This window comes from Mustela erminea, chromosome 7 (genome assembly GCF_009829155.1).
Source record: "Mustela erminea isolate mMusErm1 chromosome 7, mMusErm1.Pri, whole genome shotgun sequence".
In the NCBI taxonomy this organism is placed as follows: domain Eukaryota; kingdom Metazoa; phylum Chordata; class Mammalia; order Carnivora; family Mustelidae; genus Mustela; species Mustela erminea.
In genome coordinates, this window is record NC_045620.1 from 132,138,226 (window position 1) to 132,282,404 (window position 144,179).

Here is a 144,179-nt window from a genome sequence, read left to right on the forward strand (position 1 = left end):
GGGGACCAGAACTTAAGAGTAGATGAGCCCCAAAGAAGCTTTAACTACTAATACAGGCTGTTTTGCTATGCCAAGGTCAATGAGCTGGTTAAGATGGAAAGGGGTCCTGACATACAGGACGGAAACAGCAGGGGAGATTCCCCAGAAAATAATGTAATCCCAGGTTACTTGGGACCCTCTGAGTTTGCATAAGTGGTGCATGGAGTTTGCAAAAAATATATTATTTACCAAAGCAACATCTCGTGCTCTGATGGGAGGTCAATATCATTCCTTAGAAGCTCAGTGGTGGTTTTGCTCTGTATGCCAGGGCTGATGGTTGGAGATCCTGCCATAGAATGACTATTGGCAATGGATGTGATGGGAACAGCACAGCAATAGAGGACTGGGTGTATCACTCACCATCAGAAGGTTGCTGGTCACAATGATCACAATGAAGGGCAGAATTACAGGTGCAGCTGAGTGACCTGACCTTCAAAGTGTCAGAGATAGGTAATACGACATCCCTAGGAACAAAATAAATGCGAACCATGAGAGACTATGGACTCTGAAAAACAATCTGAGGGTTTTGAAGGGACGGGGGGTGGGAGGTTGGGGTACCAGGTGGTGGGTATTATAGAGGGCACGGATTGCATGGAGCACGGGGTGTGGTGCAAAAATAATGAATACTGTTATGCTGGAAATAAAAAAAAATAAATTAATTAAATATTTAAAAAAAAAAAAAAAAAAAAAAATAAATGCGCAATCAGGAAGATACAAGTCAATCTATGCAATCAAAAGAAATCAAGAGCGGAGAGTCCAGAGGCTGAAGGCCATTTTCCCACTGAAAAGTTAATATTCCTTTCTTAGTGTGAAAATTTGAGGGAGCCTTCAGACTCTGAATGGACAGATTAAAGACACTAAATCAGCAGTAGGAGAAAGCCTAAACATTGCAAGGATACCTCACATTGCTTCACAGTCCTTGCCTACAGGGAGTACAGCATTTTGCTTGCTTAATTGGACACTAGGTGAAGAGGAGTGCTCCAAACTCATCAGCACTGTTGGACACAGGAAGAAAGCTCAAAATATCATCAGGGTTATACAATTAGAAAGGGAGTATTTTGGGATCAGGTCATAAATTACGTCTTGCCCATGTTTGGCTTATACTGGGTCCATTTGAATTTTAGGCCCAACCTTTAGTCATTTATACGGTCTCCAGGTAGTCATACCTACCTGTTCATTAACATAAACACCAAAGGCATTCCTTAATCTGGGTTTAGAGCTGCGATTTTAGTTAAGGCCAAGGGGAAGCCTCTAATTTCCAGCAAGATAGAAAAATGAAAAACAACCTCACATCTCAGGTTAAATGACAGGGATTAAAGATCAGATGCAAGAGTTGTTTTCTTTCATATCTCCATGAATGTCAGTAATCCCTAGGGATGTGAGGGGAGACAGAACCTGGAGAATAACAGAAGATTCCTGCAGACCCCACCAGGTAGTTAGTAGCTCCAATTACTGCTGCCAAGTCAGAGGCAGCATACTGGCTGGAGAAGATTAATGTGACCTTTGATCCATGAACTACATCCATTGATGTAGCAAATGAGTTCCATCTCTATCAGAAGATTAAAACCTGCATTCACATGGAACTGGCAGCCGCATACACTTTACGTTTTACTCCAGAGGTCTGCTTAAGCCTCCAGAGTCCTATCTCAACATAGTCCCAAGAGATCTGGACTATCTGGTAGTTCCTTAAAACAAGAAAGGGGGGCACCTTATCAGTGAGTTCACATATTTGGACCAAATGATCAAGCAATGGCTAGCATGTTGGAGGTCTCAGGAAGACATTTGTCCTCTAAAGGGTGAGAGATAAAAGACTTAAGGGCCTCCCACGTAAATAGAATTTAAGGGAGTTTAGGGGTCCGGGGCACACCAGAATATCCTCCAAAGGTAAAAGACAACTTGTGCATTAGAGACCCTGTTTCTGGTAAGTTGTTCTGTTTCTGAGGTAGAATATTACATTTTACCTCTGGGAATACTGTTCTGACCTGCCTACTGGGTGACACACACATTTGCCAACTTTGCAAGGAGCTCAAAGGAGCAGCAGGTTTGGAGCAGATGCACGCTGTGCTGGAAGTAGCCCTGATGCTTGGCCTCCATGACCCAGCAGATGCCATGATGTTACAAGTACCATTCATGGGAAGGATGCTTTGAATAGTTTAATTCAAGCAGGGATGCCTGCTCCTGATATTTTGGAGCAAGACCGTGACAAGTGCATCAGGGATGATACACGTTTGAAGAATAGCTTTCGGCACGCAGTCAGGTCCATGCTTTCAGTAAGACAGTCTGAACACAAGTCATCAAATAACCATGCAGATGTAGATGGCCATCATAAGCAGGGGCTTTGTGAGACCAGCCGAGTCATAATATCAGGGGATCCCAACCAACAACTAGATAAAATGACACAGCTACTAGATGTCACTTGGCCTTCCTTGACCACCACAATGTTAGTACAATGCACTTATGTAGTAAGTGGCCATGGAGGCAGGGATAGAGGCTATGTATGAGTACAAGACTATGCGCTCCCACAGGACCGATTAGCTCCTGTGTCAGCAAATACCCACACTGCTTGGAGCAGAAAACAAGTCTGGGTCCCCACTGTGGTATTACCTTTCTAAAAGACCAACAGGTTTCCAGCAGGTTACCCATAAAGGGCATTTTCTATCCTAGAAGATCTAGCTTTTTCTATATATTGGGCATGGTTTTGTTTTTCCTATCCTCAGGGACTCAGCACCACTACCTGAGGACTTAAGAGAACTTTTCTTCCAGTTGTATATGGTATCACATTGATCCAAGGATGCATTTTCTAGCCACAGAGGTGTGGCAGGGGGCCCCTCACTTGGATTCTACTGGTTATATCATAGAGCCTCCTACCTGGAAGCTGCCAGCCTGATAGAAAGTTTGATAAGGCCATTGAAACCTTGGCTGAAGCACTGGTTTATAATCAAAACTTCATGAGAAAGGGTGATATTTCCCTGGGTGCAGTCCATTTTTGGGGTATTTTCCCCCATCTTTTTTGAGTACATAAATATAAAAATATTTTTATATATTTTATATAAATACATATTATTTATATAAAATATATTTTATGTATTTTTATATATTATAAAATATGATGAAATCATTTTATAAAATATGATAAAAATTATATATATTTAAACAATGTGATGTTTTGATATAAGTATATGTTGATTCCCACAATCATTAGATAGTATTCAACAATGGTTTTGTGTGTGGTGAGATCTTGAGAGTATCCTATTTCTGATATTAAGCAAAACATACCTCCATGTAATTGATTTCCTTGGTAATGACATAAGGTGAAGTGAGAGTATCACAGCAGTCTTATTAAGAGTTTCACTTTGGAAAGGGCTTAATTGTTGTAATATAGTTATAATTTTGGAGCTGTAAGGCATCTTTGGGATTGTGTGGTATAATCGCAGTATTTTACATAATAGGAGACAGACCCAGAGCAATCAGGGGGATGGTTTCTTCACTCCCAGGGCAGTGTTATTTCCTCTCCTCTTACTCCATAAGAAGAAACACAGTGAGCAGCTGCTCACCCTGCTAAGATTATTTTTCTTAAAATTGAGTCTGGCCCCAATCAATCTGGATTTTTGAGTTGTTCTGTGATTGAGCTTTTTTATTGACTTGAAGGAGAAACCCATTGTACTTAGCTGCTACCTTTTATCAGCAACAGCTTATCTTTTTCACCTGCCTGGCTTTCTAAATACCTCATCAATAGTTAATGTCCTTTCCAGATTGCTCCATAAAATAAGTGAGGTTTTATAAAAGAAGTTGTTCAATACACATCCAAACCAAATGATAGTTTATATCCTTTATTTTTATATGAGTAAGTTTGGGTTTTTTGCAAACACGTCGAGATGACTGCCTCAAATAGTTTCCACCCTCCTTACACTTTCAAGATTACCCCCTCCCTTCCCTGCCTAGTTGTTTCTTCTCCTGTGGACCAGTAGGTCTGTGAAGGTGGGTGTCTTGGGACTATGCTACTCTTAGTCATGAGTAAAGAAATTGCCCACACTGAACAGGATCAGTTATGTTTCTCATCTTTGTAAGACACTTTGCATGACATGAATAATTTTACTGAAACTTCCTGGAAAATGCATAAGGATTTAAACAGTCCAGATAACTTTATAGGTGGACAAACCTACAGAGAGTTTAAGAACCTTACAGAGAAATAGGAAGTAAGTTTGGTTCGTTGTATCTGGAGGGAACACTCATTTATCGAACACTTGCAACACTTGCTGGTTACTGTCTAAGACAGAAATAAGTAAAATGCGTGTCACTGTCCTTAAAGGAATTGCATTCTCTTATTTGAGGCAGAATCTTTCTCTCTCTCTCTCTCTCTCTTTTTAAGATGTATTTATTTATTTGAGGGTGGGGGAAAAGAAAAGAGAGAAACACAAGCAGACTCCGTGCTGAGTGTGGAGTCCAATGTGGGGCTTGATCTCACCACCCTGGGATCAGACCTGAGCTGAAACCAGGAGTTGGTCACGTAATAGATTTTGTGACTCAGGTGCTCTGAGGCAGACTCTTCCTCAGATTAAAGTCATGTGAAAGAGGAGAACATGGGTTGTATTTTCAGAAACTGATTAAGACAATAGGTAGGATACACATAAGGATTTTAAATGGAAAGTTTTGGAGGTGATGGCCTTATGGGAGCCAAAGTGAGATTTGTAGGAAAGGTTGGTAATCAGCCCATGAGATGCCACTGAGGGAAAATATAATAAGGATTTTTCTTTAAGATTCTATTTATTTATTTGACAAAGAGAAAGAGGGAGCACAAGTAGGGGAGCTGCAGGCAGAGGGAGAGGCAGAAGCAGGCTCTCTGCTGAGCAAGGTGCCTGATGTCAAGCTCTGCACTCAGTTTGGAGTCACTAAAGACTCTCTCTTCCTCTCCCTGCCTGTCCCACTTATGTGCTATCTCTCCCTAAAATGAATTATTAAATCTCAAAAAAAAAAAAAAGAGAAAGTAGAAGTGAGCAGAATGTCCATTCCTTGACCTGAAAGACCAGGACATTAAATGGGCTGTCCAGTTTTATTTTGTTGGTAGAAAGGACTCAACTCCTTAAAGCTACACAAAATCTCATCGATAAAATGTGGGTTTGGATGATCCTTATGATTAATTTCAGCTTTAAACATAGTGTGAGATTATGAGCATTACTCAAGTCTCTTTATGATCTATGTGTGTACAAAATGATTTCAGTTTTACTCAATCCCTGAAGTTCCTTAGACCAAAAAAGTTGATACATGTATATAATTCTGTTACTTAATTGTATTTATTGGCTTATAGAGGAAAATTAGGAGATTTGTTGGGGGGGTGTGGGGGAAAGAACTTTAACATATTTATATTTGTGAGAAGCAGCAGAAAATGCTATCTAGTTATTTCCCTGTAACATATATATTCATATTTACTATTTCTTAAATTTACTGTATAAATCTTTAAGATAAAGTTTAGGGAGCTATTTGAAGAGCCCTCAAAAAACAATAACAACAAAGTGATTCATGAGCACTAAAAAATTAGAACAACTGAGGTGTTTTTGTTGTTGTTTTTTTTTTTGTTGTTGTTTTTCTTTTAAAGAAACAATTACATCAAACTTGGGAGCCAAAAACTTCAGTTTTTATGGTTTTATTAAATTGTAATTATCAAAAATGGAGCTCACAAACAAGAAGACATTGAAAATTCTCTCTACAAAAGCCAAGTAGCAAGTTGAATAAATTTAATTTTCTGAGCCCAAATGATATGGAGAATTTAATTTGGAATTCTATAATTGCAGTTTGAAATGTATTGACTTTTAGAAAGAATCTTCTGACAGAGCTCTAATTCCTAATACTTAAGCTTATAGTCTGTATAGATGTAAAGTGAAATTGAAAAAGCCAACGATTTTTCAACATATAATTTGGTAAGACGTTTAAAATTTCATAGATCACAACTAATTTGACAGGCATTGTTTTATGAAAGTATATTTCAAAGAAAGATATACAGAACAGAAGTAAAAATATAGTTCTCATGAACATATTAGGAACTAAATATACATTTCTTATAAAGTAATAGATCTCATAATAGCTTCTTTTAATAAATGCTTTGAACTTACCAATGTCTCCCAGCCTTACATAAATAATATTTTCTCAATTAGGAGTATGATCTGGAAAAAGAATAAGCTGAAGTAGGAAAATACAATACTAAAACCATCTAGAATAAAATGTGCCTTGCTCAGTAAGATACCAATAACATGTGATTAATAATGACCAATATGACTGAGAAACTGATTGCAATATGTTGAACATGTTCCAAGATGATTTCTCTTCTATTACTACTATGTTCTAAATAATGGAAAGTTGTTTAATTTACTTTATCATGGGTACATTTTTATTTAAAATTAGTTTGAGGGGCACCTGGATGGCTCAGTCATTAAGTGTCTGCCTTTGGCTCAGGTCATGATCCCAGGGTCCTGGGAGGGAGCCCGCGTCAGGCTCCCTGCTCCGTGGGAAGCCTGCTTCTCCCTCTCCCACTCCCCTTGCTTGTGTTCCTTCTCTTGCTGTGTCTCTCTCTGTCAAAAAAATAAAAACTTTAAATAAATAAATAAAATTATAATGAAAATGTAATTTGAATAGAGCTATTTTTATGTTCACCAATAAAATAACACCAATTTATCAATAATTACATATTTTAATTGAGATATAACTGACATAATATGTATATTGGTATATAGCATAATGATTTAATAACTATATCATTTTAATTGTTATGACACTTTTTATTCTCGCAAGGTCCTAGTTTTGAGAATAAATTGTCACCCTGTTCTGTTTTGGCATTGAGGAGCTTAACATAGGCAATAGAGAATCACTGGAGAAATGCCTGTGATATTGCTTCACTTCGTACCTAGAGAGATAACTGCAGTTTGTACATGGGGGAGAATGGAGTCAGACTATTGAGGAATTAGCACAGACAGAGATGTATTGCCTTACACTTCTTAAAATAATTTTTTTAATGATTTTATTTACATATTTGACAGAGAGAGACACAGTGAGAGAGGGAACACAAGCAGGGGGAGTGAGATAAGTAGAAGCAGTTTCCCTGCAGAGCAGAGAGACCTGATGCGGAGCTCAATTTGGGGGTTGATGCAGGGCTCAATGCAGGGCTCGATCCCAGGACCTCGGGACCATGACCCCAGCTGAAGGTAGACACTTAACGACTGACCCACCCAGGCACCAGTCTTCTTAAAAATTTTGAGAGAAGGGCACATCAAGGAATTCAAACAAAACAAACAAAAAATTAAAAATATACTTCAGTTAGAGAAGCATCCTAATATATTTTGGGTTTTTTTGCTCTGAAAATTATTAGAGCTATTTTTGTGTCTTTGGACTGAAAAGCATCCAGATGTTTTTTAGTGGATGTTGCAAATAAATCATCATTGGGCAAAGCGAAGTGTTCTAGCTCTATTTCACTTTATTCTGAACTTGTAAAGTCAGAGCCTATTGAATTTTAATTGAACAATTTTAAATCAACCAGGGAATAGCATTTTAAAGGAACATTTTCATAATGGAAAGAATCCTTTGGTAGTGCAAATTACAACTCATAACATGTGTTTTGTTAATTCAGATTTACAAAGTTTTTAACTTGCAGACTCAGTGTGTCCGTATTCAAGAATGAATGTCTTTCCACAATCTGTTTTATTTATTTTTTTTTCCACAATCTGTTTTAAAAAATACTTCAATTTTGCAAGAAAAAGGGAATGAATGTCAATTCATTACTTTAGTGTCACTTACATGGTCTGACAGGTAATATAAAGGGAAGTTCCTCGTGCTAAGGAGGGATGATAATGAATATGGCATCAGATTTGTCCTTGAGTCCTTCACAAAGTATACAAGGAGGTAGATAAACCTATGCGCCTATGAAAAGCGCCATAATATGTTTTGGGTAAGTGCAAAAGAATAGCTAGGAGGAAAGAAAGAAGGAATTAATATTGCCAATTTCATTAATTTCAGATCCAAAAGAGTCTCCTGGAGAACATAAAATATAAATAAGTTTGCCAGATAAAATATAGGAGGCACACTTCAGTCTGAAATCCAAATCCAATGAATGATGCTTTAGTTTAGATATGTCCCATACGACAATGACTGACTTATACTACAAGTTTGTTATTTGGTGTTTGAATTGAACTAGATACATTCTACTTTTATTTGCTAAATCTGTCCATCTTAAATGTAAACGGGTTTTGGAAAATAAAAACTTCCAAAATTAATAGCTTCATTTTTTAAGCATCTACTATGTCATGTGGTAGGCAGTCATATGTATTAAGTCCCATAGCTCTTAGCATCAAGTAGGAATTCTGTTTTAAACTCCATTTTCTGGGGCCCCTATGTGGCTCAGCGGGTTAAAGCCTCTGCCTCCGGCTCAGGACATGATCCCAGGTTCCTGGGATGCAGTCCCACATCAGGCTCTCTGCTTGGCAAGGAGCCTGCTTCCTCCTCTCTCTCTGCCTGTCTCTCTGCCTACTTGTGATCTCTCTCTGTCAAATAAATAAACAAAATCTTTAAAAAAGAAAAATAAACTCCATTTTCTAAATGATGATAAATAGGCTTGGTGAGGTTGGTAAGCCAAACATCGCACAACTAGCAAAAGGCTGAACCTGACTCTGAACTGAAGTCTGAGGCAAGATTTGTTATAGATTAAATGAATTTTTAATAAAAAAAATTCCAGCTCTATTGAGGTATAATTGACAAATAAAAATTGTATGTGCTTAAGGTGTGCTACCTGATGTTTTGATATGCATATGCATTGTGAAATGATTATCCCATCAAGCTAATTAACATGTCCATCACCTCACTTACCTGTCCTGTGTGTGTGTGTGTGTGTGTGTGTGTGTATGTATGTGTGCAGTTAAAACACTTCAAGATACAGTTTCTTAGCAAATTTCAAGTATACAACGTAGTGCTATTAACTATAGTCAGCAAATTGTATGTTAGCTCCTCAACATTTGTTATCTTATCACCCAGTTTACATACTTTGACCAATATCTACCCATTTTACCTACTCCCCAGACCATGGTAACTATCAGTTTATTTTCTGATTCTATGAATTTGACTTTTATAGATTCCACGTATCAGTGAGATGATGTCATATTTGTCTATGTCTGGCTTATTTCACTTAGCACCATTTCTTCTAGGTTTATCCATGTTTCCCAAATGGTAGTATATTCTTTTTAATGCCTGAATAATATTCCTGTGTATGTGTTTACACACACACCACATTTTCTGTATCCATCAGTCCACTGACAGACACATAGTACTTACGTTGCCTCTATAGGTTACTATTGTGAATAATGCTGCAGTGAACACAGGGGTGAACACAGGGGTGCTGATGTCTTCTCAAGGCATTGATTGCATTTCCTTTGGGTCTATATCCAGTAGTGGGATTTCTGGGTTGTATGGTAGTTTTATTTTTAATTTTTTGAGGGATCTCCATACTTTTCTCCATAATGGCTCAACCAATTTACATTCTCACCAGTAGTTTACAGGGGTTCCTTAATTCCCCCATCCTCACCAACACTTTTTCTCTCTTTTCTTTTTGACAATAGCCATCCTAACCAGTATCATTGGGACTTCATTTGCATTTCTGTGATGATTAATGATGCTGAACACCTTTTCATGTACCTGTGAGAAATTTGTATGTTTTTTGGAAAAATGTCTATTCAGGTTTTTTGATCATTTAATTATTGTTTTTACTATTGAGTTGTATGAGTTTTTTATATATTTTGGGCATTAAAATGTCAGTGTTATCAGATACATGTTTTACTAATATGTTCTCCCAATACGTAGGTTGCCTTTTCATTTTTGTACCTCTGGCTAGGGCTGCCAGTACCATTGTATATGATGTTAACTGTGAGCTTATCATATGTGGCCTTTTTTATGTTGAGTTGCATCCCTTCTATACCTAATTCACTGAGGACTTTTATGATGGAAGGATGTCAAATTTCATCAATGCTTTTTCTGCATCTATTGAGATGATCGTATGATTTTTATCCTTCATTTTTTAAATATAGTGCATTATTTTTATTGATTTGAAGATGTGAAATCATCCTTGCATCCCAAAGATAAAATCCCACTTTATCATGGTGTATGATCCTTTCCGTGTGCCATTGTATTTGTTTGATAACATGTTGTTGAGAATTTTTGCATCTATTCCATCAGGGATGTTGGCATGTAATTTTTTCTTTTAAAGTGTCTTTATCTGGCTTTGGAACAGGGGGAATACTGATCTTGTGAAAAAAAAAAAAAAAAACCAGGGGGTGGGTTGCTCCCTCTTCAGTTTTTTGAAAGCCTTTGAGAAGGATTGACGTTAATTCTTCTTTAAATATTTGGTAGAATACACCAGTGAAACGATATGGTTTTGGCATTTTCTTTGTTGGGAGGGTTTTTCTTACTGTTTCTATTGTCTTACTCACTACTGGTTTGTTCAGATTTTCTATTTCTTCATTATTCAACGCTGTTGACAGGTTGCATGTCCCATATTTGTGAATTTTTCACTTTTTCTTATGTTTTGATTTCTAGTTTTATACTATTGTGGTCAGAAGGGATGATCGATATGATTTAAATCTTCTCAAATTTGTTAAGACTTGTTTTGTGGCTCACCATATGATCTATCTTAGAGAATATTCCATGTGCACTTGAGAAGAATGTGTATTCTGTTTTTGGTAGCAGTATTCTGTATATGCCCATTAGGTTCATTTGGTCTAAAATTTTAAAATGTAATTCAGGTCCAGTGTTCTTTTTTTTTTTTTTTTTTTTTTTTTTTAAGGCAGGACAATGTTGGAGGGACATCTGGATAGCCTACCCATTAATGGACTTGTGGTATTAAGGTCCCTACTCTTATTGTACTGTTGTCGATTTCCACTTCCAGTTTTATTTGCTTTGTATAGTTAGGTGCTCCAATGTTGGATGCCTATATGTTTATATATTTTTTTATTTTTCCATGATTGTATCTCTTTACCTTTATATAGTAGCCTTCTTTGTCTCTTATGCCCATTTTGACTGAGTCTATTTGCCTGATATAAGTAATTTTTTGGCTGCCATTTTCATGGAAGCTATTCTCCATCCCTTTATTTTCACCCTCTATGTGTCTTTAAAGCTAATGTGGAGAGTCTCTTAAGGTAGCATATTGTTGATTTTGTTTTGTTTTTTAATTGAATAGCTTAATTGATTTATGCTTGAAGTCATTAATAGCTAAAGGCTTACAATTGCCATTCTATTAATTTTTTTTTCCACTGCATTTCTTCTTCTCCTATTGTCTTCCTTTGTGATTCATTTTTGAAGTGGTATACTTAAGTATCCCATTATCTTTTGTGTATCTATAGAGTTCTTTATTTTTTCTTCTTTGTAGTTACAACAAAGCTTACATAAAACATCTTATAATAAATAGTCTGTTTTAAGCTGATAAGAACCTGCCTTCAATTACACAAAACTCTGCATTTCTGCTTCTCCTCCACTCGTATTTTATGCTATTGACATCGCACTTGACATCTTTTTATATTTTTGCATCCCTTAACAAGTTATTGTAGCTACTTTTAATGGTATTGTATTTTAACTTTTGTATGAGACACAAGTGATAGACTCCTTACCATTAGGGTATTAGAGTTCTCTGACTTTGACTTCTGTATTTATCTCTACCAGTGAGTTTATACTTTTGCATGTTTTTACGTTTTGGTGTCTGTTCATTTCAAGTTGGAGAAATTCCTTTGGCATTTCTGGTAAGGTGATGAACTCTCCAGTGGTAAACTCCCTTAGATTTTGTATGGGAATGCATTCATCCTTCCGTTTCTGAAGGACGCTTTTGCCAGGCATGACATTCTTGGTGGAAGCTCCCCCCACCCCCAAAGCTTTGAATATATTTTCCCACTCCCTCTTGGCTTATAAAGATTTTGCTAAGAAATAATACTGAAAGCATCACAAATGGGAGTCTCTTGTTCATGACAGGTCATTTTTGTTGCTGTTGTTGTTGCTTCTTTCAAAATTCTCTTTTGTCTTTAATTTTTAACATTTTTATTGTAAGGTATATTGTGGTAATCTTTTGGGGTGTTTGATGTTGCTTAAAGTCCTTTGAGCTTCAGGTACCTGGATGTCTACATCTTTCCCAAGATTTGGTAATTTTTCAGCTATTAGTTCTTTAAATGATGTTTCTTCCCCCTTTTCTTTCTCTTCTGGGAATCACTTTTCTTTCTCTTCTCCTTCTGGGGATTCCTGATGTGAATGTTTGTTCCCTTAAAAAAATATTCCATAATTCACAAGTAATTCACAAAAACTTTCTTCACTCCTTTTTATTCTTTTTTGTTCCTCTGACTAATTTTAAATGATCTTTCTTCAGGTTTTCTAGTTATTCTGCCTAATTGAATCTGCTGTTCAAGCACTTTATTGAATTTTTTCAGTTCTGTTATTGCATTCTTCAGTTCTATGATATCTGTTTGGTTCTTTTTATGGTTTGTATTTACTTATAAAAATTCTCCTTTTACAATTATCATATGATCTTACTGATATGAGGAATTTGAGAAACAAAACAGAGGGTCACAGGGGAAGGGAGGGAAAAATGAAACAAGATGAAGCCAGAGAGGGAGACAAACCATAAGAGATTTTTTTTGGTAAGGTTTTATTTATTTATTTGACATACAGAGATCATAAGCAGGCAGAGAGGCAGGCAGAGAAGGGGGGGAAGCAGAGAGCAGGAGCCTGATGTGGGGCTTGATGTGGGACTTGATGTGGGGCTCAATCCCAGGACCCTTAGACCATGGAGCTGGACCTGGAGGCAGAGGCTTAACCCACCGAGCCACCCAGGGGCCCCAACCATAAGAGATTCTTAATCTCAGGAAACAAACTGAGGGTTGCTGGAGTGGAGAGGGTTGGGAGGGATGGGGTGGCTGGGTGATGGACGCTTGTGAGGCCATGTGCTATGGTGAGTGCTATAAAATGTGTAAGACTGATGAATCGCAGACCTGTACCCTTTGAAACAAATAATACACTATATGTTAATTTGAAAAAAATTCCCCTTTTGTTCATGCATTTTTTCCTAACTTTGTCTAGGTGTTTATATGTGTTCTCCTGCATTTCATGGAGCTCCTTTAAGTTTGTTATTTTGCAATCCTTCTCTATAATTCGTAGATCCCCACATCAGTTCCTGGAACTTTGTTTGATTCTTTTCTTGGTGTCATATTTGCCTTATTCTTTGCGATCTGTTTATACTTCTGTTTGTGTCTGTGCATATGAAGGAGCAAACCTATTTCAGTTTTTTACAAACCAGTTTTGGCAAGTAGAAACTTTCTTTGGTCAGTTCCTGGACAAATGAGATGATCTCTGGGATCACAGTTGCGCTGGGTTGGAGCTGGGTCATGAGGCTGTTGCTGGGTTACATTTAGGCCTGCTGTTGGGGAGCCTGTTACCAGGGATGTAGGCAAGCATGATTCCTGTCTGGATGTTGGGCAGAAAGTACTGGCCTTGTTTAGTAGGGTGGTATACTGGTTCCACAGTTGAGTCTTCGGCCTGGCCCCAGGTTCATGGATAGGTGTGACTCCCACTAAGCTCTTGAAAGACTACTGCCAGGTCACTGGATATATCCCTGGGTGGGCAGAAGTAGCCCTAGTATATGGCTGGCAGAGGCTGGAACTGAATCCCAGGTCTGCTCTAGGTCGACAATCTGAACCGAAGAATACTTCCTGTCAGGTCCCGGGTCTGCTGGGAATAATCCCTCACTATGGCTGGGAAGAGCTGGAGCTGAATTATAGGGTTGTTTCAGGATCTGCTGTCAGTCCCATTTTGGTAAACTTACCATTAGGAGCATGGATGACTGTGTCTTCTGGTGGCTCTGTGTGTGGGCAGAACTGCTCATGGACTCCAGGTGAAAGGCATTGGAGCTGAGTCACAGAGCCATTTCAGGTTCTGCTAACAGACTAAGTTTGGTTGGCGTGACCCCGGGGGCACTGAATGCACATCTCCTGAAGAGGTCCTGGGCTTCCAGAACTGCTTAATGAACTGCAGTTGAGAGAGGCTAAGGTCAAGTATAGGGCTATTTAAGGATCTTTGAGGATACTTTTTGGGTGTATCTCCTACTGGGACACTGAGCCACCAGTACTACTTGTGGACTGTGACTCATAGGGGCTAGAGTCCAGTTATGGGGCCATTGTAGAATCTACAATCAAGTTGAGTTTGCAGACCTGCCTCCAGGGGCTCCTGGATCACAGCCAGGAGGGTCCAGGGGGAGCTAAGGACCAGATCATAGTCCACTTTAGAGTCCACAGCTGGGATTGAAGTCTGTGTGCCTAGTACCAACTCACTCGCAGGTGTGACTCCTCCCAGGTCCCTTGATGCCTGCTGCTGCTGGTGGACAAAGGACAGTTGGGACTGTAGCCGGGTTCGTGGGTATAGAGCTGTTCCCGGGTCTGTGCTGGGACCACTTGCAGTGAGTCAGACATGTGGACATGAGACTGCCTTCTCAAAACAGTCCTGGTAAGTTTTGGACTCCGTCAGGGTTTCATAATCTCCTACTTGGATCCTAAAGCTCCTTCAAAGATATTTTTGCCTGTGGATGGCTGCCAAATTATTGCTGATGGGGGATACAAGTAGGGAACTTCCTATTTGGACATCCTGCTGAAGCAAGGTTGAAGGAAAATGATTTATAGTAAATAAAACAACTAGATATTTTAAACTCATAAAGAAAAAAAAAACTCTTAGAATGAGTTCTATGATTCATATATATATATATATAGTAAAATTTTAATTTACAAGCATGTTTTTATATATTTATAAACTTATAACATCAGAACCCAAATATTTTCATCTATTTAAGAGATCGTTTTAAAGATGTTTTTCTGCAGAATCATTTGGAGTGAATGCTACCAGATATTTAGGACAGAGTGAATCTGCGTTCTTCTCAAATATATCTGGAAATATAAAGTAATCTTTTCAAATATATCTGGAAGTATAAAGTAATCCTTACACTTGGTGACATCAAAAGAGGAGGAATATCTTCATAAATGAAAACCGAACAATGTCCTAATTGCATGCCTGTCACACATAGAGAGCTATTTGTTTATTCTAGCTAATGGAATCTATTTACCAAATTCTAATAGTCTATGTTGAAACATATAAATAATGCAAATCAAATGAAAATATGAATAACATGAAGTTATTAACTAATAAATATGAATCCATTCCCATCATAAAAAATGTCTATCAGTAGGATACAAGGGCAGGACACCTGGATCGTTATGCAAATGGAACCAGGGAACTTTGAAATAATTTAACTTTTAAAAAACTTGCTCCATCTAGAATTTCATCTTTGGTCCTCACTGAGGGACACTGCTAGCTTGTATGGTGTCTTTAGAAGAAAGATGAAAAAATATGCAATCTTGCAATCTTCTTTTTTCCCATTCATTAGCAAGTGGTAACAATTTTAGTCGGGTATTTTCAGACACAGACACACTCCTGCCAAAAAAATCCCAGGGAAACACTTGACAAGAGACCCATGGATTGGATGAAGGGTCCCCTTCCAGAAGGCATCTTCCAGAAGCCACCACTTACACAATTGCATGGGCTGCCCAGGACTTGCTGGGTCTAAAGCTTCCATTGATAAGCCCTTCTCTATTATCATGGAAGCAGATAAAGAGGATGGGTAGCATTGTATAAGTACAGAAGGATAGCATTAGCTTACAAAAAACTCCACACTCAGAAAGGCATACTTAGATGCACAAAGGCACACACCACGCAAATTGTGATTTGGCATCAATAAAAGTCGATTTTCACATAGCAATTTTCAAGTGACAGGAGAGACAGAATTGACAGGAAGACAGGCTAGCAAAGCAAAGGTTACAGTATTGGAAATGAGAGATGATTAGCACACGGAGGAGCATTTTAGCAGGAGAGAGATAGAAAGGTTGAACAGCACTGCATCTCTTTTACTATGATTGCTTTCTTGAAATCCTCTTAACCCAGAGCTAAGTGGATTGTGAAATGATCCCCTGCTAGTCACCAGAATCATATTCCACTGGCACTACCTATACCACTGAAAACAGGGGTACTTAGGATTCAGACTTGCAGATGAATGGGAAAAAAGAGAAGATTGCATATAGAAAGAACTTATGAATATTTCAGCAAATAGTCACCAAAAATTTACCCTGTGACTTAAAAGCTTTTATTTATCAACTAAAAATATTTTCAGTCTAATTTACAAAATGGAATTAGCATACACAAGTAAGTAAGGTTCTATAAATTTCAAATGATTTTTTGACATGGTTATTATATGAAATTAAGAGTAGTAAAGCAAGACCTTCATGGAAAGCAAAAGAGAACTATTTAGCATTACCAGAAATGACAAGCTTCTTAATATAAAACAAACAAACAAAAAAACTAAAAAACATAATTCATTTTCCTCATTCCTGTGTTAAGTCTCTTTTTCTCTAATCACTGTCTTCTATCGAAATAAAATGTTCCTAGGAACAATTGACAGTGCAGTCAATAAAATTCGTGGGAGGAGGAAGTCAGAGTGGGGATCAAGGTTCTCAGACAGGACTGAGAGGGTAAGTAGCCCTGAAAAAGGTGTTCTGACAGTCAGGCGTGTTCATCATTTGTCCTGCTGGGATGAAACCAATCAGCAGAAGTTAATTCCTTCTTGATCCCTAGGCAAAGGTTTCATTGTGCCTCTTACAACCACACTACCATGGAAAAGAGAAGGGTGCTCACCTTCTCTGGTGACCTTTGGAAGAGAAACTTGATGAATGTGCACCTGAAGCGGACAGGGATAAATCAACCAGTCCCTGACTTCATTAATAGTACATTCTTTTGTCTCTTCATGGCTCATAATTGCCCGTTGAGAAGAATGAATAGAATAATTTTGGCAATATACAAATTTAGAATGCAACTTCCTGAAGTTAACTGCTTTATAAAAAATGATGACAAATTGATTTTAGAAAAAGAAAGGCCTAATGAGAGTGTAGGCAAGTCTCTTGCATTCAGTTCAATACAGCTCCACAAATATTGAATGGCAACTGTTTTCAGGGCACAGCAGCTTCAACTTCCTTGCCCCCGTGGACAATTCTCCATGGACGTGGGGTTACAAATCACTGATGTGAGAAACCGTTATATCTGAAACCCAACTTCAATGCTGAGGTTTACTCCCTAGGATAAAGGTCAGGCAGGTACCTCTGGTCAGTGTCCCGAAATGGAAGAACCCCAGTATGTACTCTCCAATATCCAAGAGTACATTCTCCAAACTTGAGGGCAAATAAATCATTAATGTTTTGCTCTGGTAACTGTTTAAATACCAAATACTGGGAATCAAGAGGTTAGTAGTATAGATTGCGTTAGAAATGTAATTGGAAGACAGCAATATGGTGTAGCATCTCTCTCAAATGTAACAAACACCAGGGTGTCTTACAGGTCAGTGAGATAATTTGTATTGAGAAATATGGTCTTCTCCTCCTTAAACATAATTTGAAAGGTCTTCAGCATTCATTATTGTTTTGTGGAAGACCTGTGTCCCTAAGAATCTGAAGATGACTGTTCTAAATTGGGTGTTGTCCATGACGGCCCCAGTATCTGGCAAAATGTGTCCAGTCTGATGGGCAGTACTTTCCCCAGGAAGGGAAATGAATTCATTTATCCATGTATTAATATAAACAACACACACGACATGAGCCAGGCATCAAAAGGACATTGGGGAGAATCAGGATATGACCTGAGTCTTGCCTTCAAAGGACATTAATTCATTTCATTGAGGGGAAAGGGAACAAGTTGATTATTACAGTCGTAACCCAGAAACATAACAGGCTACTTCAGGAATACAGAGGAGACCTCTCTACATTAGACTTGCTGGGCCTATTTTGAGCCACAAAAGATGAACAAGAGTTACCTACTTGAATGTAAAGTGAAGAACAATTCAGGGACTGGAGGGCATGGTGTGTGGATTTATCAATCCCATCGGTCCTGCTGGCATGCTTGAAAGGGCTCCTCTTAGCCATATCCAACCTCATGGCTCCAACACAGAATTTACCAACTAGTGTTTTTGCCCCATCAGTTTCTCCCTCAGCAGTGCTTCCAAACTGTGGTTGGGGTGTCAGTCTATAAACTATAAATGGATAGTGATGAAAAGACAAATCAATAATGTTTAAGGTTTCAATAAACATTTGCATTGCTTAGATATTCAAGAAGCTGCTGAATGGCCTTGAATTAGGTCACTTGAATATCCTAATTCTCCTTGAATTAGCATATTGACAAAAATTATCCATATGCTGTTGTCATGGGTCAAACTGTGTTCCCATCCCCACACCCCCCCCCAAAAAAGATACGTCAGTTCCTTACCTCAGTATCCGTACCTACATCTTTGCGGGTGTAATTCAATTAAGATACAGTTATTAGGCTGGGCCCTACTCCAATGTGACTATGCCCTTAAAATAAGAGGTAACATTGAGCACAACTGGACACAGAATGCCATCTGAGGGCAGACCCACAGAGGGAGAATGGGGCTACAAAAGACAAGGGAGAATTCCCCTCCACAGCTCTAAGAGATAATGGCCCTGCTAACACCTTAATTTTGGACTTCTAAGCCTCTGTAATTGTAAGACAGTAAAGGAGACTAATAGAGCTTTGAATTGAAAAGTAAAAATATAATCACCTATCCTTTCTCACAAATATTTGAGAAGTTTGGTCATAGAGCAGAGGAAAAATTAAATCAGTGGTGGTAGAGACAGAGGCCATAAATAACTCAAAGATAAGCGGAGTCTAAAGAAAATTAACAAAAGCAGCAGAATCAGACAGTCATTAGAACTGAACTTCTCCAGCAAGTGGGGGCAAAGCAGAGAAGGTGACAATCTATCTGGGACTGTATTTTTTGTTGTTTTATTTTTTAATTGTTTTTTACTTATTTAAAATTTCTTTTCAGTGTTCCAGAATTCATTGTGTATGCACCACACCCAGTGCTCCATGTAATGCGCGCCCTCCTTAATACCCACCCCCTGGCTCCCCCAACCTCCCACCCCCTGCTCCTCCAAAACCCTCAGATTGTTTATCATAGTCTATAGTCTCTCGTGGTTCATCTCCCCCTCTGATTTCCCCCAACTCCCTTCTCTTCTTCATCTCCCAATGTCCTCCGTGTTATTCCTTATGCTCCACAAATAAGGGAAACCTTGACTTATTTCATTCAGCATAATCTTTTCCAGTCCTGTCCATGGAACTTGATTATCAATGAGAAAGTTGTTACCATACTTCTACTGGCTCCTGGCCCCATACATTTCTAAATGTAACTTAATTTTATCCAGGAAATCTTGGTATTTTCAGAAACGTTTGGGATGCCTGGGTGGTTCAGTCACTTAAGCATCTGCCTTCAGCTAAGGTCATGGTCCCAGGGTCCTGGGATCAAGTCCCATATTGGACTCCTTGCTTAGCGGAGGATCCTGGTTCTCCCTGTGCTTGCCATTCCCCGATCTTGAGTTCTGTCTCTCTTAAAAATAAAATCTTTAAAAAAATGTTTGGGAGAGGAATACATGAAACATACAAATTGTTATAAAAGTAGTTATATTGTAGGGGATAAAAAAGGTCACAGATCTTACTACTAGGCATCATACACTATTACAACCCCTTATAGATATTCTCACTGATGTCCACAGTGATAAATTATGTTAATTGTCTCATTTCGGAAGGGGAGGGGTGCTTGGATAGCTCTGTTAGTTAAGCTCTGACTCTTGATTTTGGCTCAGGTCATGACCTCAGGGTCCTGGGATCAAGCCCTACATGGGCCTCCACAGGGAGTCTGCTTGAAGAGTCCCCCTTTCCCTGTTCCCCTCCCCCTGGTCACTCACAAGCAGCTTCTGCTAAAAAATTTTAAATAATAATAATAAAACAAAATAATAAAATAAAATAAATTAAAGTAAATTAAAAATAATTAAAAACAAAAACAAAAGGAGAGTGGATGAGTAACTTCCTCGAGATAAACAATCAGGTCATGGAAGAGCAAAGTTCCAAACCCAGATTTCTCTGGTCACTTCCTCAGAAAAGTTGAGTGAAGCACTTTTTATCTACTGGAGAGACTTCAGAATATGTGTTTGTATCTTTGCATACATATAGATCATTATTAGGGACTCAATAAATGCATGGCACACTAAGAGAGAACTTTGTTCTATCAATTCTGACTAGCACTCCATTTCTTTTACTTTTTCTTTTTTTTTTTCAATTAATATATAATGCATTATTTGCCCCAGGGGTACAGGTCTGTGAATCATCAGCCTTACACAATTCACAGGACTCACCATAGCACATACCCTCCCCAATGTCCATCACCCAGCCGCCCTATCCCTCCCCCGCTACCCCCAGCAGCCCTCAGTTTGTTTCCTGAGGTTAAGAGTCTCTTAGGGGTCTAACACTCCATTTTTAACCTCACTTTATATATGGAGAAGTAAACTCTGGTTATTTCAACGTTTTTAGAACTTAAAGAGAAAGAATTTAAACGTGAGAATCCGCCAGGCAATCCCTTTCCACAGCCCCAGTTTTCTTCTCAGTACCAGGGTCGGTCCAATAGTGAAGGTGCAAATGTCGACTCTTCTCAGGGGGCCTGCCTTGTGGAATGCCGGAGTTTCCCCATCGGTTATTCTTCTGTGGGTACCTCCAGGCATATGCTTTCAAGTAGTTTGATGATGACTAGGTGAAAGGACATGGGTGCAGTATGAACATTTTCTCTCAAATTGATAAATTCTAATTTAATTACATTCCACATTATTTCCTCTGTGAGAAGGCACTGTTTTCTCGCAGCAACTGGGGCACACCCAGAGGCTCTCAGCTGTTTGGAAGGAGAGACCACAGTGTAGAGACTCATCATCCTCAGATAATATAAGTCCAAAATCTAGCGACTGAGACTTAGTTTGGAGATTCTGTATAGTAAAGGACCTTCTTAGAAAATCCAAATAGTAGAGTACTTGTAGGCCCCGATGATAGAATTCCTAGGTTCAAATCCTGAGTATATTTGCCACCCGATATAATCTTGGGATAGTCAGTTAACCAATCTGTATCTTAATTTTATTATCTGTAAAATGGGGATGATGTCTTCCTCACTGGATAAGGCAGTGTTGGCATATAGTTCATGTTTTATAAATATTTGCTAATATTAGGAGCAGCTCTCGAGTATCAGTAGGAACTGGTGTTTGTAAAACAATTTTATAATTCATAGTAAAAATGAAAGAAAACCCTCTACCTGTCTGGCAGTGTGTTTTTCTTAGTCATGTCTTCTCTAAATATTTGTATTTTTTACCTACTCAACACTGCCGACCTCGGACAACTGAAGCAGCTCAGTGTGTGGGAGTTTGCTTAAAAGTAGAGCTGCATCTTCCATGTGTTCAGTGTATCTCTTATCTTTACAAACACATTTTCTACTGTACCTTTGCGATGTTTTCCTTGACTTGTGCCTGCTGTGCCAACAGAGTGGTACATATTTTAAGAACTGGGAGTCAGAAGATCCAAGTTCTGCTTGTATCGTCCACATTTCCGTTGCCAGTGTAATTCCATCCTCATGTTTCCTTGTGTGGAAACCGGACTGACAAATCCCTCCCCACTTATTTCAGAGAGTTTTTATTAAGACAGAAGTGAAATTACTTTGAAAAATGTGCAATAATAAATAGAGTAGATAAACCTAGAGAATCTATTTATTTCGTCATAAAGGCCAAAAGAATGCAGCTTTGCTGTGAATAAAATGGTGTGTATAAAAATTGTGTGGTTTGTGCTCACTTCGGCAGCACATGTACTAAAAATTGTGTGGTTTGAGTAAAACAGAATGAATTTTAAAATGTATCTTAAAGGACTCCTAATGCAGTGTGTACCATTTAGAGCATCTCTCTACGCTAGCTAGCATATTACCATTGTGTTTTGATTAAGATAGGATACAGAAAGAATTTTTTATGGAGTCATTTTTTTTTATGAACAAATGTACCATGAGTGGTCAGATCTCTAGTAGCATGTTTATCAAACAGTTAACAAATGCAAAGAGCCTGCTTTCTGCAAGGCAACATAAGGAAACAAAGTAGAGGAAAGGAGATGTACCATGAGAAAAAGATGAGATCACAAGCACAGAGCAAGTTTCTTAGCATTCATCTTATAGATCCTAAAAATAATACTAAGGCATAGATATTATTCCAGTTCTACAGACAAAGAAGAGAAATAAGAGAAGTCTGACAACTTGCTGAGAGCCACAGAGCTAATTCTAAGAAGAGGCTGGATTCAAATCCAGGTTTCTAGAGGCAAATCCAACAGCTAGTTCATCCCTTGGCATGGGGTCGTGTGTCATGGACGCTTCCTTCTAGTTGAAGAGTGATCATAAAAAAATTAACCTCAATAGCGCTATTGATGTCAAAGCAATGAAGTACTTGAAAGACTGTAAGGGCTTTGGAAATAGTAAAACTATGTAAGAAATATGAGATATTTTTAAGGATAAGGGCAATGATAGGCAAGAGAGCTTGGAGGAATGGACAAACATTCCAGCAGTGATGGGGTTTAAAAATACAGCATGAAATTCGGGTAAGATAACCAAAAACTGGTGGAGATTTCAAACATTCCCCACAGGATTTAGAGGCATAGAAATGGGAAAGATCAGAGTGCTTAACTTGATGGCTTACTTGAAGACATATTATGTGAGGTTTAATTGAAAATTGCAGGCAGAACTATGACAGTGAGTTTGCTTTTATGCCTTTTCTCAGTATAGAGATTTTGAATCAGCAAAAGCAAGACATCATACACTTGTATCAACATATCAGAGTTTTCCCATCTAAAACCCTGTTTTTCTGCCTCAGTGAGTAAGCAGCTGGAGCCTGAAATGGAAAAGATACACTTATTTCTCATGCAACATACTATAATGACGGACGCTCTTAATAGTCCAATCAGAAAGGTCACTGGAGTTATTCAAGTCACCCTTTCAGAGACCACTTTATATAAATTTGAAAATTGAATGCAGGCTTCAATCCTAATAAATATACTATGTGTTTGACCCTGAATAAGGCACTTACTAGCCCATAGTCTAAATCTGGCCCTTTTATTTTATTTATTTATGTATTTATTTATTTATTTTGCAAATGAATTTTTTTTCCCTCACTTGCAGAAACACGTTCAGTTTCATATTATTTATTGCTATTTTTATGCTGCGGCAACAGAATTGAGTAGTTCTTATAGATATGGCATCAGGTGATGCCTGCAAAACCTATAGTGTTTGCTTTCTGGATTTTTTATAGAAAAGGTTTGCCAACCTCTGATCTATAGCACATAACCCATTTATTCCTTACAATAACACCGTAGCATAGGTACTGTTAGTATTCACGTTTTACGCATGAGGAACCTGAAGCACAGAGATGTTTTGTAACATGGGCACAGTTGCAAAGCTATTAGGTGCAGGAGTTCATATTCAAGTGACTACAGCACTGAAATTAAGACATTCTGTTGTCATATGCACAAAAACACATTGCAAAGCAGGAAAGATTCATGAATCAGCTCTTGAAAGTTAATTGTTGAAGCCATATACAAGAGTTCTCAAACTCTAGCTTTTCCACTTTGGTCCTTGTGACTCTGTGCCAAATGCTTAAACTGAATCTCTGTTACCTTATCTGTACATCTGGGTAATTATACTCAGCTTGCAAAATTTTGCTGTGAAAATTAGAGTCAATGCACATAAAGAAAATTAGAGTCAATCCACATAAAGAAACCATGGTACCTTGTGAGTGGTAAGGTAAGGCTTCTACTGACTTATTAATCTTTGTTTTCACAATATTGGCCTCCATTACAATATTTAGTGATATTTAAACCAATATGTAATTTTATATCCTTGCCTACCTTCCTTCTTCCTTCGCTAAACCATGAGCCTCTCAGAGAGAAGAGATATGGCTTATTTGTTTCTGTGCCCCCAGATTTTTGCAGTTTGGTGCAAGAGTGTTGGTAAATATTCATTGACTAGATGACCAATTTCTAGAGCTCTAAGGTGGTAGATCTTGTCATGCTCATTCCTTGCGGGGCCACATTAGAGAGGAAAAAATATTCTTTTTCCAGTTTAATATTTTTAGGATATAGAGAATGATGCTTCATTTGTTGGCTCTGCATTCTGACTAGGCCTGGGGTTCATTGTTGCATTGGGTAGTCTGCTGATTATGGCCATTTTTATCCTTCTTGGTAGAATCAATTAGGTAATCAAGATGAAACATGTGTCAATTATTGGATTCAGACATTCCATACTATTTCTTCAAGATACTTCTAAATCACCCAGGGATGTACAACCAATCAGAATGCCTAATTTGCCAAACCCTGATTCTTCTCACTGGGGAAGAAAATGAACATATGCTAAAGGTCATTGGGCAGGGCTGTAGTCCTTCCCCTGTGAAAATTTCCCAAGATGGTGTCTCCTCTATCACCACAGGCTGCTTAATTCACTTCAGAGTGATTACTTTTTCTTATGTCCTGAGGCCTTGGACCAATATGTATTTTCTGGTCCACAGAGCATCTGTCAGTGCTAGCAAGGGCTCCTTATGCAGGTCTCAGCCATGCTTCCATCTGTGAAATGGGAGTCGCGATTCACCCCTCACAGATTTATTAGGAAGGTGAATTCAAAGTACAAATGCAAGGCAATTGGGAAGGTGCCTGAAAATTATAGTTCATAGTAGATGATGATTCCTTTTCTTAGCTTTTTTTTTTTTTTAATCAAGGATGAGCTTTGAGAATGAATTCATTACTTATATAGCATATCCTTTCCAAGGAAGCCAGAGTAATGACAAAACAGACTGAAAAAAAGCCACTTAGATTTCACATAATACATCTGATGTGTGTATGTGTATGTAGGTAAGTGTGTGTCTGTGTGTGTGTGTGTGTGTGCTCAATTATATGCATATTAATTTCTGTCATTCATATCTTTCTCAGATTAGGCTGCTTTTATGCAAATCCTCACTCTAATTAGCTCTATGATCTCAGTTGCTATTCAGGAAAATTTTGTAATCGCTCTGTAATTGTTATCCCTTAGACTATCGATATATTTAAAGTTTTGCTGACTTGGGGCACCTGGGGGGCTCAGTTGATTAGGTGTCCAAATCCTGATTTTGGCTCACGCCATGATCTTAGGGATGTGAGGCTGAGGCCCCTGCTGGGCTCTGCACTCAGCAGAGAGTCTGCTTGAGATTCTCTCCCTCTCCCTCTGCCCCCAACCCTGCTCGTGCTTTCTTTCTAAAAATAAATAAATATCTTTAAAAAATTAAAAAAATAAAGTATTACTGACTCTTAAGCTGAGATACTTTTTTCTTTCCGTTCCTTTTCTTTTCGTTTCTGATTGTTTCCATCCTTTTAAATCTCCTTTCCAAACATTTCAAAATGTTTATTTGTACCTTATATCAGTCAAGAACTATGGAGATAGAAAAACTTTTGTATATTCTTAACCTCAAGAGAAATAAAAGTCACCTCAAGTACACCAAAGAATTGTCAAACCAAAGAATTTAAAGCTTGATCCTGCTAAGGGAGAGTTGTTTAATAACTTTAGTCAGTGTTATGACATGATTATATTTGAATGATCAAAAGATGATTTCAACAACAGGAAATCCGGTAACAGGTATTTGGAAGATTTGTGAATATAAATATAGGGTGATTGTTATTGAGTTTTTTTGCAAAAGAGTCAATGGCATCCAGAGGGAGCTAATGGTAAAGGGACAAGGAGTGTATATATACCTCTAATGCCAGAGTTTTGTCTGTGAGTGTTTTTAATGAGCCAATATTAATAGAACCTGTTGTCCAGTTAGATGCTGGGAATAATGAAATATGAAAATAAAAAATAAGGCAAATAAAATTACTTCCTGACTTCCTTATAACATCTCAAATCTCTTATTACATTATGCTGCACTTGTGAGGGCATTCATCCTATTTTCTATCTCTAAGCGAAGCAGAGTGCCTAGAATGTATTAGTTAATCAATGAATAGTTGTTGAATGAATTAGTGGTGAAATTTACAGATCTGAATAGTAGAGGACAGAAAGTAGATTCACGGAAGCTAGATAGAGGTCAGTTTTGGAAATATATGACATGTGTGTGGCTCCATGTTTTATACTTCCAGCATGGAATTTTATGCCCAAATGAAGAGCTCCTGAGAGAGCAGGACATGGAACCATGAGGTCATTAACATTAAGTGGTGATTTAAGACACCGGTATAAAGGAGATCATTTCAGGAGAGAAATGCTGCTCTCCCTCTTCTTGTTGTGGCCAGATGCTGTTCCACTAACCTGTCCTTTACCCTTCCAATTCTACTTTCCTTCTGCACCTCTTTCTACTTTGCTTTTTACCCAAGGACTTCATCGATCTAGAGAAGACCACTGTTTCAATGGAGTAGAGCACTCCAAATACCCTTTCGGTGATAATTGGTCTTTTTAAGCCCACCCTCTACTGAAATGCTTTATCAAGTGAAAAGTCAACATTCTGCATCCTGTTTATTATGAGTACAAAGATCCTATCCACTTCAGGAATAAATAAAATGACTTCCATTGATTTTTTAAATTTCTTTTTTTTTTTAAGATTTTATTTTAAAAAAGGAGCACAAGCAGTGGGAAAGGGAGAAGCAGATTCCCCACTGAGCAAGGAGCCCAAATTGGGGCTCAATCCCAGGACTGCGGGATTATGACCTGAGCTGAAAGCAGATGATGAACTGACTGAATTACCCAGGCGCCCCTATTTTCTTCTTATTATTTTCATTTGAGTATAGCTTACACACAATGTTACATTAGTTTCAGGTCTACAACATAGTGATTTGACAAGTTTGTACATTACACGTTGTTCACCACTGGTGGTGTAGCTACCGTCTGTCCCCATATAATGCTATTACGGTATCATTGACCACATTCCTTCTACTGTGTCTTTCATTCCCATAACTGATGACCTGTATTTCCCACTCCCCTTAACTTCCTTAATCTTAACTCTTCTGTTGTGTAGGACCATGCATGCATGGTAATTTTTTTAGAAATTAGGTTGTGATGATTTACAGTGAAATTTCTGCAGCATCAACACATCTAATTAAAGCCAAAATTAAAGCTTCATGCAATTATTTCTGATATACTTCTTTCCGGTCAAAGGTAGTGAAAAATTAAACTAATCACTTCCATTTTTTTTTTAAACCAATCACTTCTTGTAGTACTTTAAGAACACATTCATTGTTCATCGTTTCATTCAATGCGTGTTTAATATTGTTAGTTTTATGAGCCATGATAATCCTATTCTAACTGAGTCAGTTAGACTGCTCCACCCAATTTAAAACCCCATTTATTCATAGGACTCATAATTGTGAAATCAATGAAAATTATACTGAAATAATTAAAATGGAAATAGAATATTTAGCATCTTCATAGTACTGCACAAACATTTATTCCTTTTGATCCTGAGCTTTAAAATAATACCCTGAATATTATGAAGAGCATTGCTTCCTACTGTAGGTAACTTTGGTAATATAGTAAAGCATTTGTCCAATTCATACAGTTAGTAAATACTGGACCTTAAATCTGAATAAACTCAAGTTCCGTTTTCTGTTCTTTTTATTCATCATGCAACCTCTTAGCAAAGACAACTTGTCTATTGGAAATTCTCACAGATGATTATTAACTGGAAATGCCATTTGACTCCTCTGATAATATTTAATCACAAATTTAAATTCATGACTTATTTTACTGTGTTAATATTCCCAAAACTTTTGATGAATGTGTCTAACTTCATTGCATTGATGTAATTTGACATGAAGTACATACTGGAGTTCTAAAATCAGCAAAGTGCAGCAGAATTTCAGTGAGAAATTGCAGAAAGAGTGAGAGGAATTGCCATGAACGTGCGACACTAAGCATGTCCGGTGCAAACGAGAAAAGACCCTCTGGATTGGCCTAAGGAGAGAATAATTCATCTGAAAATCTGTCCTGCTTTCAAAGAAAAATACAGAAGAGCTCAGGAGAGAGAGAGTTTGGGAGCCCACTGCCTAGTTCTTTCACCTTTCATTCAAATTCTATGAATGTCAAGTCTAACTTCTGAAAGTTGATTTAATGATAATATTTTCCTGCAGGACAAGTGGCTGGTAAACTTGGTTTTCAATAACTCATGTACTTCCAAAGAGTAGATACGGAACTTTTATGTCCTGCACTTGGAGTAAGACAATCGTGCCCCATTTTTATAGCAGGTATAGGAGGACCACAGCATCTGGCAATTGGTAGATATTAAAAATGCTCAATGAATGATGTCATACTGTTACGTTTTTGGAGCAACCACTTTCCCATTCTACTCCTTACACGCACATTTGTTTTCAAACACAGTATGAGACCCAATCTAATGAATGAAAGCCAGAACGCAGAACACAGCTCAGCCTTATCCAAAAGCTCATATCCAAATTAGCTGAATAAACAATCCTTATATGGCATTGAAAATGCCCAATGTAGGTGTACAGAGAAATCAGGGAACGTCCGTAAACAAGTACACCTCATGTCAACCTGGCAAAATGGATGTAATGAGGACTAAGGAGAATTTATGAACATTCTTGGGCTCTTTTAATGTTATGAATGATCACATGAGTTTTTCAAAAAGAATAATACTTTCGAGAAAGATAAGCACTATTGATAACAGAAAAACCCTACTCTTAATGGCTTACTCGAGCAAGAAACAAGAATGGCTAAAAATTGACAGCGCAGAAGAGGGAAATGAAACCCAGAGAGAGGGAATGAATGAGATACCGTAGAAATCAAACTGTTGGTGAGGATGGGCTTCATTCCTTCGGAGTGTACTTTCCTTATCTGCAGTATGTTGTTCAGAGCTATTTCTGATCTGTTTTTCTGTAAGCAATAATTTTGTTGAGATTAGCCATTCTTTGTTTTTAGAATGGGGATACTTCAGGACATAGAAATATCCACTCTGGTAGAATAACATTCATGGTAAGTACTGGAAGTAAGACCCTGTGAAGTAAAGACTTTAACCTGGCCCCCAAAGCTATTTGGCTTTTGCCCTTGCCTCCCGAGAAGTAATCTTTGTTTGCCTGGGAGCTTTGTTGTCCACAGTAAAAGTGTGATTTAGAGTTGGGGCTGGATATGCCAGAAAGACCAACAATAAAATTTAGGTTGAAGGCTTTGAGTAATGAAGTATTAGTTGATCTAGAAACTGAGATTAACCACACCGACGTCCAATCAAGCATGCCTACATAATGAAGCCTCAGTAAAAATTTTGAAATCGAGGCTCAGCTGATCTTCCCTGGTTGTCATAGCTCTGCCTTGAACACATCAGTGCCAGGAGACTAGCAGGAGATGATGATGGAAGTTCTGTTCTTGCTACTTCTGGACTCTGCTTCATGCCTCTCTCTTTTTTTGGCTGAACTTAGTCTGTATTGTTCTCTTATAATAAACCGTAACTGTGAGTATTATAGCTTTCAATCAGTTCTATGAGTCCTTGGAGTGAATTATCAGACCCAAGAGTAGTTTGAGGAAACTTTTGAACTTGCAGTTGGTTTCAGAAGGGAGGGTGTTCTTCCGTGAACTTCTGTGGTCTCTCTGAACTTTGTAGCTGGCCAGTGCTCACTGTCAGCCTAAACTTTTGCAGGACCATGATAGAAAGAGCCATCTTTGAATTTATTCCTATGCAAATCAGTGATTTCTTAACACCTATTATCTGGAAAGTCCAGTAAGTACTATAGGTTATGGGTGATATGCAGGAGAATAAAAATTAATACTGGTGTCTTAGGATCTCAAAATTCACTGCAAGTGTAACGAAAGACTTGCTGCAGTGTGATGTGTTGCGGAGAGACAAATAGAGAAGAGAAAAGCAGCCCCTGACGGCAGAGAGCTAGTTTGGACAGACCTTGGTGTTTCTAGAATCCGGCCTTAATATTTCCTTCTGTTGTATACGGATAGTTTCATAGAACAGTAATGTCAGACAAGACCACGCTGTGCTCTGATGAGAAGACCAAAGTGAGATGATTCTATAATCATTTCTGAATAAGGAAAAAATCAGGAACACTGTTCAAAACCTCCAAACGGTCAAACATCCTTTTTCATGGCTAATGTGAGCAATTACTGCTCTTTGCTGGTTAATAATTATAGCTTTATGTTTGTTTTATTCCTCCTGCCTCTAAGATTAATAAAGGCGCATAAGCAAAAAATAACCTGATTCCAGAATATACCCAGTAAAGAGCAAAAGTCTTCTTTTCTGAAACCCTCCCTCAAATCTAACACTTCCCTAAACCTTTAGTAAGTCCCCTTAACTTTTTTTTTTATATTTTATTTATTTATTTGACAGACAGAGATCACAAGTAGGCAGAGAGGCAGGCAGAGAGGCAGGCAGAGAGGCACGCAGAGAGGCACGCAGAGAGGCAGGAGGAAGCAGGCTCCCTGCTGAGTAGAGAGCCCAATGTGGGGCTCGATCCCAGGACCCTGAGACCATGACCTGAGCCAAAGGCAGAGGCTTAACCCACTGAGCCACCTCGGTGCCCCTCTTTAACTTTATTTTACTGAGAAGCCCACTCTTCCAGTGGAGCACTCTCCCCTCCATTATCAGAAGTCAATAAACCCAACTTTATTGGACTATAGCTGTGTTCCTGGCAGTCTTCAATGGGCCACAACAAAGCTGTGGTATGAGTATGGTTTTTATAGGAAAGAGGTAACAGTCGGAACAGTGACTCTCCATTTTAACAATACTGCTGTTGCTATAGTACTTGCTGTTCCTGAATAAGGGGACTTGGCAAAGCCTGCACAGCTGCTCAGTGACTGAACCAAGATTACAGTTATGAGAACTTCTGTCTTCCAGAGCAGTGCTCTGTGGATTACACCATTCTGTTTGTTTATTTATTTGCCTAACTCTTTAGACAACACAGTTGAGAACTAGAATAAAATTTAAGACAAGTTAAGATGCTATAATGTTCAGTAAATGAACTGACTAAATGACTAAAATGAAATTAAAAAAAAAACCCTAAGACTTGCTGATTATGAAGTAGAAATTTAAGACTATTGATATTCTTAAATCAGAATGTTGAACCTGGAAAGACAGTTTCTATGTCTCTATGTTAGCCCTGTTTCAAACTACATAGTTACTTTTTCATACCGACCCAGACCACACGATTTTATGCTTCCCATAATTGAATGTTTATATTTGTGCTTGTCACATGTAGTTCTATTAATATATTAAATGGAAAAGGGGGGGGTCAGTAATCAAATAAATCAAAGAAATCCTAGGTCCTTTAAGAGAATATTTCTCAAGGACGCCTGGGTGGCTCAGTTGGTTAGGCAGCTGCCTTTGGCTCAGGTCATGATCCCAGCATCCTGGGATGAAGTCCCACATGAGGCTCCTTGCTCGGCGGGGAGCCTGCTTCTCCCTCTGCCTCTGCCTGCCATTCTGTCTGCCTGTGCTCACTCTCTCTCCCTCTTTCTCTCTGACAAATAAATAAATAAAATCTTAAAAAAAAAAGAGAGAGACTATTTCTCAGAGCCTTTAGTGTATTAATGTCTATCATGAATATCGAGGACAAGAATAGAACGGATTCTTTCAGAAAGTATCTGACAATTGTTCCTGTACCTCCTTTCCCTGACAGGAGGCTTGCTGTGAGATTGGTAGTGTTCAGAACAAAATTTGAAACATAGTGACCAATTTATTTCCTTAATTATTTTCCCTCTCACAAATATTTACTGAACTGTTTGTGATACTTGGCTTTTGGCAGGAACTGGGGGAAGGCAATAGGGAGATGTGCAGGAATTCCCAATCTAACTGGGATAAAGACATGAAAAAATGTGATATATTTTCTTAGTATACACACTTACTATATGGGTGAAGGGGGAAACACTGACATTTTCCCTATCGTATTTGTTATCATTTTTCTGCATAGCAGAACATCTTTTGATATTTTTCTTCAAGGAAGTTTCAGTTTTATTTACATCAGAACACTCATAATAGTAATAATTATTATAATAGTAACAGTTTGAGGGATCACTGTGTGCATGACACTGCAATGCAATTTGCATATAGTGTCTGGTTACTTCACAAAACCCTTTAGGATATAGATTCTACAGAAAAGAAATCTGAGCATTCAAAATTAAATTTTGCTATAAACTATGGTTTATAAACAAAAGAACTAAAAACTCTCAGCCTTAAAACCTGTGTTCTTAATCTACAATCATGATTCTGGAAATATATGATTGATTCAACTCTACATTCCCATAAAAACTCACCCTTAATCATTCAGATCTCATCATTCAATTCAAGATTTATAAGACAATGGACATCAGAGATCAGGTAGCACCAAGATAGAAGATATCGTAAGTTGTAATTTTTCTTTGCTGTCAAAGTTATGAGGGAAAAAATCATTTCCCCATATTTGCATTCTTTTAGATCCTAACTAAATCTAATTATTTAATAGCAAAAATATCTCTTTTGAAGTCTAGAAACATTTTATAAAATTTGAATGCTGCTCCATTAATTTGCATGCCACATTAATTTGGAATATTTTAATCAATAATTTTAAAGCAAAATGGATTGCTTGCAATTGGGCAATATTGTAAATCACTGAAAGCTGTAATAAATGGCAAAGACCTAATAGGTCACTGAAATGAACTGAACAGTGCAGTCAGATGAGAAAGAAAAGTTAGAAAGGGAGATAATAGCTCTTCACTATCTTGAATTTCATTAAATTGAAAAATAAGCATTAGGCAATAGCCTCATTTAGTATCACTCTATCTGGGTTTCACTACTAATGTGGCCAGGGTACTTAAAAAATGGGAATATGATGAAGTTCAAGGTCCACAAAAGTAGAGACAAAAAATAAAACTTTCTTTTCAATCTTGTCCCTGTTAGTAACTTTAATATGAGCAAACTGGTAAACCTCTGATCATTAGCAGTAGGTCTTGGAAGGGCAAAGGGAAGAGTTTTTGTAGTTTTTTTTTTTTTTTTTTTTTTTTTTTTTGTCACTATTTGACCCCAGATTTCCTCCAGGATTCTCTAGGATTCACAGGAAAACTTTAAAGAAGAATATTGTGATAAATCAGTGAGGTAAGAGACATAGGTAGTAGTAGTAATAGTGAGAAGTAGTAGGATTCTGAATATGTTTTGAAGTTAGAGCTGACAAGACCTTTTGATGCTTTTAATAAGAGGGAAAAATACATTATGATGACCACAATAGATTTAACTTGAGCAACAGGTAGGATGGACTTGGTCTTTTCCTGAGATGGGGAAAAATTTGATAAACGCAGGTTTGAAGTGTGAGGGAAGGAATTAAGAATTTGGTTTGGAATAGAGTCCCTTTGAAAGGTCTTTTAGATATCCAAATAGAAATGTTCAGTAAGCAGTGCACATGCATGTTTTGAAGGATACACTTCGAGATTATGTATAAATGAAAATAGTCCTTGTGTGTAGTTAGTCCCATGATAAGACACTTAGAACTTAATTGAATGAAACACATAGAACTTAATTGAACCAAACACATTAAACAAGTATACTAATTATAATAAGATTATGAGAATGCAAAAATTATAAAAAGGGGGGTTGATACAAAAAGTGTAGGATGAAATAAATAAAATAGTAAGAGCTTTTAGAGTCAAGGTGTGTTTTTCTGTTTGTCTGTTTTCTGTAATGTAACAATTTATAGACTTAACACCAACAAGGATACCTTCCTTGGATCCCTACAGTTTTTCCCTAACTAACCCCCACTCCCATTTGTTTTTGCCCAATTCTAATCTAACCCATACGGAATGAAAACAATACTTTAAAATGGGCGGGGGTGGTGGGAAGCTGATCATGTCTCTTCCAGCCCAACACTTCAACACACTACTCTGGGTCATGTTTTCGATGGCTCTTCTATCAGCCAAAATCTTTTCCTCAGTGAAAATTTCCTTCATCTGTTCCCTGCCTTCTGACCCCTTTCACTCAGTACATCTCCCTACCTCCCTGCTCCTTTTAACTCTGCTTTCATTGGCCTTCTGGCATTCCTTCAGTGCTTCAAGGACCAACATCCCTTCTCAAGGACCTTGAACCCAAGGTCTTCTATGTGCTTCTCCTTCATGCTTCATCCTACTGTTAACTTTCACATCCTTCAAATCTTCTCTCAGAGTATCTCCCTCCCTCTATACTCTAAATTAATGTCCACCCTTCAGGTACAAAACCCATTGTCACTCTGTACTTTTATAGATCTTATGGAGATTGACTAAACAATGACTTATGACATAATCTGCATAAATACCACTTACCCTGGGGGATGGTCAGGTCCTGTAAGGGTGGGGTATTTATCTAATGCACTCTTGTAGGTCTAACAATTAGTGAATGGTAGCATTCAATATACATGCAAGAAAAGGAGGACCTCTTGTTTCAATACAACACCAAGAATTGATGAAAGAGAGATTTTAGAAGTAAGATACAGGTGGAGAGCTCCCAAATGTCTTAGTCTGAGAGAGGCAATGGAAATATGTATGGATGGGTCATTTCATTACGTTGATTCAACTCACACGGAGAACAATAGTGGTTCTTACAGAGAATGAACAGTGATAAAAATCACCTTGTGTTTCGATGCTTCTGTTGGTTCTAATTTAATCATGGTTTGAAGGTTTTGGGAAACATGTATATTTAATTACTTTTATTAAAACTGCTTGATTAGGTACGCTTTACGGGGTGGGGAGAGAAAATTCATGGAAATGGTCTGGTGCAAAGATCACAGATTTCAGAATCAGGTTTTGTTCCCATCAGGATCAATAGTTTGTTGATATTGGAATACCCGTATTTAGATTATCATAATTTTGGCTTTTCTTACCTGCAAAATGAGGAAGATAGACTTTAACCAGATCTCTCAAATTCTTTTAAAATTAAAATCCCATTATTTTGTTTTTAGCTCTAATTCAGTCAACCCTTAACATCCAGCATTTCACGTGTTACTGCCATTCTTTCCAGTAGTTAATCCATACTTGTAGTTAGCTTTAGTCTTTTTTTTGTCATGATCTGAATAGAAGTGTCTAAATTAAGGAATATAAAACAATCTGTTAATAATCTTGTGTAAGTATAAAAAAAAAGTTCACAGGTACAGCTTGATGGATAGGATGATTAGTGAATTAAATTAAAAAGGAATTGAAGGAATTTTCATTAAAATTACATTAATATCTATGAATGTGAATCTATTGCATAAATACTTATTAATATTGCTACCCATTTAAAAAGGAAATGAATATGACTAAATTAGATTAAATTAATAATCCAAAGATAGTTTAATAATTTTGAGTTTTGTTAAGAGTGAAACAAATAGAGATATAAGAAATGTAGATAAGACATAAGAAATTATGAGAAGACTTAGGAAATTTTATAGATTGTCAAAGCAAAACTTGTGCTAGACAAAGTTAAAGAGACAAATTGACTTTATTCAGGGCTATGGCAACAGAGGAGAAAGCCCAGAATGCAGTCTTATCTCAACTTAGCTGGAGCAAAGGGTCAGGGGGAAATTTTAAGATGTGGGGTGAGGGGGATCAAAGGTCACCTTTCTTTGCTTATTGGTGTCACTCAAAGGAAAAGTAAACTTTTTCATATTTTCATGATAGGAGGTTGTAAGGTTGTTAGGCTCCAACTCTACCACAGAACCTGGGAGATAGAGACAGAGGTGCTATTTCCTTTGAGGACTTTTTTCTTTCTTTTTTTTTTTTTTTTTTAAGAGAGAGAGGGTGGGGAAGAAGGAAAGAAAGAGAGAGAATCTTAAGTGAGCCCCATGCCCAGTGCAGAGCCCAACATGGGACTTGATCTCACAACCCTGAGATCATGACCTGAGCCGAAATCAAGAATCAGATGCTTAACCAGTTGAACCCCCCAAGTACCCCTGGATGACTACATTTCAAAGAGATGGCTCTCAGGCCTTTGAGAAGGACAGACCTAAGGTCACAAAACTGGCAAGAACATTTTTAAAGACTTATATCTCCAAGGGACAGAGGATTTTCAATCCCAAGTTTTCTGAAATAAATGACCTAAGAAAAAGGAGAGGGCGGAATCTCTGTGCTTAGAGCAAGTAGATTCTGTAGGAGCAGGGGTGAGAAAAGGGAGGTCAGTGGCTAAGAGGTATAGAGGAGCTAGAGGTTTAAAATTAATTGAACTGAGGAAAACTCAAGGGCATCCTGGTTAGGATTTGTGACTGAGAAGACTGTGGACAAGGGATTGTTTTATTTCACATAAGACGATGTGATAAAATGTGTCAGTGCCAATAGTGTGGTGGATTCAGGAAATAGAGAAACCACTGCATTCTGCTGGGTATTGAAAATGTTAATCATTTTAAGGTGCCACTCAGTGCATAGAGAAGGCAACAATTTTGAAGACTTCTATCAAAATGGGATTTTAAAGGGATAGGTAGACACCACTGAAAGCTAAGTGTTGACAGAAGGAATAATTTTGCAGATCGTATCCTGATGATAGAAAACTCACGGAATCCTGCAATCTGGAAAACATTCTCTCAAGTTAATGCTATTAACTGGATGAAATATAGGAATAACTAGATATTGACCCATCATCCATCTATCTTCCTTCAGAAATTTATCTTTCTCCTAATTTCAGAATTGATAATCTCTCAAAAATCTTCAGAAAGGAAACATTCCTTCTTTCTTAGTCACTGACTACCGACTACCTCTTACCAGGTTTGCATAGCTATCAGCTTCCCCTTCCTTTACTAAAAGGTTTATCAAAGTGGGCTATGTTGTTTTATAATGTAGATGCTGGGATGAACCAATCAAAGTTCCATTTCAAGACTGAGACACACATTCTCTCAGTTTCTGGGGAGGTTAACTGGCTGACCCCTGTCAGCTGTCAGCTGGAACCTGATTTGGGGAGCTGTTGCTCCCTAATATACCACCTCACCCAAGACTGAGTTGCTTCCTGGGGACATACTAACCCTACCAACTGGTCCCTTATGGAGAAGGGTGGGGTTATAAGGAATATCCTCTTGCTCAGCTGTGGCCTTTTTTGCAAATGCATTTCATTTCAGCTTCTCTCGCTGATCCCGCTTTTTTTTTTTTTTTTTTCAATGAACAGACGCCCAAAACACAAATCTCAACCTGAGTCTGCTACCCAGGGAACCCAACCCATGGTAGTTAGTTCCAGAATGCATGAGGAAGCAAACTCTAGAAGGGCATTTTAGAGTTGGATCACTCCCTGGCAGGTTTGCAGTGGGGACTCCTTAACCACTGGTAGGAAGAGTGTGGATAGTGCTGCCATTCTGCAGCTCTGCATTTGTTAACATCTTTACCAGAAGTGATCTGGCCCGTGGACTATCTGGGGCTTTTGAGAGATTAAGAGAAAAGGTTAATTATGACGGAAGTGGAATCTGATGGCTGTGACTGAGTTCCATTAATGCACTGCAGGAAGAAAAGGCTAAACTAAGAATGCTTATTCAGGGGCGCCTGGGTGGCTCAGTGGTTTGGGCTGCTGCCTTCGGCTTGGGTCATGATCTCAGGGTCCTGGGATCGAGCCCCGCATCGGGCTCCCTGCTCCGCAGGAAGCCTGCTTCCCTCTCTCTCTCTCTCTCTCTCTCTCTGCCTGCCTCTCTGCCTAATTGTGATCTCTGTCTGTCAAATAAATAAATAAAATCTTAAAAAAAAAAAAAAGAATGCTTATTCAACAGTTGATGGCAAAGTGGGGAAGTCAAAGGATCTCCCTAGCAGAACATAAACAGACTAGATCTCAAACCAGAGAGCAGGAAAAGCTGAAGATGAGGCCCAAACCTTAATTAAACCAAATAGCAGAGTTCCACAGAAGGTGCATTCTTGGTCATAGCTAAGTCCATAAAGTCAGGTTTAGGGTCCTCAATGGGAAGGAGTGCATCTGAGACTTGAAACTGGGATACCTAAAGTGATCAACCTAAAGAGCTCAAAATCTGAAATGTCTCTAGATTCTTTAGCCCTGCAAGAGTGGCCCATTTCTTTCTGGTAGGAGCTAACACATCGCCATCTCATGAAGATGATGTAGAGACCGACGCAATACAAGGCAATGTATGACCCCACTGTTATCTTTTCTGGCGACCAGATCACAGACCATGATCAAGTCACAGCATCATCTGACAAGGTTCTTCTAAGTCTACTGCAGAAATAAAGGAACTCTATTACAAGGATCTGTAGGACCTAGACAAATTGTAATTATAAACTTGGAACAGAGTTCATTCCTGAGGATGTTGGGTCTAGAATTTTCTTCACTTGGTAATAAAATGTAAAAAAAATTTTCTGACTATAGAATTATCTGTAATACCCCAAAGAGAGAGTTGTCCAGCTTATGTATTTAGACATTTAGTTCTATAAGAAATAAAAGAAACATCTATGAACCTCTCCTAATCTTTTTCAATGGTAAGCTCTCTATAGGATTGGGCAGTGAAAATCACATAAAGTTTTTTTTTTCATATATAAATTTATCTCAAATCTATTTACATAGGTGTTATTACCAAGTATTTATAAGAAAAAAATCCTTATGGTAACTAAGACTTTGCACAGATAATGTCAGTGTTAACGCCCCTCACAAATCATTTTAATAAAGTTATTTTTTATATCTCTCAGTCATTGTTATGCAGAAAATTTTGACATGACAATGGTTTTGAAATATATGTTGTTACAGCTATAGAAATGACAAAGACAGGTAAGGCCTTAGGGAGGGTAATCAAAAATATGACTTTTCCCCCTGCTATTCCAGACATGAGCTAGGCTCTGAGGGACTATCCATGCCACACATTGTCAGTGTTTACTCACTTAGAAACTAGAAAGCCAGTTGATTTACAGTTGGAGATGCACCTAGCGAAGGAAACAAAACCTCATCATGTCATTTCTGGCCAAAACCACCCATTGCTTTCCACTAGCCTTAGGGAAGAATCCACACTTCTTGGCTTGTCACGTGGGCTCCTGTATAGTCAGCTTCCTGTCACCACTGTAAAGCATTTTTCACAGTCTCTCCTCACCTCCCCCACACAGCCTCGACAAATGCCGTGGTAAGAACAAGCCACACTCTCTCATCTTCCTGATTTTTCAAATGTTGCTTTGCACCTCCTCAGGTCCGTGCCCTCAATTCATTCCTCTGTCCACTGGGGTACCCCCTCCAACGTGCACATTTGGTTCAGTCATCTTGTGATTATTTTCCACTCGGATGGTCTCTCTTTGTGGAAACCTGCCCCATGGGAGTTCCCGTTCTGATGGGCAACAAACTGAAAGCGTTAAAATGGGTATGTTCGAGGTGGGCAGTTAAACATATCTCTTTTTCTGACTCTAATGATGTTCCATCAAGGTGTTTTGACCATGCTTAATAAATGGTAATAAACCCTTATTTGTCAGGTCCCCTTTCTGTTAGTCATCATCAAAGAACCTCATGCAAAGAGAGCCTAATCCAGCTGACTCACAAGAAGAAGGGAGGTTTCTCGGGACTCTGTGGAATGGAGCATGGGTATCTTCAAGAGGGCCTGACAATTCATCCTTTGGGATGGACTGTGTTTCCCTATAGGACCTTGTTTTTTTCTTTTTTCTTTTTTTTTCCATTTTGTGGTGATTTGATCAGTTTTATTTTCAGAGGGTAACTTTGTTTCAATATTCTAAAAGTGTCTTTATCATTTCTACATTCCCTGACTAATTAGATGTGTATATATGATTTTTTTTCATCCTTACACAGGCATCATGATCTGGCAAGAGAGCAGAGGCAGTGAGTGTCGTCTGTTCCATGTGCACATGATGAGGGCGCTGTCTATAGAGAATTTGAAAGAAATAATAAAAGCAACTTGTTTACAATAGTGTTACATGCAAACCATGGCATACTGACTTTGCTAAGTGCAAATTTTAACGGCAAAATATTTTACTGAGCTGGAATAATGCCTTTTAAATAGAAAATGAGGGTTTTTTATTTTTAAAAAGTAACTGCATATTTTAAAACTTCCATAAAAAGTAAGTAGAAATTGTATTGTTATTATCATGACAGACCATTAAATATATACCTTTTTTTGAAAAATTAATATATGTTAAGTCTCAATTTATTAGTTTTCCCCTTTGTTTCCTATAATATGTATTTTACAGATTAACTTTATATTTTCTGGAATGGTTACTGAAATTTATTTTCTTAATATATAATAAAGGATCAAAAAATGACCCACCCCAGCATGAAATTTGCTAGGTATATCACAGCACAGATGGGGTATTGAAAAACTACAGCATATGTATATTCATTCATTCACTCATTTACTCACTGTGCACCAAATATATTCCAAGCATTCTGCTAGGCCCTGCAGATATAAGGTAAGTAAGTAATCTTAGAAATGTTTAGTGTGAGAGTAGAAGAGAGACAAAAAATTCAGTAATTAAAACACTGAGCAGAAATGTTTGTTCTTTTTATCAATTTATCCCAAATGTCTATTCCAACAGGCATTAGATAAATATTTTGAATTAATCCCTGCTCTGAAGTAAACATGCACAACAAGGGAGCTCGGGGAGCATCTGAAGAGCATTGGCAGTTAGCATGTTGGGGGGTTCAGGAAGAACAGATTGCATGGAGGAGGTGACATGAATTACCCAAAGTTGACTGCTGAGTAATAAAAAATTGTAGCTTCAGCCACGACATTTTTGGGTGATTCTTTACACCATCTTTTTGTGACAATAGCTGAACAGTGCAGATGTAGGACAAGGTCGGGAGATGGGGATGTGGGGAACTAGCAAGAACTGGAATAGCCCGCACAAGAAATAATCAGGGCAGCAGCCCTAGTAAATGAAAAGCGGAGACCAAACTCAGGAACGAAGCCCACTCTATGATCAAAATGAAATTAGGTGGCTCCCATTTGAGAATTCTATAAAAGTTAAAATCAAACAAACAAACAAACAAACAAAAAACCCTCTCCAGATAAAAAGTACTAACTCCTTAGAAGTAGTACTTTTTGGAGAAAAGCCAATATCTACACGAAACTTTAGAATGTCACTGTTGGATCTTCATAATTGATCTGGGGCCACTGTGTGGGTCCCCGCGTTCCTGGGTGTGAACGTTAACAGGATGTGATATCACAGCTGTTACTAAACCAGCACAAAAATACCAGACCTCCCAACACTATAAATACTTTACATGTCAAGAACGAAATGAAGCTATTAAAAAAGAAATGCAGATATAATCCAAGACAAACAGAGTTTTCTTCCCTAGGGGGAAAGTAAATTATAACCTTTCATAATGAAATTAATGTTTATAAGCACTAGCACTAAAATCAAATTCATACGCTAACTCCTTTAAAGATGGAATACTCCTTATAATTTATCAAAGATTATTCTGTTCCAGTTTTTAAATGATTTCCTGATGACTTGTAATAGATTCTTATTTCTTTCCAGCATATATAATTTGCATTAGTCTCCCTAAGAATTTAAAAGGCAGTTTTGAGTTTGGTCAAAATAACAAGAATTAAGATCTATGAATTTCTTTTATATTTGGCATTTTCTCTGACCTTTTACGGCTGTGTAGAATCATTCCTTTCAATGGTTATTTTATTTTGCACTTTTCTTTGTTCTGCAGAATCTTGTTTCGGAAAGTGTAGGGTTATGTCATCTAGTAAGTAGCAACAGAGGGTTCAAAGATCCTAAGTGTCTGTAAAGGCAGGAACCGGATTTAAGTGATGTTCCACAAACCAAAAACCTAAATAAAATTACATATTAATACTCCTAATGTAAGACAGGTGTAACTGAACCTGCTTTTTTTTTTTTTTTTTTTTTTTTTTTTTTTTTTTTAGTTAAACTGTATTTACATTAACTCTGAGTAGTCACACGAATGATCTTGTTGTTCTGGGCATTTTATATTTGCAGTTTGATATGTTTTTAAAATGTGGTTAAAAACTACAGAAGCAAATTAGGTAAGATCTAAATGTAGACCTTATGAGCTGCTATACAAAGCTGATCTCCTTAATTTACTTGAAACTGTGGTCAAGTGAGGAACCAAATTATCTAAGTGTTTGATACTTGTTACTGAACGATCTTACTGATTGTTGGTACAGATGAAAACTTGCAACTTTGGTACTATGTATTAAGAATGTTCATACATGTCAACCTACATGGGTTTTCAATTCTTCAAACTTATCCTGAGAAAGTAATCGGAAGTACCTAACAGTTTTTATATGGTTACAAATACATATTGTAGTAGGTAATAATAAACCAGAAAACCATTAAACAGAAAAAGAAAGAAAGAGTAATTTTAACGTAGTATACAGGGGTGCCTGGATGGCTCAGTCCCTTAAGTACCTGCCTCTTGGTTTCAGCTCAGGTCATGATCTCATGGGTGGTATTATTGCCCACATAGGACTATGTGCTCAGAGGGGAGTCTGCTGGAGATTTTCTCCCTCTGTCTGCTCCCTACTCTCTCTCTCTCTCTCAAATTCTCTCTAAAATAAATGTCTTAAAAAATATAGTATGCAAATATAAGCTGTATCTATCGGAACATGTAGCCATTAAATAATGTTTACTTAAAGCATATTATAATATACAAAAAGCCCACTCTAATTTTAAGGGAAAATTACAAAATTCAAAATATTCTTTGATTACATAATAAAAAATAGTATCTGCAAGTTAGAACAGGAAGTAAAATATGTAAATACATTGTGCATAGTTGGCCTATTTCCTTTTTATGATTTTCTATATTTAATAGATGAACTTTTCTCCAGTAGTATATATGGCAAATATACGTGATATTTCAAGACAGTTTTCCCAGTATACTTTCATATCCAAACACCTGGTTAATGAGAGGATGACATTTCACTCGGCCTACTTCACAGAGGTTTATCAAATGACTCCTGTAGCACGAGTTTCAGTCAGAACATTTTTTTTTAATAATTTTTTATTTTTTATAAACATATATTTTTATCCCCAGGGGTACAGGTCTGTGAATCACCAGGTTTACACACTTCACAGCACTCACCAAAGCACATACCCTCCCCAATGTCCGTAACCCCACCCCCCTTCTCCCAAACCCCCTCCCCGCAGCAACCCTCAGTTTGTTTTGTGAGATTAAGAGTCACTTATGGTTTGTCTCCCTCCCAATCCCATCTTGTTTCATTTATTCTTCTCCTACATTGTAGAGCTCATGTGTTTTTCAGAGCATGCCTCAGTGTCCGTGTTGCAGTTTGGTATCTACCGCTAAATATATTTAAAGCATAGAATTTTGCCTTATTTGAATTTTATGCCAACTTCATTGATCATATTCATCATGGAATTTTCTGGGCATATGAATCGCTGTTCATACCCCATTGTTCATATGATGAATGCTGGGAATATTTCCGAAAGAGTTCTGCTTTAGATTTTACCTCTGTGCCCTATCCTCTCGGTAACCATAGGCAACCAGGTTACTAGTCATGCACTCACCTGAGCTAGGTATTATTTATTCACATTTTGTAATTGAGGAGATATAAGCCTACAAAGGTAAAGTGCTTGTACAAATTCACATTAATATGTGCTCTGGACAAGTCTAATCTAAGCTTTAGGGTTCACAGATGACAGGCTTTATGATGACTATTTACTGACTTCTGAGGCTAAGTTCCTGCATATGCAGAGTAAACATAGGTACTTATACGGGGTCTTCATGAAACAGCCCCAGTAAATAGCAACTACTTAGTTACATGTCCACAAGTAGTAATAACAGTAATAATAGAAATGGTATAAACCTTCTCATTTTAATACACAATCAGTTTGAGTTTCTACCAGACCAGACCCATTGTTAGAAATACTTAGTAGTTTGGGGGAGCCACGTGGTGGGTATTAAGGAGGGCACATATTGCATGGAGCACTGGGTGTAAAAAAGCACAAAAAAGTGCAAAAAAGTGCAAAAACAATGAATTCTGTTACACTGAAAAGAAATAAAAAATAAAAGCTATTATAAAAAAAGAAAAGATTTTCTCTAAAAAAATTTAAAAAAGAAAGAAAAAGAAAAAAATAGTAGTTTTAGTAGTTTTGCCTTTTTTTTTTTTTTTTTTAAACCAAGAGTCCAGGCCAAAACCAAAAAACGTTTCTTTCTGTACCATTGAATAGAGTGAATTGCTTTCCCTCATAGTTAATATTTTCACTCAGTTTAAAATGTTTGACTCTCTCAGATTAATGTAGGGTCTTATTTCCAATTCTGTGCCACAGATAGGCTCAGATTTTTGTCTTTTTTCTCCCTGTGATCCTAAAGCCAAAAGTCCCTTTGTTGGAATAATAATCTCTCCAGAATAACCACTGACAGTATGGTCTGGTTTATACTTTATGGTCTGATTTTTTTCCGGCCTCTTTTCATTTACAAAAGGAAGATTGTTCTTCATCTGCACATTAATGCTTACAGGTATTTTATTTTCTCACACTAATGCTTACATATATTTTATTTTCACACATATACGTAACAGAAGAGGGTTAGCTGGAGCACAAAACTTCTCTCACACTTTGACAACAAAATTCAGTGTCAAATTTTAGATTTTACAAGATGATTTTTGTTGCTAGACTGACATAAACTACTGTTTGAAACCTAGTGAATAGGAATATTTTATCCCTGATAAAACTTTTTGAAACTGATTTTAGGAATTTCTGCAAGTAGCTATCTCATTTTTTTTTTTCCTTTTTAAGATTTTATTTATTTTTTGACAGAGCGAGGGAGCACAAGCAGGGGGAGTACTAGAAGGAGACGGAGAAGCTTGGCTAGGAGCCTAATGCAGAGCTGAATCCCAGAACCATGAACTGAGCAGAAGGCAGATGCTTAACCAACTGAGTCACCCAGGTGCCCCCTTCTTCTGCTTTTTCACTGAACTCTGGTCTCTTTACTAAGACAAAGTTATTTATTTCTCATAGAAAACATACTTTTTATGGAATAGATTTTAAATTCCTTTGTGATAAACTCAGCAACAGAATGACACCAAGAGATAATCAGGATAGAGATTGGACCTCACTCTGAAAATAGGAAAATATACAGAGATACAATGAGGAAAACTGTGAATTAGTGGTTTAACTAGAGTGTGCATCCAGTCATTGGGAACTTTTTTATTGAGTAATTTTCCCTTTAAATATCAAATAGGATTTTCTCTGATAGGACATTCAACAATGGAGCTAGACAGTAGGACCCTAAGCCAGCCCCTGACATATGCTTTTCACCCATGATGGTCTAAAGAGATAATAATTTCTCAATTCGCTTTGCTCTCCGGGTTGGTCTAATGCTATGGTGCAGAAGGAAGAGTCCTTTAATCAGTTCCATTTCTCTGTTGTAGAGAAAGTTATTGACACACAAAATGGTAGTCAATAAATGATAGTCATCGTCATTTGGTGCTACAGATGAATAACACGGAAGTGTGTCTACATGTTTCATTTCTGTCCGATTTTAAGGTTCTATTGAAGAGCCAACTCTCAAGGCTTTCTTTGCCATTAGCATTATTCTTCTAACCAGTTTCAGCTAACAGAGAAGGTATTTGAAGTTGGAATAATCTAAGAGATGAACTGACTATACTTAGTGTTTATTCCATTTTCTATTATTAAATATACTTCTTTCCCTTGCATAAATTCACTTGTTAATATTACTGCTTCATTTATTTAACATAAGGACAGATACCAGATTTGAATGCCACTATACACAGGACACATTTTGTAAATCTGGTTTCCTATAAACATATTTGCTTCTTTTTGTTTGTTTGTTTACCCCAAGGAAGTGTGATTAGGCCAATAGAATAGCTTTTAATTTCTTTTGCCATAAACACTTTTAACCTGATCCATAATATGTAATACTTCAATACAGAATGTTAATAATTGGTTTGGTGAATAATCTGCCCAAATATTCACCATGTAGGTTACTATCAGTGGTTTATGAAAGTGTGACATATGTTAGTTTTTTAATTGCATATTTGGGTGGGAGGGAAAGGTTAAATAACCGCAGAGGGAAGATTTATAAAAAGATGCTCCAGTAGTGTGTGGAGTATTTCAATCAACCAAACTTTTATTTGAGAGATGAAGAGATTCTTGTACATATCCTATAGAATCTAAAAAATTCTAGGCTGGTGCCTTGAAGGCAAGATACACATTGTTTTAAAGCCCATTTCTACCTCTGGCGACTCTGCGACTTCTCTGTGTTCCCACTCCTCCACTGTGGAATGATGGCATGAAACTGTCACCTGACCAGTTGGTTTGGTCAATAAACATAACCTATAATAGCCTATCAAAGTATGTGGGCAAACACAGGTGCTCATCAGATACCTGTACTAATTTAATTAATTCCTACTCCCTTTAAGTACTCTTCAAAGCCACCCATGTAAAATAGAGGTAATAATAAATTCCTCTCCTGTCTGTGTACTCTGGTTATCTGTGCTGCCTTTTCAAAGCTCTGATAGGACAGACAGTATTTATGGGCTTCAGAACATCTCCTACTGAAGGGAAATATCCACCTGTGGGTGATCCTTTACAATATAAAGACCAATTAAAAACAGAAAATATTAACTGGCTAGATGCAAAGTGAAACAATTTTGAAGTTATGAACTTAATCCATTAGAGCATTAAGTAAAATCTGAGGATTGCTACTGTTGAATGTATTGAGATCATTAAACGAAACTGGTAAGACAGTAAAGGCAGGAATTAATACCCCCAGCTTCCTTTCCAAACAGTATTGAAGGTCACGTTTTCCCAACTAGATGCAAGAAAAGGCCACTTACTAAATAGGAACAGTAATTTTCATGTTCCTTATCGAACAGATTATAATAATTTTTTCTATTGCTGGGAATTTACTCTAACGTATTGCATGGGAAGTCAGATACGAATTATTCTTATCTGCTGTTTCCTGACATTTTTCTCGTGGTGCTGTGTAATGAGAACCTCTGAGGAGAAAACTATCAGTTCTTTATATTCGACTATAATCAAAACCTATTTCTGTGAGCTAAAAGTTTCCCCCTCCCCAAATCACTGGCATAAACCAGTTTTCAGCCTGAAATTCAGTGCATTGAGCTGTGGTAACTGGCAGGTGTGGTGCCGCCTAATAAAATGTGGATTCTCAGACTGAGCTTTTCCATCATGAGGATGATGCATTCGCTGAAGCCTCTGCAGGTCTGCTTGGTGATTCTCTCCCGCTGACTGGAAAAGGTGGATGAGATGCACATTATGTCCGTGCAGCTTTCCCAGCATTCACTGATATTCAGTGGACACGGATACAGATTTCCTCAATGTGAAGAAAAAGGGAAAAAGATTAATAACCATACTAAACTAGCAACTCTAAAAACTACCAAAAATAGTTTTCCAGAGAACATTCCAGAGAACGTTCTGAACATTGAAAATGTCCAATCAGGAACTTTCAAAGTTTTAAGTTTATTTTATAATATATGTTGTTGTATGGAAATTTGATTCACTTACTCTTTCTAAGCAACTTACTTTATAAAATATATAATTCTTATCAATCTGTTGGGGAATTAAGTATATCATTATTTCACAACATTGTGAAGTGAGCCCCATAATTTTCAGGTGCATAGCATTCCCACTAACTTTGAGAATAATTCTTAGTTAAAAAGAATTAACTTACAATCCCACACCCTTCTTCTTTTTAGAGAAGTAACTTTTGTGTGCTTTTATATCCATCAAAACTAGTAATTTAGCTTATATCTAATGAATTTCTGTGTGTCTTTCAGACACATGTTAAATAAGGAAACCTTTATAAAAAGTATATTTCAAGTATATCCACAACATGGACCCTCATAAAAAGTCAGTAGTTTCTTGAGCCTGTACCTGGGAGGGGTTTTTCTACCTAAAGATGTTTTGGTTCTGTATTCAATGCTTTTAATTGCTATGGAAATGAGATGTCTGTCCCAGATAGGTTTCTCTCAGTCCTGCTGAGATTTTGCTGCAAAGGCAGGGAGCTGTCAAGGGTCACTGAATTTCTTTCAAGTACTCAGCTTTTCTTGACATTTGACAAGCACAAATGAAAGGCTTGCTGATTCATAGGTTTCAGGATCTCTGTCAATCCTCTGCCATCCAGAACAGGAAGAAATAAAGAGTTCTAGAAAAAGCCAGTTCAGGATCTTTTTGGGAGGGAGTAAAATTTATATTTTTTGAAATTGTGCAAATAATACATCATATATTAGTTGGAAAATGAGGGAAATATTACAAAGCAAACAAAAAATAACCAAGCAAAGCCTGGTGTTCTGAAGCTTTCACTTCCAAAATATCTTTAGTATAAAATATATTATCATAAAATATATTATTTAACATAAAATCTATATATTACACAATAATGTATTATCTAAATATATTATTTAGCATAAAAATATATATTATATAATAATATATTACCTAAATATATTAAAATATATTTAGCATAAAATATATTATATTATATTATATTATAATATAACATATATAAATATATATTATTAGCATATAAAATTATATTATTAGCATAAATATATATTTATATATGATATATTATATTAATATATAAAATATATATTAGCATAAAATATAAAATAAAGTTGTTATCTATATAATATAAAATATATAAAGTATCTAAATAGACACTTTTACCTTTGTTATAACTTTACATAAAACCATGACTATTTCATATGTGTTCAGATATTCATTTTAATTCTTAACGTTTGGGTGCTCGTGTCATAATATATTAAACCAATTTTTCAACATCTGAGTATTTGTGATCATCACTGTGTGGTGGGCAGTCTCTAAGGTGGGCCCCATTAATGCCATCTCCTGGTGGTCACAGCTTGGAGTCTCCTTCTCTACAGTACAGGCACAGGACCAGACACTTGCTCCTAACCAACAGAAGACAGCATTAAGATTATCCTGTCTTGCTAGAAGATTCTCTGTTGCTGCTTTTGACACAGCACGCTGCCATGCTATGAGCGCCCTAGAAGAAGACCTCATGGCAAGGAATTGTGGGTGGTCTCTGGCTGATGATCAGCAAGAAATCAAAGTCCACAGTCTGGCAGCTGAGAGTGAACTAGATGCTTCTAACCATGTTGTTTACGGACAGATCTTTCCCCAGGAGACCCTTAGCCCTGAACCAAAAACCTTGCTGTCAGCACTAGAGGAGCTCCAGCTAAACCACACCCAGACTCTTGACTGACAGAGCTGTGACTTAATAAATGCATGTTCTTTTTTATAATATTGCTATGGTATAATAGGTAACAAAAACTTATAAATAATACTCAGAGGAACCGTATTATGTAAAAATCACCATTAAGTTTACTTCCAAAGACATACTTCAAAATGGATTATTATTGGCATAAAGGTATTAACTATTGTAATAATTCTGATTTTGAAGAAGTATCTGTATAATGCCTCCAAAGAAAAAGAATTGTAAGAATAATTTTACCCTGAAAAATTCAGGAAATTTGATATCAGCAACTTAGTGAGAAAACCGTAAATAATCTTAGATAACAATTGTTACTGTATGCCAGGCTATGCTCGAAAGCACTGTACATGTTTCAACTTACATTACATTTGCTGATAAGCATGTGAGAACTATACTATTATACCCAATTTACAGATGAGAAATTTGAGGTGGAAGGGAGATTTGCTAACTTGTTCAAAATCCCAAAGTTCCTGAGGTGTGGACCTGGGGTTCTGAACCAAGTAGATAGGCTCTAAAAGCTGTCCTCTTCAGCAGTTTGCTGAAGTGCTTGCTAGATAAATGGGCAACACAGTATTACAAATATTGTAAAACACAGAAAATATCACCAAATTAGCCTTTAGTTGTTACTTACTACTCTTTGTCCAAGTTCTATTGACTTTGGGCATTTATTCACTGTGCATCACCTTTCGTTCACTTATTCATCTAGCAAATACAAATTGATAACTTGCTAAGGAAGGTATGACATGCCAAGGAAGCTTTAGACATGATAGTAAAAAAAAAAAAAAAAAAGAACAGGTTCAGGGCATGCCTCTAACATGGGAGACGTGTAGTGTAAACACAGTTCCACAGTTGGGAAAAGTGCTCTGATACAAAGCATGGGTTTATTTAAGAGGACGTAATAAAGGATATATGGGGATATCCTGCAACTTTGAGGAAGCAGTCTAATCTGACATCTGAAGGATAAATACTAATTAATGACATGGAGAAAGAGAGATGCACATCTCCGGCTTAGGGGCCAGCGTGTGTATAGGCCTGGCCCTAGGAAGCACAGTTATTCCAAGAACTTGAAGGATGATCTAGGCTGCTCAACCACACAGCGAGACAATGGCACAAAATGTAGCTGGTTAGATTTGTAAGTATAGAACAGGAAAAGCTCTATAGATCTAAACGTATTTGTAAAATGTTTTTTGTAAAAGCAATGGATACTAATTGAATAGATTTAAGTAGAGAAGGCTCCTGCTTCTCTATTTAACATTTAACATTAACATACTTGCATTTAACATAAGCTATCTCTGGATAATGCATCTTAAGGAATGGGCCAGGTGCATAGTATGCCCCAGTCCTAATAAGCTGGCCAAATTAGAAAAGCAGGACAAAATTTAAAAACCACCTTCTTGTGGGCTGAAGAGGATTGGGAATTACAGAGATTGGGTGGTGCAAGTCCAAAGTCTCAGGGTGTGTGTCTTAACCCATTCAGGCTCCAGAGGTTGAGTGACTTATAACAATAGAAATTTCTTTCTCACAGTTCTGGAGGCCAGAACTATGAGATCAGGGTGCTGGCACAGTCCAGTTCTGGGAGGACCAGCTTCCTGGTTTAGAGACCATCAACTTCTGGTGGGGTCCTCACATTGGGGGATGGTGGTAGGGAGCTCCCCAGGGTCTGTTTTATAAGGCACTAATCTCTTTCAGGAGGGCTCCACTTTTATGACCTCATGACCTCCCACTGTTTCCGCCTGTCATACCATAGTAGAAGGGGTATGATTGTAATAAATTAATTTCAGGGAAGCACAAACATTCAGTCCATAGCATTGTGGAACCAAGTTTGAGGATCTGCTTTGGTCCCTAAGGCCAATTCTAGCGTGGGAACCTGAGTCCAGAGTCAGAGACATGTTAACGTCTCTCCAGGTTAAGGGCTAAGGGATTGGTATTCAGGTCTCCCTAAGGTTTGAGGAATAGCCCTAAAGAGCCCTATTCACATGAGATTGAAACAGCTAAATTCTTCCTGAAGGAAGGATGAACCAGAAATGGAAACCTGCACAGACTGCTGTAAAACTTAAAATTGCCTATCTCTGAAATTGGATTAAGAAGATCCTTAAATATGAATTCTAGTTGCCTGGCAAAGCATTTGAAGTTCATCATTAGAATAACACCCTAGCACTCAAGTTACCTCCACCATCCTCTGTGGTAATGCACTGTTTAATGTTACTGCATTTTAAATGAGGCATATGAAGAAAATTCTTGTGCCTTAAGCAGATGGCAAGGTGCAATGAAGAAAGGAATGACCACCATGAAGCCGGTGTGGGCATGTTTATTGAAGCCTATTGCATTGATAGATTCATTAAGTAAATTCCATGAGGAAGCCTACAATTTTTTCCAAATCCCTAAATGTCGCCTTAGGTCAATCTGACTGAAAAACAAAATGAGGTCAGAAGGTTGCAGGATGTTTCACTTAGAGAGAATATTTAAGCTCTATGGATTTTTAAGTCCACGGCACCATCTCAAAGGGGAATGCTACATATCCTGAAATTAACAGTTACCCACATGACTAACTCTTACTGGCTTCCCATTACCTATAGATAAAATTTCTTATGATTTCTTTTTGAGATCTGACTCCAGGCTCCCATTCAGTCCTCTTGCTGACGCTCTGGACCTCACATCTGATTACTGTTGCGACATAACAAGTTCTTACAAATGGCAGGCTTTGTATGACTCATTGACTCTGCTTGAAATGCCCTTTCTCTCCTTGATTCTTGATCCTTGCTTTCCTGCCAGAAAAGAAACAGCAAAACAGAAAACTATCCTTCAGTGTCCAGTTTGTGATACTTTCTCCAAAGTTCTTAGCTAAAATCTCCATCATATTCTATGAAATTCCTACTCCCATAATCATCCTCATAACATTATTTTAATTTCCCCATCCTTGATATGAGTGAGAGTTTCAAGGACCTTTGCAACTTGCTAATATATACTTCCCTTAAAAATTGCATTTTGATCCATCTTAGAATACATTTGATATCTGATGTTTATTATATCTTGGCACCTCAGTCAAAACTTTCCATTTAACACTCTGTCACAGTAATAATGAGGATTATCATCAATTATATGATGATTATCATCATATAATTTATCATCACTTATGCCTGTCTTATGCACTGGACCAGAAGCTGGGACTATGTCCCATTCTCTTCTTCACTATATATGGGTTATCATTCATATGTCACTGTCCCAGAAAGGGCTTTCCTGACTACTATCCAGAGTAGCATTCCCACTTATTTGCAATTTGACACCTTTTCAATACCAGAGAGAGACAAAACTTGAAACTTCTTATGGTGGAATATGAAACTTAAAAAGCAGGGATATTCGCTTTTTGTTCTTTATGGCAGTTCTAGCCTTTCCCAGTTACTAGCATAAATTCCTAAATAAATCAATGAGTACATGTTGAAAGAGGTAATGCATAGATAGATGAATGGATACTGGATATTTTAACAGATCTTTCTGGGTAATAAGTATTTAACAAGTATTTTTCAAAAGGATATTTTCAGAATGCCCCCCAATGTCAGCCCTTACCAGGTACAGTATAAAACCAAACAAGGAAAAGCAAAATTTTAGGCAAGAAGAGGTCAAATTTTCAGCCTGTGATACTTTCTAACACTTCTTCTGACCCTTAATAGTGGCATAAAAATTGATTTATTTTACTGAAGTGTTAACTATGTACCCAATAATAGATGTTTTTCTCTTTTTCACAAAACAGGATTAAAAGGAAGACATTTATAACTTTGGATGGATAAAAGTGATAATATAGATAACTATTGATTATCTTCTGATTGCTTTCATTACTCATTTCATCTTCATCACCATACAAAGAAGTAGATATTCTCTCATACTTTATATCTACATACACTAGAGCTCAAAGAAATTATGCAACTTGATTAAGTTCTAATGATAGCAAATCCCCATTTCTTATCCTTATTTTCTCTAGCTTCAATGTATCTGTTCTTTCTACTATAATAGGTCTTATTTCAATATATATGTTGGCAATAGTTGAAGCTACATATTTGTGAAAAAAAAATTCCTCTAAATTCCTGGGGATACTTCATATTCTTTCCATCTATTTGATAAACGATTTTGTTTGAAAAGGATGAGAGTCAGTGTGACTTGTTTAACTTGTTTATTTTACTTGAAGTTGCCTCTTAATAAGCATGCCCACTAGAAATGTCAATAAACTTATCAAAATCATAAAAGGGTCAAGCAGGGAAGCTTCACACTTCACTCAGAACCTTGCCACACTCCTTGTGATTTGAGGAAAGAAGGGTTGAGTTCAGCCAATTAAACATGTTAAATTCTGAATAAGAAACACTGCCATACAAATAAAACAAATGACAAGCTCAGTCTTCAAGATGTGGGAAGAGAGAGAAAGTACACAAGTTAATCATAGTTGTATAGGTTAAAAAATAAGTTATAAAAACACTTTTCATTTGAACTGTTATAATTTGAGATTACTGTGTAAGAGATGTGAATAAAATACTCTTTTAAAAACATTCCTGAAAGGTTTTTATTCTTTAGTCTCTATAATTATGCTGTAGGGCAGGAAATAATGAAAGAATATAAATGCAGTGTATTTAAATAACTTTCTTTACATTTTAAATATGACAATATCATGAAAAATATTCTTTCTACGAGCCTGACTGGAACAAGGCCTTTTCATTTCCTGGCTTAGTTCTAATCAAAAGTCAGAATAACATTTTCAGAAAAATTATTTTGTATATTAACAGAAAATTCCCATCAAAACTCTTACCCCACAATAGGCAGATTTTTTTTATATCAAAGTGCTTTATGCATCTATATATTGTATTTCTACAATAAAATATAATTATGTATTCATGTATTCAATAAGTATGAATTTAGTTCCCACTATGCACCAGGCACTCTTGTAAGCACTGATAATTTATTGATTTGTAAAATAAATCATCTCAACACTTGAAGAATTTTCACTCTAGTTGAAGAAAATAGAAAATTTGCAAATGAACGCAAAAGGAAGCATTGATAAATGCGGTGAAAATATAGAGGATAAAAGCAGGGTTGTTATGGAAAGTGGCAAGTATGGGTTCTTTCAGTCTCTGCACAGAGAAGATACATATATAAATTGTCCCCTAAGTGTTGTCATACTAGGATCTAGAAGAGGCTTTGGAAGAGATGAAGAGAGTAAGTATGAAGTCTCTGAGGTAGAAGAACTTTGTGTTCCAGAGACAGGAAGTAGGCCAATGTAGCTTGATCGTAGTAAATGGAAGACTAAGGAACAGAATTCGGAGATCACAGAAGACTTTAGAAGTCATAAAAAACATTTGATGTCATTGTATCTTGAAATTGTGTTAAGGGGGGGATGACATTATTTGATTAATTTTGTAAGTTTGATCTGAATCTATAGCAATGAAAATATCAATGTAAAAAAGAATATATTTTTGAAGCAAAGTCTTCAAAATTTGTTGATGGGTTGGACATGGGAATTAAAGAGAGAAGTCAGGAGTGACTCTTGGGTTTTTGGCCCTAATATCTGTGTGAATGGTGAGTCAGTGTATTGTAGGCCAAAGAATCAATAGTTCTGTTGTGGTCAGAATAATCCTGAGAGGGTTAATAGATGAGATGTTAAATAAATGGCTGAATATAATGTAGCAGAGAGAAGAGTCTGGCTCTTGAAATATACACTTGAGTCTATATAAATAAGACTCAAAGTGAGTGGGCTGTATAAGATCATTTAGGAGAAACTGTATAAAAAGAAAGTAGAGAAAACTCAATGCCTAGCTCTGGAGCACCCCAACATTTGTAGATCAAGTAGGGGGACTTCTACTTCTGCCTAGGAAAGATAAACTATTCCAGAAATTGCCACCCTGCCAATAAATAACTAGAAAACTGAATAAAATATACAAAACCATTTTCAGACAGTGTACAATACGCAATACATCATTGTAAGGATGTGATCCCCACCAAAAGGGAAATCAATGAACTGAGCCCTACAGTTTTCCCAACTTACCCCCTGAAAACAGCTGTAAGGCTGCGCAATAAGTAGGGGAACTCAAACTCGGCCCAAAAATCCTGCTAAATTGAGGGGTGGGATTGCATATCAGGGAAACAGAGTCTGCTAGCATTTGCAGAGCGGAGTATGAGAGAAGAGTGTTTCAGAAAGAGAGCTCTGGATGTCTGCAGAAGGGTCCTGGATACCTCGGTTGAAGGGCATGATCTGCACATGCATGAGGTGAAACTGCATGAGCGTGGGGAAAGAATTGCCAGAATGTGGTAAATCATAAATTTCTAGAGCTCACAAAGGACCTAAGTATTTCTGTCCCCACCAGCCCCCATGGAGAGACCTTATAATCCATAGATAGCAGGTGGGCATCTCATTATCAGTCTTCCTACCAAATCTTAAAGAAAATATGAAAATGACCCAACTAATCATGAATCACTTTATTATATGGCTGATAAAAGTCTATCTTTAAAGAAGCACAACAAAATCCAGCACCTAATGACATGAAATTCACATTTGGCATCCCATCAAAACTTACCAGCCATGCAGAGGCAAGAGAGTATGATCCACATTTAGAATAAACTTGGTCAGTGGATCTGGAAATGACAGAAATGATGACATTAAACCATAAAGCACCTGTTGTAAAAATTGTTTGTCAAGAATATAGAGAAAACATGACCATAATGAGAAAATAGACAATATAAAGAGATTGACATTGAAATACAGTATCTGAAATGAAAACTCTCCCAAATGGCAGTGATGGTAGATCAGACTATGCCAAAGACAAATTAGTAAATTTGAAAACACCACTAGACAAACCATTTGAAAGTACAAAAATAAAGGGAAAAAGACTCAAAAACCAAGAGAATATTCAGTACTGATGGGAAAATACAGAGTAATACAGTATGTATGAAACTGGAGTATTGAACAGTAGGAACAGAAAATTATTTAAAGAAATTATGGGCAATTTTTCCCAAATGTCATAAAAAAAATAAAACCTCAATATCTAAGAAACTCTAAGAGAAAATATGAAAAAGTTACATAAAGGTCTTAATAAATTTTCTGAAAAGTGGTGAGATATATCTATATCTATATCTATATCTTTATCTATATCTATATTCCAGAGAATAAAGGATGTATTAGGTACAAGGACATAAATATTCAACTTTGTCAGAATCATTTCAGGAGACTTATTTTCAGAATCAAGACAGAAGAAAACAGAGAGATATCTTTAAACTCTTAAAAATAAAAATAGAAAGTGTCAAACTATACTCTTAGAGAAAATGTCTTCCAAAATGAAGGAAAAACAAACTTTTTTAAACCAGTAAAAGTTAAGATAATTGCCAACAGATCTAAACTGTAAAAATAAAAAAAACACTTCAAAAAGAAGAAAAATTATGCCAAAGGGAAATGTGGGTATACATCAACAAAAAATGAAAATTACCAAAAATGGTAAGTGAATAAATGTTGAAAGACATTTTTTAATTTTGAATCTTTTAAAAAGATAATTGATCTTCTTAAAAAAAAAATAAGAACAGTGAATTTTATGTTCATAACATTTAACATGATGAGGTCAAAATTGAAGTATATTTCTGTAAGGCTGTAACATAGGGCGTGAGCTATATAATATTGGAAAACAGATTTTCCAGTAGGACATAAGTTAAATATGTACATTGGAAATATCTTTCAGGAAGCCTATAAAAGACAAAATAAAGGAAGAGCCAATGAATGTATAGTAGGAAACATACCAGAAATTATAGGATCAGAGAAACCTTAGAAGTTAAAATGAGAATGGTCATTCATGTCAAATGTTGCTGAAAACCTCTTTCACATCTTGATTCAAAAAAAAAAAAGAAAAGAAAAGAAAGGAAGGATTATTATTATGTACCTCAATACAAATTAGGGATACATTCTGTATCCTCAGAATGCTTTATTTATTGTAATGATGAGTAAATAGGTTGAGTAACATGGTCATAGAGAATTGACCGTTGTGTTTACATGACATATACAGTTGATAACCCAATCGAAGTTGCCATTGTGTTTACATGACATATACAGTTGATAACCCAATCGAAGCTGCTATGGGGCAGTAATGAGAATTAAGGGCTTAGAATATGTGGTAAATTGAGTACATTGAGGGAATTCCACATGTATAAACACAGTTCCTGTCCTGTTTCTGATCAGAAACAGTGTCTCTGATCAGAATAACATCAAATATGAGGGTAAGAGCCAACATTTGCAGGAAAAATGAGAATAACGATTTGAACTAAATGAAAGTTACATAATATAGCTGGTGAGAAATTTAGCTCTCCCCACTCTTTAGGATGAGGACACAGTAAAAATAAGTATCATCCATGATGACATGAGGACAGGGTGATATTTTTTAAAATAATAAACTAGGTAAGGGAATATCTCAGTTGGGTCAGTAAATTGATTAGTATTACAAAAGTAAGTGGGCTAGAAGTTCTGATGTTCATAGAAGGAGATGTTTGAAATCATAATTTTACAGTGTGTATCCTACAGTTCCAAGACATGACAATGGAACTATGGCTGAGATGAGCTTATGAAAAGATAATTAGAGTCAACAGCCCAAGCAAACGAAATAGCAGGATATTGAACAGGTAACTTATATAAGAGATTTTTAATCCTATCAGATCCAGTGATCTCTTTTCATAACAGATTTTTTTAAGATTTTTTTTTAACTTGAGAGAGAGAGAGCAAGCACGAGTGGAAGAGAGCAATAGAGGGACAAGCAGACTTCCTGCTGAGCAGGGAGCCCAACACAGAGCTCTATCCCAGGACCCTGAGATCACAACCTGAGTTGAAGTCAGATGCTCAATCGATTGAGCCACCCATATTACCCTTCATAACAGGTTTTTATTTAAGTCATGAAACTGGAAGAAAGTATTTTACATCCTATATCACACATGTAGGACTAATACTCCTATTATAAAAACACTTTAAAGGAAGAGAGAATATTCTTTATACTTTTTTTTTTTTTAAGATTTTATTTATTTATTTATTTGACAGAGAGAGATCACAAGTAGGCAGATAGGCAGGCAGAGAGAGAGAGAGAGGAAAGCAGGCTCTCCGCTCAGCAGAGAGCCCGATGCGGGACTCGATCCCAGGACCCTGGGATCATGACCTGAGCCGAAGGCAGCGGCTTAACCCACTGAGCCACCCAGGTGCCCCGAGAATATTCTTTATACTTGATAAGCACATTCAACTCTGTCTTGTTGATCATAACTATAAAGCATGGATACAATGAAATGGTCAGTTATTTGAGAACTCTAAAAAGTAAATAGGAACAATGAGGATAAAACCAGAATTCTGAATACTACTTTTAAAGACTGATTTGTATTTCCCAAAAATTCATATGTTGAAGCCCTAAACCCCAACGTGACTGTATTATATAAAGTCTTTCAGGAGGGAATTGGTATTAAAGAGGTTTAAGGGTGAGATCCTCAACCAGTAGGTCTGGTGACCTTATAAAAAGAAGATACACAGAAGTATGTGTGTGGAGAAATGACCATGTGAAAACACAGCAAGAAGGAGGCTGGCTGCAAGCTAGGGACAGTGGCCTTATCAGAAATCAGCCCTGCCAACACCTTCATCTTGGACTTCCAGCCTCCAGAACTGTGAGAAATACATTCCTGATGTTTAAGCGCCCTCCCTCCAATCTGTGGTATGATGTTATATATCCTGAGAAGCGTTATATATCCTGAGAAGCCTGAAATAACTATGAAACCAACCTAAACAATCCAAAATATCTCTGGATATGAAGAAACCAGAAAATTCCAACTTGCTTACAGAAAGTAAATTAGCAAATAATAATACTGAGATGACACAGATGTTGGGATTTTGTGATAAAAATTTTGAAACAGTGATTCTACAAATTCTCCAACAAACCATGAAAAATAGTATTGAAATAAAGTCATTTTAGAACTAAAAAATGAATGATTTAAAAAACAGCTCACTGAATGAGCTCAATAGCAAAACGGAGATAACTAAAAGAAGTCTGGGCACTGCAAGAAAAATATCGGAAGATTATTTAGTATGAACTAATAAGAGAAAACATAGGATTAGAAACATAAGGAGATCCTCAGTCTTACAAGACAAAATAAAATATGTAACATTTGCCACAATGGAATCCCAGAAGGAGAAGAAAAATAATATAGTTTTGAAAAGATATAAACTACAAAGTCAATAAACTCAACAAATCCAAACAGGATAAACCCAAAGGAATACATGCCTAGATATATAAAAATTAAATGGAAATCTAATGAAAAGGAAAAATGATTAAAAGCAGAGAAAAACAGCATGATTTTTGCATATATAGGGAAATCATGCTTTAAATTACTGCAGATTTCTCCTCAGAAACCATTGAAGCCAAAAGGAAATGGTACAACATATTTTAAGCACAAAAGGAAAGAACCTGTCAAAATTCTATATTCAGTGGAACTATCATTTTTGAATTCATGAAATGTAGAAAATTTTAGGTGAAGGAAAACTAGTATTCATTGCTAGGGCACTTTATTTTTTAATTCATTCACATATTTATCAAAAAAATAATTGTGAGCATCTGTTGTATTTAGGGCTCTTCTCAAGGCACAAGAAAGCATAATGTTGGCTATGGATATACATTCTGTAGTCATTCAAGCTAAGAAACTATTTGCAATATGTTGATTTAAGAAGGAAAAAAAAATAGTGTTCAATTTCTCAAAGGAGAGATAAAGGTGGCCTACATATTTGCTTTCCTGTATGGTTTTCATGAGCCTCAGATGGCTGTTGATCACTTGAAATGTGAATTGGTCTGAAATGAGATGTTCTGTAAGTATAAAATCCACATCAGCTTTTATAGACTCACCGTGAAAAGAGAATATAAAATATCTCATTAATATTTTATAAAACTTACTGTTTTGACCACATTTGATTAGATAGTATATTATTACTAATAATTTCACCTGTTTTTACTTTTTAATGTGTATAATTCTGACACCAAAATTTCAGTGTGTGTGATTTTTCTACACCACCAAGTCATCCTCTGACACCAGTTGGGTTTCCCCCATATTTAACTTAACTTTCGCAATATCTCTTTGGAGATAGTATCAGATCCCACAGGTCAAGGACTCACTCCCATAAAACTGCCCCTTCTTATATAGAAATGCTAAAGGAGGAAAATTATACTAATAGGAAATGGGAAAAATTGGGAATATCAGAAATGTAATTTTTTTTTTGTAGTACTTGGAGTTTATGTAGTTTTACTTTTCCCTTCTTGCTGTGTTCTATTGTTTTTTTCTGAGGAAGTACTGGAAAAATAACTGGGATATAAACTGCCACTGTCTTAAGCCTGGAAGTCTCAAAAACAAATTTAATTAACAATTTTAATTTTAATCATAATATTGAGGCTATGAGGCAATACAAAGGCAGTTATCCAACTGCATACTATACAAACAAAAGTGAGATTGAATAACTTTAACCTCTTAAACCACCTTGAAAACAACTATAATTACATTGAGTAAACTGTAAATGGAATTTTATGGATCTATTCTCTGTTAATATATCATATTAGTGTTTGGGTATAAATATATTTTTCATGGCCTATTATAAAAATCTTTGGTAAATAATATATCAGATGTGAAACTTAGTTTTGGTCATACAAAAGTTAATTTTGAAGGTAAAATTTCCTCATGGTCATTTCAATGAGAGACCTCTAAATCCAATAACGTATACAATTCCAGAGTCTTCCTCCAAGGGTAGCACTCAGGATATGCATTATTCAGAATCCACTGTGGCACACAGTAGAGTCAGTTTATTGAAATAATTATCTCATAAAGATATAATTATCTGGTTAAAAATATAGCAAATGCTGTACATGATGATTTAGGTCAACTTTTTGAGAATTTATCATAGAGAACCCACTGAAGAGATCAATATAGAGCAAAAGTAACCCTTGATGGGTTAACAATTACTATCCAATGAAACAATGTTTTAAATTTGAAAGAGCTCATTTTAAAAATAACTGAGTAACTTCAGCCACCAAAATATAAAATGTCAAGTCAATTTTCAAGGAAATTATCCAAAAATCTAGATATTATTCACATTGTCAAAGAAATTAAAAATCACAGTGAAACTCCTGAAATGGAGAAAAAACTCTATGAGTCATATTAAAACACAAATTCCTTTCAACACTTTATAACAGCCATATAAAGTCATGATTACTGTAATTTTGTTTGAAAAGAGAAACCAGACCAGATTTTTTTAAAGGAGAGGAAAATAAAATAGAAATTTACAGAAAGGAGAAGGCCCAGAGATATGGAGAGGGAGATACCAGTCTTTGATTTTGTAATTCAGTTGAAACTGAGGGGTTGGTTCTGTTTTGTTTTGTTTTCCGAAACTGTTTTAATAAAATTTCTTCTCCTTGGGATTCTGGAAGCATACCTGCCAGATCTCCTATTTGTTGACCAACATCAAATTAAGTATCCATTAAAATAAGTATAGGCTCTACAATCACAAAATTTTAAAGAGGAACAATCTTCGGGGTATTAGCATATATAAAGTAGCAAATTAGAGTTGTATTCCTTTAAAATTAATACATGATGTGCTAGAAATAAAATAATACAGATGAATTCTCAATGAACAGGAATGTTCACCACAAAATCCTCCTGATCCCCTTTCTTACTCTTTATATGAAAACTCTCAAAACTTTTCTGATGGTTATTTCCATAAATATAAATAATAAAGTTTTATCTCTATTATACATTGAAAATGTTTGCTCATCTGTAGTTACTGTTGATTTTAAACTCAACACTTTGCCAACAAGATAAGTTTATTGTTTATTTTCTTTTAGTTTTGTTTTTATTCACATTGTCCTTAGGATTTTAGCACCATTCTTTTCCAGTTTAATATCTGCTGGTTAAATTAGTTGTTTCCATATAATTTGTAAGTGATGATTATTTTTAACTGGTGATTTGCAAATAATCTGAAATTTGTAGTTTGCAAGATTGAGATTACAAAGAACATCTATACGCCCTTAGTCCATTCAGTATGCAGTAATAAAATGCCACAAACTGGGTAGCTTATAAATGACAGAAATGTATTTCTCACAGTTCCAAAGCCTGGGAAGCCCAAGATCAAGGTACTAGCATGGCCCCATGGTAACGTGAAGGACCTCCTCCTGGCTGATAGATAGTGTCTTTTGCTGTGTCCTTATATGGTGGAAGGGACTAGGGATTTTGGCGGGATTTCTTTCATAAAAACACGAATCCCACTAATCCATATGATTTCACTTCCACATGGAATTTTAAAAACCAACAGAAAAACAGATTCTTAACTACAGAGAGCAGAGCAGTTGCTAGAGAGAGAGGGTGGGTGGGGGTGAAGGGTGAACTAGGTGAAGGAGATTAACAGGTACAAACTTCCAGTTATAAAATAAATGAGTCATGGAGATGAAAAGTACCGTTTAGGGCATATAGTTAATAATATTGTAGTAACGGGTGCACCTGGCTAACTTGGTCTGTTAAGCGGCTGCCTTCAGCTCAGGTCATGATCCTGGGGTCCTGGGATTGAGCCCTGTGTCCAGCTCCAGATCAGTGGGGAGTCTGCATCTCCCCCTGCTGCTCCCTCTGCCCGTACTTTCTCTCTGCCAAATAAATAAATAAATAAAATCTTAAAAAATAAAATAATAATATTGTAGTAACGGATGGTGATAGATGGTGATCATACTAACTGTGGTAAGCATTGTGAAATGGTTAGAATTAACAAATCAGCATGGTGTACACTTGAAACTAATATAACCTGGTATGTCAGTTATACTTCAATAACAAAAAATTTAAAAAAAAACTCTAATTTTCACAAAGGCTCCATCCTCATGACTTAAGCACCTCTCAAAGTGCCCATTTCCAAATACTATCATTTTTGGAAATTAAGAGTTCAACATATGAATTTGGGTTGGTGAGGGGAACACAAACATTCAGTCTATGGATAACCTTGTATCCAGAATCACACTTTGGTAACATTTTTCCCCATTTGCTTTACCATTTGCTATCAATTTCTAACTCCCTCTCCTTTTTCTCCTCTCCCCCAAACTTCTATTTATCACTTAATTCACTATTTGGGAGTAAGTTGTATACATCAAACCCTTTACCCCTAAAATACTCCAGTGTTTAGTAACTAAGAACATTTCATGAAGCAGTACTGTATTTTTCAATAAGAGCAAATGTAACATTGAACTAGTACTTTTACCAAATCTGCCATCTATATTCCAATTGTAATGATTTTCTTACTTTTCTACATACAAATCAAATATTTAATTCAATCTCTTTAAAATATTAATATAAGTGCTGGCAATGTGTTAAGAGAAGTGGGTAGACTTGCAGTGGAAGTTTGATTTGTTACGAACTTTTGGATAGATTTTAAAACATGCCCCCAAATCTTTAAATTAGCATGTCCATAAATTCTTTTATTAATTTCTAAGGAAATAATAATGAAAGTCTCTATGCTTTTCAGTTAGAGGATGCCTATCATAGTAATATCTATCAATATGTAAGTCATAGAAAATAATTAAATATGCATCAGAGAAACGACCTGAAAAGACAAAGTGTTAGAAGCTGTTAACATTAGAGCAATTTTTCTTCTTTTTTAATCTATAGTAGCTAGACTTTATATCGTGAATTAAAAAAAAATATTGAGTGTCTTAAAATATGCATGCAAATTCTAAGCCCTTTACATATTTTATACAATGTATTTCTCAAACAACTCTATAAATTAGATGCCATTATTTATTCATTTATTTATATGAGGGACATGAGGCACAGTTATTGGGGAAAATAGGAAGAAGAGGTAGAGCAAGGATTTTTATAAGGAAATATGGCTCTGGACCTTGTGCTTTTGAATCCTACATCATAATGAATAAGTATTACCTTTGCAAAGGAGGAAAACAAAATAATTTGCAATACATATAATTCCATATAAGATTAATTTAGAATAATTCTAATATTATGAAACACAAACACAAGTAGTTTGTTATTTTGAATATGATTGTTACACATAAATCTGATTTGTGAGTAACAATCTTGTCCAATGAGATTTTCAATGAAATTCACTTATTATACTTTTCCATCTGATGGAATCAGTTTCACTTCCAAAGAGTAAAGGGTTTGGATGCTAATAGGTTGCTGTTGTTTAAAAGAAAAAGAAATTAAAGTCTGTAGATCATCCACTGTAAAATGTACTAGACACATTTGAAAAACAAAATGTACTATTGAAATAGAATTAACTTTCAATTTCTGATTTTCCTCTAAGGTAATATTTCAGAAGATTAGGTATTGTTAAGAAATTTAAATGCAGTGAAAAATTATGGTCCAGAGAGAGGAAGGACTTTTGCTGAGAAAGCACAGTGTACCACCTCCATCCAGGCATAAACATTTCAGAATGACCTTAACGCCTACCTTATTTTTATGTCTGCTTAAAGCTGTGAAGCACGCCTGCAATTAGGACAATAGAGTAAGGAGAAAATAGTGAAAATGTGAGAGGGTAGAATCTTTGCAGGCAATGGATAGGGGACTATTTTGGGATTTGTAATATACATCTTCATTTCAAATAATATACCTCTAAACATACAGTGTAAGACCTTACAGGGATATGCTGCTATTTTCCTGTGTGCCCTAGAGTTGTTTGGTTGACTTTTTTTGGTGTTATTTCCTGTATGCGAATAGGATTCTAACCAAAAATTACGGGGAATCCTCTGCATATCTCTGGAACTCTCTGTGTAGCACCCCCCCCCCCGTTATTTTTTTCCAGTAGTGTGCCCTGCAAATGGAATTCCTCCTTTCTGGTTTCACATCTGTCCCTCCTCAACACAGAGACCTTGCTGGCATCTCTTTGGGGTTTTCCTTCAGACTACAGCCTGGAAATTGTCTCCAAACAGAAAGCTGGTGCATTTGTCTCTTTCCTCTCTGGGATCAAAGTCCTTTGCTGCTTACGCATCTGTGCTGGAAAATAATCCTTTCATAGTATTTGTCAGGAAAGGCAATTTCCGTGGCAGTTAATTCTCCGTGGGTGGAAACCTTTGATCTTCTTTTCCACAGTCTACTTTCCTCGTTCTGCCATTTCTACATTTGGCCATGCTTCCTTTGGCTTCCAAAAGCCATTTTAGCAGTGCCTTGTAGCAAAGCTTCCTAGGGGCTAGCCAGGGTGCTAAGTATTGTGGCTTCACAGTATTTAAAAGGGGAGAGCATCCCCATGTTAACAATCTCTCTCTTTTTCCCACTTTATGTGCTCTTTCACTTAGCAACGCCAGAATCCTCTCCCACACATACTCACTTGTCTCCCATTGCTATACATGGACTAGGTCCTACAATTCCTGGATGTAGTCATTTTCTTCTCTTTGAAGGACCTGCAGGTCCATCACTAGGTCACACTGTGACTTGACCCTAAAGGGACTTAGGGTCCCTTGGAAGTGAAAATGATTCCATCAGATGGAAAAGTATAATAAGTGAATTTCATTGAAAATCTCATTGGACAAGATTGTTACTCACAAATCAGTTTATTAATTTTAACAAGTTAGTAGTGCATTGGGAGTTCTTAGAGAAGGGGAACCATTCATTCCGAGAACAGGTGAGACATTTAAAAAGGTCTCGTCAGAGAGTGAATCCTGAATTGGATCAATAGTTAGATTTTACCCAAAAAAGAAAAATTACTGGTTTGGATCTTGGATGTTAGTGCACGTTGTATAAAAGGCCTAAGCTAGTCTAGCCTGACAGCAATCAATTTTCTCACACTCAACATAATATTACATAAAGCATCATCTAACAGGAGGACAGACATAATAAATGATGGAAAATAAGGAATTTCTAATGGATGTCTCAGTTCATCCTTAACCATTGTGACACTAGATTTTTTTATATTTAAGGCAATATTTAATTGTGCAAATCCAAGGCGCCAAAAGGACCTAAATAAATTGAGCTAATCTAGCATAAACACACCTGTGATTGGTGTGTAATTGAATTCCAATGAGGTATTTTTATCACAACAGAATATATGTGTATCTTGTAATAAGATTATATTTTATCCTGCTTGGCTGTTACAGTAAGTCTTATAACACAGCATCACTTGATGTGATTGCATGGCACTGGCCTGAATGAGATTTTCAAGTTTATGGGTGGCCCTCATATACCTATGCAGGGGAAAAAAAAAATGTACTTTCATGCTTCAGTGGGCATCTTCATGAATCGTAGTTATATGCATGGATTCTTTGTCATTTGCCATTATAAAGATGTTTCTCCTTTGAAAAATCCATCTGATGTTTTTAAGGTGACTGTTAATCTTACATGGTTTTAAGATTCATAAGGAATTGTTCAGTGACCCATCCTATGCCTCCATTCTACTTGACTCCTGACAAGCATTTGCTTACTCAGACTCCACTGAACACTTCACTGCTTTTTGAAGTAGTCTAGTCCAAGTGAGATGATTGAAATTTTTCAGCTAAGTCTTTGTTCTCAGTTCCCCACACTGTTTCTGGATATTACTTGATGTTTCTAGAATGAATCAAAATTCCTCTTCCACATAACAGGCTGTCAGATATCTGAAGACAATTTGAATGATGAAATTAATATAATTTCTATGTACTGTGTGGGGATGGGGCGTAGGGGAAGACTAATTTCCTTCCTTAGTAATCTAGGCCCTGGTTGGCACAGCTAAGATAAAGTGCTTGAGATGTCATCCAGAATCTGCTTATGCTAATGCTTTTCTCCAAGATATTTCTAACTAATATAAATTGTATGTGTCTCCCCAATGGGATTTTAAGTTTCATAAGAAGAGATATCACAGGTCCTCCTATTCTTTTTTTCCTCAACTTACAAGATGTAGAAGAAAAAGATTTTTGCATTTTATTAGTTTTACCCATTTAGGAAGCACTTACTGAGTATTAATTATGTGTCAGACCCTACATGCCATATTTAGGAAACAAACATAGTAGGACCTAAAACCTATCCTGAAAGACATTATGGTGTGCTGAGAAAGAGTTGCATATGTAATTTCTGTATAGCAAGTACCTGACTGCAAAGTGTTATCAGAATACAAATGAGATCATCCTTCCTGGTTGCAGCAAAAGATTATTTTAGTAGTGGAGACACGTAAGATGACATGTGAGGAATGAGAATTTATAAAGTAGATGAGGGAGAATGTTCTAGAAAGAAGCAGGAGTGTTGGCAAGATAAAAATGTAGGAAAAGCACAACACCAGGAGAGGGAATCTACTTCAGTGTTTCAAAGTATAGAGTCCGTATGTAGGAAGTGAAGATGGGGCTAAATAGATACATTGGGGCAAACCATGTTCTCCGTGTCCAGGGCAAATGGGATTTCACCATAGTTTATAGGCCCTGGGAAACCACCAAAGGGTTTTTAATAAAACCAGTAATGTTCCGAGTATGTGTTTTTACAAACATCGCTAATAGCTCTGTGCAAAATCAATGATACTGAAGGAAATAAAGTTTAAAAAATCAGAAAAATTGCAGGTGGTCCAACTGACAGATGAACCTGAGCTGGAAATCAGTCAGTATGGAGAGGAAGTTGGGATCTGAGTGATACTGGTGCCTTAGCCATCTCAATGATTTCTGACTTTAGTGGACAGATGGAAGATGGCTTCCTTCACTGAGGTAAGGAATGCAGGGAGGTAAGTCCATTTGGAAAAGAAACGCTGAGCTTTGCCCTTACCGATTTTAAGATGTCAGTGAAAATTAAAGGTAGCAACACTTAGCAGTTGGAGATAATGTGTCTCAAATACAACAGAGGTACCCATATTGATGAGTGACAAAAGAACAGATAGATGTGAAAACAGAAGATGACGGAAGAAACAAAGTATTTAAAAGATGTGCAGAGGAAGTGGTAATGATGAACATGCTAAGAATTATAGTGGGTTACCACCACACCCTACTAGAACGGCCATGTGTGTTGTCATCTGTATGCATACATCCCCCAAGAAAGTTTAACTCAGTGTCTGAAATCATCAGATGGCCACTACTGCGTTTCCTTTTTTATTGAGATATAATTGATTTATTATATAACATAGTACATATCATATAACTAAGATGGAAAGGTAACAGAATCAAAACTTTTCAAAAAAGCATACATAGAGTTGTATTACCGTCCTTCAATCCTATTACTTCCATGTATAATAAATACCATTCACAGTGTTAATAATGTATTTAAAGAATATTATTTTTTAATGATAGTGCAGAAAACAGATTTGGTTAGTGGAGGCATGAGGAGGTCCACAAGAAACAAGTATTAAAAACTGATAAAATTATTAAAAATAATTATTTCAGTCACTGGGAAATGATCAAAGGCAGATAACCAGTTGATCCAATTTACTCTTGAAAAATTGCTTTTGCATCAAACAACAATGGCAGTGAGGGGCTGGACTCCTTGGGCAGGGTTATTCCCATTGCCCCAGCTCTGATGATAAAATCACAACTTTACTGGGGGCAAGAGGTGACAGAAGAGGTCTACAGTGAAAACTCAACAGATTGTGTAGGTAAAATATCAAACTTGGTTCAGAAAAATTGGTAAACCTGTAGTTTCACTGGCCTGAGGCTACAACCTCAGTTAACTAGATTGGCCAAGAACAAAGGGAGATAAGATAAAAATGATGAATATCAGGAAAGAAAGAGGGGCATCACTGAAAAAGAAGCTACAAAGATTATATGGGACTATGATATACAAAAGTATGCCCCAAAAATAGACAACTGGGGGAATTGGATAAATACAATGTTACAAATGAACAACATGTATTGAAAAAGAAGTAGACCATCTAAATAGACCTTTACCAAGTAAAGAGAATGGTTTGATCATTAAATACATTCCCAATAAGAAGATTTCAGGTTCAATTGATGGATATGATCAATCCTGCATAAACAATTTCCTATACTAGAGGAGCAGTGAACATGTCTTAACTTATTTTAATAATAAAGTTTCATTATAAAAGCTACACATACCTCTCAGTTAGCAGTTAGAGATATGTGTCTTGCAGGATAGCAATATATAAGAAGAATAGTATACTGCTTCTATAGAGGACTTAGTATGATTTCAGAGCTGAAAATAAATATAAATCAATAAACAAAGGATAAAGCCAAATAATCATGATTATTTGGCATTGGATGGATTTGGCATGGATAGTAGGCATTTACATAAATCCCATACATAGAAATGAAAACTCTCAGCAGAGCAGGAACAGAAAGCAAATTCCTCAAACTGACAAAGGACAGCTATGAAAAACCTGGAAATACTATAATCGTACATGGCAATATATGAATGTTTTTTACTTAAGATTATTAAGAAGGCAAAAATGCCCACTTTCATGACTTATATTCAGTGTTACACTGGAAGTACTAGCCAGTGCAATATGTAAGGAAAATAAATTAAGGCCTATGGATCAATAAAAAGGAAGCAAAGTTGTCCTACAATTCACATAATTCATAATTATAAATTTACATAAAAATTAAGTCACGTAAAATATAATTCACATAAAAATCAATCCTACAAAATCTACAAAAATAATCATTAGAGTCAATCAGTATATTTTGCAAGGTGGCAAAATGAAAACATTAACATATAAAAAGGAGTTGTGTATTCCAGTAACATTCCAAAAGTGCAGTTTAAAACCTTTGTAGTTTCATCAAAATACAGAATACTTGGGAGAAATGTTCACAAGATTTCTAAGACAATTAATTGAGAGGTCACCATATGCATGGATTGAAAGACACAATGTTGCTAAAATGGCATTTCTGCCCAATTAATCTATAGATTTCATGCAATCTGTATCAAAATCCCACCAGGCCTTTTGAGGAAACAGACAATTCTAAAATTTGTAGAGAACTGCAAATGGTCTAGAATAGCCAAAACAATTGAAAAAAAATTGCACAACTTCCAGGACTAAGTTCAAGACAAACTATAAAATTACAATAAAAAAGAACCTAGTATTGGCATTTGCATTAATACATATGTATATATTAATGTGCCAGAACAGAATCTAGAAATAAGCCCACACATATATGATCAACTGACGTTCACCAAAAATGCCATGAAAATTTAATGAGAAAATGACAGTTTTCTCAACAAATAGTGTTGAAATAATTAGATATAGTATATCCTTATAAATAAATAATAATGTATCATAGGCCTAAAAGTGAACCAAAAAGTAAACCTAAAACCGTATATAAAAGAAACCTAGGATTGGGAGGGAGACAAACCATAAGTGACTCTTAATCTCACAAAACAAACTGAGGGTTGCTGGGGGGAGGGGATTTGGGAAAAGGGGGTGGGATTATGGACATTGGGGAGGGTATGTGCTTTGGTGAGTGCTGGGAAGTGTGTAAACCTGGTGATTCACAGACCTGTACCCCTGGGGATAAAAATATATGTTTATAAAAAATAAAAAATTTAAAAAAATTACATGGAGCATGGGGTGTGGTGCAAAAATAATGAATACTGTCATGCTGGAAATTAAAAAAAAAAAACCAATTAAAAAAAAATCTTTCTAAATTTGGGCTAAGCAAAGTATTCTTATTTAGAGCACCAAAGCATAAATCATTAAAAAGTGATAATTGAGAAATTGATTTCCTCAAATTTTAAAAACTTTTCAAAAGACACTTAGAAAATTAAAATGCAAGCCATGGGTTTGAAAAATATATTTGTAAAATATATGTAGAAAACAACTTGTATCTAGAATATATAAAATACTGTAACAATTCAAAAATGAAAAGAGAAAACACACACTATAAAGTGAGCAGGTGGGACGTCTAGATGGCTTAGTTGGCTAAGTGTCTGCCTTAGGCTCAGGTCATAATCCTGGGGTCCTAGGACCAAGCCCTGCATCGGGCTCCCTGCTCAGCAGAGAGTCTGCTTCTCCCTCTCCCTCTGCTGTTCCCCCTGCCTTTTTTTTTTTTTTTTTAAGATTATTTATTTATTTATTTATTTGCCAGAGAGAGAGAGAGAGAGAGCACGCACAGGCAGGCAGAGACAGAGGGAGAAGCAGGCTCCCTGCCGAGCAAGGAGCACGATGTAGGACTCGATCCCAGGCCGCTGGGATCATGACCTGAGCCAAATGCAGCTGCTTAACCAACTGAGCCACCCAGGTGCCCCTGTCCCTGCATTTTTTACACACTCTGTCTCTCTCTGTCAAACAAAACCGAATACACACACACACACACACACACACACACACGCGCGCGCGCGCGCAAATGTCAAGTAAGTACACGAGAAGCTGCTTAACATCATTAGTTATTAAGTAATTGAATATCAAAAACTGTAACACCATATCATAACATGCCCACTGGAATGCTAAGGATTTGAGAAACCTCATCTCTAGCTGGTGACATACATAAATTTAAAATTGTACAGTCACTTTGGAAAAGAGTTGGCTGTCCCTTAACACTTATTGATCTAAGGATTATTTACCTAAACAAAATGCAAACCTATGTCCATACAAAAATTCCTATGCCATTAACAGTGTTATCCATAATACCATACCTGGAATTGGTTTAACAAAATGTGGAATAAAGCAGGGGTGAATTAATAAAAGTTAATAAATGATAAAAGAAGTCACACATGAAAGACTTCTTAGTATAAGATTTTATTTGCATTTGGGCGGGGAGTCTAAATTCAAGACTGTAGCATCAGAAAGCATACCCAGTGGTATCTGGGGCCACCAATGGGAAGGGGGATTGAAAAAGAGGCCTGGGGAAACATTTGTGGATGGATAATGTGGATGGATGGATAAGGAAGGTGATTCTTTTTTTTTTTTTTTTTTAAAGATTTTATTTATTTATCAGAGAGAGAGGGGGAGAGAGCAAGCACAGGCAGACAGAATGGCAGGCAGAGGCAGAGGGAGAAGCAGGCTCCCTGCCGAGCAAGGAGCCTGATGTGGGACTCGATCCCAGGACGCTGGGATCATGACCTGAGCCGAAGGCAGCTGCTTAACCAACTGAGCCACCCAGGCGTCCCAAGGGAGGTGATTCTAAAGCAGGATTGTGGGAAGGCTTTGACTACTCTATAAATTCATTAAAACATTAATTGAACTGTAAGTTGGGTCAATTTTATGGTACGTAGATTAACCTCAAACTAAGATTTAAGAAGATAGTATATGTAATGAAAGTCAGAAAAAAGGTTTTTTTTTTTTTTTAATTTTTTATTCTTATTTTTGCTGATAGAGGTGGGAATTCTGGCCAGAAGAGTGGAGGAAGGATATGCCCAAGGAAAAATGGAAGCATAGTATGGGAATAGAATGGATTCTCCATAGAGTATGGAGGACAGACCTTTAGAGAAGGATATTGGAAGAAAGCACCTGCCTTTAGCCTGAATAAAAAAAAAAAAAAAAAAATCACTGTGCCCAGCATCTACAGAAGTAAAAACGAGCAGCATAAAAAGTAATTCATAATTTCATATATTTATGTGATATCACTGGTTAACAGAGTATAAAACTACTAACATGAAGATGCTTAACCCTGTGGGGAGTGTAAGTGGCACTTTTCCCTTAGATTAAATTTGTTTTATTTGTTGGTAAGGATCTGTGCCAAGAAGGAACAAGGGAATATCAAGAAGTCGGTTCACGAAATACTGGAGTTGACTTTTCCTCTTTTGAGCACAAGTACGCTTTTAGATGGAAATGGGGGTGTCTGCACTTTCGTGGGAAATCACGTAAGAATAACTTGCTTTTGCGACAAAATGGCTGTGACCTAGAGAAAAAGATGATTGAGTTCCTGATGAAACTGATGTGACCTAGAGAACAAGATGAGTGAGTTCCTTGTTACACATGTTCCAGGACTGCCACACAGTCAGGGTTGGCTTCTGCCAAAGGGCAGCACCAGGCATCTATTTGCTTTGTGTGCAGTGAGGCAACTCTTCATTCCTAGGGCTGCAACAGTGGCACTGGTCATTTAAGCCATACCCAGGTCCAAGCTCCAGTGGACACTGCAGCTGGCCTGGGTCTTTCTGAGTGTGTGGAAAACCCTCTGCAATATCCTCTTCTGGACATGACTCACTGCTTTCCCGTGGACCAACCCAGCACAGGGATAGGAAAGAGAAGAGCCTCTAGGATTCATCCCCACATAGCTTCCATGGCTTACTCATCAGAAAGCCCCTCTTTCTCTAGTGACAGGTTTAATGAATGAGAGCAGGAGAAGGGAGGGAAGAGAGGGACCTCTAGTACCAGTAGAAAATACCCAAAAGGTTTACAGATGCCACTGGCCCTTCCCCACCAGAAGAGCCATCTTGAGTCTAGATCATGTCCAGAAACATAAATGTGAGCAGGATAGTTCAGAGGGGAAGTTCGAGAGTCAAAGGGTCAGTATCCAGGCTACAATACTCACTTCCTGTAGGGCCTTATAAATTGTGACTCCATTTCCTTATCTGTACTATAGGATTATGATACTCACTTCTTAGAGTTATAAGATTAAGAGAGGTAATATTGGTAAGTGCCTCGTTAGCATAGTAGGTAGCACATCAGTCTCATAAGAGAGGTAATATTGGTTAAAAAATGAAATTTAAAAAAAAAAAAAAACTCCGAGTGTTATCTCTTACATAATAAATGCTGTACTTAATGCATTTTGACCTGACTCCACAAAAATAGCATTAAAGCAAATGTTGATTCTCCAGAATCTTGGCTAGCCTTGGCAAATAATGACCTGCAAGATCACCGTGGTGGGTTCCAATAACATCTCAGAGGCAGGTGATAAGGGGTTGAACTGATGTGAGGTTATGATCACACATACCCTTGGGGGAGTTGATTGACAAGGGTAAGACTAGAGAGAACACTGAGAAGGGCCTGAAGAACCAGACTTCTCTCCTGTCTGCCTCAAGGGCATGGGTTGAGTGTAATTGGGAACAACCACATTCTGCCCCCACTCTGAGTACAACCTGCTCCTTGGGGACATCCAACGTAGATTTTCTGTTACACCAGTCGTCCAGACTGGGATACCTCTTCTTGTCTGTCACACAACTAAATCCTCACTTAAGTAAACACGAGTCCTTGTGTGGGCTGTTGCATGTCATTTTTCTCTCTTTATCCACTATCCTGGCATTCCTGATGAGGCCTGGATTACGGAAAAGTGACTATACCAAAAGACATGTTATTTGTAATGACCCTAAAACAGCACCCATTCAAGATTTTGTATCGCAGTGGCCAATTTTGTTCTGTAAAGGGCTAATTGTAAATGTTTTCATCTGTGTGGGCCATACAGTCTCTTGCACTTCCAACTCTGCCGCTCAAGCACAAGAACAGCTAGAGGGAGATAAGTGACGGAGTGAGGCTGTTTCAAGAAAACTTTATTGAGAGCCGGCGAAACTTGCATTTCATGTAGCTATTTTTTTTTTCATTGTTCCTAGGTATATAGAAATGGAGGAAGAGCTCTCAGCTCACAGGCCATACAGAAGCAGGCAGAAGGAGGATATGAGCTGAGGGGTCATTGTTTGCTGTTCCTTGGTTTAGTGCATGGAACCCTCTGCTCACACTGCCTCCTCAGCACCATATATGTCTTAGCCCTACACCTCCCTGAATATACAAGGAACAAACTGCAGGCCTTATGAGGGCTGGCACCTACCTACTCTATCCTGCACGGTTGTTCTGAACCTTACCTTTCTTTGACCACAAGACAAATCGGTGGCCTCTGTTGCCTGTGTATGTAGTTCTCACCCAAACGAGAAGACTGAACAATTGGGGGAAAGGAGAGTTGTTTCTCTTTCACTTCAAGACACTACACTTTCTCTCCTTGAACTTATTTCCCTCTTCAGGCTTTTGTAGCTGGAAAGAAAACCATACCCAACTGCTTCACTCCGCCCACCCCCAGCAGGACACAACCAATGCCATGATGGCCATAATTGTGCCATTGAACGGCATCCCCAGTTTCGCACTATGAAGCTTCTTGGTAACTGTTGAAGTTACGTGGAGTATCCCACTCTGTCATCTTCTAGCTGTTAATTGAAAACAAAAATGCTGCTGCATTGCTGTTTTTTGCCACTGCCTAATTCCTAATTTATGAGGACAGACATCAATCTGCTTCTAAAACACTTACATTACACTGAAGTACTCCAGTTCTATAATATCTTGCCTACTGACCTGTTAAGTGTTCAAGGAAAACTGTGAAAAATTATATATATATTGTGAATATGTGCGCGGAAGTGTCATGCTTTAGTGAAACTTACAGCTTTCCCCTTCAACTTAAGTACAAAGAATGATTGGGTAGCAGTTTTGCAAAATTTCAAATAAAATCTATGTAATATATACGGTGGGATGAGGGCTAGATGTGCTTTCAAAATTATTGGAAACTGTATATCACGATGTGAGCAGGTCATCTGTCACACAATCAAGCTTTTATTGGAAATTCTGACACCAATTTACTTCCCTAGAAAACCTTGAAACCCTATTTTAAAGTAGAATCATAGCAATCCTACTGGGAAAAAAAGATAAAAATACCTTCCATTAGTGTCTCCTCTAGTGAAAATTTATAATTACATTTCAACAATTATTCTTTAAGTAATATAGAGTATCCAGTTTTACATTTATCTACTGTATTATTCTCTACTAACAACTCCTTTTAAATACCAAAGGAAAACTCAATGAGACCTCAAGTCTATCAAGAGTGACCAATAGTAAGGATCTGAAAGAAGACAGATGAAATCCTGACTTCCCCATGTTTCAGCTTTATAGCTCCAGCCAAACCAGTTAATACCTGGTTTATATGTTTGAAACTGTAGGAATTTTCATCCAAATATTTATACATTTTCAATGTATAAACCAAGTTTACACATTTGAAAACCCAGTTTACACATTGGAAAATGAACTTGTTTTCAGAAATAGAGAGAAAATATAAGAAGTAATGAATGCTGTGTGTGAGACATCACACACATATTGTGTTCAATATCAATATAAATATCAGAGTTGTATATTAATGGAGGTTGACCCCACATTCCAAGCATCATAGTTATATCCACAGACCATGGGAGCTGTAGAGGGACTGAGAGGTCATCCTTTAACCATCTCTTAATCTACACCAGATGTAGAAACTCATGTGCAGAGATGGGAAATGATTGCTCTGAGCCCATCCAAAGAAGTAGTAGTAACTCCTGCTTTAATGAAATGGTCTTTAAATGCCTCAAACTCACTATCTGTGCTGTAGCTGATTAGGGTCACCATGTTGAACAAATAAAAATCTAAGATGTCTGGTTATATGTGATTTTTAGAAATATTTATTATTTTTAATATTAGCCCCATGTCATATTGGGACGTACTTGTACTAAAAATTATTGGTGCTTATTGGAAATTCAAATTTAACTGGACATTCTGTGTTTTATCGGACAACCCAATCTAGGGCAAGAAAAGGCAGTGGTTACAGAAACCTGAAACATGCTATTTTAAACCTCTGAAAATCTTGGCTTTGGCCAAAGACCATAACTCTCTGGAAACATTCTGTTTGCTCTTAAATGCCCAGCTGACTATCACCCAGTTCCAGAGACTTTATTCCGTAGAATTCAGCTTTGCTTCTTCCAGTGCTTGTAAGGTACTTCTGTCCTATGCCCCCGAGTGTGTATAATCACATTCTGCCATGCACTACATGATAGAGCCATAAATGTTTTTATTCCCTATCAAGATTGTTATTGCTCTTTTTAAATTATAAATCAGTGTATCTGCTCTGTGTATATCTCAGTGTCTTATAAGCAGCATCACGATACCCAATATCCTTTCAAGAGGGTTTCCATAAGAATAATCGCTATTTCCTAGGCTAAAGCAACTTCATGTCATCTGTCACTATCACTCCTTCAAAATCATCATCATTCATTGAATCTTACTGTATTTCTGGCACTAATTACTTAGAACTCAAATCATATATTGATTTACACCTCAATAATCTTAATAGCTAAATTCCCATGATTCTTTCCACTTCTTTAATGAGAAAACTAAACCTGGAGATTAAGAAAAATAACATAAATTGCCCTCAATCTCATAAAAGGAATCAACGCATCTGGGATTCAAACACAAAACCATGTCTGTAATTGCTTCTGGACTCTAACAAGAGACACAAGACCGTATTTCTGTTCCAATGGGAAACACTCGCACAGGATCTACAGCCCATTTAAATTTGACAAAAGAAAAAAAATAAATAAATTTGACAAAAGAGGGTGGCTCAGTTGGTTAAATGTCCAAGTCTTGAATTTGTTTCAGATCATGATCTCAGGGTCGTGGGTGGAGCCCCAATCAGGCTCTGGGCTCGGTGGGAGTCTGCTTGAGATTTTCTATGCCCTAGTGCCCTCCTGCCCTCTCTCTCTTTCTACTAATGAACAAATAAACTCTTTTTAAAAATGAACAAAATGTGGGCTTCTCCCAACACGAGTTCCCAAATTATTTTTGGAAAACGACTATGGACTGTTTAGAGTGTGGATGAAGACAGCCATCCCGATGATCAAATAAATGCATCATTTTCTACCAGTTCCTTACAACTTTGGCTTCATGTGTTATTTCAAGTTTCTCAGTCTTTTGAGTACTATGACTGCACTGTGACCTCCATACCTTCACTCTAGACCCCCTGTGCAGAGGAAATGTTATTTCTTTTGTGATCAAAAAGCCTAAGGGTTCAGCATACATAATAATAAATAATTGTTTACTGGGTGCTAAACATTGTTCATAATGTCATACATGTGCAAAATAACATTCATAACAACCCTCTGAATTTGGCCCATTATCCGTTCATATTACAAATGAGGTTACTGAGGCTCAGAGGCTATGCCAGCTTCCCAAAATAACACAGCTTTTAAATGCCAAGGATGAAGCCACTGATCCCACTGGAGTCCTAGAGTGCCCAGGCTTACAGAGTGTCATATAACCAGTCAAGGCACCTGAGCTGGGACACGTTCTTTCCTGAAATAGAGAGTGTTCCTCTTACCTACTTTATATCATGCTTTGTTGCCCTGGTCCCAGAAGAGACTATTACTGCATTACGATTACTGCATTACGATTACTGCATTACGATTACTGCATTACCGAGGCTTCGCAGGCATCCCTCAGACTTTACTCCCTGTTCTTCCCCAAGACCCGGATCTTGAACAACACGAGATAACTCAAAGCAATCCCTGCATTCTGAATCCTAGAACTCAGGACCAGGCCTTCTGACCCAAACCTCTCTTTTCGTACTACATTTATTTCCCAGCAACTTTTTGAACCTCGCCATCCCCAGCACAGCCCTTATGCCATCATACAGAGCTCGTTGAGTCTAAATCCTGGGGTAAATACATTCATATTCCAGTCGAGGCTGTGGCTTTGTGTACAAAACCTCAGGACTCCTCAATGCATATTGGAAAGGGGAGAAACAGAGATGTTAGCATAAAGAAGTTACCACAAAGAGGAAATGGGATAGGCTGGTAGTAAAGTTGTTTTTTCAGTTGTGTGTAAAATGGAAAGAACGTGAATAAATCCTTGTTGTTTATCACATCGATGCTTGTGAACGTTTGGTTGTTTGAAATCATCTCTCCCATCAGAAGGTTTGCAAGAAATATTTTCATGATCTTATGCTTAATTATCTCTTTAATGAAAACTATAAAATTGCAACACCTTAAGTAGGTTTATCGAACTTAAAGAACGGTACTTGGGGCACAGTAATACACCTCTTCATCTCAAAACCTTTAAGAGTGATGTTTGGCTCATTTAATGGTCTTTGAAATAACTTCCTTTCAAATGTATAAATCTGAGGATAATGAAATTACCTACTTTATTTCTTTTGTAAATAATCATAAAGTATAATTCTATATAACTCCTGAATCTAATAATTCTAAATGAGTAAACTCAAGTCTGTTAGTCAATTAATTTCTTTTAAAGATTGGCATTTCCTATCACAAGTACAGGCCATGTATCCAACCACTTCCCATTATATATTCTGCAAGGCTGGATCATATGACATTACTCTCATATCTACAAAATGGAAATTACACAGTTTGGTCTCATGTTGTTATGAGATATGTTCATACCCACCATAGAACAAAGAGTATGTATATTTGAACTCGACAGAATTTCAGATTCAGGAAGTTCTGGGTTTTTTTTGTTTTTGTTTTTGTTTTTGTTTTTTTAGATTATTTATTTATTTATTTGACAGAGAGAGAGAGAGAGAGAGAGATCACAAGTAGGCAGAGAGGCAGACGGAGTGGGTGGGAGATGGAGGCCCCCCTGCTGAGCAGAGAGCCCGATGCGGGGCTCCATCCCAGAACCTGAGATCATGACCTGAGTGGAAAGCAGAGGCCTAACCCACTGAGCTACTCAGGCACCCCAGGAAGTCTTAATACTTGTGTAGGTGCCCCTGGTCTTAATACTTGTGTAGCTCCTCAATGGCTTTTCACTGACAAAACTTTACCTTGTTTCCTCTAAAGATCATTATGCTCTGTTTTCTTCTCTGTTCCTTCTATTTCTCTAGTCACAGTTTCCAGCCCTTCAATGAAGGGAAGGGCAGGAACAAAGCAATCTTGCCAAGCAGATTTCTACTTATGTCAAATCTGGATTTTACAACTATTTCACATTTGAAAGGATGTTACATTCGAAAGCATGCGCCTGTATTATAAACATCTGTATTATTCAGCATATCAGCTTGGGAGCTGTAGACTTGGGAGAAATGTTAGGCTTTGCAGATAGTCCACAAGCATGGAGAGGCTATAAACCAGAAGGTATGATTGAGGTAGATATTCTAGGTGTGAGAAGAGGACATCTCTAACGTCGAAGAAACACACTGGGGCGAGGCGAGCTGCCCAAGCACGTACTACTTATGGCCCTATCGATCAACTTCACAAAATATACCTCGATTATTGTTGACATTCAATTTTTTAATTGAGCAATATTCATAAATGTATGTGAAACTTGATTTTCCATATTAAGGAATAATTAATAATTAATAATAAGTACTCATTTAAGTTTTGCTGGAATTAGTTTCACCCCGCAAAATGGCAAATATCTACACTTTGCCATTTTTCCGTCTAGGTTAGTTTCTAACATTGTTGTGTGAATCTTTACCTGAGTTGAGGAAGTTTTCTGAAATTTTTTTCCTGAATCACTGAAATTGTAGGGGAAAAGGCTAGGAAACTAAACATTTTTCTAGGTATAACCAGAGTGGAGTTGAAGGGTGAGATTTTGAAGGATTAGCAAAATAATGTATGCTATGCTAGTGGGTTTGTGTATAATAATGAGCTATCTCAGAAACAAAAAGACAGGAATATATCCAAATCACCAAAAAAAGAAAAGAAAAATGGGGTAGAAGTATCTCAAAAAAGCCTAAGAAAAATTATTTTAAAATATTTAAATGACATCGAAAACTTGATCCAGTTTTAATACCTAATACTCTACTGGTCAGTTAAAAGGAGAATAACATTCAAATTCTATTAAAAAATCAGAAGCAAATCTTTATTTTTATTTAAATTATTAAAAAAAAAAAAAAACAACTTTTGGGGGCTCCTGGATGGCTCAGCAGGTTAAGCCGCTGCCTTCGGCTCAGGTCATGGTCTCAGGGTTCTGGGATCGAGTCCCGCATCAGGCTCTCTGCTCAGCGGGGAGCCTGCTTCCTCCTCTCTCTCTCTCTGCTTGCCTCTCTGCCTACTTGTGATCTCTCCCTGTCAAATAAATAAAATCTTAAAAAAAAAATTGTGGACAAAGGAAGCTACTGTGGGAATGGGAATTCTTTGAGGAATGAGCAAGGTAGTATGTATGGCACATAGGAGGTGCTCACGATAGCAGGTACATCATGAGTGATCAGTACATGTCTACGGACACCTGGATGGCTCAGTCAGTTAAGCATCCAACTCCTGGTTTTGGCTTGGGTCATGATCTTGAGGTCCTGGGATTGAGTCCTAGGACAGGCTCTGTGCTCAGCATGGAGTCGGCTTCAGATTCTCTATCCCTTACTGTCTGCTTCTCTTCCTGTTCATGCTCTCTCTCTCTCAACTAAATAAATAAAATCTTTAAAAAGTAACAAACATCTATTTTTAAACATAAATTTGAAACATGAGAATAGGATCTGAGTAGAGAGAGAGAGAGGAGAGCAAATTAACATTGCTCATATTAAACTTACTCCTTTCAGCATAAAAGCCTCAACAAGACCGTTTCCATGGAGGACAGCAAGACAGTCAAACATCCCTCAACACACACACACACACACACACACACACACACACACACATTCACAAAACCACTGTGTATTTATAGTTTTCTATGTGTACCTTGCAAGTGATATTTACATGTTGCATTATAGTTAATTATAATATGTTTAATTTCTGCCATTAAAGGACTTTTTATTAAAGGGAGGAGGTGGTGTCTATTTTGTTTTAAGCCACCTCAGTGCTATGCCCATTAGCTAGACCATCTGTATGTGTCGGTGGATGTAAATACAAGATTGTGAAACATCTTCAAAGTATGCTGCACTTGAACAGGTAATATAATGAGGTGGTTCAAAGCTCAGATCATATAGAACCATAACTCAATTGCACCATTAGGTGGCTTGTGACCTTGAACAGCTGACCTCTGGGCAATTGTGAATGTCTTCCTTATGTCTGAGAAACATGGTTGAGTCACTGTTTGAGGACAGTTCCTAGCACATAAAAAGCACTCCCTATATAGTAGATATTATATATTAATCCAATATAGTAGATATTATAATTAATCCATAAGCTTATATTTTCCAGAAGAGATGTAAGGAAAATTAGCTAAAGCCATACATTATTTTAAGTTAGGAAAATGGAACTAAAAATAAATAAATAAATAAAATCAGAAAAACAGAAATGCATTCTGTAGGTATGGTTTGCATTCTCTTAGGAGCCCAAGTTTGACTTGAGGAATTCTGTGAGTCCAAGTACAGAAAATCATGTTCATCATCATTTGAGTACTGCAAATGTGAGATGTTTTGTTTGTTTGTTGTTGTTGTTTTTTTGTTTGTTTTTCTTTAGAGAAGCACACCTGTTCCTACCTGCTCCAGGTGCTGAGAGCCAGATGTCTGCTGTGAATTCACAAAAAGAATTCATTGTATAGTGTGCTGCCAAATAACACTTGAGAATTTTTCAGTAAATACACCTTTAAGTTTCTAAAAGCTCTTTTCAGTAATGCCCACTGATGTAAGCTGGTGGCATAAACTTGAAGGAAGTTAGTAAAAATGCCTCAACAGAGTGTCTACCAATGTGTTTAAAAATATGTTTTCTTGGGGCACCTGGGTGGCTGAATTAGTTAAGCCCCCAACCTTTGGTTTTGCCTTGGTCATGATCTTGGGGTTCAGGCCCTGCATCAGACTCTGCATTCAGCCGAGAGTCTGCTTGATAGTCTCTTTCTCTCCCTCTACGTGCCCCCGTGCATTTGCACTCTCTCTCTTTCTCACTCAAATAAAAAAAAAAAATCTTTAAAAATAGATAATATGTTTTCTGAAAACCTGGATAAACCCAAAGATAAAATTTAAAGTATCTAAATGGAAGGACAATAAAGTATAGACCAACCCCTTTTTGAATGCCCTCCATACCCTAGCTTCGGGGAACATCTCCTCTCCCACTCCCAATATAATTGATTTAAGTGAATTTGAGAGAATATTTCTCTTGATAATCATTTGTAATATATTTAAGTTAATATCCATTTAATTTTTAGTAAAGAAATACACTTAATCACCCATAATTTGAGTCTTTTGTTCTATAATGTACCAGGGATGAAAGAAGGCGGTAGGCTATACCAGTGACAGATTTACATAAACCTCATTCACAACAGAAATGCCCTAAAAGGGAAACAAGTAAACTAATAAGTAAAAGGATTGAAAAAAAAAAAAAAAAAAACAGAGTTTATAGTTCCCACCTACTTTGAGGGAGGGGCTTGTCTCTTACCTTTTCTCATCCTCAGGAGTGAGCATCTGCCAAGTGTTTTCATACCAACCCAGCAGTAGAAGCACCAGCAGTTGGCATCAACACTCAGCAAAATCAGCTTGAAAACCCTCAGCGACCTGGAGACGTCTCTGGCGCGTATATCCGCAATGACTCAGAGTGATCTGGGTGACAGATGGCATCACTCAAAACAAGCAGTTCAGTCACCAAACTGATCTTTGGATCATCTTAATTATCTGTCTTTGGCCAAAACCCGCCTACCAGACCAACAAATGAAAAATGCCATTGGGTGATTCGAGCCTTGGGGAACTCCTTCACCATGGTGACATGTCTAATGTGACAAAAACAACAGAATGGGAGCCCTAGTGATAGCAGTGTGGGGATATGAAGTCCAGATCCTAATGGCTCTATAATCATGACAATGTTATTTATGAAAACCAAAGATTTATTTAAAAATTTTTTAAGTTAAAAAAGCACCTCACCTTCCAAGGAATTCATATCAATCTTCTAAAGCTGTAATCCCTTTATTTAGAGCATCATTATTGTCTTAGGTACTTAGTCACTAGGAATCATGTTTAATTCTTTCCTTTCTTTTCCTCTCTGGTCAATAACAAAAATCATATTTATTATCCATCCAAATTACCTCTTTGATCTCTCCCCATTTTTTCCATGCCTGTGTGCACTGGCTTAGGTGAGGCTCTTACAAATCTTCACCCAGAGGATTTTTAAATTCGTCTCCCCTACCTTCAGTGTCTTGCTCTCCAATCTGTCCTCCTTAATGCAACCGGAACCCATTTCTTGAAACACTGAACGATATGGCAGTTATCTATCGATCTATCTACCTACCTACCCATGTATGCTTGGTGTGTTCTAACACGTGGGTTGACATGAAAGCCCATGTATGGAAATGCTCTCCAAGACGCTAATTTTGTTGCTAAAATAAATGAAAGGTGATTCCATCCTCAAATTTGCCTGAGTTTTGAAGGGGAGGCTACATCTTTTCAGGCCTCTCCTTCCCTTTCCTTGATGCCTCTTCACACAGTTCACGAGCCTCACTGTGCTCGCTCCACACAGAATTGTTCCTGCTCTCTGACATTATGCTCGCTTTTCCATACTTTTGCGCATTTCAGAGCACTTGGACCATTTTAGTTCTAGTAAATTCCCATTCATCATTTAAAACTGCTTGTGTGTTTGCTGCTCCGAAGGTTTTTTAAAAGCCTTTTGTACATAAGTTTAACCTGCGCATATGGCATAACCGTGTTCCAAGTATCATTTAAAGAATTTAGGTATATTATTTAATTCTGTTCTCCCATAACTCCATCTAGCAGGTATTCCTAAAGTCTCCGTTTTATAAATAAGATGTACATCAAGTAGGCCCAGATTTGAATGTTGCAGTCAGTTCTGGGGTCCAGTTTCTTAAAAACTATACCGAATCCTTATTCTCTAAAACCTTGTGATACTTGGGGCTTCTTCAAAATCGGTATTTGACATAATTATTTCCTGTTCCGTCTGTTCACACAGAGAGAATCTGAACTGATAGAAAAGACAAAGTATTGCTCATGTTTTATATTCAGCAGCCGAAAGAATCAATGTTATTTTGAAGTGCCAAGTGAATGGAGAATGGATTCCAGAAAGTCTTCAGCTCCTTTTGGAGAACAAAGTTCCTTAAACAATAAGATGATCTTTGAAATTGGCTTACATTCTTATGCCATCAGTAGTTTTTGATAGTTTGTTAATCTAGAAGGTAGGGGCCTGGAGAGGATTTTTGGATCGTTTGAGACACGAGTTTATTTAAACTACATTGAATCTTGTACAACAGAGCCATAGAGCCTTAGGACTAGGAAGAATATTGTCTTCCCTAATGTTCTTATCTGGGAGACCTTCTTCAATCAGAACTTAAACCTCAATAAGATGTCATTATGATAATGTTATCTTCATTTCTTTTTGCTCTCATGAAATTTAATCATGACTTTAAAACCTAATTTTACAATTCTTAATACACTGCATTAATTCCGTTATTGAATGTACAATTACAAGGAAAATTTCTGGCTGCTATTAGCCTGATTTTCATTTTCATAAAACCAAGTGACGTCCGCATTCCACAACTTACACTTCTGACTCTGCATCAAAAGCACGGAATTTGGAGTTCGAAGACTGAGGTTCACACCTGAGTTTTTCCAGTTATGGTCCATGTGATCTCAGTCACATCACTTAAACACCTAACACTTTAGCTACTTTGAAGGAAAGGCCACCTGCCCGTCACTTCACTGCTGGGGGCTGGCAGAAGGAGTATCAATTGATTGGGGTATCTTGGCAGTAAATTTGGTCCAATCGTTTCTATGTGAGAAATCCGAAAACAACGCAACACCAGTGTTGGCCTTCTCAAAGCTACAGGACAAATGAAGAGCTGAAGAAATTTCTTTCGAGAAAGAAGAGCCAAACATACTTGTTTTGGTGTCTGAGCTGATGTCACAGTTATATTCATCAATATACCTAAACTTTACAGAGTGAGTGTTTTCAAAATTCCAGTTTCCATTCTCAGAAGACCGTTGTTTTAAGAGATATTTGTTAGGAATCCACAGGTAGCTGTAGGAAAAAGTCTTTCCTTCTGGTTCACATGGTATTGTCTTCACTCTTTCTTGGAGCAAATAAAATCTGCATTAACGCATGGTATAAAAATGGGGCAAAATGGCATTCACCTCTTATTTCAGCATCAACAATGAAAAACATTATTCAGCAACTTCCTGCTCATTCTTCTGTGCCCCCAGTGAGAAGAACATTAGCACAGATTCTTAGACATCTCTTTATCTTTGATTGCACTTGACAGACTCCTTCCCGGAATGGTGACTTAATAAGTGTTGATTTATTAAATCTACAGATTCTTTCACACTTTGGATGAATGTCACTGCATGCTTTAGTGCCACCTTATGTTTGGCTGGGAATTATTTTGACACATTTGAGTGTTTTTCAGAATGTGGTTTATTGGCCATCTGTATTGAGATCATCTGGAAACTTGTTAAACGTACACATTCTTGGTCCATGAAAAAATCAGAATAAAAGTCTAGCCATCGATGGAGGGGTATGGGCTAAAACCTCTAACTAGTCTTTGAGCCTTTAATAATTAGAAGTTCTTCTGTACTAGATCCAAAAGCCCAGGATAACCTGACTATGAGTATATAACAATAAACTATTTGGCTTTAATACAAATAGTCTCTTGCTATAAGACATTTTTTATTGTTAAATTGTTGAATGAATTTCTGTATGTCACTTCTACATTGGCTGAAATTGATTACCAAGAATAATTATTTCCAGTTAAACTCTAGTAGGGAATATATAGATATCTACCTCTCTATCTGTACATTTATTTAACACACCAAGGTGGGTGTGCCTGAGTGGCTCAGTTGGTTAAGCATCTGCCTTGGCTCAGGTCATGTTCCCGGGGTCCTGGGATCAAGCCCCACATCAGGCTCTCGGCGTGGTGGGGAGTCTGCTTCTGTGCCTCCCTACTGACATACTCTCTCTCAAATAAGTAAATAAAATCTTAAAAAGAAGAATAGTTAAAAACAAAACAAAACAAAAAACCTACGAAGAAATTGGATGTTAGGAAGAAAAATAACATAATGAACAAATTCCCCTTGCCAAGTCTTAAGATCAACTGTTGTATTGGATTCTCATTAAAATTTAAAAAGTAAGCATTTTGGGGAGGGGTCTCTTTTACAGATGAGGAAGAAAACCACAGAGAGGTGATATGATTTTTTTTTATATGTTCACAGCTCTAAAGAGCAGACCTGACGTCCAAAGCCAGGGCTTGTTAATACTGAAATTCTTATGTTTCCACTGGAGTATGTCTCTAGTTTTTGACTGCCATTGTCTTAGAGACAAGTGTAAATTGCAGGCTTTTTTACCTTAATATTAATCTAGATTAATTTTAAGTTCAGCTTATACATAAATGACAGTAGCACATATTATTCAAAAAATGTTTTAGAACCAAAAGATAAAACAGCCGGCTATCACCACCACTGCAGAAAGATGATATATGACTACTCTGAACAGTAAAAATTCAACTGCTTGTAAATTATATTATAGCACTTGTTAACCACAAATGTGACATTAGCTTAGGAAGCTTCCAGCTTGAGCAGAAGGAGAAGGAAATCTATTAGCAGTTAAGTAGAGGATGTTTTTGTTGTTGTTGTTTTGTTTTTCCTAAAAAATGCCCGAAAATGTTGCTGATCTCCAGTGGCTGCTGTGATTGTATCTGTGACAGGATGCTTTCAAAGAATAAACAATTTTGAATCTTTCAAATGCCTTTTAAAAAAAAAATAACTTCACAATTGGTAAAATGACTAAACATATTCTAGGAAGAATTGCACCAATTTTCTTTAAAGAATAGGAAAAAATTGTGTCTGTTAACCTCCGTAGTCAGCAATAAGAAACAAAAACCAAACTCAAACTTTTGATGTGTACTTTGTTTACTGTAAGTAAATACAACGAACATTAAAAATAGGATATTCTTGAAAATGGCCTTGAAGCTCGTTCAGCTACTTTAAAGGCAAATTTTTCAAATTGTTTTCTGTACCTCCAGGCTCAGGACACCAGTGCAAGGTGCATTTCCTTCCCAGTCTGAGCCTGCTTAAACAGGTGCTATGCAAATATAAAACCTCATTATCCCCCTTGATAGGAGCTTATTGTTAGAGAACACAAAAGCAGCAATCCTGTTCCGTAGTTGATTTTCTCCTCTCACATGTTATTTATGTTTTAGAAAGACAATTTAGGTAGCTTTTGAAAAGTGTTCCTGAATATTTATGCACCAAGTTCCTATGGTAAGCATTTCTATAGATGGGATTGTGTAAGAAAATGGAATTTTCTTACAAGTACTGGTCACAAAAATCGTTAAGTACCATTAATTGCAAGCTGTTTATTTTGGAAGCCAGTGATAGTTTCTCTATGCCTTAAAATTGCACTCATTTTAAAACGTGTGTTTCTGTCAGATGCAGGTAATGTGTTATGAGAGGATGATATATTGATGGTGATATTGTGAACCTGTAAAATTTATCACCATTCACAGAGGACATTAAAACTAAGGGATTATGGAGGGGCACATGGGTGGCTCAGTCAGTTAAGTGTCGGACTCTTGGTTTCAGCTCGGGTCATGATCTCAGGGTCCTGTAGCTGAGCCCTGCACTGGGCTCCATGCTCAACCCAGAGTGTGCTTGTCTCTCTCCCTTTTCTCCTCCCTCTACTTGCACTCTTGCTCTCTTGCTCTCTCTCCCAAATAAATAAATAAAATCTTTCTTAAAAAATGGAAGAAATTTTAAAATTTAAAAAAGAGCTTCCCTATGACCTTGCAATTGCACTACTGGGTATTTACCCCAAAGACACAGATGTAGTGAAAAGAGGGCCATCTGTACCCCAATGTTTATAGCAGCAATGGCCACGGTCGCCAAACTGTGGAAAGAACCAAGATGCCCTTCAATGGACGAATGGATAAAGAAGATGTGGTCCATATACACGATGGAGTATTATGCCTCCATCAGAAAGGACGAATACCCAACTTTTGTAGCAACATGGCCGGGACTGGAAGAGATTATGCTGAGTGAAATCAGTCAAGCAGAGAGAGTCAATTATCATATGGTTTCACTTATTTGTGGAGCATAACAAATAACATGGAGGACATGGGGAGATGGAGAGGAGAAGGGAGTTGGGGTAAATTGGAAGGGGAGGTGAGCCATGAGAGACTATGGGCTCTGAAAAACAACCTGAGGGTTTTGAAGGGGGGGGGGAGGTTAGGGGAGCCTGGTGGTGGGTATTATGGAGGGCACGGATTGCATGGAGCACTGGGTGTGGTGCATAAACAATGAATTCTGTTACACTGAAAAGAAATTAAAAAAAAAAAATAAAAGAAAGAAAACAAACTAGGTGATTATTGACCTTACAGTAACTTTGTGATGGAAGAAGTAGCTTGTGCACCGTAGAAACCGAACCTGAATCTCACTGAGATTAAAAGAAAAATTTCTGGCTCTAACTACTACGGTCCAAGTAACCTCTCTAATTATTCTGCTAAAAGGGTGGGCAAATACGTGTGTGTGTGTGTGTGTGTGTGTGTGTGTTTGTCTGTGTCTGTGTGTCTGTGTGTCTGTGTGTGTCTCTTTTCTGGCCCAGTGTAACTAAAGCCACAGAAAGGATGTCTCCCTCTGTCATCCTGTCTCTCTCTCTCTCTCTCTGCCTCTTGAGAGAGAGAGACAGAGATAGAATGTGCTGTGCACTGGGGATGCTAAGGAGAATTCAACATGCTTCTTCCCTGTTTTCTAATTTTCTGCTTTACAAGAAAACTTCTGACTCAGAAATTTAATTCCCAAGCATGTGCTCTGGGAAGAAACTGCTTTCAAAAGACTATGTGAACACTGTACATGCTCAAAACTTATAATTGCGTCTTTGAGTAAATAAATCTGTTGGGCAACTTTTCTCTCCCTCCTCAATGTGTTGTTAAATACCAGCTCAACACCAGACTATGGTCTGTTTAAACTCAAACACTGAACTTCAGGATTGTAAAAACTAAAAGCTGGTTCATGTCAATGATTCATGTTGACTCAAACCTCAATATGCTCCTGGGATAAAGTTTTCCCCAGGGTTACATTGGTCCTGGGATAATAAAATTAGTTCTGTGACTTCCGACATTTTGAGGGTTTCCAGAAAACCAGGATCCTGAACCTGTGTGGAAAAAAAAAAAAATCACCTGGACAAGCATGATTCTGTGGTCTTCACAGAACAGCATGTGCTCCATGGAATTCAGCTTTCTGTCATGCTTGTAGATGGATATGTGTCCCCTCCATGGTCCCCTGCAGTATCTTTAGATGGCAAGGACTCGGTCCCTGGCTCAGCCATCACTGTTAACAGGTAGAGGGGATGATACAGGGCTGAACAAAATGATGCTTATGGAACCCAGGACATTAACTAGCTTTCAACAAGTAGACCAAGGGGGTAAGCATATATACTTTAAAAATGGAGAGAAAGGCTGCTGCTTCAGTCTACCAAATGCTGCAAATGTCCATCTCTCTTGACAACCAAGAGGCTAACACACCCAGCCACTTACATTTCACCTACTTAAATTGCACTGTCAGAATCTTTTAAGAAATGCTCAACTGAGCCACATTTCTCTTCTTTCTACCTTATATTGATCTGCCATTCAATCAATGTGTTTAGGTTCAGTTGTAGCTCTGAGGTCAATTCTGATTAAATACGTTCATATTTACCCACGGTGACTACAAAGATATTCTGCTTTTGCCTCAGATATCAACTCTATTGGTCATGACTGCAATTTGAGGCTCTCTCTGCCCCCTGATTCCTCTCTTTGGAAACCAAGTGGAATGGGAATATTGCACCATTGAATTCTCCAGCAGCTGCACAAGATATGGCGACCTGCAAACCAAATATTTACTTCCATCAAACTGAGCATTATCTCTTTAAGTTCCCAACATTGAAAACTCCTGTTATTTATATGCACAATGGCTGTGTTAATAAAAAAAAATAATAATAATAATGATAATAATTATTATTTTCAGTGTATCCTGGATGATACCTACAGACTTTGCTTTCCAGTAAGCAATACTTTTTTTTTTTTTTTAAATAAATAATGGGAAGTTTGGGGCAAGAGGAAATAACTAATTTTTCTTAGGATCTACCATGTGTCAGGTATTGAATAATGGATTGGGGCTTAAACTCTGTTATCTCACTTATTCTTTCTGTGAACACTTTTGCAGATTGAGAAGCTGAGTCTTCTGGTGTTTTAAGCTTGTTCAAGCTTTTTGGTGCAGGGCCCCTTTGAGAAGCCAGGTTTTGTCACTCCAAACCCTATTGTGGTACTGCTGTTGTTACTTGTTTTTGTTTTGTGCTTTTTTTTTTCTTTTATAGCATATTATGTGCATTATTTTGAGGGAAAAATACTCAACCTATTCAATGGCATCCATCTGCCATCAGAACAGGTGTTGCAAATTTCATTACTGAGTATCAGCCCTGCCGTCATATTAGAAACTATGGGTTTCTCTTCAGTCAACACTGCGGAATAGCTATATGAGAAGGAGCCTTGCCAGACAGCTGAATCTTGCATTAATCGCCATTCGGGTTTCGCCCAGTTTATAGTTGAGAAGAATGACATTGAAATGGGATGATTTAAAACTTTTTTCTGTGTTATCCAAGTTTTAAACCTAGTTGGATCAGCAACAAACAAACAAACAAACACATACACTTAAAAGCCCATAGAAAAACAGTCACGAAGTAATAACCCCATAGTATTCCCTGGCCTTTTAGTAGAATCTACTATGCAAGCATGCGATGGATCGTTCACAGTACTCTGTAAAACCAGAGTCAAATAACTTCTGTTCTCACCACTGTTTTTTCGCTTCCATTTAAGTTTTCCTTCAGAATGTAAGAGGAGGGAAGAAACAAGTTTGTCTTTCCATCAAGAATAAATAAGTATTCCCATTTGTTACATGGTGCATAACCAGAAGATACTCTACTTTTATATTGGATGTGTAGGAGTGTGATGTCAGATTTGGCTCTTACGTGCTAGATTAATAAAATCCTTTCATGATTTTCGTCTGGTCGATCTCTCTCTTCCCCATATTTGCCTTCCAGTTATGTTTTTAAAGCATCTTTATAAAAACTGTCACACACACATGCATCAGCTAAACTGAACAAACTATTTAGTTTGGCATGTGTTTGCCATTAAATCATACATTGTTACAGTCCATCCTTGGGTCTCAGGTTAGGACCTACTGTGCTTGATTTGATGTCAAGCGCTGTGAAAGACCCAGAATCCAAGAATACATCCCTCGTTGGTTCGTTTCCAACAAGTATCAGTAACTAAATACAAACTGTATTTAGTAACTAAATACAAACTGTAAACCTGTAAAAAATACAAAATGGTATGTTCAGATAATCTTAAAAGTCCAGAGAGAAAATTTAGGTGATACCAATAACAGTGTAGGCTATGTTGTCTAACTATGTGCCAAAACACTGTTTAAGGTATTTTACCTTTATGAATTCAATCGTCATAACCAGCTCATCACTATATAATAGTGTTATCATTCACATTTTTGAGATAGGAGAATTAAAGCACAGAGAGGTTACATGACATGTCTAAGTCACACAGCATAAAAATTAGAACTAGGGCTTAGCTCAGGCAGTGTGGCCTTTGAGTCTCTATCCTTAAACCACATTTTAGGTTGCCACTCGGAGATCAGAAGGTCTGGGGCTAGTCCCATAAACCAGGGTAGTTTCTTAGGACTGTTCAAGATTTAACATGAAAATTGATGTTTAAAACAAAAACAGATGGTTAATCTTGGGTTTGTTCTTTGAAAAAAAAATTTTCCCAGTTTCACTTGGTTTCAACTTCTCTTTCCTGCTGAAAACACTTTCCAGTTTATGGAGCAGCTACGTGTGTGTCAAGGATTGGGGATGTGAGGGAGAGAAGGAAGAAAATTTTACAGGCAAATGAGTTCTTAATTGATAATGAAATGGATTTATTCAATTGCAATTTAAAAAGTCTCATTACATTCAAATTGTATAATTCAGAATTGAATTTTTTTTTCACTTTGTCACTGTGGTACAGAGATTTTGAGAAAATATAGACTTTCATGTTCAGTTTTGGGGGGAAGTGTGGAGGGCAGAATCGTGGATGGCATTTCGAGTTCATCTGTAGTTATTCAGACCCGTTGCATGTGCCCCGTCATCAGGGCAATGGCTCTGCAGAAGGGCGGCTCCAGGCCACCGTATAGGCTGCTGAAAACCATTCGCTGGCAGCTCACTGTTCCTGAACAAGCTGACATTTTATGGGGACTATTAGAAATGCATGAATTCTGCACACAAAATGTCAACTGATATATTAAGAAAGAGCAACTCTCCGTAGTCACTCGCAGTAAAATTTCTTTAGCTTTTACCCCATTCTGCTTCATAGATACATTGTATCTACGCTTGTACCATTTCAGATGAGATCACTTGACATCCAAAATACACATTCAAGTTAAACTTCTGCAGTAAGAGAGTGAAATCTTCAAGAGAAATGAAAATAGTATCGTCTCTCCATCTTCAGTTCAGAAACCAAGGTCATGGATTATGAATTTTAAGCAGTCAGTATATCACTCAAAAATCATTCCAGATATAAGATGGCATCTTTATTCAACTTGCTGATTACTTTTAAAGTATGTTCTCGCTCAATAGCCTTTTGCTTTTGACTTGGAGAACGTCTATAAATTGGATACTAATACAAAAAAATTAACCCCCATCATAAAGCAATTGAGTTGAATAGCATGTTTTATGTTGAATATTATAGTCCGTGATGCTATCTCCTCCAGTGCCTAGAAATTCAGAGAAAATTGAATGCTTGAAAATTGTAAGCTTAATATTTTTCGAACCCTCACAGTATGACATAGTGGAGGGAGGTATTTCCCCATGGAAAATGAGATTAGCCGTAAAATAGGTCCCTAGAGTACAGAGAGCCCCGAGCACTCAACAGCAGGCAAAGCAGAATACAGCGGCCTGTTGATAGCCATCCCCTTGTTCATGACTCAGCTCGCGTGAGAGGAACAGACCCATGGCTTTGGTTTTCTGTCCGGGGCATCTTATGCTAGCTTCCTTGTCACACACAATGCTATTCTGCAGACACGTCTGTCATGGCTTTCCCCCCACACTGCATTCCATTTTTCTCACCACAACTTCTAAAGCTCCTTTTTGTTAAAAATACACGTAAATAATATCATCTACAATAAGGTCACTGCAGAGGAGGTACTGCAGCTCTACCTACAATGCAACTAAGAAGTGATGGTTCAATTATTAAATTAATTCTAATTCCAATAAAATCAGTTTTATTTACTGATATACAAATTTAAATTTTCTTGTGTAGATAAAAGAAAAAAAACTACGATTTTCCCTTGAAAACAAGAAGTAAAGAAAGCTCAATGAGAAAGCCCATAGAAAAGTTCAGAGTTCAATGTGTACATGTTTACTCAGAAAAGCATCACCTATTGGGTTTAAATGATAATATTACTCATCTCATTACCCATGACTAGGAAAGCTGCCACTTGTGAATAATTTAGAATCTGAATGCTGTGATTGTTTATAGTATCTACAGTAGTACTGGGTTTCTGCTTTGTTGGTGTCTTACCTTGTTGATATGTCATTTTGTTGTTGTTGTTCTAGAAAATAGAAAATGGGTTTAATTGTGTTCTAGAGATATTATGTCATTTGTGCAAAAAATGGAAATAGAGTTAAAATGGAAAATTTTTAAAACATATTTACTCATGCCCGGACTCATACAACTAAAAGCACAGTCTGTCCAGGATAGTATGCAAAGAAGGGCTAGTACATTCAGGAGGTACATCATTTTCTCTATTGACTGAAGTCATTTCTGGAGTATTTTATACTCCATGAAGCTATGTGAAACATAGAGTTAGGAACAGAAGTCAAAACTTCGTCATTGCTTTGGTTTTACATTTTTTAACTTTTGGAATATACACCATCAGTCACCTCATTTTTATTATTGACATATATACTACGTGCAGGAGTCTGTGCTAGCCACAGTGAGGAGATATAAAACATACAAAGGGGGTTATATGGTAGAATGTTCCAGAATTTGACTTCTGGAGCCATACAAACTTGTGTTTGAATCCTGCTCTGTCACTTCCTAATGAGTGGTCATGGAGGAGGTGCTTAACCCTTTTAATCTGTTTCCTCATCTCCAAAATAGTGATAAAAATAGTCTCTGTTGAGGTGCCTGGGTGGCCAGTCAGCTAAGCCCTGTCTCTTGGCTGTGGCTCCGGTAGTGATCTCAGGGTTGTGAGATCGAGCCCCGAGCTGGGCTCCCCCCTCATCATGGAGTCTGCTTTGGGTTCTTGCTGTATTTCCCCCCACCCAGTGCTCTCTCTTGCTCTCTCTCTCTAAAATAAATAAATAAATCTTAAAAAATAGTCTTTAAAATATGTCACAAAAATTTCCTTGAATAATAACCTGAATATACACACAAAATATTTAATGCTCGCTGTGACCAGCACATAATGAGTACCCAGTATTATTAAACTACCATCATTGCTATGCTTATTCAACTCCATTCTCCAAGGAATTAGAAGCTAATTCAGTAAAGAAGGATTGAACTAACAAAAATACAATTAAAAACTGTCATACTTTAGAATATTATCTTTAGGGGGTGCCTGGGTAGCTCAGTGGGTTAAGCCTCTGCCTTTGGCTCATGGTCTCAGGGTCCTGGGATCGAGTTCTGCATCAGGCTGTCTGGCAGGGAGTCTGTTTCCCCCTCTCTCTCTGCTTGCCTCTCTGCCTCGTTGTGATTTCTCTCTCTGTCAAATAATTAAATAAAATCTTAAAAAAAAAACAAAAAGAATATTGTCTTTAGGAGAAAACTCTCAGGATAGAAATAAAACCTAAATTGAAATTACACATATAAAAATGATAAATATGCCCTTAATTAGACTATTTTTAGCCCAAAATGAACTCCCTAATTAAAAAGAAGGAAGGAGGTTCTTTTAGGGAAAGAACCTTTATTTTTTGGGAAAAATAAAAATATTTTCATAAAATGTTTTTTGCATAAATGGTCATGGCAAAATGGACAGGACAAGAAAATTGTAAAGAAGGACCTATAATCCCAGCATTCACAGGTGAATATGCTCAGTTTTTTTTTTTTTTAATGTACCTTTCTCTGGTCTTTATGATGTCATTTTTTGCACAATGGAAATTCTATTGTACATTAAATTTTAGGTCTGCTTTTGATGTTAAACCTTATAGCATAATAATTTTCTACATCTTTGGGAACTCCTTACTAGTATCATTATTAATATTTTAAAACTTTGCATTTTATTTAAGGACACACTATCCATGCATGTGGCATGGCGAACACTTGTCCCGAGTATGACAATTAGAGAATATGACTGGATACAACTTAACGCAATTATGATGTTCAAACATGATTTTTAAAAGGCACTATTGTTAGTTAAAATTTTTAAGAAAAAATTTATTAAAATGAGAAACACATTTTTTTTTGAGATGTTAAAACTGCAAGATGAACAGAACAGTAAGAAACAAGGAAGGTGTTAGTTGATCTAAGCCAGTGTAATCTCATGAGCTAAAAATACTGAAGTAGAAACACACAGAGAGTGATAGTCTACTTGAATATGTATATTTCATGCTTTATATGGTGTAAATTAAAACTGGATGATGTGGAGAACAATAGCAGAGAGACAAATGTTATTGTCTTAGGTGATTTTCGATCTCAATCACAGATAACTTCATTGTGGTTGGTCACGAATAGAGACCCTCCGTAAAGGATACATCCTAAGGAGATGAAAGAAGGTCAGTGTGTCGTGTTTGTAGGTACTAAGTGCTGAAGTACAGAACAGTTGCTTAGATTTTTAAATAATTTACAAATTAATTTCACGTGCAATATATTGTAAATTTTCTGAATGAAGTACTGAAAAAGTAATTATTTTTCTTTATAGTGAGTGAGTTGGTGAAGTTCTAGAGATCCATTTTGTGCCTAAAATTTTGTTTCATTTTGTTTTTACATCCAAACAATACATTAGTTGAAAAGAAAATATGTAGGAATTTTAATTTTTGGCCTCAAAATTTTGCACACGTTGTTCTATTGCCTTATTAAATTTGTTTCTTTATCTTACACAGAGACAAAAGATTGTTTGAAATAAAAAATATATTAGGCAGTATACTAGTTACTACAGATATATGGACAAGTTACCCCAAAAGTCAATCATGTAAAATAACCACTTATCATGTTTATGACTTCTCTGTTTCAGAAGTTCTGACAGAGCTCTTAGGGATGCTTTGTCTCAGTTTTACAATATCTGGAAACTCATCTGGAAAACTCAAAAGCTGGAGCTAGTGTTATCTGAAATCTGTGTATTCCCCCATCTGGCATCTGGTCTGGGAAGACTCAAGATGTAGAGGGGGTTTTAGGTCATGTGTACCTCTTTCTGTGTTGTCTCTACATGGCCTTTCAAGCATAGTGGCTGATCATTCATGGTAGCCATATATTTGGTGGTCCAGAGCTTCAGAGGTGTGCTTGGCGTGATAGAGAGACAGGGAGAGAGAGAGAGAGATCTTATCACCTATTATGACCTAGTGTCAGAAGTCACTTTGTAGCACTCTGGTGATCTGCTGGGGAAGGGGATTCAAATTTCCACCCAGGTCCAGGGGAACATAGACCCTACCTCTTAGTTGAAGGATGCCAACATCACATTTTAGTCAGAGCATGTGGAATAAACTATATGTTGGTGTGTTCATCTTTGGAAAATATACTTCACCTTAGACATGAAGGCTACTGATAACATTACCTTTGAATTCTGACTACCCACTGCAAAAATTTCATCATTACCTCTGAAACCCCATGTGCCTTCCTTTGAATCTATCATCTCCATTTATCTTCCTTTCCCACACCTTCACGTCCCTGCATTTTGCCCTTTTCTATAATTTTACCAATGTGCTTTTATGCCATCTCACAATGGATGCTTGTGCACACACATACAGGTGTACCCAAATTGGGATTTCATAGGATACAAATATTACTGAACGCATTCTTCCGTGTCTTACCCCCCAGCCTGTGTTTTTAAGGTTTATCCATACTGTTGCATGTAGCTTAAGCACATGGGTTCACATGCAGTTTACTATTCCACTGAATATATACTCCACAAATTATCCGTTTTATTGGTTATGGAGTTTGGTTTGTTTCCATCTTTGTTTTCTTTATGTGACTATTATCAGGTGGATCTGAATATTTCGACATTCTTCTACATGTTTCTTGATATACATGTAAGAGTTTCTCTAGCCAATATCACTTAGAATGTAATATTTATAGCAATTAGAATGTATATTCTCCAATGTTTATATTTTTACATAAATTTCTTTGAGTTTTCCTTTTATGTATAAGGCTTTAATATACATACAATTTGTGTGCATTATATGCCATAAGGATAAAGTTCTTTTTTTTCAAATGGATTTGGACTTGAATCTAGCACTATTTATCAATTAAAAAAATGTATTGGGAAATAATTTCAATTTTACAGAATTTGGTCAAAAATTAAAATAGTACAAGGAAAAATCATGCATTTTTTTGCCCATCTTTGCCTATTTTTCATATGTCCATGTAATAAGTATGTACAGATTACATTTAATATGCCTCTTTACCTCTGAATACTTTTTTGAGTATTTCCTAAGAATAGAAGTATCATGTAATCACAGTTGACATCAACTGTATACATTTACAAGAAAACTGAAATATGGGTGATAAAGTATTGATTCAAAGTAAATGAAATGTAAAAGGAATTTTTTTTTCAAGAAAACAATCTTTATTTTGTTTGATGTCTTCTCATGTCTGCAATGAGGTTCTGCATATGTGGTGTATCTTAAGATTTCACATTTGGAAGAACATGATGTCCATTGGTTATTATAACTGATCAGCAGATGAAGGCTTTGCCCTCGTTATCCACTATTAATTTACTTTGAAAAATATTTTTGCTTTTAATCTCTTTCTCAGCTAATAATCAATGGGAGGACACTTGGATATTGTGCAAATATCTCAACTTCAGAAAAATTTCTTCCTAAGCATGGTATCCACTGATGATTCTTACCCGGTCTAATTATGGTGGTTGTAGTATGAAGATTGTCAACCCCAGAACCGATGCCACATTTAATAGTTCGGTCTCAGTCTTCTGTCAGCAAGAGCCTCACTTGCCCTGTGTTTATGTATATATGTATTTATCTTTTTTTAATTTATACATTCATTATTAAATAATAATAAATTCCTATGTTTAGTGGTTTATAATTCATCAGTGAACGTAACTATTTCAGGGCTCAAATCCCAGATTTGGCCTGCGGGAGCCTTCTCCTGAGGTCTTCTCTGTATTTGGGATATGCTCCCATTTGTCTTTCTGACACAACAAAACATCCCAGGCTCATCTTGGACCTACTCTACCCTAAGAAACATTAACTTTTTCCTGAATGCTGTAGTTCCTGTTGATCAGCACCATTTACATAAGGGCCCGGCCCAGTGCTTTCCTATTCATCAACAATAAGTCTGTTATAATTCAAACTTTCATATATGAGTGGTTCCAGTCTTGAGTTCTCTATTAGTGCACATGACTCTTACTAAAATCTCTGATTATAGTTTCCTGATAGTTAACTGTCTTGTCTGCTTTTAGGAGTATCTCAGTTCTTTTTCGTCCTTACCCATTCCTGTAAAATATGAAATTGGTTTGCTAATTTGAATTTTTAAATAACCATTAGGATTTTGATTGAAATTGCATTAACTCTTAAGTCAATTTCTAGAGCTGTGTCATCTTTCTGTAGGATACGGAGTACTTTTAAATATTTAACAATTTAGGATTTTTTTTTATTGTTAATCATTTTGGATCGGTTTTTCCCCGCACACAGTGTCCCCTTAACTAAACTGGTGTAATATATTTTGTCATTTCAGAAATATGTTTTTAGATTATATTTTTAAATCAAACATTCCTTGGGTTTATTTTCTTGTATAAGCCCTAAGTAGGCATAGCTTATGTTTCATTCCTCTATTCTCAATAGCTATTATGTATGTAGGGGATATTTTTATTTTTCTCCTTTGGTGTTCATTCTGATACACATACTGTAGCTCTTGTGCCAGATATGTAGACCCTCTTAGACCTTGGAGCTGCCAGGTGGACAGTTTTAAGGTGACTAACATTCGTGGTTTGCATGGGAGGGAGGAGTTTCTGTGCTGAAAAGATTTTCAAGGTTCAAAACTGGGAAAGACTCTGGCAAACTGGAAAGACTTGCTTGTCATACACAGGACCTAAGGCAGAGGTTTCTGTTTGTTTGTTTGTTTGTTTGTTTGTTTGTTTTCTTTGTTTTTGCCCAGCATAAGGGCCATATTTCCATTGTGAATAATAGGAATAATATTATTCTTCTATTTCATAGGCCATTTAAATGGATTTAAATGGTATAATCTTGAAATAAGTAGCAAAGTTGTATTCCAAATTAAAATAATTCCAAAATGAACTCCAGGCACAGGTAACTTTGCCAGAAAATTTGCCAAAGAGTTAAAGAAGAAATGATGCCAAACATATACATTCTCCCACATAAATGGAAGAAAAAGGGGGGAAATGCTCTGTCTTTCAGGATGAGTTCACTCTATTTGTATTTGTTTTTAATGTCACCATCACATTGATTTAAAAACACATGACCCAGGACTTATGAAAAAGGAAAATTTATGATTTTAAAACCCTAAATAAATATTAGCAGAAAATTTAGTAAAATACATATTATGTGCAAGTTGTATTTAGTCTTTAAAGTAAGTTAGGGAATATTTCTAAACCAATGTAATTTGACACCTTAATAGAATAATAGAGAAAATTTGAGAATAATCTCAGTACATGCAGATCAGTTAGTTTATAACATTAAATTCTGTTCATATTCTGATACAAGGTAGCTTGTATTTATAACATATAAACAGAATGTATCATACTTGATGGTAGAATATTGAAAGCTTTTTCTTTGAGATCAGGAACAAGGATGGCAGTGGTATCCACTTTTATTCAAACACCCTCCCCCTCGGAAAAGAAGCCCTACGTAGAGGAATATACCATGTGAATATATTGAAAGACTCAATATCATAATAATGTGATCTATGTCCAGATTCTACCAGATTTGCCCAATCAAAACTCTAAAAGGATGGATTTTTGATCTTGCTAAACTGATTCTAAAATCAGAAGAAAAATTAAAGAGCCAAGAATATCCAAGGCAATCTTGACGATCAAAATGAGAAGACTTGCCCCTAGTGGATATTAAGACAGCATAGTTACTATAATTAAGATAATGTGGGATTTGTACATAAATAGACAACTAGACCAACAAAGTAAAATAATAAGCTCAGAAGGACATCAGTACATATATAGACAGTTAACTTATGAAAACTGTGGTCACAGAGAGTAGAGGCCAAAAAAAAAGTGTTTTTAATAAATGGTGCTGCGGCTATTTGGTATTCATGTACATATCTGTATCCACAGCTTGTACAGAAATCAATTTCAGTGAATTGTAGATCTGAATGTTAAAGGGGGAAAAAAAACCTTCAGAAAGGTAACACAGGAGAATTCTTTACAACTTCTGTATAGAAAAATATTTCTTAAACAGGACATAAAAATTATTAAGAATGTAAATATTGATAAATTTGATGACATTAAAATATTTTCAGCTTAAAAAAGGAATGAGGGGTGTCTGGGTGGCTCAGTGGATTAAGCCTCTGCCTTTGGCTCAGGTCATTATTCCAGGGTCCTGGGATCGAGCCCTGCGTCGGGATTTCCACTCAATGGGGAGCCTGCTTCCTCCTCTCTCTCTGCCTGCCTCTCTGCCTACTGTGATCTCTGTCAAATAACTAAATAAAATCTTTTTTAAAAAGTAATGACATAAAATACAGTCACCTCCTGAATGAATGTCTTTGTAATCATATAATTGACAAAAATCGTATCCACAATGTATAAATAAATCTCTCATATCATTAAGAAAAAATAAATAAGAATATGCACATGACAATTGAACTGCACTTCACAAACGAGAATATACACATAAGCATATGAAAAGGTGCTTGAAAGTCAAAGGAAAATTAATATTAAAACCATGAGATAACACTGCTTTCCCCAACAAAAGGCTAGAAATAAAATTCACAATACGTTTTATAGTAACTGATGGTTGGAAAAAAAATAGGATGAAAATAACTTTTACGAACTTCTTTATAGAGTGTAAATTGTTAAAAACGACCTAGAGAAAATTTAGTATTATTTACTCTATTAGAAGAATATATATATATATATGTATGTATGTATTTTTTTTTTAAAGATTGTTTGAGAGAAGCATGCAAATGCAGGGAGGGGAGAGAGAGAGAGCTTGCCCGCAAGCTCATAAGAAGCAGGGGGGAGGGGCACAGTGAGAGAAGCAGACTCCCCACTGAGCAGGGATCCAGATGGGGAACTGGATCCCAGGACCTGGGGAACATAACCTGGGACAAAGACAGATACTTAACTGAGCCAATCAGGTGCTGGAAGATATATATTCTTTATGCTGTTGAAATTTTACTCCTAGGTATATAAGAGAAATTCACATATGTGCACAAAAAGGGCATTTAACAGAATGTTTTCACTGATATTATTATAACACATCAACTCTGGAAATAACCCATCAGCAGTAGAATGAGTGTAAACAAGGTGTTACATGTAGTGAGTGTGGTGACATGCAGCATGAGACGGAGCTGCCTCTACAGGCAGCATGAAAGGAGGAAGGGGGGCATGTTGGGAAAGAAAATGAACATTACTGTGAAGGATTGGCACACTTAGACTTGTGATTCTGTCAGGTTTTGTTTCAAAATTATGAACTGGAAAGACACAGCCGAATTGATGAGAAAAAATTTTCCTAAGGAGGGGTACCATGGAATAGATCTAGGAGCAAAATTAGGATTTCAATGGTATTTGTAATTAATTATTTTATTTAAAATATCTGAGATCATGGCCTTTTTAAGGAAAATTAGATAATTGCGTGCACATTGGTTAGTTATTTTCAACTTTCAGTATTTAAAAAAAATTTCCAAATTAGAATATTTTAAATCAATATGAATTGATGAATTCTCAATAGATTGATTAGGGAATTGATTATATTTGCCAGTGCTTCCTGGGGTTGCAAATAGAGCCTGGAATATATTCAGGACATTTCATCCAGCAGATAGAAAATATTGATTGTATTGAGTGAAAATGGCCCTTATTCCTGCCTTAGAGACCTAGGGAACATCCATATTAGCTTTCATCTGCTCTACTGCAGAGCTCCCCAAACTGCTTCTCCTAATCCATGTTGATTTCATCTCATTCTGACACTTCTAAGCTTGAGACATTTTAATGCCTGCCTATGTTTCTACCATAATTCTTCAAATCAGTAGCACAATATTCTAGGCCCCCCCATCCTCCGTTCCATACATCTCATTTTTGCACCGCCCCCTCATAAAAACCATTGTAACCAGACTTGACTGGGTGCTTTCAATCCCAGAGTTCTGTTTTATTCATTTCCATATATGAAGATGATCACATTTTTTATGATAGCATGGTAAATGACCTAAATTGTTAATGTTCTAAACAAAGTGTACAGAATACACACTCAGGCCACAGAGCTTCCCTGTGTAATACCATGCCTTTAGATGCAGGGGTGCCTGGGGGCATAGTGGGTTCAGCGACTGACTCTTGGTTTCAGCTCAGATTGTGATCTCATGTTTGTGGATTTGAGCCCCACGTCTGGCTCTATGCTCAGCACAGAGTCTGCTTAAATTTCTCTCTTCCTTTCCCTCTGCCCCTTCCCCCATGCTATCTCTCTTAAAAAAAAAAAAAAAAATCTTCAGATAAATAAATAAATAAATAAACGATAAAACAAACCTGATCAAACTTGCTCTGTACTCAGCGTATAGTTCTTTACAACGGTTTCACATAAACTTGAAAAACATATGTGCTCTTCTGTTGTTGGCTATAAGGTTCAGTTGTCATATCTATGAATGTGTCAAATAGATCAATATTTAATTATACAGATTAAATTTTTTGAACCTTTACAGATTTTTTTTGTCTTCTTGTTCTATAGGTTACTGAGAAAGATGTGCTAAATCTCCCACTATGGCTATGGATTTTTTTTTCCTTCTTAAGTTATGCCAAATTTCACTTTACATATTTTTAAGGATACAGTTTTAGGTTCATATATATTTAAAAATTTTTACATCTCTCTGGTTGCTTGACTTTTATCATTAAAAATGTTCCTTTTTTATCTCTGGTCATGCTGCTTGCCCTGAAGCCTTCTTTGTCCAGTATTAGAATAGCTCAATCAATTTCTACATCATGTCTTTCATCATTCTTTCCCTTTCAACTGTTCTGTCTCATTGTCTTAGACTTGGTTCCTAGGAATAGATTCCGGGACAGATAGTAGCATCCAGACTTACTGGGAGGTGCTTAGGTATACCTATAAATAAGTGATTAAGACAAGATTGGTCACAAAGAGAAGCTAATTACAATGTGGTTGTGACAGAGGGTTCAGAAGGTCCCATAAAGAGTTTTGGAACTGGGATGTCTCTTTCCAGCTGTCCATAATTAGGGTGAGGAAACCAGGACTTTGATCCCCAGCAGTTATCCGCCAAGGGCCACCTCTGGGAGGTGATGTCACCTTAGGCATGCAGTTCACTGCATTCGAGGGTAAATTCCAAAGCAGGATGCAACTGTGGGTGTATAATCCCAGCAGTTGGAAATGTGTGCAAAAGCCCAAAAATGGGATCCAGGTGGAGCAAAATAGTATCATGAAAGTATAGTTAGTATAATGAAATAATTATATTTAAGGTATATCCTTTTCCAGGAATCTATTATTTGATGTACTCTTTTTATTAAATTTTAAATATTAATCTTTAATTTGATTACATTCTATTCACAATTAACATAATAACTGATATATTAGGTTGAAGTCAACCATTAACTTTGGTTAGAAAGCAAAAGAAATGTGATTCACCTATGCTGTGCTCCTTTTTCCTTCCTTTTTGGATTTCATTTTGATAAAGAATTATATCCTATGTGAGTGATGTTTGTGCTAACTAACCTTATTGTGTTAATAATTTCCTGATGTATACATATATCAGATCATTACACTGTACAGATTAAACTGACACAATGTTATAGGTCAATTACATCTCAAAGCTGGAAGAAAAAAAAAAAAGGATGAGTGCGTTTCCCCCTCTATTTGTTGTTAGCCATACATTTCTTTACTATTCTATTAGGTGGTTACCATAGAGGTATAAATTAATACTTTTATTTATGAACAGTACAGAAACCTTGGGAGAATTTTGGAACATCTACTCTTCTCCAACCTACAGAACCATCCCTCGAAAATCACTGTACAATAGTTTTTGCAAGGCCTCTCTCAATATAGACAATTAGATTTAAAAATCTATGAATAAAAATTTATGGGACCATGTGAGGTCCCATAATTACTATTTATTAGTTAATATTCAGTCTAGAGAAGATACTAGGTAACTGTGTGTTTGCTTATTGACCTAAGTGTGTATAAAAAATTTTTGCAGTGTCTAGACATCACCTTCTGCTTAGGTCTAGAATTCATCTCTTCAAGGCTATTATCAAATCTCATGTCTCCCACTTAGAGAATAAGAGAGTGAGGCTATCACTTGCTACCCCATGGCTTTTCAAAATGTTTATATTGAAATAATACAGATTCTCTTATCTCTAACTTCATTTATTTAATGCAGGTTACATAATTACTCATGACTCTGCATCACTCACTTATTGCTTTTGTGAATTCCGGCTTCCAATGCAAACATTGTTACTGAATTTTGTCAATGATGACCACAAATGTGATTCTCTCCCAGAGTATGCAAGAAAATATAAAAGATACTTCATTTTCTGGTCTTGTTAAATTAACTATTCAGAATTTTATAGTCTAAATGTAGAGTAACACATCTCCTAGCCACATCTTTTCTTGAACTTTTTAAGCTATATCCCTCAGTTCCTAAAACAAGCTTTTTTCAGTGTTGACCTTGTCTTGTCCTGCTTTCTCCACACTGCTACCAGTAAGGAGGATAAGCAAAAGGGTTGTGGGCAGGTCTTTTTCATGTTTCTCAACCAGCATGGCTCACAACTGCTTGTTTATACAGTCTCTAGGTCTATCACCCTTAGAATGTGAAGAACATATAGTTCTGGAAAAAGGAGATTGTCTCTATCATTATAGCACGTCAATTTTCTTAACTTAGGAAGTCCTGAGCATGGAGAATCATGGAAATACTTCCATTATTTTTTTTTTAAGATATTATTTATTTATTTGACAGAGACCACAAGTAGTCAGAGAGAGAGAGGAGGAAGCAGGCTCCCTGCCAAGCAGAGAGCCTGATGCGGGGCTCAATCCCTGGGATCAAGACCTGAGCCGAAGGCAGAGGCTTTAACCCACTGAGCCACCCAGGCGCCCCTATTTCCATTATTTTGACACTCTCTTCTCTAATTCTATATGACAAGGTACTTATATGTCAGACCTTTTTACCATGTCATGTATGTTTCTTATGCTCTTCTCTGTTTCTATTATATATAATTTTCTTTCTCTTGTTTGGGCCCTGATATATATATATATATATATATTTTTTTTTTTTTTTACTTATTTTTCAGCTAACAAATATTCTTTTCACCTGTCTAATAATTTGTTAAACCTGCTTAAGTTTTTAGTTTCAGCCATCATATTATTTAAATCTATAAAATTCATTTTATTCTTTAAAATTAGGCCCTATTCTCTATTTAAATTTTGAATCTTATAATTTAATTATTTTAAAACATAAATTTTGGCCACTATAAAGCCTGTGTCCAATAATTTCAATATCTGGATATCATGGAGATCTGTTTCTTTCTTTTTTCTTGTTTTCTTACTATTCTGTCACTTTTTTCTTCTCCAAGGATGCTTTTTATAATCAAATATTATGTATGAAGATTATAAAAATCACCAGATACTCTGAGTAGTACTGTGTTCCTGCAGAAAGAGTTTACTGGGTTTTTTTAGGCAGCTTTCTTCAAGCAGTTTTTCAGGGTCATTTCTTTTATCAGAGGTTGAGATTATTTGAACTTAGATCTAGGTCCTTGAGAGACTAGTCAATTTTTGGATCACCTTTTCTCCTAAAGTATATCCCTCTGGAGTTAAAAAAAAAAAAAAACAAAAAAACAAAAAACAAAAAAAACAGAGTCTGTTTGCTTGTTTCCTTTCCTTTTTTTTTTTGCAACAAAAATAATTAATTTTTTATTTTTTATAAACATATATTTTTATCCCCAGGGGTACAGGTCTGTGAATCACCAGGTTTACACACTTCACAGCACATACCCTCCCCAATGTCCATAATCCCACCCCCTTCTCCCAAACCCCCTCCCCCCAGCAACCCTCCTTTCCTTTTTATTTTTTTATTTTTTATTTTTTTAAAGATTTTATTTATTTATTTGACAGAGAGAAATCACAAGTAGATGGAGAGGCAGGCAGAGAGAGAGAGAGGGAAGCAGGCTCCCTGCTGAGCAGAGAGCCCGATGCGGGCCTCGATCCCAGGACCCTGAGATCATGACCTGAGCCGAAGGCAGTGGCTTAACCCACTAAGCCACCCAGGCGCCCTCCTTTTTAACCATATTATCTGCTCCCTGTAAGTCCCTGAACTCCAAATTCTCACTCTGACCTCAACTTCTGTGGGACTGGGGAGAATACTGACTACCTTCTCAGCCTCTTAGCTCCATTTTTGCCATTGTAGTTAACAAACAATTTCCTCCTGGGAAAGGACACCCAAACACTGGGATCACCTATTCTTACTTTTTTCCTGGATCCTGGCCTGGCAATTTATCAATGTCTTGATAGCATTCTAATACCTTCAAACATATTTCACATCTTTGTTTTCTAAATTTTCCATTTGTTTTAGTGAGATGAATGGTCTGAAACAACTAATTCAGCCATTATTAGTAGGTTGCTCTGTCAGATCGCAAAAAAAAATTCATATTGTTCTAATTCAACCTAAAATACAATTACACACTCTATGCATGGTATATAGCTACTCATACAATAAACACATGGGGAACACATTATTAAACACAAAACTGTGCAACATGCATAAAAAGTTGGAAAAGACATAACCTAATAGTCAAGAATCTTCAGCCACATATTGGGAAGGTTTAAAATTAGCATTTAGATATAAGTAAATATTAGTGTAAGGATAGAAGCAAATATTAGAATTTAAATTACTTTCAGATTCACCTGAGATTGATGGAGTGACTCTTTAAATCCATTCTAGGAACTTTTAATAATATTCATAAAAATTGGTGATGCAGTTTTTTTTTTTTTTCTATTTTACAATGAAGACATTGAGATTTGGGAAGTAAGTTTCTTGCTTAGTATCACGCAGCTAGATGTTGGAACACAGATTTGGACACATATTGAAAATATGTACTGTGTGTTCCTTAAATTTTAGTGTTCCTTCCCTTCTACAAGGCTGCTTCACTGAACCACACTCAGAAATTTTGCATTATCTCTATTTGGGTTTTGAATGAAATAACATAACTTTCACTCTGCACTATTTAGGACAGAATCTAACTAGGCATGCAAACAAATCATACTTTTTCCTTAATTATATAAAACTTTCAAGTGTATATTAATTAACTTGAGTTTTACCCTTGCTCCTAAGTCAGAATGAGTTTCTTACACTTCTCTACTTTGATTTAGGTCATGGATTAAATGGTTATTCTCCTCTGTGACTCCTGACTCCATAAGAATCATGTGGTTTGTGAGTCAACTTATATCTAATGTAAATTTATGTTTACATATCAATTATTTACCATTATTAGGTCAGGACAATTTTTTCTTTGACTTTAGGAAGAGAGACACTAGATTTTCAAAACAGAATCTAAATTTATCCTTAAGAATTTTGACAAATTGAAATTGCTTGAAAGTGACAGTAATTTTGCAAATCAGGCAGGAAGACTTCCTAGTTCTATTACAAATGCTTTTGTATGTCTATTAAGAGAAGCAGGTTCCAAGGATCAGACTATGGATCTTGGATTTAAATTTTAGAATCTGTGGTGCCTGGGTGGCTCAGTTGGTTAAGCAACTGCCTTTGGCTCAGGTCATGATCCTGGAGTCTCGGGATCAAGTCCCACATCAGGCTCTCTGTTCTCAGTGAGTTTGCTTCTCCCTCTGACCCTCTCCCCTCTTATGCTTTCCCTCTCTCAAGTAAATAAGTAAAATCTTTTAAAAAATAAATAAATTTAGAATCTGGTTTCTTAAATTGTACCATGATAAGACAGAGAAATTAACAAAGGGTATTATAATAATAGCTTTCTGTTCTATTAAGTTTTGTGGTAGAGTTTCTCTCAACACTTAGTTTTAAGTCTATGGAATTGAAGTATTTTAGAATTCAGACACACATATTAATTTCCTATATATTTAACAATGTGAATCCTTACCTTTACTGATACTTCAGAATATCTATGATCTTTCCATATCTATGCTTTATCACTATGATAATATTTTATCAGATGTCTCTAAAAAAATTTATCTTTACCATATGTTTCTGTTTGTTACACTATTTTCTGCCTGATTTCTATGTAGGACAATCTCCACATTTACTCTTATTATATATTTTCTATAATTTTAATATTACTTAAAATCTATATTCAGAGATCATTTCTTTTTTAAAGTTTTTTTGTTTGTTTTTGTTTGACAGAGATCACAAGCAGGCAGAGAAAGAAGAAGGGTGCAGGCTCCCTGCTGAGCAGAGAGCCTGATGCAGGGTTCCAAGACTTGAGATCAAGACTTGATCAAGGCAGAGGCTTAACCTACTGAGCCACCCAGGGGCCCCCAGAGAGCATTTTTTTTGTGAAAAAATGTAAAATAAATGGAACTAGCCAGAATTATACCCATTCTTTGGTATTCACAAAAAATTTATGAATAATACTTATTTTTCACTGTTTGCCATCTTTTTCTTCTATCTGAATTATTATGCTAATAAACCAACCATTTGGGGATGATGAATTTTAATTTTCTTCTGATTCTGAAAACTAATAGTTATTTAGGATATCAAAGGTTTTGTTTTACAAATGTCTCAAACTATCTACTTCCTACCTTCAGCAATCACTGACTACTCAGACACCTTATTTTAATTTCATTTTAAATTATTCTCTCCCTAAAATATAAAGAATATATAAAAAGAATTTGGCTAAAAGTATATACTTATATGATTCATAGTATATAGATGTATATCATACTTACATATTTTTTCTTGAGATACCTGGAATGGAGGGTTTTTGTGTTTTTTTAATTTAAGTTTTATCTAATGTAAAGAAATGTAAAATGAATTACTTCCTTTCTCTTTTTTTATTCTTAAGTACTTTCCTAATTTGTAAATTAACCTCCCAACTACTCTGATTGTGTTAATACACCGTTGCTCATTTTACTTTCTCTCCATGCCATTTCTCATAAAAGGTCTTCTTATAGTGATCTTTCCTCCCTCTTTCAACAAGAGTTTCTTCCAGAGACATTTGTCCAAGACATTCCAATGTCTTCAAGACATTTTTTTTAAAAGATTTATTTATTTATTATAAAGAGAGCAGGAGAGAGCCTGCACACGCCCACTGGAGATGGGGGTTGGTGTAGGAGAGATTGAATCTCAAGCAGACTTCCTGCTGAGCACAGACCTGCCCTTGGCTCCATCCCACAACCAAAGCCTTCAAACCTTTCTAACAAACATCCTCCCTGAGGTCCTCCTAGTGGCTGATCACAGGGTTGACTTAACTGGTTCTCTTCCCCTCCCAAAGCACCATTCATCACACAAAGTAGGCAACCCAAATTGCTCTTTGAATGTTAACTAATGACTTTGTTTTACATGAATAAATCCTATTTATTATGTATGATTTGAACATCTATTGTGATCCTGAAGGGCTGGTGGAGAATTGACAGTCTGTTCTTATCTGAATGTTCTGGAGCTAAATCTGTCTTACCTGGCTTTGGAGTCAAATTGGCTTTGGTGGGATTTGGGGGGAAATTACTTAAACTGTTGTGACTCAAGATCTGTAAGACAAGAATTGTTGTTAGCGAATTTTTTTTTTTTTTTGTAGAGATGACTTTTCCATTCTGTCCTGCAGGCTCTAAGTGCCCCTCAGCTCAAGATCAGGACTTTACATCTCTGTCTCCATCCCAGCATGTGGCTGACATCTAGCAGCCATTTACAATATGGGTGAGATGAACAGACGGGTAATGAAATTATTAATGCTCATGAGGACGAAAACAATTCTCAGGGCTGATAGTCTCAAGGAAGAATTCCCAGAGAGGCTGAGAACTGATCCTTGGCACTGAAGGACACGTGAGACCGAAAAAAAAAGGAAAGAATTTTTCAGCTGTGCTTCTAGACAAAAAGTGTATCTCCGTGATAATCACGTGAAAATGTTTTCCGGATGTCAAAGCACATGAAGTATTGATTAATGCATGTGTTTATGGTGAATTTTCCTAAACATTTCATATCTGTGCAAGATTTATATTTGCTTCACCTAATAAACAGAAATTACTTTAAATTTCTAATCAGTTTGCCTGCATTGCTGGAATTTGAAATAGTTAGAATTTAATTCCTTAAAAATTGTTGGTTCTCTTTCCCCTTCATTCATTTCCCCCTCCCTTTTCTGGTCAGCGTGAAGCTAAGGGGTAGGGGGAGGTCCCAAAGAACAAAAAAAAAATCCCAAAACCAAAAAGCAAAAACAGAGCAAATCATTTGATAGGTCCGTATGCCCTCTAGTGGCAAATCCAGTCACCAGCCTAAGGATCGCTCAGTCAGGCAGGGTCATTGATTTGCTGCCGGTCCTTCCCACCTCTCCCAGGGGATGCTCTCCTAGGCTCTAAACGCAGAATAGACACTAACACACTTGGAACAATAGCTGGGTAATAGGTAGAGAAATTTAGTAAGACTAAGAGGAATTAAATTATAGCTACACTTTTTTTTTAAAAAAAGCTTTATTTATTTATTTTTTTGACAGGGTGTGGAGGCAAGGGGAGAGAAAGAAGCAGACTCTGCTTAGTGTGAAGTCTGACTCAAGCTCAGTCCCAGGACCCTGAGATCATGACCTGAGCTGAAACCAAGAGTTGGATGCTTAACTAACTGACCCATCCAAGGGCATGTATACCTACACATTTAAAAAAGTATTTTTTTTCCAGAAGCAGTATAACCTTGAGCCAGTTATTAAATTAAATTGCACCAAGCTCCATTATCCTCATTTTTAAAAAGAAGATATTTCTATGTCCCAACAATTCCACAGGAATAGAGCATAAATTATATTAAAATGTTTAATTATTTAAGTGACTGGAATAAAAGGGTATATCATTATTATATTTTTATGGTATATAATTCAAATAATATGAATTTAAATGTATTTATTCAGTAAGCTGACTTTTTATTATTGACCAGAAATATGGATAACTTGGTCTAGGATGGTGTGAAAAATATTAAAGTTAAGAAAATAACTATATTTTGTGTAAAATTGTATCTACATAATTATTCCTTCACCAAGTATATATAAATCAAATTAAAAAATGAAAGATTCGTTTGGAAAAGGAGCATCAAGTCAATTATTAAATATTTACTTATTCATTCATTCAGCAGATAATTTAAATACAATCTGTTTTGTGCTAGATATTAGTGTAGGACTAAGAAAAACATGATGAATTCCTATTTGGAGCTAATGTTTCAGGAAATAAGCACAAACTAGGTAAATAATCATATTACAAATGTAGATCTAGCACTCTGAAAATGCCAGAAAATGAAATATATAACACAAGGATGTTTAATAAGGGAAATTGTATTAGCTGGGAAAATACTGAGAGAATGAAGTCTGGGGTAAAATGTAAAGATTATAAGAGCAATGAGTTAGGGTGGATTTGGGAGAAAGAAAAATATTCCAGGCAATAGCAGATATGGAAGGGGGGAAAGGTTCATTGAAAGACTGAAAATATCAGAAAGTAAGAGGAAATACTGTGTTTGAAAAGGCAGGAAATCTCAGTGGGCATCATCAGCATCAGCATCATGGCCACATGAAGGACACTAATTATTCTTAGAGTGCTCATTTTGCAACTTCAGTTATACCGTTGTTTCCTTCTGGAATTTTGTGACTTAAAAATAACTCCAAGAAACAAGTTTCTTAAAAAGGCAACCCACAGAATGGGAGAAGATATTTTCAAATGACAGTACAGACACAAGGTTGATATCCAGGATCTATAAAGAACTTTTCAAACTCAACACACACACAAAACAGATAATCATGTCAAAAAATGGGCAGAAGACATGAACAGACACTTCCCAATGAAGACATACAAATGGCTCTCAGACACATGAAAAAAATGTTCATCATCACTAGCCATCAGGGAGATTCAAATTAAAACCACATTGAGATACCACCATACACCAGTTAGAATGGCCAAAATTAGCAAGACAGGAAACAACATGTGTTTTAGGGGTTGTGGAGAAAGGGGAACCCTCTTACACTGTTGGTGGGAATGTAAGTTGGTGCAGCCACTTTGGAAAACAGTGTGGAGATTCCTCAAGAAATTAAAAATAGAGCTTCCCTATGACCCTGCCATTGCACTACTGGGTATTTACCCCAAAGATACAGATGTAGTGAAGAGAAGGGCCATCTGTACCCCAATGTTTATAGCAGCAATAGCCACAGTCCCCAAACTGGAAAGAACCAAGATGCCCTTCAACAGATGAATAGATAAGGAAAATGTGGTTCATATACACTATGGAGTTTTATGCCTCCATCAGAAAGGATTAATACCCAACTTTTGTGTCAACATGGATGGGACTAGAAGAGATAATGCTGAGTGAAATAAGTCAAGCAGAGAGAGTCAACTATCATATGGTTTTACTTATTTGTGGAGCATAACACATAACATGGAAGACATAGGGAGATGGAGAGGAGAAGGGAGCTGAGGGAAATTGGAAGGCGAGGTGAACCATGAGAGACTATGGACTCTGAAAAACAATCTGAGGGTTTTGAAGGGGTGGGGGGTGGGAGGTTGGGGGAGCCATGTGGTGGGTATTATGGAGGGCATGGATTGCATGGAGCACTGGGTGTGGTGCATAAAGAATGAATTCTGTTAATCTGAAAAGAAATAAAAAAAAAACAGGTTTCTTTTTCTTTCTTTCTTTCTTTCTTTCCTTTTATTTTCTTTTATTTTCTGGTTTTTTTTTTTTTTTTTTTTTTTTTTTTAAAGAGGCCATTTAAAGCTACACACTCCACCCTAACATACATATACACAGGAGCTCATACACAAAAAGTGCAGACTATTGTATATGTTTATTATTTCTAACAAAGAATTTAAAAACAAGTACAATGTACAATTTCCTTAGTATTTATCAATTGATAAAATCAGATACCTTTGTGGTAAAAGTTTCATGTTCTATAAAAATATATTAGCATCATAAATATATGTTTTTATGCTTCCTTTTTTGGCTCCTTCTTTTGTTGTTGTTTTTTCTTTTGTTTTGAATAAGATGTTTTCTCATGTTCCCAGTGATCCTCAATTCTTAGTGGTCTTGCCCCTGTTTTATATGCCCCTTGCCTTGGGGTTGAACTGGATATAGTTATCAACTTGCTTCTAACAGATGGAATTTGGCAAAAATGACAGAATGCCTCTTCTCAGTTAGGTTACCAAGACGATGATTTCGTCGTGTAGACATTTTCTCCCCAGCTCTTCTCCTAGGAAGGCTCTAATGAAGAGGGTCTGTTGAGAGCGAGGGTTGAGGGCCGTCTCTGGCCAATGGCTGGTGAGAACCAAGGCCCTCAGTCTCAAGCCCCAAAGGAGCTGAGTCTTGCCAGCAATGACCAAGGCAGCTTGGATGTAGATCTTACCCCAGACACTTGAGGTGATTTTGCCCCCAGTCAGCATCTTGATTGAAGCCTTGTGAATAAGGTAATTGTCCATTCTGGTTCACCTGTGGCTGAGAGGTTTCTCTGGATGTGGGACTTCCAGTTTTAAAACCCGGCAAAGCCTTGGGCAAACCAGGATGAGTTGGTCATCCTACTTGTAAGAGACTGAGCCCGGAGATCCACAAAAATAGTGAGATAATAAATGTGTGTTGCAGAGGTGCCTAAGTGGCTCAGTGGGTTAAATGTCAGACTCTTGATTTCAGCTCAGATCATGCTGTCAGGGTTGTGAGATTGAGCCCTGCCCTGTGCTCCATGCTCAGTGGAGAGTCTGCTTGAGACTTCTTCTTCTCTCCTCCTGCCCCTCCCCTGCCCTTGCTACTCTCTTACTCTCTCTCTCTAAAATAAGTAAATAAAGCTTAAAAAAAAAAAAAGTGTGTTGTTTTAAGATGCTAAGGGTTGAGGTAATTTGTTCTGCAGCAATAGAAAACCAATACATTTATATTCCGGATTCAACACCGGCCTAAGTTCTCACGGGAGAAGCTCTGATTTCAAGTGTACACTGGCAGAGCCTTCCTCAGATCCTCTACAGTGTTCTGTGCTTTTCCAGAGGAAAATATCCCAAAATGTGTCATCATGGTGACTTGTTGTTCTTTCTGTTCCACTCGACCAGTAATACTCTGATCGAAGGGACCATATTTATTCTTTAAGGAAATCTTTGTAATATTTGGAGCAGATGTCACAGTCCTGGAACTGCATGATAGGTATATGTGCCCTGGATGGCTGACTTATACTCTTACATGTTCTAGAAATAATATTGTTCCATGTTCTAAAAAAAAGTGGGAAGATTTCCTTTTCCCTTACTTAGGGAAACTATGCTTCCTAAATTGAAAAATACTTCAGCTCAATTAAATTTTGATCTTCTATGCATTATCACCAGATTTCTTATATCTTTCCCATGTTATAAAAAAAAAGATAAATGCTTTTATTTTTTTTTTTTGAAGTCAGAACTACTTGCACAAATCTAACTCCTCACTTTATGATGAAGGACATGATTAAGAAGTCAAAGGGTTTTGATTTTGTGGTCAAGGATTTCAGAATAAACTGACATTTGTGTTGAAGTCACAAGAGACACATTACCAAGAAATAACTTCAAACTCGGTTTTCATTTCACTAAGGGGCACAGATTGTAATCTTTGTATAATAATGATTTACTAAAAGAAACAGATATGACGGAATGGTAATACTTTGTAGAAGTTCGGTTTTGTCCATCATTAGTAGACTTGCCTACACATCTGAAAATAGAGTTTGTAGCAGACAACATTAAATCCTATTAACTTAATTGACTAAACCACCAAGTTACAAGATTATTATTCAGTGCAGTCTCTGCAGACCACTTTCCTTTTGTTTATTCCACTGCTGTCCTTTGAGCTCCAGGTGATTGCTGTTTAAATCTATGCATGCAGTTGTGTCTCAGTGAAAGACTGAAGAGCATGGCTACACAGTGCACTAGCACCATATTTCTGCAAGCAAAACTCTTCCTCAATTTTTATATTTTGTGTGTTCTAAAGATGTTTTTATACCATATGTGTCAGTTATTATGGTCTTTCCAAATGTAGTCTAATTACTTCTTTTTTTTTTTTAAGTTCACTTTCTCCAGTACCTAACCAAATATCAGTGAAGTTTGGTAATCTAAGAACGCCATTCCCATACCAATTCCGCCACTACTCCTTTTGTCAGGCTAAGCGTGTTGGTGTTGACTGATTGCTTCTTGACCTTCACTTGGTTCCTTGGGAGCTGTTTTGTACTCTTTTTTGGTGGGAACAGGTAAAAGTAGAAAGATTTCCTTTTTAATTACCAACAAGCAGAATGAAAATAAAGGCTTTCTTAGTGGTAGAGTGCCAGGAGTGTTGGAGGGAACTGGTATCAGACAGGGAAGCAGCAAATGTAGAAAAAGAAAATGAAAATTCTGGTCTCTCAGGAAATCGAAGGGAAGCACTTACTGTGTAAAGTGAGAAGTTGGACTCAAGGACATTTTAGTAAGTAAATCGAACTTTTTAAGTTCTCTAGAGCATAAAACATAGAGAATATTAAAAACTGTTTCTAAGAATGAAGTGTGGATATGTTTATAGTATCTAATAGGAACACTTTAGATATTCATATTATATTTTATTTGCAGACTTTCATTCAAAAGGAATTTGGTTAGGGGGTGTCTGGGTAGCTCAGTCAGTTGAGTGACTGACTCTGATTTCTGCTCAGGTCATGATCTCAGGGTCCTAGAATTCAGTTCCACATCAGGCTTGGCACTTGGCAGGGAGCCTGCTTGAGGATTCTCTCTCTCTCTCTCACTCCCTCTGCCCCTCCCCCTGCTCATGCTTTCTATCTCTCTAAAATAAATAAATAAATCTTCTTAAAAAAGAAGTTTTGTTAACAGTGTAAATACTTTATTGGGTGTTTGAGACATTTTGCAAATGGTATCATATGCAAAAAATTATTTTATGGTTTGTAAAACATTAATATTTCTTGTAATTACTTTAAAAAATTATGTGACATTTCTGAATCTTCATCTTAATTCTAACCTCCTTTACTTTTCTATAGAATTTACAGTCCTCACCTTATACAATATGAAAAATGCCTGGGGATTACCAGTAAATAAAGCATGAAACTTATTCATTTCTGAAAAGGATATGTGCAGTCCTGCTTAGAGATTAATGCTTGCTTCAGAGACAGCTACTTGTTGCCTTGGTTGAAATGAACTGCATTTTATTACACTTGTCAGAATGTATGTTTGTGTGGTACATTCTATTTAGTTTGTAGTTTGTCATCATAGAACACACAAGTTAGAATACGTTGTATGTAGAAAGCTAGAGATTTAATCTCTCAAACAGATTATATTATATTTTCCAAATCTTATGGCCCACCATCAAACAGGAGATGATATGTAGGGTATTTCAATAATGCCTACATTGTGCGTGTTCAATCATGGCTAATTAGGCAGGCTAATTAGGCTATTTTTAGCTTCCCCTCTATGTCTTGCATTAATGAAAGTTGTACTACCTATTCTTTAATTGGATTAATTAAGCTCCCAAAAAATATTCTAAAATCCTGAGTTAATTATATATTTATACTTTTCTTAAGGGAAATACATGTCTTTGTAAAATTAAAAAATTTTCTAAATATCAAAAACAATTACAAACATAAGATCATTGTAGGAAGTTGGGTTCATAGTAAGATAGTCAAGAAATTGGAAATTAAAACACATGCATGATATGTTCACACACTGTCATTGGTTCATATTACTAATGAGATAAATATTTTCAGGAAAAGATCAGTTGTGCCAATAGAAAAGATGTTTCAGTCCACTTTGCCTACATGTCCATGATTTGACTGAATTGCTGTTTGTTTTGCTTCTTGAATTCCACGTAAAGAAAGGTACATCCTTACTACCCTCACAAACTATACAAATTCTGCCCATGGTCCAAGTTCTGGCTACTTGCTTCATAGAAATTTCTTGATGGCATATGGCACAGTTCTCTGTTACTTGCTACTATTCATTTCACTTACTTACTGACTTACTCATCTATCGAGACGACTAATGACCAAATTTTTGTGTGAATAAAATTACCTTGGCAGTATGCATAACATGCACATTCCTGGTCTGCATGCCTGGAAAAATTTGATTTAACAAATGGAGGACACTGTGCAGAAATCTCCACAACTTAGAAGATCATGTAACTATTATATCACATTTAGCCATACTTGCATTCATGAAAATATTGCTTTCCCTATTTTTTTCAAAGACAATCTGAGGCCTTTATTTTCCTGTGTCATGCCAAAACTCTCATGTATTTGCTGTAATTTTTTTCCAACATCCTGCAGCATTGCCTGGCATCTTGAAGTTCTAAACAAACAAACAAACAAACAATAGTAGGCTATCATTATTTTATTTCAATCTTCATTTGTACACTATGCAAACTCCTTCCTAAGTATGTCATAAACATTCTGTTTTATGGCCATAATCATCTGGTTGAAATAAATTTAATTCTATAATTGTATAGATTTAAATCTTATAACAAGTCTTTAAATCTTGATTTCCACATGCCTCTGTGTGTGTGTGTGTGTGTGGTTTCTTTTTACTTTCATTTATATGTTGTTTAAGTTTTCAAGTCTATTTTAGTAAAGCTACATGTATAACAAATTTCTGAGAACTTATCCATTTGAAATGGAAATAAAAGTTTTGCAGATTGGAAAGGGAGAAATAAAATTGTTTTTGCTTAAAAATGACATAATTATATGTTAAAAAGCTGAAATAATTGACCAAAAAAAAACCCCTCTTAGAATAATAAGCAATTGTAGCAAGGTTGCAGGACACAAGGTTAAGATACAAAATTTATAAAATCACTTTCCTATATACCAGCAATGAACAAGTGCAATTTGAAATGAAAAGCACAATACCATTTATAATAGTACCCCCCAAGAGGAAATACTTTGAGGTATAAATCTAACAAAATATGTATAGGATTTATAGGAGGAAACTCTAACACTCTGATTAGGGAGGAACTGAATAAAGAAGTCTTCCAAGTTAATAGACAGGAAGACTCAGTATTATTAAAATGTTAGTTTTTCCCAGTTTTCAATCAAAATCCCAATGAGATATTTTATGGAAACTGACAAACAGATTGTAACATTTATGTACAAAGGCAAAAGACCAAGAATAGCCAATATATCATTGAAGGGCATATATGGGAAATAGCTACCTTTCTCTCAACTTCACTGTGAAACTAGAAGTGTCCTAAAAAAAATAAAGCATTAATAAGAAAAAGAGAAGCTTTTGTATTTATATATGTTCTATTTGAAATACTCTGCCCCACCTTTTCAGGGAATCACAGATATGCTAATCAATTCATAAGAAGCTTCAAATCAGCCCTATAAGTTTACAACCTGAGAGCGCTTTGTCTTGGAACCATGCCTCTCACCTCTTGCTGCAAGACTTCCTAATTCCACGCAGGATGCCAGTGAGTGTCCATTCAGTACTCAAGTTAGCCCAAACTTGAAGTGCTGAAGAGTCATACCAGACGAGTCACCCCTAATAAAGAGAAGTTTGGAACCACTGACCCCCCTGCATAGACAATTACAAGATTTATTTCATTAGACTCCTAAGAAGAACTACAAAACCAAGGAACCATTGCCTACATTTCTGGCCAACTCAAAGAGGTATCCTTGCACTGGGTTTCCCCTCCTTTTCTGAGTCACTCTGTTTTTTCTTATTCCTGCTACTTGGGTTATTTCCAAAATAAACCACCTGCTTGCCAACTTCTGCTTCAGGTTACGCTTCTAGGAAAATCCAAGATAAGATAAAAGGCCTTTGAGCAGCCATTAGTTTTTGGTAGTTAGAGCTGGACTCTCAGTCCTTTCCAGGATAGAGTAATAGGGAAAAACGAAAAAAGGGTAATAGGGAATGGATTTACTATTTCATCTGAAGTAACTAAAAGGCCAAAAATGGCTCTCAAGACAATGGAAATTAGCTAAGAAATAACTATGACCCTTCAGAGATGGGAAACAAAGTGGCGAGCCCAACAACTGCACCAGCTTACGGCATGAAGAATATTCCTCGGGCCAGGGAGTGGGGGGAAACTGAGGAAGAGAATGGTGGTGATATAAGGAAAGAGAACTGGGGTCCAGACGATATTATATTATTGCACATGGAGCATAAGGACCTTACAACACTGTATTCACAGTTTTCCCTCCCATCCTCTGTGCTAATGTTGCCATATATGTTACTTTCATATATACTATAAACATACAATATGGTGTTAATATTTTTGCTTAAAATGTCAGTTATTTTTTAGGACTGCAATAATCGCACTATGGCTGGTAAGCCAAACACAGGGATCTGCCATTCCACACCTACCAGAGTGGCGTTAATACACACAAATACCATCCATTCATGCATACCTACGTACATAGATACTGGCAACACCAAGCAATAAAGAAGGTATGGGGCACCTGAAGTTCTCACATATTAGTGCTGTGGAAGACAAGGGCATAAGATTTTGGAAAAGATTTCTACTACTTGTATGTACTTGAGAGAAATGGAAATATCATTTCACAAAAAGACTTGTACCAGATGATTTATTCTTTATAGTAGCCCCCAAGCTGTAAACAACTCAAATGTTCATCAGGATATTGGACATACATATCTTAAAATATCTATCATGGTAAACGCTACTCTGCAACAAAAAACAAGGGAAATGCTGATACACACAACATGAACACATCTCATAAATATTATGTTAGGCAAAGGACATGTTTCTATATGAAGTTTCAAAAAGTACAAAAGTAGCTAGTAGTGTCAAATATTAGAACAGTCCTGCCTATGTGGGCCAGGATTTAAAAAAAAAAAAGTTTGTAAAATCTTTTCGTGGAGATGAGAATATTCAAAACCTTCTTTCTTTTCTTTTCTTTTTTTTTTTTAAGATTTTATTTATTTATTTAACAGAGACACAGAGAGAGAGGGAATACAAGCAGGGGAAGTGGGAAAGGGAGAAGCAGGTTCCTTGTTGAGCAGGGAGCCCCATGTGGGCCTCTATCCCAGGACCCTGGGATCATGACCTGAGCCAAAGGTAGATGCTCAGTGACTGAGCCACTCAGGCGCCCCCAAAGCCTTATTTCTATGAGTACTCTGGGAAAAAGTAGGAGAGGTCAATTAAGTATAATAAATAATAATTATTATTATTATAAATAATATAATAAATAGTATAATATAGATATATAATATAATATATAAAATAAATAAATAATATAATAAATAAATAATGAATAAAAATAAATAAATAATAAAGTAGAATACCCCATAGGCAATGAGAGTTGTGATATTTAAGAGAGTTTGCAGTTTACATTTAGACAAGAGACACGAACACTAAAATTCATGTGAGTAAATACTCTATCGCCCCATCTGGTTTTCTCCACCAAAAACAAAGGAAATACACTCACAACAATGTAAATGAATCTCATAAATAAGACAAAAATAGTTTGAAATGTAGAGCCACTGGACCAAAATTGAAGTTTGAAAATGGCCGTACTTTAAAAGAAGTATAGCGGTCAGAGGTTCACAGCAATGATGTAATGTAAAGTGTGTTCTAATAATTGAAAATTCGATGCAGAAATTTATCCTATAGGCATTTGGCAGGAAGAGAAGCCCTGAAATCTCCAGAAAATCTATTCACTACCTACAAGTGATCAACTTTTATGACAAGCATGACCATTACACTAAGGAATAGGTAGTTCAACAACCTGAGAGATGTTTCCTTCCATTAAGGTCATCACATGTAAAGTTTATCTTAAGTCTGAGAATAAGACCTAGAAACTCATATTTACCGTCCAGTTCCTTCATCCTTCTGATTCTGTCTTAAGCAAGAAAAAAACAGAAGAGGAGAGATAAGCACTGTGGTAATAATACTCAAAAGGACAATATTTTTCAAAAGGATACTTTTCCATAGAAGGGGGAAAACATCTTGGAACGGTATGGTTCATAGATCTCTATCTCTACAGCAAAATTAAGTTATCAAACTAAGTATAACCTTCTACAGAGACTTCACATGACTGCCTATTGTCCCCTCTCTTTTTTAGTACTAGGCTGCCAATTTCGTGATGATATATGCATCTCAAAAACATTTTCCGAACACTGCACTCAATAATGGACCATTTGTTTAAGAGGGTCAGAATAGTTCAAACTTCATAATGTGAATAAATGTCTAAGAGTGGGTTAAATATTACCTTACACTTTTATAACCAAATACACGTTATTATAGGTTATATTTTAAAGGAGGTTATTGTGACCTTGGCTCCCATATTTTAATCAATTATTATCATATTCAAGAGCTAAAATTTGAGCATTTAATAGGAGGTCATACTTGAGTTTTCATTTTAATCTAGGAACTAATTTGGTTTCTAACATTTAGTCTCTCACTTGTAGTTAAGTACCCAAATTCCTCTCCATTACTCTTTAATGCAGAAAAGCACATAATTCCCAAGTTCTTCAGTCTTCCAGTTTAGATTTTATAGATACATAGATAGATAGATAGATAGATAGATAGATATGGATTTACAGATACAGAATGATAAGCTCTATTAGACATCACAGTTTATTTTATGAAAGATAACGTTCTTAAGTGAATGCATTTTAGCTTGGAAGAGTTAGGATTTAAGCAATACCTCTGGAGAGGAATTAAAGTAAGTGAAAGATGCATAAATATTAATATATTCATCTTCTTTTATTATTTTTGATGATCTGGGTTGGAAGAAGAGATTATATGAAATGGAAGTAACAGATTTGGTAATCACCCCAACCTAAAAGGTTTAGCCTTTACTAGAGTCTTCTGGAATCTTGGACAATTTACCTGAATATTTTCCAGATTCAGTTCCCTAATAAGGAAATAATATCACTACCTTTATTAAGGGTAGTAATTAGCATCACTCACTCCTCTGAGTCCCTGGTTTGCTGGGCGATTACTGGGATTTACACTGGTTTTATATAAGTCAGCAACATGTTGTGTTACGGGAAACACTGGATCTAGATTAAGGGGTCCTGACGCCAAGATCTGCCTTGAGCACCCTTCTGCTGTGTTCGTTGGACACGTGACCTAGATAATGCTGGTGAAGCTTTCCACTAAATTTAGTAGAAATGTGAGAATGAGGACTAACAATCTGCAAAACACAGAACTTTAGTCACTATTTCTCAACCTAGGAAGCTGAACAATATTAAGGATGTATTTCCACCTCAAGGTGAGGCTAAATAACTGAATAATTCAGTTGTTTCTGTTGCCTGACAGATAATGCCCAACAAAGTTCAGTTATTACAAACTGGCATTAATGTCCATGTCCTGACCAAAGAACTTACTACAGTATTTAGAATTATTTATGAATATATGCACCACTACATGGATTCACCTATTTGAAACCAGATCCTTGTGTGCTGTCCTGGTTGTGTGGTATCCTGGTGTCAAAAAAAAAGTTTGGACTTTGGAAGATGTTTTCCAAATTTATGAGTAGCTTAGAGTAGTCATTTAACACTTGGAAGATATAAAATAATAATCTTTAAAATAGTTATTTAGAGGGGTGCGTGGGTGGCTCAGTTGATAAAGCATCTGCCTTCAGCTTAGGTCATGATCCCAAGGTCCTAGGATGGAGCCCCTGTGCCAGGCTTCCTGCTCAAGGGGGAGCCTGTTTCTCCCTCTCCCTGCTGTTCCCCCTGCTTGTGCTCTTTCTCTTTCAAATAAATAAGTAAATAAAATTTAAAAATAAATAAAGTAATTAAATAGTTGTTAAGCTTTTCTATGCAAGCTACATGATTATCATAAGATAATCATAAGATTCTGAGGATTAGGCATCATTCTTTTTTTGTTTTTTCTTCCCTTTTTATTAACATAAGCTCTACACCCAGAATGGAGCTTGAACCCATGACCCTAAGATCAAGAGTCCTATGCTCTACTCACTAACCCAGCCAAGCACCCCAGGGCATCTTTCTCTTTGACAAAAGAGCCTAAGACTCAGATATGTTAAAAATGATACTATTAGAGAATAGAAGTCTGAGGATAGAGCCTATTTTGTGTATTTTTAAATAAAATGATATGTTCACAATATAAATATCTTAGCACAACACATTCCCTCTACAACCCCCAAGTGGGTCTCTGACAAGAGTGACTCTGATCCTTCACTCTTTGTGCCCAAGGTTAATCTCTGTGAGATGCAGAGTAATCTCAGTAAATGGGTTTTGTTTAAATAGAAGAATATGGTAGGATGAAAAGAAGGAAGTTGGGAGTAATAGAATGATTCTGAACATAAAACAACAGACATTTCATTAAAAAATTTGATCATCAACAAAATGCATGTAGAGGCAGCTCTTTGAAACAGGGATGTACCACTATCTTGTTTTAACAAAAGATCAAGTTTAAGTGTTGCATCTAAGATAGATGTGCACATATTTTTAATTGCCTGGAAGGCATAATCTATATTCAGAGTATTTTTATAATTAAAGACTTTGGGTAAGTTTATTAAAAGTCAAAATCTAGTGTGATATTTTGGGGAAACTATTTTTAAATGGGAGATGAAAGACAAGTTTGAATTCTGCCAGTCATTACTCATTTTCAGAGTCACTTGAAGGGGTAGATTTATGTGTGTGTTTTGGCTCTATATGTTGGTTTAATAAACATTAACAATTGAGGTTTATAAAAATCCTTAGGACACTTTAGAGTTCACAGTCATTTAGCTTAAAAAATCATCACATTTTACTCTTCCTTCTTTTCTCTTAGCCACCCATGCACACACACACATACACTCTGTAGTAGGGTTTGCTGGTGGGGGTGGTGTAAAGGACATGTATAGCTGTGGTTACTCTGGAAGGGAGAACGGTTCAGTAGTAAGGTGGGGTAAAACCTACTTTGACTGGAGGGTAGCGCCCAGAATGATGATAATTTTCTTATATCAATGAGGTATTGAAGGTGTTAGGTATTCATATCTAATGAAGCTTGATAACCATATATTATTATGTCACATTCTATAATGAGATTATATAAATATAATTTTAAAAAGTCATTTTGGTTTATCACCCAAACCTCAGCACTGCCATGTCTTGTTACTATCAAGGGATAACGTAAATTAGAAAAACAGAACCTTAAATGTCGGCATCCATTCTTCTTTCAAGCACAGGAGGGAATGCTGTAATAAGATCATAGAACCTACGTAGTATTGTCCTAGTTGGGGACTCTGACAAGAGCTGGAAGGGAACTTTTCATCAGCTATACAATTGTTACTGTCAGAAATTACTGCCAAATCTAAAAATAGAGAAAACCCTTCCATACAGGCAGTAAAGCACTGGTTGGCCATTTACTCTTTTGTAGACTTTGCAAAGGTGAGAGCCTCACATTAGAAATAATGATGTTTCTTTCTTTTTTTTTTTTTTTTTAAAGAAGACAAGGATATGCAGAGTTCTACATTCTGCAGCTCTTAATATTTTATGTGAGGTACTCTTCTGGTACAGCTCAGTGATGCACACACATACTCTCCAGTCTTTCTCCTGTTAACTTAGGGTTAATCTCCATAACAAGAGCTGGGTTTTCATGAGGAATAAAAAATGAATCAATTTTATTTGTTTTCCCTTCTATCCAACTACTTAAAAAAATTATTTATTTTTTCATTCATTTCTTTATTCGAGTGAGAGAGGACACCTTCCAGTAGGGGGCAGCGCAGGGGGGAAGGAGATGGAGGGGAGAGAATTTCAAGCAGACCCCACACCTTGAGCCGATGGAGGACTCAATCCAGGGACCCTGAGATCATGGCCCGAGCTGAAGCCAAGAGTCAGGCACTCAACCAACTGAGCCACCCAGGCACCCTACTTCCCAACTACTTTCTTAAAAAGCACCTTTTCTGGGGCACCTGGGTGGCTCAATGGGTTAAAGCCTCTGCCTTCAGCTCAGGTCATGATCCCAGGGTACTGGGATTGAGGCCCGCATTGGGCTCTCTGCTCAGTGGGGAGCTGGCTTCCTCCTCTCTCTCTCTGCCTACTTGTGGTCTGTCAAATAAATAAATAAAAATCTTTTTTTTTTTTTTTTTTTTTTTAAAAAAAGCACCTCTTCTATAGTTTGTTACCTTTCTAAAATTTCTACATCAGGGCCTGGGAGTAATAGTTCTGAAATCTACTCCCTCTCTGAATCCTATAGTCTATACCCATATATTTCTTTTGAAATGTGAAGGGCCAGAAAGCCTGGCAGCAGGGCCCCTCACTGCTGGTTCAAAGAAGTCTGAAGGAGGTCTGGTCTATCACTGCTTCCCACGCTCTGCATCTGTCACGTGAGGTCTACAACGCCTTCCACTTTCGCCTGCATCTGGTCTGATGACCTGCATAGATTGGAGGTCTTGCCCACATGTGATCCTTCCCCTCCTCTATTATTGCCAATGCCCAGCCCAATAGTAGTTAAAATTAATAGTTACATCTACTATATATTGAATAAATCTTATAATTATTTTTTCAAATATTTTTTCTGAACTATTTTTCTTTCTTATCCTCTTGGCATAACAATGAAATACACATTAGACCACTTAGTGTTGTCCATCGCATCATTCTGCTTATTTTTTCACCCATTTTTCTTTGTGTGCTTCAAATAAGACAATTTCTGTTGATTTTTAAAGATTTTATGTATTTATTTGGCAAACAGAGATCACAGGTAGGCAGAGAAGCAGGCAGAGAGAGAGGGGGAAGCCGACCCCTTGCTAAGCAGAGAGCCCGATGCAGGGCTCGATTCCAGGACCCTGGGACCATGACCTGAGCCAAAGACAGAGGCTTAACCCACTGTCCTGATTTGTGTTTAAATAGAAAACTTTTTTTTTCCCATTTATAATCTGCTCTTAAGCTCATCTAGTGATCTTTTAAAATTTCATATAGTCTATTTTTATTTCTAGAATTTCCATTCTGTCCTTATAGTTTCCATTTCTCTCATGGGTTTCTCTATCTCCTCCCTCATTTTGACCCATCTTTTCACTTTTGTCCTTGAAGCTATTCATAATAGTTTTGTTAAAGCCTTTGTCTGCTGGCTCCAAATCTGCTTCATCTCAGGAACTGTTTTCAGTGCTGCCTTTTTCTTGATTTTCCTGGACATGATAGAAAGACTGGATTGTAGTGTCTACGTGAAATGGGTGTTGAACTTTGTTCTGATAGGCAGTTGAATTACTGGCGTTTACTTTGCATCCTACCAGTTTGACTTTATCTTTTGTTAGGGTGAGTCTGTTTCATTTCTCCTTAGTCTAAGGCATGTCTCTAATGATAGAGAATGACCCTTTCTCTTAACTCATGACCTTCTTAACACAGCAACTTAATGCCTGTCCCCTTCCCTGTCTGGACAGAAAATCTAATATCTCACAGCATTCCATGTCTTCAATATTTACATTCATCTCTTACTCTCACAACTGTTACTCTGATGGACTTTGGAGCTTCAAACAGTGCCTGCATTGTTAGCTCTTGGCCAAAGAACTAGGTTGGAGGGGCGCCTGGGTGGCTCAGTGGGTTAAGCCTCTGCCTTCAGCTCAGGTCATGATCTCGGGGTCCTGGGATCGAGCCCTGCATCGGCTCTCTGCTTGGTGGGGAGTCTGCTTCCCCCCCCCCTCAGCCTGCCTCTCTGCCTATTGTGATCTCTCTCTGTGTCAAATAAATAAATAAAATCTTAAAAAAACAAAAAAAGAACTAGGCTGGACTGACTTTGAAGCCTTGCTCTTCCCTCTATACTTCTTGGGTCAAGGCCTCTCGGTTCAGGTCTCTTCTTTGTCATACCCTTTACCAGTCCCAGGCTGGAGCTCCAATTTGCCTGACTCCCAGTCTTCCTATAATTCCAGCATTGGGTTTTACTTTCCTGTGCCATAGTAGGCAAAGTGTCTCCAGTCAGATAGCTTGGGCAAAGGTGGACCTCAGTGTACATGTCCCATTCTCTCAGTGATCATATTGCTGCTGCCTGATACGTGATGTTTGAATTCCATTGCCTCATGTATTTTGCCCAATAGTAGATTTTATGGTGGATGGACAAATACTATACTAGTTACTTCATCAAGACTGCAGGCTGAAATTTACCCTTTCCTTTACATTTAAATATTTAAAATACTTCCTTAATTTTTCCTGGTGATAAACAAAACTGCCATCCAATTCCTGCACAGATGATTAGATATTTTTCCTTAAAAACTGCAATAGTAGTGGTAATTTTGGAAAAACCCAAGTCATCAAGTTTAATTATTTTAATATAAAAATCACGAAATTATTAAATTCTTACAGAATACCAGGCATTGTATATAACACTGTATGTGGTTTTCTCATTAATCCTTACAGAACTCCTTAAGGTAGGCACTGTACACATTTCAACTGTGAGAGAAAGGAAACAGAGAAACCAGCTAACTCGTTACAGTCTCATAGTTAGCTAGCACCTCCTGAATTCAGGAAGGAAGCTCAGGGATTTTGCCCCCAGAGCCCACGCTCTACTGTTACATCAAGCGAAGAATATGGAAGTAACTAATTAAACTGAGAAATGACACATTAGTGATCAGTGCTAAATAAACAATTTTTAGGGAGAAAACTTTAAAAGTCACAAAATGGAAGCACAGCTAATTAATATTTGTAAGTAAAACAAAAGAGGGAAGAAAAACATATATTTTGCAAATATGTCATAGTACAGAAGGTACCAAGGGAAACATAGGCTTGGTAATTAATGTGTAGAAGAGTGAAGTTACCGACTATAAATAACTCAAAGTTCAAACTAATTTCTTATTCTGTCTTTAGAGGAAGAGGCAGGAAACATAAATCCCTAAAACTGGATGCAGGCAGAGAACTTGTTTGAGAATCCCTGCTTGCAGAAGATTTGTAAACCAGCATGAATTTGCAACACACTTACTTAAGTGATTAAAGGAATTAACTATCACTGCTAGGAATTAAACTAGTTAGATAAGTCACTGGTTTCCGGCAGGACTGCCTGGGGGAAAATGAGCCCTGAATCATCAAGGCTGAAGGCGACTGGTGCTGGGCCCATTCTGGCAATTGACCTTGGGCAGGTCATTTCTCCACTTGAGCGGTAAGGGTAAACAGAGACCTGGAGTACATGGTCTTTAAAGTACTTATAGTTCTATCTTCTGTGCTTACTTTATCAATGAAACAAACAAACAAACCAACAAAATCTTTAAAATTTTTACTCCAAAATAAAACTACTAAGTGAGCAATGCTTCATGGGAATTCTGTTGTATTCTAATAGATTTCACTGCAAATAATTAAAGATAACCATCCTCGGAGTTTGAAACAATTGCACAGATAATCTAAAACAAATTAATAACTGGCACATTTCACTATCAGTATTCATTCAAATGTACTTTCAACTAGCCCTGGATTCAAGTTCTATCCTTGGAGGTTCTTGTAAATAGTTAGCAGTGACCATGGGAAATTCATCCAGGATAGGAAATATGAAAAATCCTGAACATTTAGACATCACAGTGCCCTTCTAATGTGGAACTTCTGTGATGATAGAGAGATGAGAAGAAACCATCAGTCTACTGACCAGAAGCTGATTTTGTTTCTTAGAAGCTGTGTGAAATTAGGCGTTACTTTAATTTGTTGAGCTTCAATTTCTGAGTCTTTGAAATAGATCAATAATGCCAAATCTACATAGAAATTAGAGGATTGCTGCTGATGAATATAGAGGAATGAATAGTAACCATTCACCATCTTTCTTTGATTCAAAAAAAAAAGAAAAAGAAAGAAAGAAAACAGAGCTGCTATTTTATCATGTGTATTTTTTAGCAACCTTATTGGGATATCTCTGACATAAAAGTAACACATGTTGAAGGTGTACAACCTGATGTTTTGACATATGCATATACAGTGAAAAGATCACCATAGCCAAGCTAAATAATTTATCCTCATCTGCACAGGTACAATGTGTGTGTTGTGTGTGTGTGTGTGTCTGTGTGTGTAGACTCAAATGAAGGTCTGTCCTCTTGAAAATTTCAAGTATATAAAAAAATATTAACCATCATCACCATTCTGTTCACTGAATGTCCAGAACCCACTCATCTTGCATAACCAAAACTTAGTGTCCTTTGACCAATATTTCCTCATTTCCCAGTCTCCCATCCCTGCAAGCACCCTTCTACTCTGCTTCTATGAGTTTGACTATTTTAGATTCCACATATAAGTGAGGTCATGCAGTATTTTTCTTTCCATTTCTGGCTTATTTTGACTAGCATTTTGCTTTCTAGTTTTATCCATGTTGTTGCAAATGGCAGAATTTCCTTTTTTTTTTTTTTTAAGGCTGATTTGTATAAACTGCATTTTCTTTCTTCATTTATCTGTTGACAGAGATATGGTTGTGTCCATATCTTGGCTATTGTGTGTACAAAATTTGTGAGAATGTAAATTGGTGCAGTCATTGTGGAAAATGGTATGGTGGTTCCTCAAAAAATCAAAAATAGAGCTACCATATTCAAGGATTTCTACTTGTTGGTATAGATTGAAAGGAAATGAAATTTGGAAATCAGGTATGGTTTTAAGTTTCTACTTATTCTTTAATTTATGACAGAAATAAGATCTCAAGACATGAAAGATATCAATATCCTTATAACAATCCTGGCAATTAAGAATTTTTATAAAATAGCAATACATAAGCAAATATCAGATTATTTAAACAAGAATTTATAAATGTGTGAAGTTCATTAAACATTTAATATAGTTTACCATTTTTTAAAAAAATATATGTAAATTAATTTATATTAAAACAATTTAAAATTGAGTGATTTGCCAAATTATAGGCATTAAAATGTTTTTTTCATTTTATCTCAATTTCAGATTTAGAATGAAGGAAATATTCTGCTTCTTAGTGTTTATTCTTTGAATACTTATTTAAAGAAAACTCATATTGCTTACTCTCTGTGCTAGATGTTGGAAAGATATAAAAATGAGTAAAATATGGATCCTGCTGTGACAGTACGTATAATGACAAAGTGTGGTCATAATAGAGATAAAAACATTCTGAGGTTGGAGATAATTTTGTCCAAGGTATGAAAAGTGATATCCCAGAAGAAATCACATTTTAAATGGACTTCAAAACAGAGAAAAGCTTTGATAGATGGACAAAATGAGAGGAACAGAGCCATGGGTAAGTGAAAAGTGTAGCTTAGCTTGGAAACCCATAGAATGGAATAACTAGAGAGTGAAGTGTATAGAAATGTTAGTGGAGATGGTGTGGAGGTTGTTGATTGGTGCTAGATCATGGCAGCTTCTGAATGCAGTGTTAAGGAGTTTATGCTAAATATGGAGAGCAGTTAGGGACCCCTGACATTTTCTAAGATGGTGAGCGGTCTTAACAGAATTAAATTTCAAAAAAATCACTTCAGGTTTGGAAGTTAAAGATTTGAAGCAGATCTGATAGGATGTGGATGAGAGTTGGGGAGATCCTAGGGTCATTCAAATGCAGTGCAAAAGAGGAGGTGGAGTTTCAGGACATCTAGATTCTTCCTGATATTCCTGGCACACTGTTCAGATGCCCAGCTATAACTGGGACATGACCAGGCCAGTCTTGTTGCCTCTGTTGGCTGTCTCCATGATCTTCCTTTGGGTCAGTAACTCCGGCTCCCTGTGGTCCTGCTTTCTGGTCTGCTCCTGATTCCTGAGACCTCTGAATCCCCTTTCTCCACTGAGTTGAGCCCTGTATCTCTTCCATCTCTCAGACCGCAGGTTCTTCAGCAGTCACAGATGTCCTAATGATTTGAATGTAAAACTGGGACCTCAATCAATAGCTGGTCAAGTGATTTTCAGAGGTCATTTTAATTTTCAGATGTCTCTCTATATATTGTTTTCACAAAAGTCTCTCCTCCCAGCTGTTTACATGGACAATTTCCTCAATGCCAAGTTTCTACTCAAACATCACCTTCTTGAAAAGGCTATATAGACATCTGTTTAAAATTTCAACAGCCCTCCTCACATCCCAAATTTGTCATAGCATGGTCTATTTTTAAAATATGTATCCTGCCTTAAGTATTTATTGCCTTCTAATGTACCATATTGTTATATTGAATTTTTTGTCTGTCTCTCCTACAATCTCCAAAGAATGTAAGCTACATAGAGAGTAGAGTCTTTATTTTCATTATGTGTCTGACACATAGTAGGTATTCAAAATATGTTGTTGAATGAGGTAAAGACAGTTGTCATAAGGTATTCTATGAGTGAAAAATACTTCAAAGTTATAATTAAGAAATGACATGGCTTCTTCCGGAAACTAAGAGATATTGATGAGAATAGATTATGGATTTAGCATGAGTTGGGAAGAGCATTGAAGGGAGAAAGAACCTGATGTTGATCATATCTTATAGCTAAAATCATAAATTTATGCCTAAAAAGTTAACCCTTATTCATTTTACAAGCGCTCAGAACTCTCTCTCCTCAGTAAAACTGTCCACAGATGGCACTCAGTAGGTATTTCTGATGGACTGGATTGACTTGAGAACATTTCTATGATATGAGTACCGTATCTGCTTGGTACCTGTGATAGGCAGACTAACAGTACCCCCCCGCCAAAGATATCTATGTCCTTATTTCTGGAAACTAAATAAGTTGTGTTCTATGGCAAAGGGAATTAAGGTTTCAGATGGAATTAAAATTCACAATTGCCTGACCTTAACATAGGGAAATTATTCTGAATTATTCACATGTAATCACAAGTTCCTTAAAAGTAGAAGTAGAGGCAGAAAATGTCTTAAAGATCATAGAGATATGATATGAGCTTAATTCAATTTGTTGTTGCTTGCTTGAAAAATGGAGGAATGTAACCATGATCCAAGGAATATGGATGGCCTCCAGAAGACAGAAAAAACAAAGAAGGATATCCTCCCCTAGAGTTCCACAAGAGAATGCCACCCCACCAAGATCTTAGATCCATCAGACCTGCACAGGTCTTCTGATGTACAAACTGTAACATAATAAATGTATGCTGTTTTGAGCCACCAAATGTGCAGTAATTTGTTATGGCATCAATAGGAACCTTCATGAGTGAAGGGCTAATGTAATCACTTCCCTTTCCATGAGCTTGTAAGTTTTATGGCTACTTCTTGAAATCCAGTCCTGTGATTCTGCTTGTGTATGATTATAATTTCAGAAAACTACTGTTCTGAACATTTAGAAAATCCTTGGTAACAATCTTCTAGCATGTCTCCTGTTAAATAGAAAACTATAGACTAAAAATAAATCACAGAGCCCATTTCCAACCTCAAATTCTTGCTGTATTTTTACTCTTCTTTCTCTTCAGCTATTTTCACTACTAGTAACATCTGTGAAGAGGAGAGCCAGATGTGAAGTAGTATGGAATACAGTTTGCTGAGAGGTGCTCTAAAAAAAAAAAAAATGATCATATCAAATTGTTTTTACTTAAGAAAAAGTGAGAGTAACATTTGAAAACTACACAGACTGCATTATAAACATACTCTTCAAAGTGTATTTTATTTCAAGATAGTTGTTCATTAGGTAGAAAGTGTTGCTATATTATGGAAAGAGTATTGGATTGAAAATCAGGTTATTTTGTTTCTATTATTAGTTCTGTAATTTTAGACTGTATATTAACTTCAGTTTCTATCCATAAAGCTGGAGAACCTTAAAGTGTAAAGGGTGATGTTTAAATGTGAGGCAAACTACTGTAAGTAATGGAAAGAACATTAATTGAATAGTCACCAGACAGAATTTCACTTGTAGGAGAAAGAGCACAAGTTTTAGAATTACAATGAGCTTGGGTTGAATTCCCATGCCACCATTGCCTCTCCATGCTTAATCACGTTATTTACTCTCTTAGCTCATCTCATTCCTCATCTGTAATAACAACAATTCCAGTTTTAAGGCTGTGTGGGGGACTTAATATAATAATGCTATTGGTTTCCTCATGCAGTCTCTTGCCTTTAATAAATAAACAGCTGAAATAGATCCAAGGAAGTTTCTCTGTAGCTGGGATCTCCTATTAGACTTACCTCTCAGTCTTCATCTATGAGAAGTGACTCTTGCTTCTTCGGTGAGAATTAAATGAGACAACATATGGATTGCTTAGTATAGATTAGGTATTCAACAATTACTTACTAAAAAAATGCAGAGTCCAAAGTCTGTGGGATCTTCCTTCTGAGGAGGGCTTGACCCAGACTAAGATACATTAACATCTCACCCACATGCCCTCATCTTACACGATGCATTTTCATCTTTCAAAGGAAGTATGAGTGTAATGCTGACCTTTAAGATGGACAATATGGGCACATAACTCCCAGAGAAGGGGAATGCACAGTGTGGGAGCCCTTAGCATTTGAGGCAGCTACCACTACAGAGTTGTAGCAACAAAGGAAAAGAAGGCTCTGATGTAGATTGTAAGGTGATGAAAGTTAAGTCCAAACTGAATGAAAAGACCAATGTAAGAAAGAGACGAAGAGAAGGAAGAAAATCACAAGTGAGATGTAGATGATCGAGCTTTAAATGGGGAATGTAAGGAGGAGAAGTAGCTGCTGTTGATGTTCTCCTGTCATCACTGTCTCTCTCTGTAGGGCAAGGGTGTTTGCCCTTTATGGGGTCATGAATCTCTTTGGGAATTTAATAAAACACGTTGACCTTCCTTTACCAACTTTCGCACAGAATTACAGAGCATTTAAGAGTGACCTGAAGTTCATCCATGAACTCTAGGTTAAGACCTCCCACTGGGGAGCATATATTCTTAATCAGGAAATTACTTGATAAACATGAAATCAGAATCCAGTAAATCTTCAGTGACATTCAGGTGGGAGACAGAGGTGCAGTATACAATAGAGTTCTCTGAATGCCTTAAGGCAAATGTAGATAATTTGCTTTTTGAGTGCAGAAGCAAAGGGTACATTGAGTTACTTGGTTCATTCATCCCACAGTGATCAGCAGCCCATCTGCTACTTCAGGTTCAAGGGAAGTTAATGCAGTAGCAAATTCCTGGATGAACTGGATGGGAAGGAAGCTAGAGGTAGGAAGTATACATCCAACGTCATCACCAAACAGTAAATAAGCAATTGGAAGTGTCAGATGACTTAAAGATGAAGAAAATGCACAATAGGAAAAGCCCAGTAGGCAGTTGGACACATGGAGTTAGGAGATATTGTTTCATTTCCTCAGAAATTAATTTGGTATCATTTTTCATCAGATTTGTTTAGTGTTATAAATACTATCTCTTTATAGTAGCACAGCCATTTTGTTGTTCAAACTGCATCTTTGGAACAAATCCAGGAAGCTTTACTTTCTCTTACAAATGGTGTGATCCAGCTTTAGCCTGGGAGAGTGATAGAATAAGGATAAAGAATAGACAACCTATGGATACTAAAAACTGACCTCCAATTTATCACCTTAAACTGCACTGGAACAACTAATGTGGATGCATTACTATTAGATATAATGTCCAATAGTATTTCAAGTGCACAAACCTTCCCAAGGTTATTACACTTCGAATATAAACCAGTTACATAGTGAAATCATTGAAGTATGAAAGGGAAGAGGTGTTACACCTGCATTTATTTTGGAAAACTGCTTATTATTGCTTGGGTATCTTGAGCCACCTACATTGACATATTACTATTTGTGGGGCAGAAAAACCTGGGTCGTCCTTGCTTCTTTCCTACGATTTCATTTTAAAACTTATGCTGTGAAATGCATACATTTGAGTATATATAATATGCATATTGAGTTTATAGAATAAGGACAAATGGTAACAGGAAATGATTATCTAACCTAAGAAAGAGACTCCTGGATCATCATTTTCTCTCTCCCACAAAGAAAACCCCTGCACTGAGTTTTAATAATAGTTCTTTGGATTTTCTTTACATCTTAGTGTTAACCCATTTCTCACTATGTGTAAATGAAATCATACCATAAGCTTTTTATGCATATGATTTTTTTCTACAAAAGCTTCATTTCTAGGTTACTTATCAAAAGGTCTTTCTTTATTGAGGTGCCTGGGTGGCTCAGTCGGTTAAGCATCTGACTCTTGATTCAGGTCAGGTCATGATCTCAGGGGGGTGAAATCAAGCCCCAAGTTGGGCTCTGCACTGGGCATGGAGCCTGCTTAAAATTCCCTCTTTTCTCCCTCTGTGGCTCCCCTCCACTCCTTCCCTGCTCTCTCTCTAAAAAAAAAAATAATAAAATAAAAGGTCTTTCTTTTTATATTCCCTTTTCTAATGGAATATAATATGCACACAGATAATATGTAAAATATTTATGTACAGTTTAATTACTAATCCTAATAAAATGAACACCTATATGTACCCCAAACAGCTTTAAAAATGAAAAAATCACCAATAACTGAATACTACAGTGAGCTTCTCAGTAAATATAGACCCCTTGTCCAACTCAGAAAAAAAATCCATTTTTCAGTATTTTATTGGTTTCCTAAAGGTTTGATCATAAATTTATACATTCCTATGCAGTATTTTAACTTTACATGTTTTGACCTTCATTTAAATAAAGTCCCTATAAATATAAAAAATAAGTGAATTTTCTCCCAGATATTTTGCATTGTGTATCCATGTAGTTTTATGGAACTAGTTTCAGAATGTAGAATTTATAATTAGTTTGAAATAATATTTTTATATTAAATTATATATTGTTATGTATTTATAATTACACTTAATTTCCATTGCTGTAAACTATTCTGTTGTTTGATTATGCCAGGATTAATTTATCTGCTTTTTGATCACTGATTTTGTTATTGTTGTTATTGTTTATGTTGTTGATGATCTGCTCTGAACCTAACACATGTCTCTAGATGTACATATGCAAGATTTCTTTAGATTATATACTCTAGAATACATTTTCAAGGTTCGTAGGTGGGAAGTGATCAGTTTTCCATTTAATTCCTGATTATTTCAAAGTTATTGATTCAGGTATAGTACAATTTTCATTTTATCAGTATTCCCATTGCTTTATATTGCTAATGCTTGTTGGAGTCTCGCATCTTAACTTTTTTTAATAACTCAATCTGTTGAAGGTGATGTGATGACTCATTTTGGTTTTCAGTCCACTAATTACTTGAGAGGTTGAATATCTTGTTGCCGTTGTTGTCGTCGTTTTAATTTCCTGGATATTTCTGTTGTCTTATCTGTGAAATTCCTATGTGTTTCACCCTTTTCTTTGATAGTGAAGTCCATCACTTTTATTGATTTAGAATGTTTCATTACATATTTTGGTTATTTGGTTAGACTCACATATTAAAAATATATCACTTAATTTGTCGTATCGTAGTTTCACTCTCCTTGTGGCTTCTGATAAACAAATGTTCTTTATTTTCATGCAATCAGTTTGTTAGCTTTACCTTTACCATTTGTTCTTTTTAAGTCTTAATTAAGAAATTTTTTGTTATTCAAGGTCATAAATACATTTTCTGATATTAATTTTTTCTGGGTCTTGCTTTTCACATTTAAGTTCTTAAATTTACTGAAGTTTATTTTTGTAACTAGAATGAGATGAAGATTAATTTTAATTTTCCCATATATACAACAAATTGTTCTATTCTTGAATTATCATTCTGTCCTCATTGATATTAATGCAAGATCTACCAAAAATCAAATACCCAACTTTTGCATCAACTTGGATGGGACTCAAGGAAACTATGCTGAGTGAAATAAGTCAAACAGAGAAAGTCAGTCATCATCTGGTTTCACTTACTTGTGGAGCAAAGAGAATAGCATGGAGGACATGGGGAGAAGGAAGGGAAAAATGAAGGGGGAGAAATCCGATGGGGAGAGGAACCATGAAAGACTATGGACTCCGGGAAACAAACCGAAGGTTTCAGAGAGGAGGGGGTTGGGGGGATAGGTGAGCCCAGTAATGGGTATTAGGGAGGGCATGGATTGCATGGAGCACTGGGTGTAATATGCAAACAATGAATCTTGGAACACTACATCAAAAACTAATGATGTACTCTATAGAGACTAACATAACATAATAAAATAAATACATGGATTTATTTATATGCCCTCCATTTACTATCATCTTCAGGTATCTCTTACTATGGAAACTTATGGTATTTTAATTACTATATCTTTAAGTTTTGCTTTCTGGTACAGAAGCTGGTTATTTTCCTTTATTAGAGAATTAGTAAACATTGACTCTCTGCTATTAAGGGAAAAAATTGGCTTGTAAATTTCCAGTTATAAGAAAACATCTGCTCTGAATTCCTTGGAATTATAATTAATCTCTATATAATTTTTTGTGTAGTTACCATTTTTATGATAGTTGATGCTACTATTCATGGCCTTCATATATCTCTTCATTTATTTAGGCTATCTTTATTAGTTATAAAATAAATTTTATAATTTTTTCCTAAGGATCTTGCATATCATTTTTTCATTCAAAGGGTATTTTTTTATTGCTATTGAAAATAGCATTTCTTTTAAACAATACATTTTATGTCTATTGCTAGTAAATAGAAATGCAACTTACTTTGCTTTTTTTTTAAGATTTTATTTATTTATTTGACAGACAGAGATCACAAGAAGCAGAGAGGCAGGCAGAGACAGAGAGAGGGGGAAGCAGACTCCCCGCTGAGCAGGGAGCCTGATGTGGGGCTTGATCCCAGGATCCTGGGATCATGACCTGAGCTGAAGACAGAGGCTTTAACCCACTGAGCCAGCCAGATGACCCACAAGTTACTTTTTCTTAGTACTAATCATACCTAAAAAAATTGTTCAACCCCTTCATTAATTTCATAGTTGCCTGGAGATTTCTTCGGGGTGCTATTTGGAAAAAAGTATTTTCTGGGAATGATGACAGATCACCTTCCCTTTTCAATTCTTAAAACTTTTATTTTTTTTCTTTTTGTTTTTTGTTAACACTATAAACTACACAATCTATTCTCAACACTAAGGTGTAGTACTATATTTGAACTTTGGTTTCTTGGCATTACAGCAGGTATTCTACGTAACCATGTTATTAAGAGAAAGTTAACATGAAACATAACTATATAGGTTCATGGCATACAATAAATGCCTAAAAATGTTTTTTGTTCCTGCCTTTACATATGCATAAAGAATGATCCATATTTATGGCTTAAGTTTAATGATTTCCCCAGATTAATCAAGATTAATAAGATTTCTCTCTTTTTTTAGGATTTAATGTATTTTAGGGGGGGGGCAGAGGGAGAAGAGAATCTTAAGCAGACTCTAGAGCTGAGCGCTGAGCCTGAGGCTGGATCTCGAAACCAAGAGACCATACCCAACCCACTATGCCACCCAGGGGCTCCTGAATAAGATTTCTTAATTGTAAATTAGATACCTGATGGGGATGGTGGCAGGGTGAAGTTAGAAAATGCACACACGCCTATACAGTACTAAAAAGGCAGAGAATATCTTGAAATTGCCTTGTTTTTCTCTGTATCCAGTTAGAAAACTTGTAAAGACAAGAAAAAGGAAAAATGGACTTGAATTATTTTCGTTTAAAATAAGTACTCATAAGTGTCCCAAATCTCTGCTTAATATTCGTGTCCAGGGATGTTACTTAAAATGTGTCTCCTACAAGTTAAAAAATGACAAAGACTGTCACAGGAATTGAAAAAATATGGAAACCAAACCTCACTTACTTTGACACATTCATTATGAACAAGGCCTTTGAGGAAGATCACTCTTATGTATTATTTTTTCTGGGTGAATCATAAGTAAAAATAGAATAAATTTTGTCTCAGGGATTATAAACTCAATTCTGTCAGGTAAATGTCTATGATTTTCTTTGAAGGCAGCTCTAATTACACTCTTCCAGGGGTCCTCTGTGAATGTTCAGTTTTACTACAGTTTTGACTTTCATTAATTTGAACATTAAAGGAATTCTCAGAAACCATCTGAGCAAAATGCTTTTACAATCCCAGCAGTGCTATTGATTCTAATAATTAAAATCTGAAACTAAAATGAGAAACTTATTTGGAAATCAGAAATATGTAGGTATTCCTAATCATAGCAATTTTAAGCCAAACTTTCTCTCTGATAGCAGAGTCAAGGTACTGAAGCAATTTCTATAACCTTAGGAAAATTATGGGCTTTTACATATAAAACTTTATATTTGCTGAATTATTTATTCTATTTTTTATACATGGGTCTGTTCTAATGCTATGCTCTTTCTGTAGATACACAGAGTTGGGTTAGAATTTTTAAAACTTCCACAAGTGTGACCAAGGATCTAGAGGTGGGCAGATTTCAAGGACTGGAGAAAAAATCAGGGGCACTGGATAGGCAGGAAGCCAGGGGTCTGTTGCTATTTTGTGAATAACTGACTGTTGCTCTTGATCCGCACTCTTTTCCATCTGTAACGTGAAGAAGATATTGGGCTAGAATCATCTATGGCAAAGTATTCCTTTAAAATTGTACCTCAGTATAATTGGCACAAGGACCACTGAAGCAATCAGATGAGACTCAATCACATCAGGCCCAATACCCAGGCACTAATAAGAAAGGCTCAATCCCAGGTAACTGAATGACTGGGAAAAACAAAGGGAGATCAGCATTTTTAATCATTTACTTCTCTATGCCTCTTCCAGTTTTCCTTTGCTTGGCTTTCCTATAGTCCTCATTCTAGAAGACCATCTTGAATTGATCTCTTACCTCTAGGAGATGCCTTTGGCTTAAGCAAATCCAAGATGGTGTTTCTCAATGAGCACTTGGAATTTTATTGAATGTGGTAGATCTTAGTTGGCTCCATAGCTACGGAAGCTCTAGTTGGTTTAGCTGTAAAATAGCATTGATAATTGCAAAAATTATACCTATTTAGTGTGTTCTAACACATTGGGTGATGCATATAAAATGAATGCTCAATAAACATTAGCTACTATTAGAAATATCATGACAATTATTCTTTCCTGAAGTGATTACTAAAATTCAAAACTCCTGACCTCATCTCAGAGTCTGATGGGATAAGATTGAGGCAAGTGGGCTTTTGTTGTTGTTGTTGTTGTTTTTAGCAAGCTCTCATGTGTTTCAGATTCATACTCATTGGATTATTATTGGCCAAAGGAAAAAAGGAGATAAAAGGACCTAATTTTTATTTTTTCTTGGCCAAAGGAACAAAATGGGCCCCCATAGCTCTTTTGTGGTCTAACCCAACCTACTTCAGTGATAGTGTTATGTCTATTTGGTTTTGCATACCCTGGGGTATCTTCTGGAACGTGGCAATGTGGTTGTAGTAAGAAACAACTATGTGGGGCCTCCCATGTGTAGAATCATAAATCAACTAGACTTTCTCCCTACTATCAGGAATAGCATTTTTTTATAAAAAGAAATGTAGATCACTATCCTTTATTAAACTAGAATTCTACTTCAAACTCCAAGTGTGAACTTGAGTATTTTTGACTTGTGTATCTACTTATTTATTTATTTAAAATTCAATTAGCCAACATGTGGTACATCATTAGTTTCAGATGTAGAGTTCAATAATTCCTCAGTTGTATAACCAATTTTAAAAAGTAATTTTTCTCTCATGGGTCATAGTATGGAAAGAAAAATCAAGTTAATATGTGGAATATGCCTCCTGGAAGCTCCTCCTCTTACTTCTCATTAAAAGCATATCATACCATACAAATCATTTCCTTTCCTTGCATTAGTGGTTGATTTTCAGTTTGGTGTTGGGTTATTATGTTGAAATAGGTATCCTAATGCTAGCACCAGAAGATGGATGAATCAACACTCTACTATCGAGCAAGCTGTTTAGAAAGTTAGCCCCCTTTGAGAGATGACAGTTAGTCTTTGGAGCCTCTCTTTTGAAATGGAAACAAATATAGTGAAGATGATATCCGATCCCCTTCCAACAACACTTTTCATTATTACCTAACATTACCAAAGGATAAGGCAACTGACCTGAATGAGGTAGGGAGATAAGTGGGGAATTCATTTTTCCTTCCCCATCTTTAGTCTTCTGAAGCTTTTGCCAAATAAAAATATTTCAGGTTTTCTATGCAAAGTAGGAAAAACATAGTTCAGGCAGTGAATCGCAGGTATTTGCAGTGGTGACATCTGCTGTATAGGAGTGACCCTGCTGAGGTAAAGTATGAGATTGTCTTTAATCTTAAGATCAAGGGGCACCTGGCTGGCTCAGTGGTTTAAGCCTCTGCCTTTGGCTCAGGTCATGATCCCAGGACCCTGGGATCGAGCCCTGCATCAGGCTCTCTGCTCACCAGGGAGCCTGCTTCCTCCTCTCTCTCTGTGATCTCTGTCTGTCAAATAAATAAATTTTAAAAATCTTTAAAAAAAATCAATTTGGACATAATTGACATTTTAAAAGTATCAGGTATTTCAATCTATGAAAATTACATTAACTTGCATGCATGTAGTTTTCCTGTAATTTCTGTGATATTTTATAGTATTGCTAAAGGTATGGAAGTATAGAATTCATAAAAAGCATAAAAAATTTTCAAGTCTTTTATTATATTGGTTCCTAGATATTTGATGTTTTAAATTACTATTTAATATGGTATAATTTTAAATGATTATTTTCTAGTTTTTGTTGGGGGGCATATAGGAGCACAAATACTTTTTGTATATTGTCCTTGTATCCAACAATTATGATATATTAAAAAATTAAGTCTCATTCTTTTTTTGAGATTACTTTAGATTTTCTGTGTGTATTATCTGAAAAAAAAGAAAAAGTTAATGTTTTTTCTTACCAATCTTGCCTCATTTCTGAACCCCAGGAAAAAATGCTTCAAGTACCTCATGACCAAGTGTGATTTACTTTTTTCTAATAGATAACAATTATACGATGAATTAATTTTCCTTTCATTGTTAATACAAAGAAACATTTATTATTATATTACATTATATTTATGCTATATTACATATTAGCAATTTCCTTTTCTGCATCTATTCAGATCATCACATGGCTTGTCTCCTTTTTACCCATTATATAATCACATTGCTGAATTGCATTAATTTAGTTTGTTAAATGTTAACCACCTGTGTTTCTAGAATAAACTATACTTTGCCTTGATATATTATTCTGTTGGTAAATTGTTGGATATGATTTGCATTGTATTGCTTAGGATTTTTACATCTGTGCTTGTGAGAGAAAATAGTCTGTGAATTCTTTTTTCTTGTAATGCCTTCATCAGATTTTGACACTGAGTCTCATAACTTAGGAAATGTTACTTCTATTTTGTCCTCTGAAGGATTTTGTTTAAGAGTTGCATTATTACTTCATTAAATGTTTCTAAAAATACATGAGACTAGCCATTTAGACCCAGAGTTTATTTGTTTGGGAAGTTTCCAGTATGGATTAGAATTTTTTAAATCAACCAATCATATCTTGCCATGTGATAAATTTCATAGACTGTACACCCATGGCGTTGTAAAATATTGGTTCTTTGAAAATTGATATATAGAATAACTGCAATAATAAAATCTAGCAGAATTTGTGTGTGGACATTGACGAACAGATTCTGAAGTTTACTTTGAATTGCAAAGTGTCAATGTTAATCATGTTAGTCCAAAAATAAAAGTAAAACCAAAAAGTTACCATTTCCAAACATTAAGCCCTTTTACTTTGAAACCTTGACAAATAGAAGTGTAATATTCTTTACATTACAGGATAGACCAACTGAACACTAAAACAGAGAGTTTAAACACTATTCACAAACACTCAAAAACACTGTCCTAAAATATGAGGAAGGAGACATGGCAGTATCTCAGCCTGGGGTCATCACTCCAGAGATGTCAAGTCCTACAAATTTCAACTTGGAATACAGAAGCCAGTAAGCATATATTTGTCAAACAAATAAAGATTGGTAGGCATGGAGACCAGTAACCTGTGTTCAAATACAAGCCTAGTTATTACAATGGATAATTTTATGTGTCCACTTGACCATACTAAGAGAGACCAGATAGCTGGTAAAACATTAGTGTGGGGTGTATCTGTGAGGGTGTTTCTGGAAGAGATTTGTGTTTGATCAGTAGACTGAATGAAGATGGTCAGTCCTCACCAATAGGGGTGGGCATCACCTAATTCTATGAGGGACTGAGTAGAACAAAAGGCAGGGGAGCAGTGAATTCTCATGCTCTCTCCTGGAGCTGGATATTCATCTTCTCTGGCACTAGGACATCAGAGCTTCTGGTTCTGAGCCTTCAGACAGCAGGACTTACATTAGTATTCCCTCTTCCCCCCACACCCCACTCCCACATTCATTTTTGGACC